This window comes from Drosophila erecta, unplaced genomic scaffold (assembly GCF_003286155.1).
Source record: "Drosophila erecta strain 14021-0224.00,06,07 unplaced genomic scaffold, DereRS2 tig00000393-arrow-arrow-pilon, whole genome shotgun sequence".
In the NCBI taxonomy this organism is placed as follows: Eukaryota; Metazoa; Arthropoda; class Insecta; order Diptera; family Drosophilidae; genus Drosophila; species Drosophila erecta.
The window spans coordinates 152,867-297,045 of record NW_020825238.1 but is presented as its reverse complement, the minus strand read 5'-3'; the positions used below and the strand labels follow the sequence as shown (position 1 = coordinate 297,045).

General features: G+C 40.1%; 3 protein-coding genes across 3 annotated transcripts; 1 reads left to right on the top strand and 2 right to left on the bottom strand.

Annotated features, from left to right (window-relative positions):
* Positions 1-24,682: 24,682 nt before the first annotated feature.
* Positions 24,683-99,274, bottom strand: LOC26526449 (thyrostimulin alpha-2 subunit). The gene is made up of 3 exons (XM_015157318.2): positions 99,167-99,274; positions 24,955-25,290; positions 24,683-24,896 (listed from the first exon to the last, which is right to left on the bottom strand). The coding sequence occupies exons 1-3, from the start codon at positions 99,272-99,274 to the stop codon at positions 24,804-24,806; spliced, it is 537 nt and encodes a 178-aa protein (XP_015012804.1). The 3' UTR covers positions 24,683-24,803.
* A 7,021-nt stretch (positions 99,275-106,295) lies between these two features.
* Positions 106,296-108,322, top strand: LOC26526885 (thyrostimulin beta-5 subunit). The gene is made up of 2 exons (XM_015157388.2): positions 106,296-107,670; positions 107,723-108,322. The coding sequence occupies exons 1-2, from the start codon at positions 107,648-107,650 to the stop codon at positions 108,198-108,200; spliced, it is 501 nt and encodes a 166-aa protein (XP_015012874.1). The 5' UTR covers positions 106,296-107,647; the 3' UTR covers positions 108,201-108,322.
* A 6-nt stretch (positions 108,323-108,328) lies between these two features.
* On the bottom strand, positions 108,329-109,553 carry LOC6548269 (mitochondrial import inner membrane translocase subunit Tim23). Its single transcript, XM_001973827.3, has 4 exons — positions 109,189-109,553; positions 108,807-109,089; positions 108,578-108,747; positions 108,329-108,513 (listed from the first exon to the last, which is right to left on the bottom strand). The coding sequence occupies exons 1-4, from the start codon at positions 109,238-109,240 to the stop codon at positions 108,398-108,400; spliced, it is 621 nt and encodes a 206-aa protein (XP_001973863.1). The 5' UTR covers positions 109,241-109,553; the 3' UTR covers positions 108,329-108,397.
* Between the last annotated feature and the right edge of the window lie 34,626 nt (positions 109,554-144,179).

Below are 144,179 nucleotides of genomic sequence, written 5' to 3'. Positions count from 1 at the left end.
TAGATCGTCTAGTCTAGTCTAGACTAGTCGTCAAGGCCCAATACAAGGGTTTCATTGAGGAGTACTTTCAGATGGGACATATGTCAGAAGTTCCGACAAAAGAATACAATCCCTGTAGGTATTTTTTGCTTCATCATTGTGTCATGAAAGAGGAAAAGCACCACCAACAAGTTTCGCGTCGTTTTTGATAGATCGGCGTCAACTTTCCTGAAAAAAATGATTACTCTTTAAACGATGTTCTGATGGCTGGTCCAGTGATTCAGCGAAAACTATTCCAGATTCTTCTTCGTTTTCGCTCGCATCCAGTAGCAATTACCGGTGACATTACAGGAGGCATTGTGTGGAGAGATTCTCCTCCAGATGATCTGTGCTTGTTTAAGCTGGATACTGTTACGTATTGCACGAAGTCTACTTCTTACCTAGCTGTGAGGTCGGTGCATCAGTTGTCTATGGATGAGGTGGCGACATTACCAGTGGGTGCTGTGATTCTTCGCCGTGACTTTTATGTTGATGATTTGATATCTGACGCCAGCTCCAAAGAATAAGCCATCAGCATAATGCACCAGACGTCCGCGCTTTTGTTCAGAGGCAATTTTAAACTACGGAAGTGGTGTTCAAATGTACCGGCTGTATTGGAAGCAGTTTCGGACCTAGTAGATGTGGTCAAGAGAAAACTGAAGCCCGAGCTAAGACACGAACTCTTGCATGTGCCAATCACAAAACTGCAATCGCCAATATCGAGTCCAAAAAATCGTCGAAATTTTCGTTCGATTTCAGTTGTCGTCGTCTGATCATATCTTTGATGTCCTCATCTGAGCGTTGATGTTGGTATCTTTACACAAAGAAAGTTGGTCGTTTACACAAAGTAATCAAATTTCAAAATCAGTCGAATGTCGATGAGAGCGCCAGTATAATAACAATGCTGGTCCTCAGAACAATAGATATGCTAATGGGTATAAGAGGTCAAAGTCGCCATCTAAACATCGCGAAGTTAAATAGTTCAATCTGTAAATAAAATCTTCAGTCGGTATATCGTGTTGAAGACGCGATATGAGAACTCGGGCGACTCCATCTCTTCCAGGCAGCATCTCAACGACTCTCGCTAAAGTCCACTGGGCGGAAAGTGTTCATCCTTCACGAGGACCATGTCATCCACAAGTAACCCAAGCTTAGGCGTGCGCCACTTCGATCTCTGCTGCAGTAAGGTTAAATACTCTTCCTTCCATCGGCACTAGAAAACCTGCAGGTATGCGATGCGCTGCCAGCTATCCAAACGATTAAAGTTTAGCTTTGTCACATCTAGCTCAATAAATGATTTAGGCGGGGCATCATTCAAAAAATGCGCTGAAGTTAAAACTTCAATATCGGCAGGGATTTCTAAAATTGATACTAAGTGTCGAAAATTAACTACCGCAGATATGTGGCAGAGAAGAATATGTGGTTATCAGCTCATCGAATGTCGAAATGGAAGCTCTTCTATTCCATGTCCCCCCACAGCACGATAAAAGTAATGCTTTCTGATGCACACTGCAGCTTCGTGTAGACCACCAAAAGTGAGGCGATCGAGGTGTGCTTTGGTGTGGTCGTCGCTGAGGAATAAACGCCTCAGTTCAAGCAACTCGTTCCTTGCTCCAACAAAGTTAGTTGCATTGTCGGACCAAATTTGTAGCGTCCTCCTTCTTGTGCATATACACCGTTTTAGGCCGTGCAAGAAAGCAACTGTAGAAATATCCCTAATGATCTCCAAATGTATCGCCTTGGTTGCAAATAAAAACACAAAAAACAAAAAGCATTAAATAGCACCACAGTTGAGTCGCACCAGCAGTAGTATTTCCCTTCGAATACATTCAATTTACATATTTCAGCTATGAACCAAAACTCAAGTTTTGGCACGGTTGGGGTTTTCAATAGGCCACTCGAGACTTTTAGCAAAGTAAGTGGCTGCTGTGAGATTGCCCCTAGGATGGCATCGCAAAAACCATGAATCTCTAATTCAGAGGTTGTAGAAAGGGTCAATCGTAGGAATGAGGCATGCCGAATTTGCGCAAAATTGCAGCATATATCTTACCATTCTGAATCTTGTGCCAAAGGAAAGCTTTCGCGTCAGGACTACTTTTCCTTACACAGCAGCTGAAGAAAAATTTTGGACTTTGTGATTACTGGGCCAACCAAACCAAGAGAATCCTAAAACCGAGAGATTGCGGATAAAACTGAACGTCGGCAAGGCCTTGATGTTGATTGAAGCGTTGAAAATAAAAACAACAGCTGATCAGACACCGGATCCCAGGCGAGGCCTAGCGTTTTTGTAAGATCGCCTCCATCGTCCAACTTCACTGGACCAGCCATCAGAACATCGTTTAAAGAGTAATCATTTTTTTCAGGAAAGTTGACGCCGATCTATCAAAAACGACGCGAAACTTGTTGGTGGTGCTGTCCTCTTTCATGACACAATGATGAAGCAAAAAATACCTACAGGGATTGTATTCTTTTGTCGGAACTTCTGACATATATCCCATCTGAAAGTACTCCTCAATGAAAGCCTTGTATTGGGCCTTGACGACTAGTCTAGACTAGACTAGACGATCTAGTCTTTAAAGAGCTGCTGGTAGGACTCCCCCAACAGATCTGAACTTGGCTGGTAATCGAACAGAATAATCCCCAGCCGGCAAGCGAGCTGTAATAGAAATAGTTTAGCTCAGTGTAATAGATATTGAATAGCTCAGAGCGTCTGCTCCGTTTGAATCGTTTTATTTGAATGAATTCATATTGCTGTTCTTGGGTACAGCTACCCGTACATGGTGTGCTTAAGACTATGTGTTTGTTATATTATATACATATACATGTGTATGCAGAGGGCATGCATATGTTATGTATGGCTTGACCACTTGAGCTGCTAAGTGCATGCTCAGCGTTCTCACGCTCCGCGATCGGCTCATGTATAAGCGTTAGATCGTATTTCACGAGCTGGAGTGTTCATGTAGGTGTTGGTGGTCTTTTGATATTATTTGTGTTTATTATAATTTATGTGACAAAGTGTCACAATGTATATACTTTACTTACATATTAACTCTACTCTACATATTGAGGGTAGATACACTACACCTCCCTTTTTAAAGAAATGACGTAATATATGTAGTCATTTTTAAAAAATTATTATATTTTTTTTTTCATTATTTTATATTTTTGCTATTTTTGTTTTGTGTTGTGTTTTTTTTTTTTTTTTTATTATAATATACATATATTTTTTTTTTTATTTTTGTGTATATAAAATTGTATTTTGATCTGTTATTTATTTATATGTATTGTGTAAATTTAAAAATATTGTGTCTCTTTGTAAATTCGTAAATTCATGAAATTTTTGTATTTTTTAATTTTTGTATATTATTGTCATCATTACCATATTCTGTTGATGTGGTTGATCAGACCAATCGGTTGCATGATGATGATAAGAATAATTTGTGTGTTTTCTTTTGAATAAAATTGAGAGTTTAAATGTTTCGTATTTATTTGTTATTTAATGAAAAATTACGTTATTCGTTAAAAGTTTTTAATCTATCCTTATGAACCTTTTGAGTTTTGTTTTTATCGTCTTCTATTATTATATTGTTCGGTTCTTCTATTCCTACTACTATATATGGTCCTAAATATCTATTGTCTAGTTTATGTCCTGTTTCATTTCTTAAAAGAACTTTATCGTTAATTATTATTTCCTTATCTAGTACTTTCCTATCGTAGTATTCCTTATTTTTACGTTTATGGTTTTCTAACATTATTCTGGCTCTTTTGTATGCCATTTCTAATCTGTATCTAGATTCTATTGCGTAATTATCTATGTTGTATATAGGGTCTATGTTATTTTTAATGCTTAATTCTTTAGGTAAATTAGGTGTTTTACTGTATACTAATTCATATGGACAATAGTTATGTGCCATTGATGGTGTAGTATTGAAACAATATACGAAATAGTTAAGCCATACGTCCCAATCAGTTTTATCGACTGATGTGTATGAACGTAGATATTCATTTAGTGTTCTGTGGCTTCTCTCTACCGTACCAAGTGTTTGATGGTGGTGAGCTGTTGATGTAAGATTGTTTATTTTCAAATACTTACAAAGTTCGTTCATGATTGTGTTTCTATATTCTGTTCCCATATCGGTGATGAACGTCTTCATCGAACCGTTTTTGAGAATGAATGATTCGAATATAGCCTTGGCTACTGTACTAGCACTTTTGTTTGCTATGGGGATAGCAACAAGGTATTTGGTCAGATCACATATTAAAGTAATTATGTATTCATGACCATTGTCTGATTTGGGTAATGGTCCAACTGTGTCAATAATGACTTTGTCAAATGCTTTAATTGGTGTGTCTGTAGTTGTTAAAGGGGTCTTTATGTGCTTTGTTGTTTTTGCTTTCTGACATTCTGGACATTTACGTATGTACTGAGATATGAAATTTATCATCCCTTTCCAATAGTAATGTCTTTTGATTTTTGCTAGCGTTCTTGAAATGCCAGTATGACCTCCTTGAATAGGATCATTGTGAAATGTAGACAGTATTGCTTCTTTTTCAATATCATTAGATATTGTGGTCACCGGCTTGAGTAGCGCTACTCTTATTTGTTTTAAAAATTTATTGCCCATATTTTTGAAAGTTTCAGTTGAAATTAATTCAAAGATCTTTTCGCTCGGTGCCATTTTGAGTTGGCTGATACCAAGTATACCGGCTTCTTTTTCAAGCCTGTGGAAGAACTGACCTAAGTCGAGAGTTCCATTAGTATATAGGTCGCTAATCTCAATTCTTGCTATAATTTTCTTACCATGTTTAAAGAAACATAATGTGTCAGTTATATGCAAGGTCACTATTTTTCGTACATCGTCATTATTGATGACTTCATATACGTTGGGCTTAGAAGCATTTTCAAGTATTTGCCTTGGCAAAATTTCTTGTTCTTTTTCATTTACTGCGCAGTTGTTTTGTCTACTCTGTTGTCTTGTAGTGACTTTCAAGACTTGTTTTTGCATATTTTTTAATTCATCGATGGTTATTCTTGATAACGCATCGGCTACATGATTATCTTTTCCTTTAAGGTATTCTACTGTAAACTCATACTCTTCTAAATCAAGTCTCATTCTAGTGAGTTTGGAAGTAGGATTTCTCATTGAGAAGAGGTATGTTAAAGGCCTATGATCTGTTTTTACAACGAAATGTTTGCCATATATGTATGGTCTGAAGTAGTTAATTGCCCAGTGTATTGCCGCTAATTCTTGCTCTGTAGTGATTTTGTTACTTTCTCCCTTAGTGAAGCTGCGAGAGGCATATGCTACTGGTAGTTGTATCTCATCGTATGTTTGTGTTAATACTGCCCCGCAAGCTTGTTTACTTGCATCTGTTATTATGCAAAATTCTTTGCTGAAATCTGGGTATTGTAATAACGTGGGTTGTATTAATGATTGTTTGAGATATGTGAATGCATTTTGGCATTCTGAAGTCCACTCGAATTTTACATTCTTTTTACATAACCTTGTTATGTGACGAGAGTAGTCAGAAAAATTTTTGATGAAACGTCTATAATAATTGCAAAATGCAATGAATCTTCTTGCGCTGTCAGCGTCCGTAGGGACGGGGTATTTGTCAATGACTTCGTATTTCTTATCATCTGGCAAAATACCACGATCAGTACACTTATGACCTAGAAAAGTCACTTCATGCATGAAGAATGAACATTTGTCTGGGTGTAGTTTTAGGTTATTTTTCCTACATAGGTCAAAGACGTTAGTCAAATTTTTGATCATATGATTTTCGGAACAACCGATGACTATTAAGTCATCCATATACAGGAATGCCTGTGAAGGTTCTAATCCAGAAAATGCCATTGTCATCATTCTTTGGAATGAATTGGGCGCAATTTTTAAACCATAGGGTAATCGTGTGAAGCGATAGGAGCCGTTGCTCGTTGAAAATGACGTTGCGTTTCTTGAGTTTTCATCTAGTTCTATTTGATGGAATCCTGACATTAAGTCTAGGCACGAGAAGTATCTTGCTCGGCCTAATTGATCAAGAATATCGTCTATTCTTGGAAGTGGAAATTTGTCTGATAAGAGCTTTTTATTAATTTGTCTATAATCGATTACCAGTCGCCATCGTTTTGTTGCGGAACCTGGTAATGATTTCTTCGGTACTAGTAGCAATGGGCTGTTGTATTCAGATACGGCTGGTTCTACTATTTTATCATCAATTAATTTGTTAACTTGTCTGTGTATTTCTTCTTTCTGTGATTCTGGTATTCTATAATTTTTGATGTACATCGGTTCATCATCTTTCAATCTTAATTTTTGTTTGTAAAAATTATTTGTACTTATAGATTCGGTTTCAAGTCCGAATATATCTGTGTATTTTGTGCATAATTTATTTAGTTGCTTTTTAAACAATGGTGGGAATTTTTTGTTTAATTTGTGTAAAATATGTTCATTTCTTTCGTTATCTATTGTTTTTACTATTTCATATTTGTTAAGACTTTCAAATTGTATCTTATCAATATTTATTATTTGGTTTCTTTTGGTTGTGTTTATTATACGAATTACTGTGTTTTTACTAGTCGTTATTGTATTTGCAATAAAGATGCCTGTGTCGAAATAGACATTATTGATTAGGGATGAGGATCTGTTCATCGGATGTATCTAATTTAATTTGTCGGACTACTTCGGATCGGGCTGGTAATAACGTTGAGTTATTGCCTATTGTATGTGTTATTGGTACGTTTATTGGACAAGTGATATTGTCTGGTCGCAAAATTAACCAGTCGTCTTCTGTATTAAAATCTAATTTGCAATTGTATTTCTTTATAAAGTCTATTCCGATGATTCCATCGGTGGGTATTGGGAAATTAGAATTAACTATGTGGAAATTATGTGGAATTATGTAATTATTTGTTGCTAGTTCTATGTTTACTAGACCTAGAGAGGTTGTTGAACCTTCTCCAACTCCAAAAATGTTTGTTATTGTATTTTGATCAATGTCTTGGAAATTATCTGAGCTGTTTTTGATAAGTGAAATATCTGCTCCTGTATCTATTTAAAATGTTAATTTTGTATTCGTATTATTATTATGCACATGTATAAAAATGTTGAAATTAAGATTGATTGTGTGAACCGTCTTATTTAGTTTCCCGAAGCTGTAGCATTTTGTGATGTACTAGCAGCTTCGATTGCTCGGACATTGTTATTGTTGTTGTTATTTTGATTTTGTCTATTACCTCGGTTGGAATTATTCCTTCCTCGGTTGTTTCCTCTGTAATTTCCTCTGAAATTACCTCTGTTGTTGTAATTGGTATTGTAACTACCGCGGTTACCTCGGTCTCGGCCTCGGTAGTTGTTATTTCCCCTGTAGTTTTGTTGTCCATTGTAGAAATATAGGACGCTACTGGGACTGCCTGTCATTTCAGTGGTGCATTGTACGTATTTTCCAGCTGCATCACTGAATGTATTGTAATTACCAGCTTCGAGTATTATTCGTAGCTTTTCGTATTCACAATTTTTAGTCATTGCTTGTATTGACTCTTTAGTTGCGAAATTATCCGCAGTTTCGGCTGAAAGGCCTAAGTCAATATATATTGCTTCTAATTGCTTACGCAAATTGTCAATTTCAGTGGTGTATTGGGAAGCTGTCTTCCCTTTCTGTTTAACATTTAGTAACTTTGCTTTTACAACTTCAGCTGATTCACCTTTTACATTACTATTTAGTATGTCAATGATGCCTCTGATGGTTGTTTCATTTGTTACTTTGTATAAAATTGGTCCTATTATTTTTGATTTTATTATCTCTACTGCTAGATCTTCCTGAGTTCCCTTTGTTCTATCTGTTATTCTTAACGCTGTTATAAAGCGTGTCAATGATGACTTTTTGCCATCGAATTCTGGTATTGTTGTCGACAATTGTCGAACATATTCTCTATCTTTCTCAATTTGGTCTGACATTTTGGTTTCGTTGTTTTTCAGAGCGTCTGCTCCGTTTGAATCGTTTTATTTGAATGAATTCATATTGCTGTTCTTGGGTACAGCTACCCGTACATGGTGTGCTTAAGACTATGTGTTTGTTATATTATATACATATACATGTGTATGCAGAGGGCATGCATATGTTATGTATGGCTTGACCACTTGAGCTGCTAAGTGCATGCTCAGCGTTCTCACGCTCCGCGATCGGCTCATGTATAAGCGTTAGATCGTATTTCAAGAGCTGGAGTGTTCATGTAGGTGTTGGTGGTCTTTTGATATTATTTGTGTTTATTATAATTTATGTGACAAAGTGTCACAATGTATATACTTTACTTACATATTAACTCTACTCTACATATTGAGGGTAGATACACTACAGAGCAAAGTGTTTAACGAAATGCGCTTCGCAGTCAAGCTCTTCCCTCGTAGCCCGGACAGTGGGCTCGGCGCAACTCTCCACCTCCCAAGACGATCCCGTTGGGTTTCCTCATTTCTTTCATGTAACGAAAACGAGGCTAAGGTTCCCAAGTCAAGCAGAGTGTGGGGCTTAGATCTGCAGGAGCGGCAATGGCCGGAGTTGCACTGCCTCAATTCATGACCACTCTTAAGGTACGAAGAGTCAGCCTTTTGCTTCTCGAAACCGACTTGCTGGATTTAGGTTCTTAAAGCTCTGGCAATACTGAATTGAGAACCCCGAAGCATTACAAAAAGCACATGTCAGAAGGTTAAGAGTTGTGGCAAGAAAGGCTTACCCACGCATATTAGATGTACGATGTACGATCCCACCTGGCTGCCTGGCGCATAGTTTGCCATGACGAAATCCATAGTCTCCAGAGTCCTGCATCGCTGCTCCAGAAATGATGCAATGGATTTCTACGTTGGAATTAAATTCCGCAGACCGGGGTCCTACAAATGCTTCTCCCATTTGGCCTGACTCCCCGGATCCAGCATTTGGATCTCCATTCTCCACACACTATGTATCGCCTTATGAATCAAGAAAATCACTACGCAATGAAAGAGCACGTGTTCGTCGTGTTCAAGCATTCATCGCCATATGGAGAAGTCTTATGTGCAGAATAAGAAAGTTTATGACTTTCGAAACCGACCACGATCTTTTCAACTAGGACAGCTGGTAATTAAACGGAACTTTCCGATAAGCAAGCTGGCAGACACCCTTTTTTCGGTTCAGTTAAATCTGTTGTTTTGAGGGTTTTAAACCATTTTAAAATATTCCAGATCTAGATCGTTTATACCGATAAATAGTGGAATTCCATTAATTATTAATAGTGGAATTCCGTTAATTAATCTGGCAGTCCTACCATTTTTGTCTAGGATAAATAATTAGAATTTCCTAACGCGAGATCACACGATATGCAATTATATTGCTTTTAGAAGCTTACCGCCTTTATTCACGGCGTCACTTCGTCCTCTTGTTATACTGATCTGAAAGAAGAAACTCGTGAAACATAGTGCTTGTCCGCATTATATTTTATTTTAATCATATTTTATATAATATATTTTATGTTAATCAAAGTCACTTGCAAATCGTGAACCCGGCAATTGCCGAGCTGGAGCACCGATTCAGACTGAATTGGGTATATGGATTCCGTGCAGTTTTGGGCATCCGCCTTCTAATTAAGGTTATATCTGGAAACAGGCTTTAAAATTAAAAACTGGGCACGAGCGAGGTCCTCGATGTTGGAGCGAGGTCCACCCGACCACGATTTCGGCGTGGACTACGCTATATTCAGCCTGGAAAGTTGATGGGAATCCATTGACGGACCGAGAGGACATCATCTGCCTAAGAACAACAGGCGCAACAAGGAACCACCCTGGCCGCATTCCACTTGCTGATCGTTACGTACTCCAAATTCCACGTGCCGATCATTACGGACTCCGCATTACACGTGCGGATCATCGCGTTACGGACGCCGCATTCCACGTGCGAATCGTTACGGACTCCGCATTCCACGTGCGGATCATCGCATTACGGACGCCGCATTCCACGTGCGGATCGTTACGGACACTTGCTGATCGCCTCACCCAAATTTGAATTTTGATGAACAATTAAAAACCGAAAATATTATATGAATATTGCATCCGTATCGTTAAGTTACTAGAATATATTCAATGATTAATAATTATAGGATCAATAAATATAGGATCAATAGAGAAGTCGATCCGGCCATGTCCGTCATCGATGCAGATTCCAGAGTGATAGACGCAGCGCAAGTTTGTTAACCGACAAAAACTGCCAAGACCACAAATTTTTAAAATGTTTTGATTTTTTTTCATTTCTTTATTAGTTTTGTATTTTTTTATCGACTTGCCTACAACATTTTTGGAAATGTTTGAATTTCTTTTTTGGTTTTATTTTTTGTTTTGTCAATTTTTACCCTTTAAGCTATCAAACCCACACTTTTGACACAATTTTTTTTTGTTCATTATCATCTCATTTTTCCCCATTTCTATCATTAACCAGAAAAATGTTGAAATTTCTCGTTCACACTTCTACTGGCTGAGTAACGGGTACTCTTCGAGTAACAGGTATAATAAGTCAAAAAGAGTATCACAGGTATTTCCAAATTGCAAAGTCTCCAGGTCTATCTGAAGCGTTGAAGGTGCGACCATGATGAACTACAGTATTGTTTCGGACGTCCTTTTCTTGGCAAAGCCGACAGATATGACGTATGACTACGACATCCAATTTTAAAGGCGCAAAGTCATCACCAGAAAAAAAACATCTTCATAGATAAATCCGCAATATAGTTCTGGTAAGACCCGCTGTACTAACTCTGTTCTGATCCGCGCAGTAATAGGCCTTAAAATAATACGCAGAGAGCTCAAGTCCCGGCTTATCACAATAGGAGACCTGTTACTTTCGTTTTAACAAATGTCCCAGAGAAATAGTAATGATTCGATAGAGTCGCGCAGAGCGCCAGATAAATAATATGCCAATGAAAAAGTTTTTAGAGAGAAAACCAATCGTCATCATCAGGGTGGACATAAAATTCATCATTAAAACCGGCGCATACAACACTTTAATTCGACCATAGAAAGGGTTAAAGGGCATCGACTTGGGAAATTCAGGGAAAAATTCTTTGCCTTTAGGTTATTGTTCCTTACAATAGATTTTATATCTGGCTATCATCAAATCATTCTTGCAAAGGGCGACTGAGGAAAATTATTGTTCTCAATAAATTGCAAACTTCTGTTTGGCCAAAAGAATACTAGCAACATTTTTCAATTAACTATTAACGATATTCTGCGAGAGGAGTTCAGATCAACTATTATAGATGCTTTATTAACGATTTCGCATCACGAATCTCCTATAAGTCTGGCAATGCCAGGACTAAACATGCAAACAGCATGTGTGGCCATAATCCAAAGCGAACAGTTAAACAGTGTTCGAAAATGAAAAAAACATTCGATTCATTTCAGAAACAAAAAGCCATTGTTGGAAAAGCTGAATATAACAATTATTCGCAAGGGAATAAATACCCGTTCTAGTGACCAGCTTACACAAGCCCTGATACAAGACGAAGTGGTTCGCAATTTACCGGTCACAAAGTTCGGGCACTGTAAAAGAACCAGACCGTTTTTTGCGTTAAAGAACGATCGGCCCAATACATCAAGTACTTTCCGAGTACCAATCCCCTTAAATGGCAAAGGTGGCCCATGTAATCTGATAAAATATGACAGACATAAAAAAACACAGCACACAGATAAAAATGTTGTAAAATTTGCCATTGTTCAATCAGTTCTCTGATGAACTTAAACTTATGAATTTCTTCCCAAAAGCCAGAACAAACATATTTACGATTACCACTATGCTAACCAACTTAAAATAATTCCATCAATAAAAGAAGGATCATTGTGGTTTTAATATATTTATTCCTTTCTTAGCCTTGGTTTTTTTAGTAATCAGAAGATTAGATGAGTAAATTATCCTTGAATGAGTGACAAATTAGAGCTTATGTTGTTGAAGCCTTCAAAATTAGAAATTACCTTAAGAATACTAGCAACACACGTATTGATACACGTAATACTAAGACTATTATTACAGAGAGGTCCAGTATTCGAGTACATATCGGTGCTTTATGTAAACTCTCCACCTCCCAAAACCGCCGAAGAAGCACCTCAAGACGATCCCGTTGTGTTTCCTCATTTCTTTCATGTTACGAAAACGAGGCTAAGGTTCCCAAGTCAAGCTGAGTGTGGTGCTTAGATCTGCAGGAGCGGCAATGGCCGGAGTTGCACTGCCTCAATTCATGGCCACTCTTAAGGTACGAAGAGTCAGCCTTTTGCTTCTCGAAACCGACTTGCTGGATTTAGGTTCTTAAAGCTCTGGCAATACTGAATTGAGAACCCCGAAGCATTACAAAAAGCACATGTCAGAAGGTTAAGAGTTGTGGCAAGAAAGGCTTACCCACGCATATTAGATGTACGATGTACGCTCCCACCTGGCTGCCTGGCGCATAGTTTGCCATGACGAAATCCATAGTCTCCAGAGTCCTGCATCGCTGCTCCAGAAATGATGCCATGGATTTCTACGTTGGAATTAAATTCCGCAGACCGGGGTCCTACAAATGCTTCTCCCATTTGGCCTGACTCGCCGGATCCAGCTTTTGGACCAGTAATTGGACTATAATGCATCCAGAAATTTGTTCCGTTGTACCCAATCCGTTTAGAGCGCGAATATGGGAGTTGAATTTATCCGACAGCTCATGAAGCATTGAAACGGAACCACTCTGCACTGCCCTTAGCCCCAGAATCTCAGTGACACGCGCCTGAAAAACTTTTGTAACCATAGTATATACATATACATAGTAACTTTTGTATAGCATAGTAGCCCTCCGAAATTTCCAGTGAGCAAACGCTTTCCACCACCGTGTCCCTCAAACAGGATCATAAATGCTGCAGCTTTTTTATGTTTGTGAGGTCAGGATGGCTTTCTATTATCGTCGTAAAAATAGAATAAAAATCCAGCCAGTTAGCATAGCCTCCAGCGAATTTTGGTAGCTCAAGAGCGGGCAGCGACGGTGCCCTATTCCGGAATGAACGTTTCTGATGGCCACAATCGCACGGAGAAATGCCGTCAGCAAATGTTGAGTGTGCGTGGATCTGTGATGCGCGCTTTGAAATCTCCCCACGAACTGAGGACTTAAGAGTTATGAGAACATCATCAAATTTCTCACTCAAATCGCTTTTATTTTGATCCAAATCAAGCTCTTCAAGCTCGCACAGAATTTTCCGAAACGTTTGTTGCAGCTCATTGATCAGCTCCAATCTCAAATTGTCAAATTAAGTTAACACAGAACTTGATAACGAATCTGCTAACCGTTCCACTCTCTTATATTTGGCTGTCGCCTTGCGATGATGTTGTCGATTCCGGATACCCTGCGTATCCAATGTCGGATTCCGACCTAGTAGATGTGGTCAAGAGAAATCTGACGCCCGAGCTAAAGACATGAAGTCTTGCATGTGCCAGTCACAAATTTGTCTGCTTTACGTAGCGAATGCACTAAGCACGAAGAATTCTATTGGCACGTTACCAACAAATTATCATGGAGACCCCAGAACCCTAAGCGTGTCGTTCAAGAAGTTATGTATGAAGACGACACTAACGCTGATCAAGAGGATTTCGCTCAACCAAATGCTGGAATTGTGATGGCGCGGGTCATCGTTACCACGATTGTTTAAAACCCCGTCGAGTATTTTGTTATGGATGTGGGAAAGTGGACACGTACAAGCCTAGCTGTCCAGATTGTAAACTGACTTCGGAAAACTTCCACGTGGATGCCATCCGGAGCCGTCCTAGACCGGACGTCAGTCACTAAATCCTACTTCGGATGATGGGAATGATATCTCGGAGCCCAGCCTCGAACAGAATATTCCAACCCCATCAGACACATCCTGGAACAGCCTTACTAGACCTTTTCACGAGCGAATAAAATAATAGAAAAGGCGACGAGCAGAAATGTTAATAGACGAGGTCGACTTGCGTCCGAAACGCCGGTCCACTGAGTGTCTAAGATGTTATTGGTCACAAAAAAACCTGTTCGAACAAGTATTGATTTCATAAGATGACATCCGTTTATCTATATTACTCTAGTGAATGAGCGTTACATGGTCTTGCTAGATAGTGACACGAGCTTTGAAGCAAGGGTTATCCTTTAGCAAGTCGTTTGCGAATGCTAAAACGGTAGAAAGCATGTAATATCAGGCATTATAACTCTACCCATCGCATATAACGCACTTAAAGCCAATTCCCAATTTCTTATTGTGGGAACTATTACTTACAACATTACATTCAAAATATCTTTAAGCTTTAAGCACTTTAAGGTTCTATACAAAACTGATCTCAGGGATGCATTTTGGCAGATTTGCCTCGATGCTACGTCCAAGCCAAAGACAGAATTCGAATACCGAATTCGCCTCTCTATGAATTCACACGCATGCCCCTTGGCCTCAGTAATTCTCCACACACTATGTATCGCCTTATGAATCAAGAAAATCACTACGCAATGAAGGAGCACGTGTTCGTCGTGTTCAAGCATTCATCGCCATATGGAGAAGTCTTATGTGCAGAATAAGAAAGTTTATGACTTTCGAAACCGACCACGATCTTTTCAACTAGGACAGCTGGTAATTAAATTTTTTCGGTTCAGTTAAATCTGTTGTTTTGAGGGTTTTAAACCATTTTAAAATATTCCAGATCTAGAGTGTTTATTTATCATTTATACCGATAAATAGTGGAATTCCAGTTAATTAATCTGGCAGTCCTACCATTTTTGTCTAGGATAAATAATTAGAATTTCCTAACGCGAGATCACACGATATGCAATTATATTGCTTATATTGCCTTAATAACTTATATGCCTTATATTGCTTATATTATATTATATTGCTTACCGCCTTTATTCACGGCGTCACTTCGTCCTCTTGTTATACTGATCTGAAAGAAGAAACTCGTGAAATGTAGTGCTTGTCCGCATTATATTTTATTTTAATCATATTTTATATAATATATTTTATGTTAATCAAAGTCACTTGCAAATCGTGAACCCGGCAATTGCCGAGCTGGAGCACCGATTCAGACTGAATTGGGTATATGGATTCCGTGCAGTTTTGGGCATCCGCCTTCTAATTGAGGTTACATCTGGAAACAGGCTTTAAAATTAAAAACTGGGCACGAGCGAGGTCCTCGATGTTGGAGCGAGGTCCACCCGACCACGATTTCGGCGTGGACTACGCTATATTCAGCCTGGAAAGTTGATGGGAATCCATTGACGGACCGAGAGGACATCATCTGCCTTAGAGCAACAGGCGCAACAAAACCACCCTGGCCGCATTCCACTTGCTGATCGTTACGTACTCCAAATTCCACGTGCCGATCATTACGGACTCCGCATTACACGTGCGGATCATCGCGTTACGGACGCCGCATTCCACGTGCGAATCGTTACGGACTCCGCATTCCACGTGCGGATCATCGCATTACGGACGCCGCATTCCACGTGCGGATCGTTACGGACACTTGCTGATCGCCTCACCCAAATTTGAAATTTGATGAACAATTAATAACCGAAAATATTATATGAATATTGCACCCGTATCGTTAAGTTACTAGAATATATTCAATGATTAATAATTATAGGATCAATAAATATAGGATCAATAGAGAAGTCGATCCGGCCATGTCCGTCATCGATGCAGATTCCAGAGTGATAGACGCAGCGCAAGTTTGTTAACCGACGAAAACTGCCAAGACCACAAATTTTTAAAATGTTTTGACTTTTTTTCATTTCTTTATTAGTTTTGTATTTTTTTTATCGACTTGCCTACAACATTTTTGGAAATGTTTGAATTTCTTTTTTGGCTTTATTTTTTGTTTTATCAATTTTTACCCTTTAAGCTATCAAACCCACACTTTTGACACAATTTTTTTTTGTTCATTATCATCTTATTTTTCCCCATTTCTATCATTAACCAGAAAAATGTTGAAATTTCTCGTTCACACTTCTACTGGCTGAGTAACGGGTACTCTTCGAGTAACAGGTATAATAAGTCAAAAAGAGTATCACAGGTATTTCCAAATTGCAAAGTCTCCAGGTCTATCTGAAGCGTTGAAGGTGCGACCATGATGAACTACAGTATTGTTTCGGACGTCCTTTTCTTGGCAAAGCCGACAGATATGACGTATGACTACGACATCCAATTTTAAAGGCGCAAAGTCATCACCAGAAAAAAAACATCTTCATAGATAAATCCGCAATATAGTTCTGGTAAGACCCGCTGTACTAACTCTGTTCTGATCCGCGCAGTAATAGGCCTTAAAATAATACGCAGAGAGCTCAAGTCCCGGCTTATCAAAATAGGAGACCTGTTACTTTCGTTTTAACAAATGTCCCAGAGAAATAGTAATGATTCGATAGAGTCGCGCAGAGCGCCAGATAAATAATATGCCAATGAAAAAGTTTTTAGAGAGAAAACCAATCGTCATCATCAGGGTGGACATAAAATTCATCATTAAAACCGGCGCATACAACACTTTAATTCGACCATAGAAAGGGTTAAAGGGCATCGACTTGGGAAATTCAGGGAAAAATTCTTTGCCTTTAGGTTATTGTTCCTTACAATAGATTTTATATCTGGCTATCATCAAATCATTCTTGCAAAGGGCGACTGAGGAAAATGATTGTTCTCAATAAATTGCAAACTTCTGTTTGGCCAAAAGAATACTAGCAACATTTTTCAATTAACTATTAACGATATTCTGCGAGAGGAGTTCAGATCAACTATTATAGATGCTTTATTAACGATTTCGCATCACGAATCTCCTATAAGTCTGGCAATGCCAGGACTAGACATGCAAACAGCATGTGTGGCCATAATCCAAAGCGAACAGTTAAACAGTGTTCGAAAATGAAAAAAACATTCGATAAATTTCAGAAACAAAAAGCCATTGTTGGAAAAGCTGAATATAACAATTATTCGCAAGGGAATAAATACCCGTTCTAGTGACCAGCTTACACAAGCCCTGATACAAGACGAAGTGGTTCGCAATTTACCGGTCACAAAGTTCGGGCACTGTAAAAGAACCAGACCGTTTTTTGCGTTAAAGAACGATCGGCCCAATACATCAAGTACTTTCCGAGTACCAATCCCCTTAAATGGCAAAGGTGGCCCATGTAATCTGATAAAATATGACAGACATAAAAAAACACAGCACACAGATAAAAATGTTGTAAAATTTGCCATTGTTCAATCAGTTCTCTGATGAACTTAAGCTTATGAATTTCTTCCCAAAAGCCAGAACAAACATATTTACGATTACCACTATGCTAACCAACTTAAAATAATTCCATCAATAAAAGAAGGATCATTGTGGTTTTAATATATTTATTCCTTTCTTAGCCTTGGTTTTTTAAGTAATCAGAAGATTAGATGAGTAAATTATCCTTGAATGAGTGACAAATTAGAGCTTATGTTGTTGAAGCCTTCAAAATTAGAAATTACCTTAAGAATACTAGCAACACACGTATTGATACACGTAATACTAAGACTATTATTACAGAGAGGTCCAGTATTCGAGTACATATCGGTGCTTTATGTAAACTTAAATTTCAGCGTTAGGTTCAGTGTTTAGTGTGAATTTTCCCATTCCTAACTTGGTTACTTTGCATTTTTATACCCGTCAAATAGAAGAGTATACAAGATAGAAGATAGTCGAGTTCCCCGACTATCAGATACCCGTTACTCAGGTAGTGGAAGTGCTAACGAGAAATTTAAAAGTTTTCTGGAATATCGGTAGAAATTGAAAAAAAATAACGGGCGTAAAAGTTCTGGGCGGTTTGTGGGCGTTAGAGTGGTCGTGGCAAAATTTTTTTTATGAAATCTATAGAAATTAAAAAAGTGAAAAAATTACACTACATTTTTTTCAAATTAGGGCGTAACAGTTTTGGTCGGTTTGTGGGCATGGCATTTTTTTGTCAAATCTATAGAAATTTACAAGATATATTCAAAAATGAGAAAAAATAAAATGTTTTTAAAATTGTGGACGTGACAGTGTTGGGCGGCTTTTAGGTGTGGCAAAAAGTTTTTTGGCAAATCCATAGAAATTTACAAAATATATAAAAAAAATGAAAAAATATCACAACATTTTTCAAATGTGTGGTCGTAACCGTTTTGTGCGGCTTGTGGGCAACATTTTTAAACAAATGGACAACAACAAATCTGGAAGCTGCATGCATTATCTCAATATTCTAGCTTTTGTAGTTCCTGAGATGGAAGAGTTCATACGGACATCAATACGGATCAACTCGGATATTGACCATTTTTATGGTCGGAAACTTTTACTTCTGCCTGTTACATACTTTTCAACGAATCTAGTACACCTTTTACTCCACGAGTAACGGATATAACCATCACGCCGGGTCAAGTACACTCGTCGCTTTATTTCAACAACAGTTCTGGATGGTAAACGCAAGGACATAGCGCGACAAGTCTTTCGCTCATGAATACATTGTCGTCGCTATCGACTAACTCTCAAAAAACAGCTAATGGGACGACTGCCAAGGAGCGTATCACACCTTCTCGGCCGTCCGTCTCGGCGGACCAATCAATGTCTATTTGCGCATCCGAGGTAAGCCTCCGACCAAGGCCTACCTAACCGTCTTCGTTTGCTTTGCCACAAAAGCTTTACAAGTGGAAGTGGTATAAGATCTCACTACTTCATAATATTTCATTTTATCACTGACGTCGAGACCTCAACTCTCGTTCGTTAACGCCGCTTATTACCTCTCTCTGGAAAGTCAATCGCATACTATCATGGACTACAGTATGGACTACCAAGAAGGCACCCGAGCATTAAAAGCATTTTGAAGGAAATCTAGGTGCAGGAGAGCAACACCAATCAACAGCGAAGGAGTCTGAAATGCATTTATGTTTTCAAACATTTAATTTCACAATTTATTCTTTCCCGAATTTTCCCGAATTTTAGGGTTAGTCGGTCTGACCATACTCTAAGGTATGGCTCATCGAGGCTCGCCGAGATTTCATTAAGCATCCGTGTGTTTCATCCGTGTGTTGTTAGCCTTCCAAGCTAATAATAATGGTGATAATTCGCTAACTATCGTATGTGGATTTCGTAGCATTAATAATAATATATACAGTTTTTAATAGTTACTATGGGTGGGAGAAAGCTATGAGGTATTACGGATATGGGTGAACCTTGGAAGATCAACTAAATATGGGAAATGGGTTCGATATATTCGGATCAATGCGGACAAATATTTTCCTGTGAATCATTTTTGTTTTAAGTTTTTTATTTAGTTTATTTAGTTATTTTTGGGCCTGTTTTCCATTCCTGCAGTTGATTATTGAGTGCTCACCTACTCGGCCGAAGGCTCTTAAAAACTCAAGAGTGACGAGGGAGGTGTGCATTTTTGACCTCGTTATGACTTCGTTAGACAGTCCGAAGGCTTGCCTTTTTTAAATCCGAATTGGTTTTCGTTAAGTAGGTTTTTATGTGTCACAAACCACCAGAGTTCTTTAACTATGATTTTATCTAGCGGTTTTGCTATACAACAGTTGAAAGAAATGGGTCGGTAAGATTAAGTTTGAGTTTTGTTGGTGTTAGACGTGAGGATTGGGATGATTAGACTTGTTTTGAATTTGGTTTAATTAAATATTTCGGTAAATAGTTTTGTTATTCTGTTTTTTGTTGTGGAGGATCTATTTTTGATCCTTTGGTATGAGACTTTATTAAGTCCTGGAGCAGATCCTTTAATGTTTGGAGGGCTGAGATTAGTTCGAGGTATGTTATGTTTTCTTCTATGGTTTGGGCAGTTGGAGAGGAGTTTTGAAAGCTGTTCCTGTATTTATTGTTTCCCAACTCCTCTGAAAAGTTCCAGTCGCGGGAGAGGTAATTTTCTATGTTAGTCTATGTCTATGTTAGCAATTTCGTTGCAAGATAATGTTGTTTTATCGTTTACGGGGCTTGAGATGGCATGCATTTGTTTTACTGGCTTTAGTCCGTAGAAGCGTCTTATATTAGTCCATATTTTGTATGAAAGAGTTGGAAGGGTCTTTTTTTTTCTTTTGTGACCTGTCCAAGTTTTTTTTTTATATATTTATTAAGTGAAGAATCCGTACATCATTATATTGTACCTTAACATCACAGGGTGGAGAAATATTCTTAAGAATTACCAAACACTATATGAAAATAAGTGAAGTAGGAAAAAAAGTGAAAAGTTTTTACTGTTGTCCAACTGTTTTGGCAAAGCCTTGCCGTTTGAGTCGTCTCAGAGCGGGGATAAGACGTCTTGGAAGAAGACATTATGACTCAAAAATCTGTCACTGTATCGACTTGTGTGTCTCCCAATTTGTGCCTCAACTGTGTGAAGATTAAGGTCTTTATGGAGTGTGGAGTTACGTACAAACCAGGGACAGTTGGTTCTTTGTCGTAGTGCACGATTTTGCATCACCTGGATACGTTTATAATTAGATTTGGCTGCAATTCCCTAAATCTGGATCCCGTATAACCACATCGGTACGATACAATGCGCACACACAGCTCTTTTGCTATTTCAGCTGTTGTGATCTGTGACCACATTTCTTTACTGTGTATTTGAGATGCGGACCAAAAGTGAGGCGTTTATCCAGGGTGATACTTAGATATTTGGCTTCCAGCGGCTGATTTTGAGTAAGTCTTCTAGCCGGATTGGAGAGGTGTTCGGGATGAGCGTTTTCAATGTGAAGCATGGATTTGTTGTTTTCAGTGGGTTCATTTTGAGGTTGCACCGTTTACACCAGGCTGTCAGAGCATTAATATATTCTTGTAGTCCGTTAGCAGCCTCTCTGCTGTGCCTAGAGCTATACACAACTGCATGTCATCTGCATAGGTTGCCATAAGAGCCTTGTTGGGTGCTTCCATGTGTTCGAAATTCGGGCAAGGGGTATCAGCAGTGTACAAGGAGTTTTGTAGCGGTCCGAGAACACAGCCCTGTGGGACTCCAGCTCTTATTTGATATATAGAAAAGTAGTTATTTCTCACCGTGATTTTAAATTCTCGGCCTTCCAGATATGACTTTAAATTACAGAAATAGGGCGCAGGTAGGAGGGTCTTTAAAATAAGTGCTATATAGATTATCGCTTTTATAGGTAAAACCTTAAGCGTGGTATGTCAAACCCTGTAAATTCCTTGAGCTTCATGTTTCGGCAGTAATTTAATTATTTCAGATATTTCCTCTATGCTTATTGACTTAATAGGCCAAGACATCTGCATCTTGAAGGTTTGTATGCGGGATAAAAGCTATACCCATGTATCTGAACTGTTTTCCCTCTGTTGAGTGTGCGAAGAGCTCAACTTCTCTGGCTTTACCTGAAATACCATTTACATTCCAGATAAGAATCTTCAAAGGGTTCATTGCGATGGTAAAGCGTTGCAATGGAGTTGGAGAGCCGATGTATCCCCAGTCCGATTTCAAAAACCATTTTTTTCAGCCGCTCGAGTCGTTGACTATTCAGCTTGTTTGGTTGTTGTTGCTCCTATTGCAGAATCGCTGCTGTTGTTGCTGTTGAATCTTTTGCTGCCAATTCAAAAATTGTTCCTGCTTCTGTGCCAATATAGACTGAACGTCAAGAGGGTGTTGCTGTTTAATTTTTTTTTCCTGTAATTGGCCTTGTACATTATGTAGACGAGGCTGGGATGTTGTATTGCCATTTCTTGCGATAGCTGCGTAGGGCTTTGGGCCGATGCTATTGAATGCTACTTAGCTGCATGCTGCTGGTTGTGCTGGGGTTGTTTATGGTTTGTTGCACTTTTATCAAACCTGGCTTGCTTAGGTTGTTGCTTCTTTATAGTGCCCATTGATCGTCGAAGATACTCCTGATACTACTGGCAACCTTTGTCACTTGCCGTGTGATTTCCTTCACAGTGTACAGGGTGCGTTATGAAAGTAATGCGCATGGTTTCATTGTTACGTAACTACCTGTCGTAGCACGCTCGGACCTGTCTGAAAATTTGGGGCGGAGTCTCTCCTTTCCAACGCGCTCCGTCTCAGTTCGCTCTGAGCAATAGAAGTGGTAGGATGTGTCGTAGAGCGAAGTCATTTTTTCTGTTGTGTCACGGTGCGATGGAGCGTTCGCTGGAACAGCGGTACGCCATAAAGTTTTGTGTGCGACTTGGCAAAAATGCCACTCGGAGCTCTGTCGTTTGGATTCTGGATCGTACTCGAACATCCAGGATTCATCCCCAGTTACAGTAAAATTTAAAAAACCTGGATCATTTCTAATCGATTCAGTCGCACACAACACTTTATGGCGTACCGCTGTTCCAGCGAACGCTCCATCGCACCGTGACACAACAGAAAAAATTACTTCGCTCTACGACACGTCCTACCACTTCTATTGCTCAGAGCGAACTGAGCGAACTCAGACAGGTCCGAGCGTGCTACGACAGGTAGTTACGTGACAATGAAACCATGCGCATTACTTTCATAACGCACCCTGTATACAGATAGGATGTTAATGATTGGGTTACACGCATAACTTGGTTAAGTGATTTTTACCACAGCGAGCACAATTGGGATGACGAAGACAGTATTTAGCTGTCTGGCCGAATTCCTGACAACGTACGCATTGAGCAATTTCCCATGACATACGCATTCTTTCTATCCGCACATTCTGTCGGCATAGTGTGTTAATATCGTATATGTCATTTATTTTTACATATGGTTTTATATTAATGAAGAATATATTAAGTTTTTCTTCTCTATTACTCCTGGATCCTGTATTTTGTACTTGTAGAACATCAATGCAATTTATTTTAAAGTTGGCGATAATTTGGTTAGGTTAAGTTGGTTAGGTTGGTTGGTATGGTGGAGGCCCTTAACTACTATTCTGTGACGCTTCTCTTCCTTCATTTGGTACGTATGGAATTCAATTCCCGGACTATACAACAAAACGCTCATATATTTATATATTTTGTAAATTTTTATAGATTTGCCAAAAAAACTTTTTGCCATGCCCACAAAACATTGCCATGCACAAATCACGCCCACAATTTTGAAAAATGTATTTTTTTCATTTTTAAATATATCTTGTAAATTGCTATAGATTTTCTAAAATATTTTTGTTCATGCCCATTCCAACGCCAAACCGCAAACCGCACAAAACTGTCACGACCACACTTGAAAAATGTCGTGATATTTTTGTACTTTTTTATATAATATATATATGAAGATACACGTATATGAAGTTGATACGAAGGTCAGACAGAACTAATTCATGCAACTCGTTCGAAGCTCCAACTAGTTAGTTGCATTGTCGGTAAGAAAGTAAAATTATTGATCAGCTCCAAATGTATCGCTTTGGTTGCGAAGAAAATGAAAACATAAGCGTAGCATTTTGCAGTAGCCTTATTGTCACAGACGGAAAATGGTCCCCAAAGTGGTGTCACTGACTTCAAGCTCCTAAGATTAATCGAGACGTTTTTGTTGATCTGCCATAATGCGATCAGCTAAAAGAGGTTGCGTTTCCTGTCAAGCCCATGGCTTACTTTTTGCTTAATAAGTACTGCTTGTATGTCTATGAGATTGCGTATTTTCGGGTATGCAGTGACCTGGCTGATTCACATTCCAAATATTGCATATTTGCTCCATTCCAATCCACTTATGTAGACCACTTTGTACACTCAATTCGGCTTAATTCTTAATTCCGCTGATTCGTTGCTTTGAAGCATAGATCGATTCCTGCAACGTTGGACTGTAGAGAATAGATAAGTTCTTATGTGTCGAAGCCGAACAAATTGTTTGCCAATATCAGAGTGTAGGAATGCTGGTACCCCATACGGATGGCAAATGTTTATTTGAAAAAAAAAAAATGTTTACTTTGAATTCAACTCACTCTTGGAAGTAAAAAACATACTTAAATAATAAGTCTAAGCTAATGGTTGTTTCTGTGAAGATTCTTTAATCGGAGCGGCCAAGCAACAGCGAAGAAGGCTGGAATGTAGAAGGATCCAACGGCATTGTATCTACCTTGGACAGCGGTAGAGCGAAGAAAAATCTGACGTAAATCTGAAAGAATAATGTTACGGTCGCTTACATGCTTGGTAAGAAAGTAGTGTGTCCAACGACGCCAAACACTTCGACTTTGGGACTTGAATGAAATCCATCTCTAACTGGGACATAGTCGTTTTTTGGGGACCAGTATGAACAAAAATATTTTGAGACGCACAATGCTTAAATTATTTGTACGAGTATATTATTTATATTTATAATATTTTGTGTATTAGAAGTGTAATAACTCAGAGCAAAATAATTTGTTATTTAACCTAAACTGTTGTTGGCCGGATATCTCTAAAAATGCTTCGTAGCTTAAAAATATTTAAGAAAAATTTATTTACCTAATCACTGGACCTCTTGCCTTTTTAGAACTTGTCAATAAATCGCGATTTTGTAAAGAAATTGTTTTTTAGGGCTTTTGTGAATGAAGAATGTTTAAAAAGTTGATCGAAAACCAATTAAGGTAAGCAATGTGTCATCGCTTACTCTGGGTTCGAAAATTAGATTACCACTTTCACACGCGCTTGCTGATTTTTAAAGTTAAATGAAATAAAGAACTATTTGTGTGGAGCACCGCTAAAAAGCTATTTAGGTTTTTGAGGCTGAAGCGATTTACAGAGCAGCACTGAACAAGCTATTATCATGTTTATTTATATTTGCTAATATGTTATAATTAGAAATGTCAATAAAAGGGTTATTAAAAAATGGCTCAGCAATATCAATCTGCTCTCGTCTAATCTTTTTTGCAGTGATAACAGCTACACGACAATGCACTTTTAAAAGTCACATTTCGTATTCCTTCAATACATAGCACACGTCGTTGTATCTGAATCGAGTTTAGAAATTCTTTATGAAAGCAATGGGGATCTAAAGGCAGAACTCACCTCCTCCGATTTCATCATGTTGCAGCATTGGCCAACACTCACCACTGGTTTGGGTGGTTTGAATAAAACAGAAGGCGATGCAACCATCAGGGGAATCGAAGGTACCGAGAAGGACTCGCAGAATCCGCGACACGCATTGGTTGTTATGGTGAACTCGACACAATCAGGGATAGACATTTTTCGAGTATTTCCAACTTTGTGGCATCCAGGACGCAGCCATGCGTCCTTCCCCATTGAGTTACTATCGCAGAGCAAAAGCCAGGGAATACAGCAAATAAGCACCACTAGTTGAAAAGACCTCATCTCGGCAACTGCTAAGATTGTCCATGGATTTGGCTTTTAAAGCGACACCGTATCCTGACGCCTGCGTAGGAAAACGAGGGCAAATTAAACATAGGTCTTACTATGGAGGTGAAGGTAGGGAAAAGGAACTTCATGAAATATTCATTAGCGATTAAAAAAGCTCGGTAATATACAAAGTTCGAATACTCTACGCGTATATAATAGTTAAAAATTTAATAGTTCATCGATAACAATTAAAATAACCATTTTAAGTAATACAAAGTAATAAAGATGGAGATGGGCAATGCATTATTGGTTTTTAGATAATTTCTATTTGAAATATTTTTAATTTAAAGAATGATTTTTTATCACTTTTATTTCAAATATTTTTAATATAATGATGTTTTTATACTCAATACATTTTCTATGTTAATTATTTAATTAATGAGTTTGCTCTATTATCATGAAATTTTTATAATATTTTTGCTTAAATGTACTTTACATTTACATTACATACATTTACATAAATGTACTTTAGATTTTAAGCCATCTTTACAACTGAAAAATGTAACTTATATTTAATATTACAATTTATTGATCCAACATTTTAAAGCAAGGAAAAAGTGGTACCAAAAAACCTTTAGCAGATGAACTTAGAACTATATTATAACTAACTTATCAACTAAAGAGCGAAAACTTCAGTAAAACTAACTTGGGCTAGTGATCTGCTCGCACTTGATTGTGTACTTTAATTTGAAATTAAATTTATTTTTGTTTCGTTTGATGATAACATCAATCGGCTTTATATTGCTTTATCGTGCAATTTACAAGTTGAAAAATAAAAGGGAAGATTGAGGATCATTTTTAAAATCTTATTTTGAGTTTTTTGCAATTTTTTAATATGAGTGCACAATTTCCCCAAATCTCAGAACATTAAAGGATAGTGGGTAGGAAAACTTGTTTGTAAATTAGTAATTTATTTTTAAAGGACAGCTTAGAGTTCCGATTAATAAACGGATATAATATGCGAATGGTCTTATTTATTTTGTCAACTGTTTTATTAATATGTTCCTTGAAGATAATCTTTTTATCAAGATGTATACCAAGGTACTTAACAGAGTTTTCCCAAGGAATATTATTATTGTCAATTACAAGATCACAATTTGGTAAGAATTTATTAGCACGCTTTTTTGTAAAAAAAAATTGCTTTTATTTTGTTGGCATTTAATTTAATTTCCATTTAGTTAAAAAGACAAATATTTCATTGAGAGTGTTGTAATATAATTTGAATATCAGAAGAAGATCCAGTACAGAGTATGGCCGCGTCATCTGCAAACATGAAAGTACGACAATTGACGAATGTCGGTATGTCATGCATGTAAACATTAAAAAGAGTGGGCGCGAGCACTGAACCTTGGGGGACTCCAGCTCAAACCAATTTCATTTTGGAGTTTATGCCGTTTAAACATGCATAAAAATTTCTATCTGACAAGAAATTTTGACTAAGTTTTAGAATATACATGGGAGTGTTGCATATTTTTAATTTGTGGATAAGACCGTTGTGCCATATCAGAAGCAGCCTCAACATCCAGTGTTAGCATGCCAACAGATTTTTTTTTTTTTGGCAAAACTTTGTTTAACTCATTTTACCACCTTATTAAGTGGATGAATAAAGCTTAAAGACTCCCTGTAGAATTGTTAGCAAGCTAATGGGACGATAGCTTTCTGGAGAGTTAGGAGGTTTTCCAGGCTTGGATATTGGGATGATTTTTCCAGTTTTCCATACAATAGGAAAATATCTAATCTTAAAACAATTATTAAATATAAGAGTTAAAAAAAATTAAACATTTTATCAGTGCCAGGAGATTTTTTTTTGACTTCGAAAGTTGATATGGCAGGTACATTCGAGGAAACTATCTGACAACTGAGATTATGTAAGGAAGTGTTAAAACTAAACCTAATGTTTCAGCATCTAAGAAATGGGAAGTTAAATTGTGTTTGTTCTCAAAAATATCTGATAGCAAGTTGGATTTCTCCAAACCCGTTGAAAACCGTTCATTGTTGTAATTAAAGCATGGAATGTTTGTTTTTAATTATTTTAGTTAATTTCCATAGTGGCTTGGAATCATTTGACAAGGCAGATAGTTTTTTGCCCTAAGAGTGATTATTAAATACCAAAAATTCTTGACGAGTCTTGGAGTTCAGGAAAGATTTTCTATGTATGTATTGATTAAGATTACAAAAGAAAACTGTTATATCGTATGGTCCAATAATTATACCAGGTTACTCGTAAAGTTTAAATTTCAATGAAAAGAATGCAATAGGTAAAATTAAACGTTTCCGAACATATAAATATAATATATAAATTCTTGATCAGAATTAATAGCGGAGTAGATCTGGGACGTCGAGATCTCAGGAACTATAAAAGCTAAAAGTTTTTGACCCATGTAGCCACGCCACAAAACACGCCACAGTTTTGAAAAATGTGTTGACTTTTTTCATGTTCCTATTTGTCTTTCAGCTTTCTATCGACATGCTAAAAATATTTTCGCCAGGCAAACTCTAACGCCCACAAGACCCCCAAAAATCTACACTTTTCAAAATGTTGTTTTTAATTTTTTATCGTTATGCCAAAAAGATTATTGAACTTTCTCAATCGCACTCCCACTAGCTGAGTAACCGCATTTCACTAGCATTTTACTATTCCGTTGGTAGCTGTTTATGGTCCGATCCGACTGATCTAAATCACACTGCTAAATGGGTTTATATATCCGTGAAAATAAAGTTTTTAAGTTTATATAAGCACCCTGTAAATTTATGCATGTAAAACGGAAGCTAAATATATTATATAAATGTAGATGTTTAATAAAAATCTCTATGTAAATGCAATTTTTGTACCCTTGACTCGTAGAGTAAAAGGGTACACTAGATTCGTTGAAATGTGTGTAGTATTTAGAATGAAGCGTTTCAGGATCTCTAACCGAGTCGATCCAACCATGTCCGTCTGTCCGTTTTTTTTCATTTTATTATTTTTTCCCAAATTTTTACCGATATTCCAGAAAATTGTGAAATTTTTAGTTTGCACTTCCACTAGCTGAGTAACGGGTATCTGATAGTTGGTGAACTCGACTATAGCATTCTATCTTGTTTTAATTAGTCTTGTATGTTTTTTTCGACTTGCTAAAAATCTTTTTGCCACCGCCCAAAACTGCACCACCCAGACTTTGCAAAAATGTTTTCATTTATTTTCGTTATCCTTTCTAACGCCCACAAACCCGCCCAACACTGTCACGCCAACACATTTTAAATTTGTTTAATTTAATTTTTTTCGGACTTTCTACCGACATTCCAGAAAATTTTGAAATGAGAAATTACTGTAACCTGAGTAACAGGTTTTTGATTGTCAGGGAACTCTACTACAGCGTTCCCTCTTGTTTTAATATTGTAATATATTTGTTTGCGAACTGTACGGTACCTTTTTAGATATACATACATACATACGTGTATATACATTTGCGTGTATACTTGACACCAATAATTATTTATTAATTAAATAAAATAATAGTAATGAAAATAATAATAATAAGTAATTTTAATTCTACTTGTTTAATTTCTTGTTAAAATTCTTCCAAAAATGGCTCTAATAGTAATTTTTTGTTTGATATCGTCTCGTAAGCAGTGCAAGTTGTCAAATGAGGATATCATGAGAGGATATTCTTCCAAAACTTCTTCTTTTCATTAACTTATTTAAGAACAATAGTCACTAGGATGTTTGATGTTAAATCAAAACAGCTCTGTAAGGCGAACTTCCGGTTCCTCGCAGTGCGAATGTGATGCAGGATAATGCAGGATGCTGGATTTTTGTCCCATTCGCTCTGATCGGCTGGAAGATAGCATTGAATCGCGGCCAACAAGGAGAGCTTGTTTTCAAAATTCGATAAAAATGCTTTAAACCTATTGTCTCTTACGATACTCTCAGGTACTACAAAGTCATTATTGGCTGCGGTTATAAATTTATTTGACGGACCCAACCAAATATGCAAAAAGCAAACCTATATGTTATTTTTTGCTTTGCGTGTAAGGTCCAAATAAAGATTACCTGTAAAAATTGTAGAGAAACAAATCTACGGAATACTTAAAACAGTTGAATCTAATTACGGTAACATATGGAAATTGGAAAAATAGCTGACGACGATTGAATAAAATGAATAATTCAGAATGATATTTTCTCAACTATAAAAAACCTGTTAGGTTTCAGCTAATGGTACTGTTAGTAAGATATTTCAATTTAGATAGGAATAACCTTAATACAAAATAAGAAAATCTGAAAATTTGAAATATCGCGGTCGTGATGACGAGATGAGTGGGCCACTTTTATAAGGGTCTTTGAGAATACTATAGTACATATGCCACTGCCTTCTCCAACGTAGAAAACATGTTACGATTCCAACGATGCCTGAAGAGAAAAGCATACGACCTAGTAAAACACAAGCTCTTACTTAATGGTTTCCGAGCTCATTACCACACCAAATACATTTTTTGGCCGAATAGATCAAATTCTTTAAACTGGGCAATGCACCCATGGATCCTACGGATGGAACCGTATCAAGCGGAAAGGCGTTAAGCGATTGGATGTATACGATCGCCAAAGCAGCTTCCACCGTAAATTCAACGTTTTATGCAAAGCCAAATAATGTGCACACTCACACTAGCTACAAAAACGGACATCTTCAGCACATCGAATTAAAAGAACTCGAACAGTTTCTAAAATCACATCTTGCTTTGTCCGCTAAAGTATGCAGCATCAAGTCTCACAGTGTGAAAAATTCCGAAATCTTACCTATGATGGAATGCAACTAATTGTTCGCGATTATCGCTTGTGCCTAAAAACACATGGAAGACGATGTCTTTCAACTAAGGTGTCCAGAGTTAGAGGATGTGAACGGAGACATCATCCTTTACTTCAGAAAGGTAGCTAAAAAGCTAAAAAAAGTAAAAGTAAAAGCTAAAAAGTACGAGCTAATCAGCAAGTACTCGCATTTTAATGGAATTCCTTTAAAATCTTGCTGGAATGCTGAACAAATGCTTTTGGCTAGAACGAACAACTGGAGCCTAGCCTCGAAAGAGAGCTTTAACGTCAAAAAAAAAAAACGTTTCGTTCCATCGATGATGAAAAAGTTCTACCATACTGAATGCCACCTGAACAGAAGTCGAAGGTCACTACGAAGTGAGGGTCACTACTTAAAAATTAAAGAAAGGGTATAATTAGAGAAAGGGTATGCAGTCGAGTTGTCCAGTTGCAACATAATTGATCAAAAAGAGCGCATTTGATGCTTACCAATATTTATTACCCACAACCAAAGTAAGCCGGAACAGGTTAAGTTTGTAAGGCATGAAGCAGCTAAATTTCATGAAAAGCCTGTCAACGATTTCATGTTCACTGGCGGTGATCTGCTGTAGCCGCTCATAGACGTTTTAGACTGTTTGTGGAGACATTGCTGAAATGTTCCTTAGAATTAGGATCATAACAGCAGATGCGCACACTCATCGTTTTATTTGGTTCAACAAGGAAACACACACTCCAAGAATATTTGGGATGAAAGCAAAACAACGTCGATGACTACATAGACATCCTAGTGACTGATGTAGAAGCGATCAATGTCACCTTAACAGACCCAGAGATACACTCTGCCGGAGGCTTTTATTTACATTTACAGGATTCTTCGGTGCATTCGCAATCCCCCAAGCCCAAGACGCAGAGGAAGTCCTCGGTATGCTTTGGAAACCGAAAACTGACATGTTTAAATATTTTTTCAGATTTGCGCGAATGAAAAGAAACGTTTTATTCGAAGCACCACAACCAATGAAACGAGATAATATATTTTACAAATCCTAATGTCTATATTTTACCTTTTAGGATTCTCGTCCTGCTTCACCATTGGCCCTAAAACGATCTTCAAGAAATCTGGCGTAGATGATTAGGCTGCGATGACATCCTACCGGCAAGTCAGCTTGTATTCTCAACGAACTGGAAAGTCCTGCTTTCCCAAGCCGCAACAATTCGAGTGCCACGGCACTACCCTACAAAACTTCATATCGCTGACACTATTGAAGTACACACGTTTGTGGGCGCCAGTGAGATCGGGTATGTTACTGATTGCTATTTTTGCATACAAAAGGGTGATGATATTACGGTAAAGGTAAGAAAAAGCAAAGAGCGAAAAAGCAGAAAAATTCAAAGAAAACCAACAATATGAAAATTGATCAACACACATATTAGACTAATTCAAGGACAGTACTTTCCTGGCTGATAATAGACCCGCGCACATTCGACTCCTTTGTAATGCACCGATTTGCAGAAAAACCACGAATGCTAATCAAGGGCACATGGTTCCGACAAAGCCAAACGTAGCAGACTGGGCAACAAAGTTAATCTCGCAGCCCAACGTCGTTGAATGGCTCTGCTGTTCCTTCGCCAACCAAAGGACCGGTCACTCCGGTCAGATTCCATAAACCAAAACATAAATCAAATTTGCCAAAGTTCCATAACAAAAGCCATCTAATAGTAAAGGACTACCATGAAAGAAGTCATCATATGCTTCCCGAAGGAACCATAAATTTAATACAATGGCAGTATTTTATTCCTCCATTGCGTGTCGTATTGATCCGAAAATCTTGTCAGCAATGTCAAAACAATTCTGCCGTCCCGGAACTACCGCAAATGGCACCACTGCCACCTGCCAGAGTCGCCAGGTATGAGAGGCCATTGGGCCAAAGGAAGAATTATAGAAGTCTGTACATCAAAGGATGGTCAGCAGCGATCCGTTACCATAAAAACTCTGTACTGTATAAATTGCTGTACTGGATGTATTGTATAAATCTAAATAAACTGTTGTAGCTGTTTACGTGGGGAAAATGTTACCACCTCAGCTCAGCTATTCTTTTAGTTTTATTGTCACCTTGAGATGTCGAGAACGATAGGACAGTTATAGCGCGATCTCAAAGAGAGAGGAAGACTTCGTAAAACTCCTAAAATATTACGTTTTTGAAATTAAATTTAAAAGGTGCATGTTATTTAATGGTCGGCTGCAACAAGGATAATAAAATGCCACTAAATTGTCGCAAAGCCATCGAATGGTGGCGTTAACCGGTCCCGCATGGCTATAGCGAATAGGATCCTCCTCTGCAACTAATAGATGTTCCGGAGTCAAGCAAACGACCATCAGTTCTCCTCAATATACATACTTGTGATTATGCTCTGACCACCAGCTTATTTCAAATAATGATTAACACGCCTAACGCGCTCTGGCCTCATCTCGAAATACTGCCGGGGATAAGTAAAACTGCATCGTTATTTATTGATCCACTTTCTGTTCGGACAACGAATACGAATATTTTGCAAGCATTGCTTGCGGTTTGCTTTCAAGGACATCCAAACGACTTACTCTGTGGATAGGTATATGAAGCAGCTAATGTTTTAATGAACTGATCTTAACGAGTCCTCTCTCCGATTGGCTACCAACAGTATTAACAGAGAAGCCAATACGGGAACTTTTTTGAAGAGTCTTGCTGCTGAAATTTCCTTATGCTGATATTTGCACGGCAATGTACGTTTGGATGCATCCTGATTCAGCTGGCTCATTTATGGAATGACATTAAATCTTTGCAGACAAAAGGAATTGTTGGACCTTAATAGACGCCACCAATCATCCTACCAAAGGATCATCCTGTTACAATGACTTATAAAAAACGCCCATAAACGCAACATGCATACTGGTCCTCGCGCTCTTCTTGCCATAATCCGATCCCAATATTACCCTATTGGGGGAGAAAAACCGTAAACAAGGCTGAAAAGAGGTGCGTCAGGTGTTTTTAAAAAAAAACCTCGCTTAGTTAAGCACATAATGGCGGATTTAGCGTTTGAAGTCACTGGCACAGACTTCTGTGGACTATTTTTCTACAAGCCTGAGGCGCCTAATAAGGCTCCTGTGAAATGCTACGTGTGTGTTTTCATGTGCTCTACAATTAAGGAGATACATTTGGAGCTCCATTAAAAATCTTTATACACTTGCTTTCCTGCATAGCGGAGGAAATCGAGTGGATAACCTCCTCGATCACCTCACTTTGATGGACTTTGGGAGTATCACTTTTACCGTGCTGTGGGCTCTCCCATCCTTACCTTCGATGAACTGAGAACCATTCTCTGCTACATATTTGCAATCGTTACTTATCGACCATTAGTATAAATTTCAAAGAGCTCTTTCGATCGTTATGTTTAACTCCAGCGCATTTTATGAATTGTGGTCCGCTTTCAAACTTAAACTCCAATCGCTTGGATAGCTGGCAGCGCCGGCATCGCCCACCTGCAGGAGATCTTCTGGTCCCGATGGAAGTAAGAGTATTTAAGCTTACTGCAGCAGCGATCGCAGTGGCACACTCCCAAGCCTGGTTTAGTTGTAGATGAAAACTTGTTACGGATGAAAACTTGCCACCCATGAAGTGGCATTTAGCGAGAGTCGTTGAGCTGCTACCTCCAAGAGATGGAGTCGTCCGAGCTACTGTACTGAGGACAGCAACAGGATTGACGGAGCAAGATTGACCTTAAAGATGCTATTGATAGCCACGATTCCAACGGGGGGATTATGTCGGGTCTCGCAGCCGAGGATTGTTGGCATTGTCACGGAAGCCGTTTAATAATAGCATCAAAAATAGCGTCCAAAAAGTTCCGCTTATTTACTTACTGCAAGCTGTCGTGTTAGTACATCTACTTTGTTGCTTACTGATGATACATGGAGCCATTAAGATCTGCGGCAGGTGTAAATCCGTCTCATTCTGTGTGTTCGGAGCAGATCGCCAGCACCTAGTCATCCGCGCACCTGTACTACTGCACCGGTGTACCAATGCACCTGTAGTGCTCTTCGGGACTCTCTTTTCGCCCTTCATTCTTCTATTGCTAAAGTTTTCGCGTTATCTATTCAGCTAAAGTACTTTTGTACACTTATGCCTGTATAATTATATTTTGAAACCATGCTTTTGCTTAGGCAGTCTGCATCTCCGAATAAACCAGAGCACAAATAAACAGAGCTTATATGAATATTAACATAACCTATTCGTGCGTTCTTATTAATTATCACCCAAAGGGTGACCCATCTGGTGACCCGTTATGATCGCAGTTTTTATCGGAGTTTGCAACTCGGTCTTGTTATTATTTAATAACATTTAAATAACGGCATACAAGCACTCGAACACATGAACAAGAGCACATGAACTTGATTTAAATTTTATTTAAACGCTGATTCTGCTAATCAGTTTTAAGAAGCTGATTTACAGGCGCGAGTGGAATGGATCAATTGCTTAAACTTGGCGTTTGATTTGGCGCAGACATCGTTGGAATAATGGGATTTTACGGAGATCTCGAGTGACAATCGGATTGAATTTTCCGCAGTTTTCTTGGATGTGAAGGGGAAACTAAACGTAAGATTAGTTGCTCATCGATGCGATTGCGATTGCCGGCTAGACCCGCTGCCAATTCAACATCTATTGACATAACTAACAATGCAGATTTTTTTCGATCTGGGAAGCCTCGTTTGCCAAACCTGGAAATCGCTCGTTTTCATGGAAATTATCCTTATTGTCTCGATTTTCCCGCAACTTTCACCACGTAGACTCGGGATCCTCCGAGGGAGGATGACACGAATGACACGAATTCGTGTCAAACTGTACTTTGCTAAAATTCAGGAAATGACGAAAGACATGACTTGGCATCTCGTTCGGACAAACTTATACCCAGCAGACGTCGTGTCGCGAGGATAAACCCCGAGAAAATTGCTGGACCATTTTTTTTTGGGCTAATGAGCATCAATTCCTTCTGCAAAGCTCGTCGCATTGGCCGTCCCTGTTAGATTCAGTAAAGGATCTGCCTCAGCGCCGTTCTGCGACTCTAATTGGAACCGTTTGCATTGACAATTCATCGAACTGCAAATTCCTCAACTCAAGTTGCAGTGCGTATTTGCAGAAATTCATCGATTTATTTCAAATCGCAGAGCCAAATCTATGTCATTAAAAGGCCGACTTTTACGGAGGAGACAACTCGTGAACTGTACTTCTTTTGAGGAGCATCCAGCTGGTTCACTTGGCAAAAGACTATGGATTTCTTAGCCAGGGCAAGCTGATTTCGCTTAGGCCTATACTCGGTTTCGATGGGTTACTTCCAGTCGATGGAAGGCTTCAGAACGCAAACCTGGACTACGATACTAGGCATCTAATACTTCTACCAGTACTTATCCAGTCACCAAGGCACTCATTGTTTATTATCATAAGAAATATTTGCATGCAGGATCAAAGGCGTTGCTTGCCCCATTACGACAAGGGTTCTGGCCGATTGGAGCCAACGAGTTTGTTGCTAACGTCATTAATAAATGCGTCCGATGGATGTTTTACAATGAATTTTCTATTTTGGGGGCAAGTAATGCGAAGCCTGCCAGCAAATCGAGTGCAGCCTAATCCAGCATTTCATACTACAGGAGTGGACTGTGTAGTGTACGTAGTTCGACAGATTTTAACTAGTTGGTCTTTTAATAGCGGGTGGTAATTACTAATAAAGAGGACCTTGTACTTCCTTCGCTAGGGATGCGCACTCTTGCTATGCTCGGGTCTAGCTCGCCGTAGGTCGGGGTTCTTTTAGCTTAGGATGGTACGAAACGATACTACATTTTAATAAGTGCGTCTTACTCAAAAACAATATTCCAAACTAAACTATCGATTAATAAAAGAAATGGCTTTATATTGATACTACGGATACACGCCGACACGTGTGAAGATAAGCTTCGGATTCTGATAAGTATTGGGAATTTGGATGTTAATAATTCCCTAATTCTTTACCCTCCCTACCATGACAATGCTACTTAAAATATTTACATTATCCCTTGGCCAAGTTCAAAATAACTCTACCACATATTTAAGAAAGTGTTCAACATAAGTACTCGACAAACCATTAAATCTATTTATTCACAATTCATTCTTTTTCAATATATCTTCAATTATAATTCCATTTATATAAATTCAGTTTAGTAAGCAGTTCCATTAAATCTCTTTTACAAACTAACAAATTTTCGTTTTCGTTCATTTTCGTTTATATTTAGTAAGTAAAATAAAGTATATAAAAGTAAAGTAATAAGCAAATAGTCATAAGTAATTGAATATAAAATTAGCAAATATAGCCGGGGGGTAGTAGGCTGTAGAGCAACCAAATGCTCTTATATAGGTCTGGCCTTCCTTACGCCTTGGGGTCGAATCTCTTTGCCACTTTCACACAAATCGCACACGGAAATTTATTGAAATATCAAACTCTTCTTTTTATGAGATTGGATATATATAACTAAATTATATTTCCACGTGTATGTGAAGTTTAATTGGGCAGCGTCAAAAATTGTGAGCGTTCGCCACGAGGTTTAATCCGATAATGAATTAAGCTTTGTGAAGCTACATGCCGGTGGTCACTGCTATAGCTTTCCTTTCCCTAACTGTACAATCGTACGATCATATTCTGTCCTGATTGGTCTAAGACAATTCTCTCACTTTTTGTGTTACACAAAAGCTGCTATAATTTAGGGCGAGGGTGTCTTCAAGAGTTATTGCAGTGTAAAGTTAAGTTGGTCACTACAACTGTTGTGGGCCATTCTACACAAACCAGAAACAAGACACCCAATAAGTGCTAATCCGCGGTCTTCGTTTGCTTTTCCATCAAGGTAGCTCATTTGCAAGTTGTCCAAATGTCCAAATATTCATATTACCTTTTATCTTATATTATATTTTATCCATTATGTATATTATCTTTTAATTTAAAAAATTAATTAAGCATTTTTAAGGACAGTTTTTTATCGACACATTTTTAAAGTAGTTTGAAATTTTTAAAATGCCTCGTTTCAGTAGACAAATTGCATCTCAACGTGCTTGAAGGCAAATGTTGAGAAATAGGGTAAATAGGGAAAATTAAGTAATAGTAAAAGGTGGAGAGGTTAACAAATTCAGTTTCTCAGCGTATGCGAAGAGAAGTTATCTAAGCGAGGGACTCAGAGGGCGTTAATACATCGTATCGTAGCTCAAGACGCTTGGCTCCCATATTTCGTGCGGAGGAACCAACCACAGATATACATATATCATTTTATACAGCGACAAAAAAGAGAGGACAGAGCTATGGAGCAGGTCTAAAATACTGTTGAGCATGGGGAAAGTCGTTTGAATCCTCCTCTTCGCGCAGTTGAGCAAGCAGCCGATTCTCGCCGTTTTATAAGACGGCGAGAATCGAGCTGTGGAGCAGGTCCAAAACACTGCCGAGCATAGGGAAATACGCTTGGATCCCGCATTTCGTGCGAGTGAACAAGCAGCTGATACTCGACGTCTATCGGAAAGCGACAAAACAGCGAAAATCTGGCTATGGAGCAGGAACAAAATACTGCAAACCATAGAAGAAGACGCTTGGATCCGGCGTATCGCACGGGTGAGCAAGAAGTAAATAGCCTGCGTCGAGCACAGGCAAGAGATACTTAGAACCGCTTATTAGAAAGGGAGCGTGATTGGGCTAACAGAACTAGAGCTAGGAGCGGGCGAGTAGGCGAGAAAAACACTTGCTCGACGAAGCGCACGATTAGCTGCTCGACAAGCAACGATCGATGCTATTAGAAATATACATCAAAAAGTAAGTCAGTATAGAAGCCTTAGTGGTAATAGGGAAGACGAAAATCTTCGGAATGCACTTCGAAGTCAGGTCTTGATATAACTCAGGAAAATAGGATTATTAGAATCAGACCTATTGAAATAGAAGCTCACATAGCAACATTCAATAGGAATAACTGACACTATTAGGTATTTAGTTAATATAGAGCTTTATAGAAAGCACAATGTGTCCGTTAACAAGCAGTGGATCTCTGACTTCCCATCCGATACTGTTCCATTCGTAGCATCTTAAGCTGATGTAGACTTTGTAGAGGGACAACTAGGCATCCAGCAGGAGGATGAAAATTCGGAGGCGCGTATTTCCGATCAGAATACAGAAGCCCAAGAACTACATCCTGGAGGATTTACAATAGCTCCAGGTGAGGGCCAAAAGCCTCTCGACGTAATTCTCGATGCTAATTCTGAAGAACTGGCATTCCCCAGCATATATGCTGGAAACAAAATACCATCTTCAGAAAGTTATACAACCAGATATACAAATCTGAGCTGATAAGTTATTCTTCATTTATAAGAAGTTGGAATTGATAAAAATTCGAAATAATATTTAAACTTGCTTACGTAAACGGAGCGCCTCCAGTGCTATCACACCTGCTTAACATACTAAATGAAGATTTTATGGGCAACTTAATTTGTCATGATTAGGGATATAGGATCCTTAGGGATATTCACACGTCTCCTGCCCACTAAAAAATGTCATGGCCTTGATTCGCCATGTTGGGCTTCCCACTTTTTTCATAATTCTATCGACGCTGAAGCTAGGTGGCCAGGTACTAAGCTAGGTACTAAGAGCTAGTGCTGCTCTAGCGCAATCTGGATAGGGTTAATATAAAATTCAAATTCACAGCTTAGGAAAAAGGGGCGGCTGATAATAACAAACCCAGTGACAAGCGCTAGATATTTTAATTACTGATATAGAGAAGTCTGTAAACTTATGAAAATACCTGGAGGTGTCTTTGGAAGTAATTTCGTTACTACCTATTATTGGCGAGTCGAGTTTCAACAGAGGGGTCGCCTCATATTCACGTCATGTTTTGGCTGAAAAATGCCCTGAAAGTAGGATCTAAACAAAGGAGTTAAGTAATGAAGAGTCTATGTCTAGTGTAATAGCCTTCATTGATCAGTTTGTAGCTGTGGATGTTACAAACCCAGATTTGGATCCGTAAGACGTTTATAAGACGGCGAGAATCGAGCTGTGGAGCAGGTCCAAAACACTGCCGAGCATAGGGAAATACGCTTGGATCCCGCATTTCGTGCGAGTGAACAAGCAGCTGATACTCGACGTCTATCGGAAAGCGACAAAACAGCGAAAATCTGGCTATGGAGCAGGAACAAAATACTGCAAACCATAGAAGAAGACGCTTGGATCCGGCGTATCGCACGGGTGAGCAAGAAGTAAATAGCCTGCGTCGAGCACAGGCAAGAGATACTTAGAACCGCTTATTAGAAAGGGAGCGTGATTGGGCTAACAGAACTAGAGCTAGGAGCGGGCGAGTAGGCGAGAAAAACACTTGCTCGACGAAGCGCACGATTAGCTGCTCGACAAGCAACGATCGATGCTATTAGAAATATACATCAAAAAGTAAGTCAGTATAGAAGCCTTAGTGGTAATAGGGAAGACGAAAATCTTCGGAATGCACTTCGAAGTCAGGTCTTGATATAACTCAGGAAAATAGGATTATTAGAATCAGACCTATTGAAATAGAAGCTCACATAGCAACATTCAATAGGAATAACTGACACTATTAGGTATTTAGTTAATATAGAGCTTTATAGAAAGCACAATGTGTCCGTTAACAAGCAGTGGATCTCTGACTTCCCATCCGATACTGTTCCATTCGTAGCATCTTAAGCTGATGTAGACTTTGTAGAGGGACAACTAGGCATCCAGCAGGAGGATGAAAATTCGGAGGCGCGTATTTCCGATCAGAATACAGAAGCCCAAGAACTACATCCTGGAGGATTTACAATAGCTCCAGGTGAGGGCCAAAAGCCTCTCGACGTAATTCTCGATGCTAATTCTGAAGAACTGGCATTCCCCAGCATATATGCTGGAAACAAAATACCATCTTCAGAAAGTTATACAACCAGATATACAAATCTGAGCTGATAAGTTATTCTTCATTTATAAGAAGTTGGAATTGATAAAAATTCGAAATAATATTTAAACTTGCTTACGTAAACGGAGCGCCTCCAGTGCTATCACACCTGCTTAACATACTAAATGAAGATTTTATGGGCAACTTAATTTGTCATGATTAGGGATATAGGATCCTTAGGGATATTCACACGTCTCCTGCCCACTAAAAAATGTCATGGCCTTGATTCGCCATGTTGGGCTTCCCACTTTTTTCATAATTCTATCGACGCTGAAGCTAGGTGGCCAGGTACTAAGCTAGGTACTAAGAGCTAGTGCTGCTCTAGCGCAATCTGGATAGGGTTAATATAAAATTCAAATTCACAGCTTAGGAAAAAGGGGCGGCTGATAATAACAAACCCAGTGACAAGCGCTAGATATTTTAATTACTGATATAGAGAAGTCTGTAAACTTATGAAAATACCTGGAGGTGTCTTTGGAAGTAATTTCGTTACTACCTATTATTGGCGAGTCGAGTTTCAACAGAGGGGTCGCCTCATATTCACGTCATGTTTTGGCTGAAAAATGCCCTGAAAGTAGGATCTAAACAAAGGAGTTAAGTAATGAAGAGTCTATGTCTAGTGTAATAGCCTTCATTGATCAGTTTGTAGCTGTGGATGTTACAAACCCAGATTTGGATCCGTATATTGAATACCAAAAGCATAAGTATGGGCAGTCGTGTCTTAATCTTAATCTTCTTCTTCTTCTGAAACTTAAATAGCAATGTGTTAGATGTTGATCCGGATAGCAATATCCGGGGAATAAGCTCCCGCTAATTATATCCCCTTTAAACTTAGCAAATTTATATTATATACTAATAAATACTTATATATTATATATTATATATTATATATTATATATTATATTATATATTATATATTATATATTATATATTATATATTATATATTATATATTATATATTATATATTATATATTATATATTATATATTATATATTATATATTTATATTATCTATTCTCTTATATATCTTATCTATTCTCTCTCTCTCTTCTCTCTTCTCTTATATTCTTCTTATCTTCTTCTCTCTTCTCTCTTCTCTCTTCTCTATTCTCTCTTCTCTCTTCTCTCTTCTCTCTTCTCTCTTCTCTCTTCTCTCTTCTCTCTTCTCTCTTCTCTCTTCTCTCTATCTTCTCTTCTCTCTTCTCTTCTCTCTTCTCTCTATATTATTATCTAGCAGGGCCGAAGATGGCCAGGGCAAAACCCTCATTTCTATAAAAAATAAAAATAAAGGGACCAAACAGAATAATTCAGCCATTAACACAAACAACGCTTCTGATCAGTCATCTGAGCCTATTGAGTTAGGCTCCACGATAACACAGCAACAGGAAGCGGTTAACCTGCAAATGCCAAGAGCGGGAGTATAACATAACACAAATAACGATTATAATCAGTCTTCTGAGCCTATGGAGTTAGGCTCCTATGACACAGCATAGACAATTTACCTCCTTCGGAACCAACCTGCAAATGCCAAGAGCGAGTATTCGAGGACAGAAAAGATCTGGTTCCACACGAATCACAGATCAAAGGCCCAGGGAGTGCAAAATACCATGCAACAGGCTGACGATAAAAATGACAGCGAATATGAATCACACAGCACCCCTCCCCCTAAACCGCCGCTTAGAAGACGTTGAACCGGGAAGCACTACTGTACTGTTGCAACATAAGCATTAGCGGCGAGTCAGCCGACATCCGTCCAAAAAGCTGACATTTCTTGTAGACAGGGCAGCAGTGCATTCTCAAAGACATACTTATAAACACATTTTTGCTATATCAGCAGTTCGTTTCTAAGGACCAAAATTTCGGAACACGAATATACATTCATGTTACCTTATATCAAGGAGAAGAATAAAGACAGAATTCATTCGATTGCCAACTTTGAACCAGCGTCTTAATTTTTGAAGACTCCACACAGAATAACAAACGAAGCCAAGTCAACAAAAGACTCCACACGAAATAACAAACGAAGCCCAGGCCAACCCAAAAGTGCAGAATAACACCTACCGCCGACTCCCCGGAGGTGACTGGCGCAGCCGGAAAACTGGAATGGATAATACAACATTAAACTTATTACTAATTTTATCGTAAGTAGTTGTTGAAGAAAAAAAAGAGTGAGAGTGAGGAAGTATGTTAAAATAGAATAAAAAGTGCAGAAAAATCCCAAATGTGATTCATAAGCCGCCTTAACAAACATACACTTTAAAAAAAAAAAGAAATCGACACCTAACTAAAACATAAATATGCTGTGGTCGTGAAAAGTGACGTGATATGTGCTTGTGTGAAATCAATCGCAGCCAAGTACGACATCACTATTTTCATGTGTACACATATATATGTAAAACAATCAAAACAATATACACACACACAAATATTTCAAATACAATATATAAAAAGTGAAGTGTACCTGATTGGCATCAATCGCTGATAAACCACTGCCGAAATATTAAAGGCCTGGTACTACATCACAAAAATATATAGTAACATATCCATTCTTACACCCACAACTCCCCATAAGATAATTATAAGCAACATAAACTATAATCTCATATACACACATTAATGTATACATTGTATGTAACAATTTCGTGACATATTCTACAACCCAGAAACACCATTAACATTTACCAACAAAATCACACACTCCATACCCACCATAGACAACACCCCTATCCACGCAAAATAGATAACTATAACTTTGGTTATAGACTTTAAGAAACTTAACGAAACAACCATCGCTGACAAGTATCCAATTCCAAAAATTCCCATGATACTGGCAAATTTAGGTAAAGCCAAATATTTAAAATGCTAGATTTAAAGTCCGGCTATCACCAGATATACCTGGTCGAGCATGACCGCGAGAAAACTTCTTTCTTAAATGGCGGAAAGTATGAGTTTTGCCGATTGCCGTTCGGTTTGATAAATGCGGGAAGCATCTTCCAAAGAGCGATCGACGACGTCCTACGAGAACAAATTGGACAATCGTGCTATGTTGACGTAGACGACTTCATTATTTTTTCTGAAAATGAAATCTATGTCAGCACATAGATTGGGTTTTAGGAAGCATATGTGCTGCCAACATGAAGGTGTCCTACGAAAAAACACACTTTTTCAAGCAAAGTGTTGAATAATATTGTAACCAATAGTGATGCAAAAACTGGCCCAGAAAAAGTAAAAGCTATAAAGGAGTACCCAGAACCGAAAAATCTGTATGAGCTTAGGTCATTTTTAGGTCTAGCCAGTTACTATCGATGTTTCGTTAAAGACTTTGCGGCAATCGCGAGGCACAAGCTTGTCGAGAGAAAATGTCTCTATCAGCAAACACATGTCTACGAAAACTCCTATTGACTTCGTTGACTTACAGAGAGATGCATTTGAGAGGCTGAGAAATGTCTTGGCTTGCGAAGATGTAGTTCTTAGGTACCCTAATTTCAGGAAGCCATTCGATGCGTTTCTATCGCAAGAAAAAATACTTATTACAAAGATGGTGGGCTTTAGGCAAGTTACAGCTCTATCTGTACGGCACTCGCGATATCAACATTTATTGAGATCACCAACCTTTAACATTCGCGGTGTCCGATCGGAATCCAAATCCGAAGATAAAAGAAAGAAAGCGTGTATTGACGATCGTAACGCAAAAATCCATTACAAACCGGGTAAAGAAAATCATGTGGCCGACGCTCTCTCCAGACAGAATATTAACGTCTTACAAAATGAGCCTCACTCAGACCAAAGAGACTAGAATAATAAGATGCGTAATGCTATACAATTTTTTGGCACACGATTTTTTCGTGCGGTTTCCAGGCTGTCTCGAATTTTTGTTCAAGAGCAAGAGAGAGAAAGAGAGCGCTCTAGAGCCATCAGCTCTCTTGTACGCATACAGCGACAGCCGATCGCGATAATGTAAATTTGACAAAATATGCCCTTCACATGCCCTAATTAACTAATTAATTTTATAAATTACAATTTCACAATTTTTAAATTTTTAATTTTTAAATAATAATTTATCATTATCATAGATCATATTACAACTAAATTTACCAAAACAATAGTCAAATTTGTTTCACATATCAAAATTGATTTCGAAACGAAAATCGTCTTCTAGCACAACTACGCACACATGCACACTTTTTTGCTTGCTATTTCTATCTATTTTTCTATTCTATTCTTACATTTAATTCTATTTGTACATTTTGATGCTCTCAATTTACGCGAGCGGGAAGAGAACAATTATTGCCGCCACCAAAAAAGTGGCTGTATGGTGCAAAACCAATGTATGGCCGTTACGCATCTTATTATTCTAGTGTCTTTGGTAAGACGCTGCGACTATTCACAGCGAACTTTCACTGACCTACTGACCTACACGGTCGAAACGACAGACCAACCATTAAACTGCTTCAGTATTCAAATCGTCCTAGAAGAAGAACGTTTCCAATTAAAACGAAACTTAGTGTTGTTTCGTAGCACACCTAGCCACTTGATCAATTTCGCCGACATGAGCGGCATTTTAAAAATTCTTAAATAAATTGTGAATCCCGATTCGTAAATGCGATACACTGCGACACTTGCTCATTTCCCGGCTACACAGTTTCGCTATTATAGAAAAGACCAGTTAGGGCACAATCGTGCGCCCAGAGCGGCTCAGGAAACTGTCAAGCAAGTCCTCCGCGACAAGTTTTTCCCCAAAATAAGCAGCTTAGCAAAAGAAGTGGTTGCAAATCGCAGAATATGCACCAAAGCCAAATATCACAGGCACCCAACAAAGCAAGAGCTCGGGGAAACACCCATACCAAGTTACACCGGCGAAATGTTGCGCATTGACATCTTCTCAACAGATAGGAAGCAGTCCCTAGCATGCGTTGGCAAGTTATCGAAGCTTGCAGTGGTACTACCAGTGCAGTACAGATATTATAATATAATGTTCAAGTTGTAGTGTACGTAGTTCGACAGATTTTTAACTAGTTGGTCTTTTAATAGTGGGTGGTAATTACTAATAAAGAGGACCTTGTTTACCTCTCTAGAATCAAGACATAGACGGTTCTTGTCACCTTTCTTCACTAATACGCAATTACTGCTCCAAGCGCTAGTTGACTCTTCGATAACATCTAAGGCTAGCATGTTATCCAATTTAGCGAACATCAGCTTTTCAATGGCAGGTGAAACTGGCCAATGCCGTTGTTTAACAGGACTCGCATTTCCTACATCAATGCTATGTGTGGACAAGGTAGTACGACCTAAACCTTCGGAAGCAAAAGATGGAAATGTTTTTATTACTTTCTCCAGCCGAAGTCTTTCTCCTTCGTTCAGCTCATGATATTTTGGAGAATCTTCATCATCAACCAAAGTACCGATGTCTAACACAGCAATGGTCGGATTGCTCGTAATTTTATTTAGTAATCCAAACTTTTGCCAAAAATCAATGCCTAAATATACATCCTGCTGAAGTTCTGGTATTATAAATAATTCGAGATTGTCTATCGTATCTCCATACTTAATGGAAGTTATAGGTTTTGACACTACTTTGCTTTTTGTTCCGTTCGAAACGTGAATTTCGCCAGAACATTTTTTTAAGTTGTTGTGTTTAAGGAAGTTCTGAGCAGCTAATCCGCCTACACAACTTATTGTTGCTCCAGAATCTAATAAAGCCTTATAAGTTTGACCCTCTATATTGATATCCGTATAGAGTCTTTGGTCAGAGCTAAGTACTATAGCGGAAATAAGTTTCTGTCGGTCACGACGAACCTTCTTCCAAAATTCTCTCAATCGGCTAGTAGATCGTCTGGGTTTTAAATGAGTCCCTATACTATCTACTTTACCAAATATTTCTTTACGCTTATTATTGTAATTTTGAATTCTTATATGTAAGGGTATAAAGGAAAAATGAATATCAGGCTGACCTAAAGGTTTTATCTCCTGAAATTCACGGGCTTCAGTGGTTGATTTTGACTTCTGAATTTACGGATGTATCTTGTTGCTCAGAGAAACATCCTTTTGTTGGTTTCCCGGATTACAGGTTGGACAAGTCGGCTTGTATTTTTCTTTAAGTCCGCAACCGTAACAAAATATAATTCTTTTAGCCATACAATCATCAAATCTGTTGCCTTGTTTGTCACAATTCCAACAAGTTGTGGTATTTCGACTTTGAATTTGGTTTACCTCTTCACCTACTCTTACTAAAGCTGTCTCCTCTTCTTCGGTGGTTAATTCTGCCACGCAGGAGCGATAGGGTTTTGGCTTAAACGTGTGCTCTGTTTGGGATTTTAAGATGCAGCAACTCATGATGTAAGCTAGGCTTCGAATTTCTAACCAATAACTCAACTAATTGTGTTTCGGAAACTCCATTTTGCAGTCTGTCAATCAACCGTTCCATGGTTTCCTGGAAATCTTCAAATGCTTCATTTTCTCCTTGCTTGCGTTTTCGGATTCCCTCCCAAATATCATAATCTGTCTCTATATCTTCGAATCTCTTCCTAAATTCGCCACAAAATGTGTTCCAATCGAAATTTGGATTGTTTCGATGAAACTTCCAATACCAATCGCTTGCTTTTCCTGCAAACAGAAGGTACAAATGGTCACATAGAAGTCCATAATCATTGCCTAGATTTTGTTTGGTAAGTGAGCATATCCTGTAAATGAATTCATCTATCCTGATGCTTGTTTTGCTACCATCGAACTTTAAACCCCATTTTTGAATGATTCCTGATACTTTTCCCGGGCTGACATATGAGCTTGCATTGCTCCTGTTTCCGCCTCTTTCTTCTACATTATTGTCTAAATTCTGAGAATACCGATTTTGATTGAAATCGTTCCTGCTCAAATCTGTATTTGGTTGGATATTGTCAGGTGTGTAATTTGTATGTGTGGGCTGAGATAATTGTAAGTTGTCTAAATGACTTTTAATAGATGTCTCTATAGTCTTCCCTAAATAAGAGGTAAGGTTATCCATAAGTTGATACTGTTGTTGGCTAACAGTAAACTGTATAAAGTTCATCAACTCTGGTTGAGTACTAAGAGCCATACTGGTATTCGTTTTAGGTTCTGTTAAGATCCTATCCAAATTTCCTCTGTAAGTAGTTCTTGTAGACACTCCTCGTCTAGGAGGTGTACCTCAGATCCTGCCTGATCTGGTATTTCTCCTTAATGGGAAAATATCATTATTATCTTGACATTCGCTTACGCCGGATGTGCCAGCTGTTGCAGCATCTAATTCAGCGAACAGAGTGTTGAATGAGTGTTCAACAGAGTGCCTTGTGAAACTTCAACTGCATTACCTGCACTATTCTTGGCTGCCATATTATTGTTGTTAAGATATGTTGTAATTATTTGGTTTGTCTTTCTTTATGTCGATCACTTCTATCAGAATCTTAGTTGTATCTCTATTTGTTAGTGGATTGTAGCTGGTCTATTGCCTCATGCTTTTATTTACTTGAAAATCGGACAATATACGGACTTATTGAAGTGTAAGTATAGTGTATTCCAAAAAAATCAAATTGTAAATAAAGTTGAGTAAAGAAACGTATGGTGATGAGCTTCTGTGGATTCGAAACAGTTCCACCTGGTCGATCAATTCTCTTTCAAATTAAATCGCATGTTCCTAAGTTTTACTATCCCTTCCAAATAGATGCTCTCAATCCAATATGTTAATTTATTGGAATTAGTTATATTGTGTTTTAACTGTGGCTGGATTACTTTAGAGCTTAGTGTGCTATAATAAGTTAAGGACTTGTCGGGCTTCACGTCTGGGCGCCAAATATGTGTAGTGTACGTAGTTCGACAGATTTTTAAGTAGTTGGTCTTTTAATAGCGGGTGGTAATTACTAATAAAGAGGACCTTGTACTTCCTTCGCTAGGGATGCGCACTCTTGCTATGCTCGGGTCTAGCTCGCCGTAGGTCGGGGTTCTTTTAGCTTAGGATGGTACGAAACGATACTACATTTTAATAAGTGCGTCTTACTCAAAAACAATATTCCAAACTAAACTATCGATTAATAAAAGAAATGGCTTTATATTGATACTACGGATACACGCCGACACGTGTGAAGATAAGCTTCGGATTCTGATAAGTATTGGGAATTTGGATGTTAATAATTCCCTAATTCTTTACCCTCCCTACCATGACAATGCTACTTAAAATATTTACATTGTCCCTTGGCCAAGTTCAAAATAACTCTACCACATATTTAAGAAAGTGTTCAACATAAGTACTCGTCAAACCATTAAATCTATTTATTCACAATTCGTTCTTTTTCAATATATCTTCAATTATAATTCCATTTATATAAATTCAGTTTAGTAAGCAGTTCCATTAAATCTCTTTTACAAACTAACAAATTTTAACCTACGCATAATTATCCTAGTCATTCTCTAACTCTTCATTTTCGTTTATATTTAGTAAGTAAAATAAAGTATATAAAAGTAAAGTAATAAGCAAATAGTCATAAGTAATTGAATATAAAATTAGCAAATATAGTTATATAATCTTTAGTCAAATGCAGATCTTATTTTATTTAGACGTTCGAGTGGCATTTGTAGAATTTTAATATAGGTAATTCATAATAAGTTTTTTTATCATTGTTGTTTGGTAGTACTCACGACTCCACTCCATGATGTGCGTAAAGTTGGGCCCAAGTTCACGTTGACATTGTCGAGCTGTAGGTCAAACTTTAAAGGTTCTAATTTAAATTCCTATTCAAATGCCGAAAGTTTCGTCAATCTGCGAGTATTTAATTCATTATTAATTGCAATACAAAAGAAAATCAAGAATCAAAACAAAACACGAAATGTAGTCGGCTGTAGAGCAACCAAATGCTCTGATATAGGCCTGGCCTTTCTTACGCCTTGGGGTCGAATCTCTTTGCCACTTTCACACAAATCGCACACGGAAATTTATTGAAATATCCCACTCTTGTTTTTATGAGATTGGATATATATAACTAAATAATATTTCCACGTGTATGTGAAGTTTAATTGGGCAGCGTCAAAAATTGTGAGCGTTCGCCACGAGGCTTAATCCGATAATGAATTAAGCTCTGGGAAGCTGCATGCCGGTGGTCGCTGCTATAGCTTTTCTTTTCCTAACTGTACAATCGTACGATCATATTCTGTCCTGATTGGTCTAAGACAATTCTCTCACTTTTTGGGTTACACAAAAGCTGCTATAATTTAGGGCGAGGGTGTCTTGAAGAGTTATTGCAGTGTAAAGTTAAGTTGGTCACTACAAAGTAAGTCACATTTTGAATAATAAGCCAGCTTTAAGTTAAAACACCGTGGTCTCACTCTACGTTTGGATTGCAGGTTCGCCCTCATAACTCTCATCACCCTAGCAAATGCGTGGCAAACGCACGACTTACCGACTTTTCTCACGCCAACTACATTGCAGCCGTAGACGGGGATGTGCTTGTGTTTGAACAACGTGACTGTTTGAGGCACTCCAGCCTTTCATTAATTCACTAGTATGGTAGATGAGTAAAAAAAATGGTCCGAGGCTTCTCCCCAATCGCATATGCGCAAATTACTAGTTGATACAGATCATCTGAGAACCTTGTTGTCCGTCCTTAAATTACACCACAGAATTGCGAGAAGCTTAGACTTCTTGGGGACAGCCCTTAAAGTGGTTGCGGAACCTCCTGATGCCTCGGATTTTTTGAAGATCAGTATGACAGAAGCTCATTTAGTGGACTGACTCCAGACAGATTACTAAAAACTCAGAAACTCAAAAACAGATAAACAAGCTTAACGAAAATTATTAAAGCACCATTAGTAAAATTATTAAAGCCCGAAAAAGCGAAGACACGTTTGCGGTCACCGAGTACACGAAAGCCACACACAACACCTTCTGGGAGCGGTCTCGTCGCGAAACCTGTGCTCGCTCGCTCCATGCGGGAGGCACGGCCCAATGTCATACTCAACCCAGCCTCCTCAGGGCAGTAATGCTTGCAGATGACGGCATCGTTATCATCAACGAGGCAACAGCCCGCATCATCACGGACGGCGGCAGGGAGGTGCTCGATGTATTCGATTCAGCAACTAAGTAAATTTATATAAACAGTACCCTAGCAACTAAGTAGTTTCATACAAGCAATGCTGACCCCCAAATGAGTTCAGCGCTCCGCGATAAGAACGTCCAGCATCGGGAATCGGACAGTGCCTATTTGGAGTGCCGCTGACCGCTGTTAAAAACTTATTTCATTAATACTATCGGAGTCCCCTGGCCAGAAGTAAAAGTAGGACAGTCATCCTCCCTACATAATCTCCACAAATCATAAATCACAGAGATAATAAAACTTGTTTAATCAATCTATAAAATTGTACGACTGTTTAATTTATATCAGAATTACATAACCATCACAGGAAGAAATCTTCAAGAACACATATGCAATTTAAAGGCAGTATTGAATAAGCTAAAATCAGCTGGATTAAAAGTCAATACGAATAAATTTGCATTTGTTTCCAAATCAAGAATTTGTTACTTAGGATCACTATAGATAAACATGGATTGAGCAAAAATAATGATAGAATATCAAGTGTGTTATCAGAACCAAGTCCAAATAATGTTTCAGAGTTAAGAGCGTTTATCACGTTATTCCGTTATATGTTACTCCAAATTCATACATAACTTTGCGCAAATAATGAATCCGTTATATGAATTATTACGGAAGGACATTTGTGTGGAATTCATATTGTTACAAATCTTATGTGCGTATTAAAAGAGAAATCACATCAGATCAGTTGTTAGGTCTTTATAACCCAAAGTTACTAATAGTATTAACAACAGATGCTAGCAGCTGTGCGGGTTCAGGCATATTATCATAAAGGATCGAGAATAGCAGATGTTTCAAGATCATTATCGAAAAGCGAAAATAATTATAGTACGTTAGAGAAGGAAATGTTAGCTATAATATTTTGTGTTACAAAGCTAAGACTGTATTTACTGAGGAATGAATTAATTTTACGCAGATTATAAACCTTTGCTAGGTATATTCGGAGAAACAAAAGTTTTACCTTTTATGGCTTCAGCACGTATTCAGAGATGGGCAGTAATATTGTCTGGTTTTGAAAATACAGTATAACATGTTAAAGGAACATTAAATATTATTGACGGACTTTCAAGAATGCCACAATGTAATCATTCCAAAGAAGTTGAGGAATTTAATTATGTTAATTTCATACAATCAAAAATTATGTTAAAAATAAGTTTTAGAGACATAGTCCGCCTGTCTGTCCGTCCGTCCGTCTGTCTGCCTGTATGAACGCCTCGATCCCAGGAACTATTAAAGCTAGAATATTGAGATTAAGCTGCAAGCTTCCAGAGACATAGACGCAGCGCATTTTTTTTTCCAAATGTCGCCACGCCCACTCTAACACTCACAAACTGCACAAAACATCGAAGCCCAAAATTTGAAAAATGTTTCGATATTATATTATTATTTATTAGTCTCGTAAATTTTTTGCCAAACCCCTTTTAACTACGCGTAAACCCGTGCAATACTGCCACGCCCACACTTTTGGAAAATGTTTCATTTTTTTATTAGTCTTGTACAGTTTTATTGATACGCCAAAAAATCTTTTAGCTACGCCCACCCTAGGATTTTTTCCTGTAGTTGTTGAAATGTTATACTAAGTTCCTTCTCCAATTCTGAAGGTCTGGAGTTTATTACCTCTATAGGCGTTTTATTTGTTAATGAGTAAATTGTTGTATTGTATCTAGTTGTGTCTAGTATGACGGTTCCGAAGTCTCGTTAATCTGTTTGCAAATTTTTCGGTAGCGTGCTATGTCAGCTGTGAAATATGTGTGCTGTGAAATCTTTCGGCCTGACCGTTCGAAGTGCTATGGAAGAGGAGTGCATTAGCAATGTAAATGTATATATTATACAATATAATTGATTTGATAGACTCGGAGCTTAGTGACCTTCCAGTGTCCCAGTAGGACAAAAGCTTATAATACTTAAGATTGGGGATTTTACATTGATTGGCTGTACCAAAGTCACTAGAATAATAAGATGCGTAACGGCCATCATTGGTTTTGCACTATGGAGCCACTGTTTTGGTGGCGGCAATAATTGCTCTCTCCCCGCTCCCGTAAAATTGAGAGCATCAAAATCTAAAAATAGAATTCACTTGCTTGTGTGAATGAAAACAGTAAGCAAAAAAGTGTGCATGTGTGTTTAGTTCTGCTAGGAGACTAGGACATCAATTTTGATCTAAGAAACGAATTTGACTATTGTTTTGGTAAATTTCGTTGTAATATAATCTAATAAAATATTATTTAAAAATTGATGCCGTGACTATTATTTTTTTCAAGAAGTTATTTTTATATTCATTAGCTAAAATCGACGCTCGAATTAGCTACCGTTTACAACTGAACTTTACATACAATCTTTTATTGAATATAAATACGGATATATTATTAAAATTTGGAAAAATAGTAGCAAACGATGAGCTCTATGTATTTGTCAGCTTTAAGCCTGTTCAATGCAAAATTGAATTCTTGAGGCAGGACCAGCGCGCCTAAGAATCAACTTCAAACTATTTCCACGTCGCGAGCTGAATACTCTAACAACATATTTTCTAGTATAAAGTAATTTATGAATTTAATTAGGTATTATTATGTACTTTTATTCACCATTTATATGGCTTATTTAAATAATTATCATGTTAAGGCAATGCAAAATTAGAGTTTTTACTTGGTCGCAATCGAGTACAAATAATATATATTGAAAGTCCATAAACTTCTGAAGTGAAGGGCATATTTTGTCAAATTTTCAATATATGAGCATACGTGTGCACACATACAGTGATCGGCTGTCGCTGTCTGTGTACAAGAGAGCTGCTGGCTCCAGAGTGCTCTTTCTCTGGTTCTTGAACAAAAGAGCCTGGAGCCAGCACGAAAAAATCGTGTGCAAAAAAATCGTATGGCGTTACGCATCTTATTATTCTAGTGTCTTTGGCTGTACTATAGGATATTTGGAAAATTTATCGAAGAAGAGTTTTCCATCTTTTGAAAATATGGAGGATTTATTCTGAACGATAGGGGATTAGTGTTTGGCTGAGCGCTTGCTTTAACCGAAGTATTTTTGGGAAAAAGTAGTCTCGTAAGATCTATTTCACATTTTCTTGAGCAGTTCGATGTTATGTTAGCAAAGTAACTTTTTACCTTTGTTCTATTTAATCAGGATTACCTGTTATAAGATATTTGCAGTGCTTGAATGTCGTCGAGGTGAACACATCGACTTTTTTATGCTGAATAAAAGCAAGAATTGACATTATTGACATCATTGGCATTAACTGTCGTTGATTTGCTTCGACTACATCTGGAATTGCTAAAGATTTTCCCGGTCATACACTCGTCTGATGCTGATATGCGTCCTTTTTTTCATTAAAAAGGATAAAGGTTTTCATAGATGAATTCGAATTCCCCGCCCCTTTTGATGATCATTAAATAAATTTATTTCTTACCGTGATTACCGTGATGTTGGGTCTCGTGGTGCTTTCATGTTTTATAGTATTCTTTACGAAATTAATTTTTGCATTTAGGAAGTACAGTCCCACTATTGTAGTTTTAGGAAGCGCCGGTATCCATTAAGAGCCTTATATTATGTCCTGCTATTGTACGGGTTATGTGAGGTAGAAGTGACCTCCCCTAAAAAATTACAGTACTCGAGATTTGAAGCTTCTATAGCTTTTTCTATTGGCTTCGACTTTCGCATAATTCTCGTATTCATTTTTTCCTTTGCTTTGTTTGGAAAAATTACATTTTAGAGTTGGATCTACGTCCATTTGTTCCGACAAATACTGTTGATTTCTTTGGAAAAAAAGGCATTGCTTGGAACTACGAAAGTCCGTAAATGTATAAGCGTGGTCGTGCTCAGACCTAACGTTGTGCTAACTATTTGCCTTGTACGAAAAGTCTGGCTGGACTGACAGCCGGACTTTTAATGCCTTTCTCGTTCGATTCTAAACTTAGCCAGCCTTACGGCGTAAGCGAAGCTGCCATAAGGCGCTTCTGCGTCCTGCGTGGGCGTCACTGCAGCGTGCACAACTTTTGGTTGGGCGGGGAATATCGCAAGTCTCAAGAGATAAAAATGCGAAGCGCTTTGCTTCCAAACTTGTCATTTAACACAGCAGCAGCAGCCGGCTCGTGTGTCATTAGCGTTTTTATTAGTCTCCTTTCTAATTTTTGTATTTTATTTTTATTTTACGACGACACTTCCCGCCAATCGGCTGCTCGCGAGAGACGTTAAAGAAAACAGCAAAGAAACGAAGAAGATCTCGTTTCAGAATTAGTGATAGTAGAAAAGGGTCTATAAAAGTTATAATCTGTACACTATTCACCTCTTAGTAAGGTCTACAATGATTGAAAGTTATGTGTTCGTAATTTCTGGTGAATTTGCTTGGTACAGAGGAGCTTAGCCTAAGTCGGACTATCAACTTCACTACGATTAAGGCTGCTCCAAACATCGTTATTCGGTTAGCTAGGAAATTTGAATTAATTAGCTTTAGTCTATGGGAATAAGAAGGTAAATTTAAGGTTTTTATCTCAATTTAGGAGCCGTAAGGCAAATAGTAAGAAGTTTTTTTATCCGGTCCGGGTGAACTCCGTATTGTACCGAGAATCGGACAGACTAGCGAATGAATAAGGTTTTGGTTATCTAAGGAGCATTAAATTCCTTTGAACACCTTTTTATAAAACCAAGCACACCTATGACTTTATTGACAATAGACGAAAAATTGAGGGTCTAGAAGAACACCAAGATCATCATCCCGTGTTATTCTGTCCAAAGAGCACCCACATAGCGTGACTTAGGTCCTCCAATAAGTACAATGAATTCCCTATCCGTTGTTTAACTCTTGCCTTATCACCTAAGGGTGTTAATTTGACGTTGAAATGATCTGCCAGTTTGCTTATCGAAAAGTTGCGTTTACTTACCAGCTGTCCTAGTTGAAAAGATCGTGGTCGGCTGCAAAGGTCATAAACTTTCTTATTATGCAAATAAGCCTTTTCCATATGGCGACGAATGTTTGAACGAATTTTGTCGAACTCATCGGGACACCTTACCTGTGCCGTATTATCTTCCAGTAAGAAAATGTTTCTAAGAACGGTATAATCCTTTTCATTAGGGACCATGTGTTGCCCATACACTACCATATAGGGTGACTGGCGATCGATTGGTGTATGCTATTACGCAGGGAACAGTTTATGATGCTTATATATTGGTCACGATCCCGTTGTTCCGATCCGATGTACGTACGCAAGGCCGCGTTAATAAATTGATTGACTCGCTCGGCGAAATTGCTTTGTGGCGAATAGACTCCAGTAAACACTTGGGTGATCCCATAAGAGGTCAGAAATGAAACGAACTCATGGTTTTTAAATTGAGTGCCATTGTCGCTTGCTAATGTTTCCGGCAATCCTATGCAAGAGAAAAATATATATATATACTAGTTTCCACAATAAGAAATTGGAAATTGGCTTTAAGTGCGTTATATATTTGAGGCGTAGAGTTATAATGCCCGATATTGCCTGCTTTCTTCTTCATTGCTTTGTTCCATTTGCCTTTTTAACATTCGCCTATGACTTTTTGAAGGTTAACCCTTGCTTCGAAATTCGCTGGTCTAGCTTACCGCCGATGACACTTTTATTCGCGTCACCATCGAGTAAGGCCAAGTAACACTCATTCAACAGAGTAATATAGGTAAACGGTCGGATGTCATCTCCTTTGTGAACTAGAGAGGAAATTTATACTTGCTTGAACAGTTGTTTTTGTGCCCGTCTTGTGATAACGTCTTAGACGATCAGTGGACCGGCGTTTCGGACGCAAGTCGACCTCGTCTATAAAGATTTCTGCTCGTCGCCTTTTGTATTATCCCAACCGCTCGTGAAAGGGTCTCGTGAGTCTGTTCCAAGACGTGTCTGATGGGGTTGGAATATTCTGTCCGAGGCTGGGCTCCGAGCTAACATTCCAATCATCCGAATTAGGAATTTGTGACGAACATCCGGTCTCGGACGGCTCCGGACATCCACGTTGCAGTTTTCCGACGTCGGTTTACAATCTGGACAGCTAGGCTTGTACGTGTCCAGTTTTCCACATCCATAACAAAATACTCTACGGGGTCTTAAACAATCGTGGTAACGATGACCCGCGCCATCACAATTCTATTATTTGGTTGAGCTAAGGCATTTACTTCAACTTCATGATCATTCTCTTAGTCAGCGGTAGCGTCATCTTCATACATTAGTTCTGTAACCACACGCTTAGGGTTCTGGGGTCTGCATGATGACTTGTTGGTAACGTGACAATAGAATTCCTCGTGCTTATGGCTTTCGCTACGTAAAGCAGACAAATTTGCGATTGGCACGTGTAAGGTTTCGTGTCTTAGCTCGGGCTTCAGACTAGGGCATCTACTAGGTCGGCATCCGACAATCGGGTACGCAATGTATCTGCAATCGCCAACATCGAGTCCAAAAAATCGTCGAAATATTCATTCGGTTTCTGCTTTCGTCGTCTGATCATTTCTTTGATGTATTCATCTGAGCGTTGATGTGGGTATCTTTCTCTGAGTAGGCTACACAGAGTAATCCAATTTCTATCGGCCGAATGTCGATGAGAGCGCCAGTAGAATAACGTTTGCTGGTCCTGAGAACAATAGGTAGGCGAATTGGTAGAAGAGGTCAAAGTCGCCATTTAAACATCGAGAAGTTAAACAGTCCACTCTATAAATCAAATCTTCAATCGGCATATCGCCTTGTGTACAGCTAAATTTATGATGCCAATTAACAATGAGACTCGAGATTTTATCGGGACGGCTGCCTCTATTATTAGAAATCTCCGGGAAGTTTGATCTAAATGACATCTGTGGATATGGAATGCCGTTATCCCACTCAAGTGGAACCCCTTCCACTCTAGCAAATGGACCTTGCGCTGGGAAGCTAAGGTTTCTTTGGGCAACCGCAATTTGTTCGGTAATCGATTCTGAGATTGTCTTTTGGAAATGAGATAGAGATTACTCGTTGTTCAGATAAATTTGCGGTTTTGTTCGATACACTTCTTGTGGACGGACGTGGCAAACGATAGACTGCAGCGGCCTAGGTGCGCTGGGTTTCGTTTTACGGATTTCTCCTTAAACTTCGTGCTGGGGGTCCTGATCTTACATTGGAGGAACCCGAATTATCGCGGATGCCACTTCGGGTGTTGGGTCTAGCGCGAGCAATCGTGTCCGCGGCGCTGTTAGCGCCTGTTAACTAAGTTTACAAAAGTTAACTATGTTGACCGGGCGACGGGAGAGCCCGATCGTCCGATGACCAGATCCGGCCAAATTGTTGACACAGGGTCTGGCCGGAAGCTTGAGTGCAGCTTTCTGCATGTTGACAGAGGCTGCTGCGAAGCTCATTTTTTGTTAGCCTTTAAGTTCAGTTCATTTCGGATATTCACAGAATAAATAACACAAGTTCTCAATATAACAACTCCGGCCATCCGCCATTATATCTTTTATTATTGCCGCTATTTGAGTCCCTAGGCCAGAAGCCATCATAAGACTGTTAAGGTTACTGAAAATATTGTCTGGTTAAAAGGAGTTATCTGAAATAATCCAATATCAAACAGTCTCGACTTCCACCATCCAAATATACGTCGTCGATCTGAAGTTCTTGTCTGCATAGAGTTGTAATAATACAATACTATCATTCCATACTAGAAGCTAGTATCTTATTGACTTATTGCTTCGGGTCAACCCAATTTGGTTTGACTCAAATCTGCCAATTCCAGCATATCCTTGACATAAAAAAAATAAACTACTTACACTAATAACAAGGTATTGGGTGGGCATCTAATACTGGGAAGTGGAGATATTCGTAGGGTTATTTAGAAAATTGACTATTCGATTGTTTAATCAAGTTTTATCCACCAAATTAAGATTCCTTCGAGGATTTAATTCGTTCGTGGCCCCACGTTCGGCGCCAATTGGTATGTAACGAGCACGACGGCTTATCTACGCCCTAGAGTCTTCTTTGTCTAAGATCGGGTCGTTTTGTCTCTCGAATCGCAGTCGTCACATTACCAATATGTAGACAGAGGCAATATGAAAAGCGGATGGGAAGTTATAGATGCAGATGGAAGGAAAGGTAGCTCAGATAGCAGTGGAAGTCTCAATCTTGGTTTCTTCCGGTCTATACCCGTCCTCCTGGAAAAATTTTTAAATCAGTCATAGTTCCCCTTTTGTTGCAAACAGTTCCTCTCTCAGGCGCCCTTCTGTAGATTTACTCAATCATATTACTCTTCATCGTGATAATCTTCATTTAACTACTAATCATTGAATATATTCTAGTAACTTAGCAATACGTAGGGGTGTTTTTTTTTTTATTTAATAACATTGTTTTATCATTGAAAATCAAATTTTAATCGTCGTTTCAAACTATAGAAAAATTCGGCGTCCGATATGATGATCCGCACGTGGAATGCGGAGCCCGTAAGGCGATCGGCACGTGGAATGCGCCGTTCGATATAATGATCGACACGTGGAATGCGGAGTCCGTAAGGCGATCCGCACGTGCTCAGTTTTGAATTTTAATTCCTGTGTCCATAGGTAACCTAAATAAGAAGGCTGATGCCCAAAACTGCATACATCTGCATACAACTGCAATCTACATACCCAACTCAGATCAATTGAAGTATCACCAGATTCTGTCTGAATCGGTGCTCCAGCTACGGCGATTGTGTTCAAGATTTGCAGGGGTCTTGGATTAACACTCGGGTTTATTTAATTTCGCAAGCACTTCGTTTTACGTCTTTCTTTATTCAGATCAGTATAACAAAAGATCGAATCGACGCCGACAATAAAGGCGGTAAGCTTCTAACAGCAGCAGAGTTGCATTTCGGGTGATCTCGCGTTAGGAAATGTTAATTAGTTATCCTAGACAAAAGTGGTAGGGCTGCCAGATTAATTAACTGGAACTCCACTCTTTATCGATGTAAATGATAAATAAACGCTCTAGATCTTAACAATTTGAAAATGTTTTAAAACCGCCCTCACAATATATACAATTGCTAATATTCGCTTCCATGGGGTACCCGAATTTATTTTAACTTTAACCTTACCCAAAGGGCGTATCTGACTTTGTCAGATGACAGAGGGCATCATCAAAAAATCACGATCAGCGTATAGTAACCCCGTGTTTGTTGTCGATAACAAAGGACATGATGAAGATGGCTCCAAAAAGAAAAGTCTTGTTATCTATTTTAGGAAACTAAATCAAAAAACCTTAAATACTAGATATCTACAATACTTGCAACTATGGGAAAAGCCCGGTATTTTACCGGACCTTAAAACGGATTTCCATTAATCGAATCGGCAATAGCAAAGGCGAAAATGGAAAAGCAAAAAAAAATAAAACTATTAAACCTATCGGAGTCATTTGAAAACTTAAATACAATTCTAGCATCAGAGGACGTAGTTATAGCATACCCCGATTTTAAGAAACGATTTGATCTAACAAGGGACTCTACCGCGCATGGCATAGAAAATCGCAGGAAAATCGCCCAATAACTTGAGGGGAAAGGCCTAGGCACTTGTATAGGCACTTAACAACCCGAGGAATTATTTGTATGTGGTAAAAAAACTTTTAAAAAAGCACCTATAATAGCTGCATATACCCAGAAATTATCTAAGGTTGTAAATCGATGTAGGTGGTTGGGATAGCCTTCACCTTATCTGTGGACGTTGTTAGTCCCTTGACAGGTATTTCACGATTTTTGTTAAAAAAAAAACTTGGTTTTGTATAAAACACAGTTCATATCTTTTACATTATCTTCTTTATCTTAACGTCATCGACGTACAGGAGCATGTTTTTGATTTCTGTTCCCACAGAACATTATCGATTGCCATTTGGAAAATACTTGTTGAAGAACTCATATTTTCCGTTGTTTCCGTGCTTTTTTTGATAACTCGATTTAATGGAAGCCCGATTTAAGGTCCTATGCTGCAAAATACTGGGCTTTTCCCATATTTGCAGATATTGTAGAGATCTGGGAATAGGGTATTTATTTATTTATTTTCGCAATTCCATAGATTGATCCTTATCTGAAAACTTATATCCTACATAAAAGAATAACTAACAAGTTCTTTTTTAAACTTTAGACTATTAATTCCCCAACTTAAGCAAATGCACGGCTCTCAAGACAGATTTATTTCGGGCATAAATTGTGCTTACAGTGACATCATTAAACGGGACCAGGGTGCGAAGATTTCGTACTGAATATAAATATTAATTAAACCCAATAGATAAAAACTAACAGTGTTTCCCTTCAAAACATCATGAAAACTTCTAATGTCGTTTCAGACCGTCTTTACCTGCATAAATATCCGTGATACGTCCAAGGATCCATTTAGATGGGGGTAAACTAGGCTCTTTAAGTACTACCAGTGTGCTGACCTGTAAGTTGTCAGTTTCTAGATTCAAATTGGTACGCTCGTGCAGGGAAGTCAAGTACTCCATATGCCAGCGTTTCCAAAAATTTAAAACCATGGAATGCAGCGGATTCCACCTATCCATTCGGTTTCTGGGTGTTTCCAGGCGGCATGGTTCAGGTAGCGCAGTACTAGGAGCTCTAGTCAAGAAATGGACAGGTGTAAGCGCTTCCAAAGTACTATCTTCAGCCCGGCAAAGCGGACGGCTGTTTCGGATGGCTCCAATTTGTGTCAAAACAGTAGAAAGTTTCTCAAATGTTTATGCTTTTGATCCAATTATACGTGGCATGTGTAATTTTATTGAACGTACTCTGAGTTCCCACAGACCCCCAAAATGTGGGATAGACACTTTTATTGGCGAAGCAATTAGATGTTTCCTCATTTCTTGACTAGTCTTCTCATGTCGTCCAAAATCCGTTTACTGCCTTGAAATGTTGCCCCGTTGTCTAAGGACGAGCGTAGTCCAAACCGGTATGTTGAAAATAACGGCTGGCTTGAATCCGGGCGAACCATTTGGAATCAAAATGGGCTGTTTGGCAATGGAGTTAATTATAGACTACTTGAATCGTCCCCCGATTCGAATAATTCAGTATTCATCCATAGAGGAGAAAACCGAGATTTTGCATTCAGCTGGCGTCAGTTTAGAATCTGCGATACTCCCAGGTGAAGACCTTTTTTTGTACATGACGAAATATTCGACGTCGTGCTGCTAGCAACGCTTCCGATGTAAGGAATATGTAGTATGCACATATAGCGATGTGCCACTGTAATAACAACAAACACATTGTACCACTCTGTTGCAAAGTGTATAAGTTAACACTCGTGGGGTCGCACGAGCGTCCGGTTGCGGAACATACGTCGCACCTGCACAACATAAATGTGCAGACGTAGCGTCTGCCCAATTTCCGTGAGCAGAGCAGCACCGACGTCAGCAGCATAGGAGGGCTGGCGAAGTAAGGTAGGGAAAAATTTGTGAAAATAAAATTAGTTCTGTTTTTGCAATCAATGAATAAAGACCTTATGGTCACAACACCAAATAAAGAAATATATTTTTTTATTAATTGGAACTCTATATGAGTTAACTGGCGCCCAACGGTAAAAAGGGCTTGTGCGCGGTACTAAAGTCAAGTTAAACAACGCGAAATACGCGCAACCTGTAAGTGCACCCGATTGGCTGCCCTGGTTATTGTGATCACGTTCGAAACAAGTTTTTCATCATATCCGTAGTGAACTGAAAAACCGAAAAAAAATCCCATAAGTGCACCCATTTGGCTGCCAAGGATTAAAACGAACTCCAAGAAGCTAGTGAACTCACTTACATCGGTCTGCAGACGTTGGTCGGAGACAACTGGTTCGGTGGTGCTGTAAGAGGTAGATCAGCGAAAAGGAAGACTACCTACCAGCCAGTCCAGGATGTATTTTATAATGTAAGTTGTATTAAGTGAAAGTAAATGAAATCGAAAGAAATAAATAATCAAATTAAACAATTGAAATCCTAAAACAAAAGGAATAAACTTTAAAATAAAAATAAGAAAAAAGATCAATTCTAAATAATTAAAATCAAGCATTTTTAGAAATTCTGAAATTTAAGTAAAATAAATTCAAGTAAAGTAAATAAATTCAAATATCGTTCTTTAATATTAAATAAAGATATAATAAGTTGGCAAATATCTCCCTTCCGCTTTTTTTGCTCTTTATTCAATGCTTTATAAAAAGTGTTACAGTGATCGGATTTAGTTCAAATATGCGCCGTTTTGTTCGATAATCTGTTTCCATCTAGACGGCAACTTCATAATACCTCCCTCGTAGAAGCCCCCCTCCTTATTTGCGAAGAACTCGGACAGCCACTTTTCACAAGCCTCTTTTGAGTTCAACTTTACACCACCAAGGGCATTCGCCATGGACAGGAACAGGTGGTAATCGCTTGGCGCTATGTCCGGGCTATATGGTGGATGCGATAAAACCTCCCATCCGAGCTCCCTTAGCTTCTGACGAGTCATCAACGAAGTGTGTGGTCTGGCGTTGTCCTGGTGGAACACTACACCCTTCCTGTTGGCCAATTCTGGACGCTTCTGGTCGATCGCCTGCTTCAAGCGGTCCAGTTGTTCGCAGTAGATGGTAGAATTAAGCGTCTGGCCATATGGGAGCAGCTCATAGTGGATGATTCCCTTCCAATCCCACCAAACACACAGCAAAACCTTCCTGGCCGTCAATCCCGGCTTGGCCACTGTTTGGGACGATTCACCGGCCTTCGACCACGACCGTTTTCGCTTGATATTGTCGTATGTGATCCATTTTTCGTTGCCAGTCACCATCCGCTTCAAGAATGGGTCGAGTTCGTTCCGTTTCAGCAGCATATCGCAGGCGTTGATTCGGTCCAGAAGTTTTTTTTGCGTCAAATCATGCGGCACCCAAACATCAAGCTTTTTTTTGTATCCAGCCTTCTGCAAAGCTTTAAAATGGTTTGGTGACTAACTCCCATCTCCTGGGCGATGTCACGAGATGCCACATGCCGGTCTAACTCGATGTATTCCATGATTTGATCGCTATTTGTCGTCACAGGTCTTCCGCCGGCTGGCTTATCCATGGTGTCGTTTTCACCTGCTCTGAATCGTCGAAACCATTCCTCCGCGGTTCGAAGTGATAGAGTACCATCCCCCAAAACACCATTAATCTCACGGAACGTTTCTCTAGCGGATTTGCCTTTAACGAAGGAAAACTTTAAAAGACATGTTTACACGTCTTTAACTGTTGAACGCAATATCCAAAATAATCATGCATAGCGTCGTTTGTAGGTTGTAGGTTATGTCAAGACCTTTCAAATTATGTATAGTATTGCCAGATACGAGCTCTGTAGCGCTTTGTACATAGCCGCGAAATTCAAAAGACAAAAAGGCGGAAGGGAGATATTTGCCAAATTAATATAAGAAAACTAAAATAAAAATAAAAATTAAAATAAATATTAGACAAAAATCAATTTAAAAAGAAATAATAATTGTTAAAATCAAGCATTTTTAGGAAAAAAAACTTCTTTAACTTAACAATTAACAGAAATTACAAATATTACATTTTTTTAAAGATCTTATATAAATCATTATCATACTGCAAAGCAATTGAAACCCACAATATCATTATTTTTTCATTTTTGCCAATTCATCTCACTTATTTTTGCTACTGCCGAACTAAAATTTAAAAAGAAATAATGGCTAATCCAAATAACCTTGTAAGACCCCCCATTTTAAACGCATCTGCAAACCAGCAGCAGAATCAAGTCCTTCCCATCAATATGGCTGGTCCGCAGGATGAAATACGGGTATTGGTACAGAGAATGATAGAGGATAGGTTAAACATAGGGGTCCCTCAATTAGTGGACCAACCAGAAAACATCGAGGTGAATAACATAAACGAGCTGGACAGAATTCCAGATGTAGTAAAGTGCCTTGGGAATTTTCAGGACAAGCAGTAGAATTGAGTTCTTGGTAAAAAAGTGTAGAAAGAATCTTACAAATTTATTCAACAACAGCCGGCTCACCTAGGTACTATGGGATTCTTAACGTCATCAGGAACAAGATCGTGGGAAATCCCGACTCGATTTTAGAATCATATCAAACCCCCTTAAACTGGACGGCTATCTCGAAATGCTTGACGTCTCATTACGCTGACAAACAAGATGTCACTACACTCGAGTACAGGGCAACCAGACGGTATCAGAATTTTATCAACGCGTCTATACTCACTTGTCGCTAATTTTGAATAAAATTGCCTGTATGGAAAAGAGCGGAGATTCAATCTTTTTGCTAAGTCTTATCGAGACAAGGCCTTGGACACCTTTGTTAGAGAACTCAACGGCGACTTACCAAGATTATTGGGATCCAGAGAACCAGATGACTTACCATCGGCTCTCCAGTTATGTGAGAAGTTAGAAAATCAAAAGTTCAGAATCAATTACGCAAATAATAATCAGGCCAATTCGAGAAAATTCAACGGTCCTCCTGGACCAGCACCACCCTTGCCAAGAAGAAACATACAACCAAACTCTCAAACATCTAGGCAACAGTTCTTTCCCCAATTGGCCTATATGCCACAAACTCCTCGATGGGCTTATAACCCACCACAGCAACAACAGCAATATTACAGAAGTTATAACCAACCACAGGGAAACTACTTTTCGGCACCCCATCGGCTCCAAAGCCCCAAGCGCGGCCGGAACCAATGGATATAGATCAAAGTATGCAGACAAGACGCATAAACTACATGAACAAACCTTTTAATGACACCGTAATTAAAAGACCATTGGCACCGCAGACATTTGGACAGACTGACAAAAGACAAAGAAACTTCCATGTGACAACTGAAGACGAACAGCAATACCTGGAAGACGCAGAACAATACGTATCGGAAGTTGAGGGAGCATCAGCTTCCGAATATAGTGAGGCACAAGAATATGATCAAGAGCAAGAGCTAGACAACAACGAACTATTGAAATCCGACATCGTTTTTTAGAGTAACGTCCTCCTCCTTACCGTACATAAACTGTAGAATCGGTGGGCGAGGAATGATCAAAATGCTGATAGACACAGGCTCCAATAAAAATGACATACACCCAAAATATGCAAAAAATCCAAAAAGAAATGAAAAACCTTTCCATGTAAGATCTGTTGGTGGCACCGTTTTAGTGACTCACCACGTAATAGCCAACCCGTTCGGATTCCAAAAAGTAACCTCAATTTTTTTCTCTTGCCAGCACTCGAGTCCTTTGAGGCGCTGATACGAAATTACACAATAAGAGAAATAGGAATAGACATATTTTCAAGACAAGGATTCATAATGATAGCAAACAAATTAAAAATTAAATTAAGTCAACAACCCTCACGAGAAGTAAACAATCTCCGACTAGAAACGCCAATAACACTCAAAAACAAATGATGAAAAAGATCTGCTCAAAATTCCCAAAACTATTCAGTGACCCAAACGAAAAATTAACGTTTACAACAAAAGGGGTACCACCAAATATGAAGGTTCAGTTGCGAATTCAAGGGCGAATTTTTCAAAAAAGAGGTAGAATTCCTGGGATTTTTGATAGCAGACGGTGGAATATAAAACAAATCCAGAAAAAGTAAGAGATAGCGCAGAATTCCCTATTCCCAAGACACTTAAAGACCTTCGATCCTTTTTGGGACTTTCAGGGTTTTATCGGCGTTTCATAAAAGACTACGCAAAACTGGCTAAACCCCTTTCATTCCTTTTAAGAGGGGAGGAGGGCCGAGGCCGAATCTCCAAGACTACCTCAAGCAAAACTGTAATAAGTCTCGATGAGAATGCAATGGACGCTTTTATGAAGCTAAAGAAAACTCTTGCATCTGAGGAAGTTATGTTAATTCACCCTGACTTTAAAAAGGAACTGACAACGGACGCCTCGGACCATGCAAGAAGATAGACCTATAATGTTTATTTCAAGAACTCTGAGTAAAGCCGAGGAGCACTACGCTCCAAACAAAAAGAAGATTTTCACAGACCACGAATCACTCATGTAATCCACAAGTCCCAAAAGTAGGAATGACCAAATGAAGCGCTGGAAAGCAATCCTTGAAGAATATAATCATGCACTTTTACACAAGCCAGGAAAATCAAACGTAGTAGCAGACGCATTAAGTAGACCAACAAACGATGAAATAAACACCGTCACCGCAACAGTCCGCAGTAGTAACAGCTCGCCAGAAAGACTAATTTCAATGGCTACGGAGCCACTTCAAGAATCAAATAATACTGAAAATAGGAAACCAGTCCTCTTATAAATTTGAAATAATTTTTTCAAGCTATCATACCATAGAGGAACCCTCATTCGATGTGGAAAAACTTGTTGAAATCTTAAAAAAACGATTAAACCCTTTTGTTATAAATGGACTTCACTCGAACGAACGCACTTTAGGCCTCCTACAGGAAATATACCGGCAGCATAACTGACCTGACGGACGAAACGGATCAGGAAAATAGAATGATTAACGAACACAAAAGAGCTCTTCGTAGCGCAAAAGAAAATAAACAGCACTTATTAGAAAACTTTTATTTCCCGCAAATGAGAGCTAAAATGGAGAAAATCGTAAAGGAATGCAGCATCTGTAAAGAACACAAATACGAGAGACATCCGAATAAACCCAAAATACAGGGAACACCTATACCCCAATATCCGGGTCATATTGTCCACATCGACCTGTACTTGACCTGTAAACAAGTTGAGAAAAAGGCAGAATAACTCCATAGCTCCATAAGAGATCTTATAGGCAGATCTATAATTAAATGCAACTACTTTATTCACTCTACTACTAAAAGAAAACCAGTCTATCTATTTTTTGGTAGGAAGATAGCAAACGATCCTAGCCTGCAACAAGCAGAAAGGCAAGAAACCATTGAAAAAATAATAAATAAACAGGAGAAAGATTTAGAATTCCACAAAGAAACAAAACACTTTGTAAAAACCTATAAGGCCGAACAAAGGAAACCTATAAGGGAACAAAGCTGTCATCTAGATACAAAAAGGAAATAGTAAAGAGGACAGGAATACAACTGTTTTGACAGAAACAGGAGGAGTTATTTACAAAGGACTAATACAAAACTGAAAACTTAATTTATAGGTTCTTACTGGCTGCATGCACACCTGAAGTACAAATAATTGACTACACCAATTCCGAAATAGTAACTCTGACGACTGAACTAGCAAAAGTACAGACAGGAACTTTTCGATTAATTCATGTGATTGATCTCAAACAATACCAGAACACTCTTGAAAAAATCAACGCCACAGCAAAAATCAAACTAAAATTATATGACCCAATACTACCGTTTATCATGGAGGAAGTTAAGAAATCCCAAACATTAATCGACAATCTAAGAGTTAAGAATAAGAAGAAAAGGCCCATCGAAATTTTAGGTTGCGCATGGAAATGGATCTCCAAATAGCAGGGATTTCGATATAATACAGGAGAAGATTAACGTAGTATTGACAAACAATAATAACCAAGTCATTTTAAACAGAGCCATAATAGAAAAGATAAATAACATTACTCAGGTTACCAATAGCATTACTAACAGTCTAAAATATGAGGGAAATGCACAAAGAGACATGAGCACCACCATTATGTTCCAGACCCAAATGCTAAAGGAAGAAATGCTGAATCTCAACCATGCAGTACAATGGGCCAAAGCCGAAATAACCAGTCCTCTGATATTAGGCGATGAGGAAACTAGACAGATAAAGAAGGTACTAGAAACATATCAAATGCCATATGTCAATTTCGAAGAAGCACTGCATATAGCGGAGATAAGTATAGTGAGCAATGGTCCAATGTTAATATTAGTTTGGCAAATATCTCCCTTCCGCCTTTTTGTCTTTTGAATTTCGCAGCTATGTACAAAGCGCTACAGAGCTCGTATCTGGCAATACTATACATAATTTATATATATAAAGGTCTTGACATAACCTACAAAACGACGCTATGCATGATTAGTTTGGATATTGCGTTCAACAGTTATAGACGTGTAAACATGGAGTTCACTAACGCCGAAATTCGCGATATTTTAAAGTTTTCCTTCGTTAAAGGCAAATCTGCTAGAGAAACGTTCCGTGAGATTAATGGTGTTTTGGGGGATGGTACTCTATCACTTCGAACCGCGGAGGAATGGTTTCGACGATTCAGAGCCGGTGAAAACGACACCATGGATAAGCCAGCCGGCGGAAGACCTGTGACGACAAATACCGATCAAATCATGGAATACATCGAGTTAGACCGGCATGTGGCATCTCGTGACATCGCCCAGGAGATGGGAGTTAGTCACCAAACCATTTTAAACCATCTGCAGAAGGCTGGGTACAAAAAAAAGCTTGATGTTTGGGTGCCGCATGATTTGACGCAAAAAAAACCTTCTGGACCGAATCAACGCCTGCGATATGCTGCTGAAACGGAACGAACTCGACCCATTCTTGAAGCGGATGGTGACTGGCGACGAAAAATGGATCACATACGACAATATCAAGCGAAAACGGTCGTGGTCGAAGGCCGGTGAATCGTCCCAAACAGTGGCCAAGCCGGGATTGACGGCCAGGAAGGTTTTGCTGTGTGTTTGGTGGGATTGGAAGGGAATCATCCACTATGAGCTGCTCCCATATGGCCAGACGCTTAATTCTACCATCTACTGCGAACAACTGGACCGCTTGAAGCAGGCGATCGACCAGAAGCGTCCAGAATTGGCCAACAGGAAGGGTGTAGTGTTCCACCAGGACAACGCCAGACCACACACTTCGTTGATGACTCGTCAGAAGCTACGGGAGCTCGGATGGGAGGTTTTATCGCATCCACCATATAGCCCGGACATAGCGCCAAGTGATTACCACCTGTTCATGGCGAATGCCCTTGGTGGTGTAAAGTTGAACTCAAAAGAGGCTTGTGAAAAGTGGCTGTCCGAGTTCTTCGCAAATAAGGAGGGGGGCTTCTACGAGGGAGGTATTATGAAGTTGCCGTCTAGATGGAAACAGATTATCGAACAAAACGGCGCATATTTGAACTAAATCCGATCACTGTAACACTTTTTATAAATCATTGAATAAAGTGCAAAAAGGCGGAAGGGAGATTTTTGCCAAACTATTATACGTCAATGTTAATTCCTATAACAAATTCCGAACTTTGCAGCAAGATATTGATTAAGCCAGTTAGAATCGAACAATATGTCAATAAAATAGAAAACGAAAATATAATTAAATGTAAGGAAAAACTTTTCTCAAAAATTGTAAGCTGTAATAAATACAATGAAATAACCATCTGTAAGCATAGAAGTATAAGAGAACTAAGCAATTCGCCCTGCCTACCAAACTTACTAAAAGGGAAACCTGCCAACTGCACCAGGACAAATAAGCAATACGTCACACAGATGGAAGAGTTACTACTAGGGACCATCCTGCTGAACAGCTTCACGGGCACAATAAATATTGACGGGACGTCCACCAACCTCAAAGGTACGTTCCTCGTAACCTACAACAATTCCACCATAGAAGCAAAGGGTCAAAAATTCGAAGCAAAAGATGCCGTCTACGCCAAGGCAATGCCAGCAATCTTGCAAACTGAAGTGGCCATCACACAAGTCGAAGAGAAATTATCATTGGAGCTGATGAATGAATTAAATGCCAAAAACATTAAGACGATAAGTTTATTGAAGAAGACATCACACCTGGTCGACATATCTTTTGGAGGCGTAATTACCATCATTATCGTCTTGGCCCTAATCGGAATCACCAACAACATTGCCGAAACTTTTGTCATAATCAACGTACCCGACCAGAACGAACAGGGACGTTCGTTTTTGAAGGTGGAAGAGTTAACACCACAAATGTTTGGATAAGAACATTTGGAGCTGCACGCGTATCCGCTTACGCAACACTCGTGGGGTCGAACGAGCGTCCGGTTGCGGAACATTCGTTGCACCTGCACAACATAAATGTGCAGACGTAGCGTCTGCCCAATTTCCGTGAGCAGAGCACCACTGACGTCAGCAGCATTGGTGGGCAGGCGAAGTTAGGTAGGGACAAATTTGTGAAACTAAAATCAGTTCTGTTTTTGCAATGAATGAATAAAAACCTTATGGTCACAAAACCAAATAAAGATATATATTTTTTTATTAATTGGAACAATCCAGCCCAAGTGCACGCGTAACACGAGCGTCCACTTGAAGGCCAAAATGCATAATTGCTTAGTCAGCATTCCCACGCTGATCGCCGCATATGTGTGCCTACAGCACTCCCCCTCCTCAAGCGCCGGCGTTCGGCGACAATTCATATATATGCATATAAGCGTCGCTTATATTCATTCATTCATATATATGCATATAAGCGTCGCTTATACGCCGGCAGCGCTGCTCCTCGAATTATGCTAAGAAACCTTTGTATGGAGAACTCGAAGAACATTGACAAATTTACTTTGAACGGAGCGGGACCTTCCCTGCTCCATAAATAATGAAACTAAACAGACTAAATGCTGCCTTTTCATCAAATATAATACAACGTATAATACATGGCGATCCTGCGATATATGGCGATATAATACATGGCGACCGTCACAGGACAGCCGACGTTGGAAATAAAAAAAAAAAAAAAAGGAAAATAAATCTGAGTGAGTAGAGCAAAAGTAGAAAGCGCTGTGGTGTACTACAAAAATTAAAAAAAGAATAGCACACCTCAAGTGGCTATTGTACACACAAAATCCATCACCAGCGTGGTCAACAGCTCTAAAATTGCAGGCTGAGCTAGACCATTTGCTGTATTTAAAAAAAAAATTTCCCAAAAATCCAAACGCTCACTCAGATATAAAAATTTTAAAACAAATTAATGAGAAATAAACACCACCCAAAGCCAAGAAGCTGCCCGAACTGAGGAAGAGATGCCCACCAGACTGCGAGGGACCACTTTGGAACATAAATTGTAACTATACCTGTGCGGAGACCGGCACCGGTACCGCCTGAGCCCATAGGCCCAGGACAACTGCAGCCGAAAACAAGTGCGGGAGGCACCCCGCCACCTGAACCTTCGAAGGAGAGTCGGCGTGCCAGGCCTGCGACGTCCAGCTGGCGCAAGGAGGAGCTGCAGCCTGAAATATTTTTTTTGTTGCCCTGCGTGGCACACCACCCTGATGCACTGCGCTGCATATTAGTATTACACGAAATATTGTAACATTGAGCGGAACTTTTTCTACCCGATGAGAAGAATGGCCCCCCAATTAGGCAGGAAAATGTAACTATAAAAAAAAATTTTAAAACAAATTAAATAGAATGCAAAAAAAAATAAAAAATAATAAAATAAATAAATAAGGCAATTGTTTGCCTAAAAAATTTTTAAAAATAGAATTCATAAAATACATGTGAATTGCTAAAGAGAAGCAATCAAATTGAAAATAAAAAAAAAAATTTTTAGAATTCATTAAAAAAATGTTAAACTATTATAAAATGTAAATTTATAACAAAATTAGTAAATAAAGAGAGAGCATAATGATAGTAAACCAGTCAAATATTAAACGAATGTACGAATCTTAATATTATATAAATATTAGCAACGCGATACCAAAGTTAGATCCACCGATTTTCGAACATCCAGATATTCCCATAATGTTGGATGATTATTTTAAAATTGCGGACTCCACCGCTAATGTAATAAATACAGTCGAGGTATCACAGCCCGAATTGAAAACTATTACAATTCTCCTCATAATAATAGTAGTATTATTATGTGCAGGACTTTTAACAAAACTTTATAAGTTGCACAATAGGTGCCTCAAGAAAAAATACTCGAGTAGGGCAAATGATTTAGAGAAGACCTAAATTTATAAAGCTAAAGCAATAAATATTAAAAAAATAATAATAATATAATGTCCGCGATACTACTTGAAAAACAAATAAAATGAATAAGAATGGAAAAAATTCCGTACCATCTTTTAGATATTAAAAACATGTTCGATAAATCTTTTAAGTCATTAGCGCAACGACTGTTAATAAACACGCTAGAGTATTAGCAGAATGCTTTAATGAAGCATGAAAATAAGAGAAACTTAAAAAGTAAGGACTGGTCAGTGGTATCAAAAGTATTAATCAGATTTCTATTAAACTTAATTTCAATAAAAGGAAAATACAATTTGAAAATTGATATCCCAACAATATTAAACACCTCTTTAAAAATCGAGACAGTTGAAAAACCTGAATCGATAGACCAGCAAGAGACCTACTCGGAAGACAATTCAGATACCGAAATCGAGGAGAAGGATCTAAACGATCTAACCATTCCAGCGGTCCTAACAATACCACCAACAAAGGAAGAGTCAGACGAATCTTTTTCATAAATAGGTTTACTAGACAGAATAGAAACCATCATAATAGAGAAAAAAGCAAGCAACAATACCACAATGGCACAAACAAATATTGACCTTATTAATACCGCATCTAAGCTTATACCAGTTTTTGATGGTAAAGCCGAAAATTTAAGAAGTTTCATAGATGCATTGGAAATAATTCAGTCAATAAAAGGCGAACACGAACAATTAGCTAATTCAATAATAATAACAAATCTAAAGGGAGTAGCCAGAAATTTGATCGGAAATGAAACTTCTATTACTGAAGTTATTTATCGATTAAAGAACAATGTCAAGAGCTAACTGTTAAAGTATTGTCAGCCAAACTGATGAACTTACAGCAACGTAGTAAAGCTGCCAACCAATACACAACAGAGGTTGAGCAGCTGACAAAAGCTTTGGAGGGTGCATATAATTATAACAGATGGTTTACCCATGGAGTTAGCCAGAAGTTATTCAACTCAGCACACAGTTAAAGCAATCACTAAAAACTGCGCAATAGATAAGGTTAAACTTATCATGCAACCTGGTACCTTCCATACAAAGAATGATGCCATATCAAAATTTGTAAATAGTTGCACAGAAGCAACTGCACAGTCAAATTCTGTTCTTTATTATAACAATTACTCACAGCGTGGTAGAGGCCGTGGTCGTGGAAACTTCAGAGGTAACTCTCGTAACAATTACCATTATCACAACAACCACAATAAATAAGAGGTCAATATAGAGGCCGTGGCAAAATAACAACTATCAAGGAAATGTAAGAGTAGCCCAAAATAATTCGGGAAAGTATGAACAACCTTTAGCTACTCAACAATAAATAATTACTAGGTTCACACAATTAATCTTAGCCAAAACATATTTGTTAATTTTGTCAATGTAGAAACAAATAAAAAACTTATCTTTCTAATAGACACAGGTGCAGATATTTCCCTTCTAAAAGAAAATTCTGATATCTTCAGTGATATACAAGAAAACAATAAAATTAATATCCAAGGAATAGGACAAGAATTAATTCAATCCAAAGGATTAATTTCAATTGAGTTACAGACAGATGATTACATAATTCCACACGATTTTCATATAGTAGATCCACATTTCTTAATCCCATGTGATGGAATATTTCATAAAAAAAAATATTTCAGGCATTGATTTCATAAAAAAATTCAATTGCCAATTAGATTTTATTTAAACAGAAGATTGGCTCAAGATGAGACCAAATAATTTGAATTTCCCAATTTATGTTCCAATAACATACAGTTCTGGTAATAACTCAATAATGCTACCAGAAAGATCTCAGGTTGTCCGAAAAATACAAATATGTCCTCATATGAAGATAGTATTTTAATACCAAACCAGGAAATCCAAAATCGCATTTATGTTGCAAACACAGTTGCAACAACCAAAAATGCATTTGTCCGATTACTAAATACAACTAGTAAAGATCAGATAGTAAATATAAAAGATTTAAAATATGAATCACTTTCGAACCAACTATGAAGCAAGAGAAAAAACTGTCATATCTAAATTATCAAAAAATTTTCCACTCCTATTCAAATCCACACTAATAGATTTATGCACAAAATATAGTGATGTATTCGGACTTGAAACCGAATCGTTTACAACAAATAATTTCTACAAACAAAAGCTAAGATTAACAGATGATGAAACAGTATATATTAAAAATTATATAAATCCACAGTCAGATTGACGAAATTCAAGCACAGGTAGAAAAATTAATTGATAACAAAAGAGTCGAACTGTCTGTATCACCATATTACAGCCCACTTTTGCTAGTTCCGAAGAAATCTCTTCCCGGTTCTGACAAGAAAAAATGGCGATTAGTAATTGACTATCGTCAGATTAATAAAAAACTGTTGTCCGATAAATTCCCACTGCCTAGATCAACTAGGTAGAGAAAAATTGTTTTCATGCCTAGACTTAATGTCAGGTTTTCATCCAATTGAACTCAAAGAAAGTTTAATAGATATATAACGTCTTTTTCAATGGCTCATATCGCTTCACGCGATTACCGCGATGGCTCATATCGCTTCACGCGATTACCATTCGGTCTAAAAATAACACCAAATTCATTCCAGAGTATTATGACTATAGCTTTCTCCGGACTTGAACCTTCGAAAGCATTCCTGTATATGGATGATTTAATAGTTATTGGTTGTTCCGAAAAACGTATGCTTAAAAACTTAACTGATGTTTTTGAGAAATGTAGGAAATATAACCTAAAGCTACATCCAGAAAAATGTTCATTTTTCGGGCATGAAGTCACATTTTTGGGACACAAATGCACAGATCAAAGAATCTTGCTAGATGACAAAAAATATGACGTCATCAGAAATTATCCAGTCCCACATGATGCGGACATTGCTAGACGATTTGTGACATTTTGCAATTACACGTTTTATACAGAATTTTGGCGAATATTCTCGTCACATAACAAGATTATGTAAAAAAGGTGTGCAATTCGAATATACAGCTAAATGCCAACATGCCTTCAAACATCTCAAATCGGCACTAGTTAATCCAAATTTATTAGAATACCCAAATTTCAGCAAAGAATCAAGAGCGTTTACCAAGGGTGAAAGTAACAAAAGCACAAAAGAACAAGAATTGGCAGCAATTCATTGGGCAATAACTCATTTCAGACCATATATTTATGGTAGACATTTCACTGTCAAACCAGACCACAGACCACTTACCTACCTGTTCTCTATGATAAATCCGAGCTCTAGACTAACTTGTATTAGACTTGAATTAGAGGAGTATAATTTTACAGTTGAGTATCTAAAGGGGAAATATAAATATGTAGCTGATGCGTTATCGAGAATAACCATCAAATAACTACAAGAAATCACAAGAAATATAAAGAAAGTCACTACAAGATATCAAAGTAGACAAAAATCCTGCGCAGGACGAAATAGAATTGCCTAAGCAATCTATAGAAAAAGCTTCAAATCCCAACGTATATGAAGTCATCAAAAATGACGAAGTACGTAAAGTAATGACCTTGCACATAAAAAATATGCTATGTTTCTTTAAACATGGTAAGAATATTATTACAAGATATGATGTTACCGATTTTTATACTAATGGAATCCTCTACTTAAATTTTTAAATTTTTCCAAAGGCTTGAAATGCAAGCCGGTATAAATGAAATCAGCCAACTCAAAGTGGCACCGTGGGAAAATATCTTTGAACATGTTTCAATTGATAATTTTAAAATAATGGCAATAAAACACTAAATTCATTTAGAGTAGTTTCCATACCAGTCGCAAACAAAAGCGCAAATACTTTCGCTAAAGCTATTTATGAATCTTTTATTCTAAAGTACGGTCCAATGAAGACGTTCATTACGGACATGGGAACAGAATATAAGAATTTAGTTATAAATTATTTGTCCAAATATCTTAAAATAAGAAATATAACATCAACTGCACACCATCACCAGAGTGTTGGAACAGTCGAAAGAAGTCACCGAACTTTCAATGTATTAGTTTGGCAAATATCTCCCTTCCGCCTTTTTGTCTTTTGAATTTCGCGACTATGTACAAAGCGCTCGTATCTGGCAATACTATACATAATTTATATATATAAAGGTCTTGACATAACCTACAAAACGACGCTATGCATGATTAGTTTGGATATTGCGTTCAACAGTTATAGACGTGTAAACATGGAGTTCACTAACGCCGAAATTCGCGCTATTTTAAAGTTTTCCTTCGTTAAAGGCAAATCCGCTAGAGAAACGTTCCGTGAGATTGTTGGTGTTTTGGGGGATGGTACTCTATCACTTCGAACCGCGGAGGAATGGTTTCGACGATTCAGAGCCGGTGAAAACGACACCATAGATAAGCCAGCCGGCGGAAGACCTGTGACGACAAATACCGATCAAATCATGGAATACATCGAGTTAGACCGGCATGTGGCATCTCGTGACATCGCCCAGGATATGGGAGTTAGTCACCAAACTATTTTAAACCATCTGCAGAAGGCTGGATACAAAAAAAAGCTTGATGTTTGGGTGCCGCATGATTTGTCGCAAAATGCCTTCTGGACCGAATCAACGCCTGCGATACGCTGCTGAAACGGAACGAACTCGACCCATTCTTGAAGCGGATGGTGACTGGCGACGAAAAATGGATCACATACGACAATATCAAGCGAAAACGGTCGTGGTCGAAGGCCTGTGAATCGTCCCAAACAGTGGCCAAGCCGGGATTGACGGCCAGGAAGGTTTTGCTGTGTGTTTGGTGGGATTGGAAGGGAATCATCCACTATGAGCTGCTCCCATATGGCCAGACGCTTAATTCTACCATCTGCGAACAACTGGACCGCTTGAAGAAGGCGATCGACCAGAAGCGTCCAGAATTGGCCAACAGGAAGGGTGTAGTGTTCCACCAGGACAACGCCACCACACACTTCGTGATGACTTCATAAAGACAGATTAAAAATTTTTGTTTCATAAATATTTATATTAGTATGATTATACATAGACATAAAAATATTACAACAAAAAAAAAATTTACATATAAAAATATACAAATTAAACCAAATACGTTTGTATTATTAAATGGTTCTTTTATTAGAGCCAACTGCTCTGAGTTCTGGTCTGTTACGAACTAAATACAAATCAAATTTATTATGGCCGCCAAGGACTCAGCAGAGTCCTTACAGAGGGTCCTTACAGAGAGTAATTTTTTCGGTATATGATACCAGGTAAGTTCTGATATTATCCGGCTTATTCCCTTTTCGTCGGTGATATTTATCGTTACAAGTGTCCAGGCTGGGTGTTGCAATGGGCGACCATGCCAGAGATGAGTTGTTGTGCGCAGGTTGGCGCTTTCGATCTCCTGCAGAAGGTGGTTCCCGCTGATACATTGCAGTCCTTGACGGCGAAGGTTTCCGTCCCGCAATCCGCGACCGTGCTACAGTCCTCGAAATCTAAGATTCTATTTTCATGCTGCACCGGGAATATTCTTATTTTTCTACAAGTTAACAAAGGCTTCGGAAATTTTATTAATAAGTACAATAGGTCTCGATTTTGAAAAGTTTTTTAGCTACCTCTAAAATATCTGGCACGCTAACGTTTGTGGGATGTTCACTTTCAATCTCCTTTACGTCAACGTCATTCAAGATTATTGGACTTATTGCGTTTAATTTGGAAAGGGTGATTGCAAGTATTAAATTTTCAAGTTCTTGAATTACAACACGGTTTTTTGCCAAAATCGTCTCGTACAAATGTTCTGTGTCTAAGTTGTCCGATTTTAAAATAGAATTCATGGATGAGGTCAGTGTGGTTAATTGCAATTGTATTTTGTCGTTTATTTCTATCTGTCCGTTTACCGAGTCCGTTAGCTGTCCCTGTCTAAGCGTCACCTGGTCCCAGTCGTCAGAGTCAGGTGTCCCCGCTATTGCTTTCAAAGCAGTCCCTATGAAATTAAGACTACGGGCATGTCGGTGACGCACCTTTAGTATGTCCAGAAGAGTCTCTATTCGTTCCAAGTCCGTTTCAAGTACCCGCCTCATGTTCTCCTTTACGAAGAAGTCCATCGCGTGTTTCGTCTCGTCCGCGTAAGTCTCGTACGATGTAACGTTCGTTGTATGTCCCATGTAACTGTACTCGTCCCATAAAGTAACGTCTCCGTCCATTATTGGTATGTGGTTAGCGTGTGAGTATTCGTTTAGTTTTATGGTCCAGGAGGGAGTTGTCAGTAGGACTAACGGGAGTAGCAAGTTTCCTAACCTAAGTGCGAAAAATATAAAATATAGAGAGTAACAAACGTCACTAAAGTATAAAAAGGTGATAATATAAAAAAATGTATAAAAAATATAAAATTAAATTGGGCAGCCTCTTACCGAAGGTTGTCCTTATGGACCACCATCCCTTTAATAAGCACTGTCGTGCCCAGATCAGCCTCAATGACCTCTTCTGAGCAGAGTGGCGTTAATTTGGTACCCAGGCGTCTGTTGGTTTTTAACCAGACTTTTTCGCCTACTTGGTACTGCTTATTGCCTTTGTGTGCATTTGAGTACCTAAGTGTTTTCTCTTGAGCCTCTTTGATTTTGTCTCTTATTGTGCCCGCAAGATCCGATGGAATAGCGTGAACTATTTCATGAGGCTTTTTATTTGTAACCGAGTGGACAGTTCTGTTATATTCTATTGTTGCGAATAGAATAAGGTCGGTCGCCTCGGTTATGTTTTGATCTATCTTGATGCACCGTGCGATTTCCGCTAGGGTGTTATGAAATCTCTCAACTTGGCCATTAGATGTGCTGTGCAACGGGGGCGCATTTGAGACCTGTATACCATACCTATTTTCTAGGATGTGTAGTGTAACGTAGTTCGATAGATTTTTAACTAGATGGTCTTTTATTAGTGGGTGGTAATTACTAATAAAGAGGACCTTGTACTTCCTTCGCTAGGGATGCGCACTCTTGCTATGCTCGGGTCTAGCTCGCCGTAGGTCGGGGTTCTTTTAGCTTAGGATAGTACGAAACGCTACTACATTTTAATAAGTGCGTCTTACTCATAAACAATATTCAAAACTGGATTATCGATTAGAAAAAAGAAATGCCTTTATATTGATACTAATGATACACGCCGACACGTGTGAAGATAAGCTACAGATTCTGATAAGTATTGGGAATTTTGGATGTTAATGATTCCCTAAGTCTTTACCCTCCCTACCATGACAACGCTACTTAAAATATTTACATTGTCCCTTGGCCAAGTTCAAAATAACTCTACCACATATTTAAGAAAGTGTTCAACATAAGTACTCGACAAACCATTAAATCTATTTATTCACAATTCATCATTTTTCAATATATCTTCAATCACATTTCCATTTATATAAATTCAGTTTAGTAAACGTTTCCATTAAGTCTCTTTTACAAACTAACAATATTTTTATCTACGCATAATTATCCTAGTCATTCTCTAACTCTTCATTTTTGTTTATATTCAATGGGTAAAATAAAGTATATAAAAGTAAAGTACAATGCAAATATATATAAGTAATTGAATATAAAATTAGCAAATATAGTTACATAATCTTTAATCAAATGCAGATCTTATTTTAATTAGACGTTCGAGTGGCATTTTGTTAGAATTTTAGTATAGGTAATGCAAAATAAGATTTATATCATTGTTGTTTGTAGTACTCACGACCTTAAATATCCACTCCATGATGTGCGTAAAGTTGGGCCCAAGTTCACGTTGACATTGTCGAGCTGTAGGTCAAACTTTAAAGGTTCTAAGTTAAATTCCTATTCAAATGCCAAAAGTTCCGTCAATCTGCGAGTATTTAATTCATTATAAATCGCAATACAAAAGAAAATCGAGAATCAAAACAAAACACGAAATATAACTGCAGTGATGCAGCGATAAGACCTTAGGAAACCGCTGGCTGCTACGCTGCGCTGCGATAAGACGAAATCACAAAGTTGGACCTCCGTTGGTCATAGAAGATGATCTTCACTGCGTGACGATGATGATGTTCAAATGTAATTAAATCTGCTCCGGTCGTCTAAACTTCTGCATAGCTGAATAATCTGCACGAGCTCTAGCCTTCCAATATATTTGGCCAGTTATCATTCGGCAGGTGGCCGGTTGCGTAACTTGTTGGCTGAAGGTTATGTCGCCTCGTGGCTTCTTCTTGGAGCGACGGGATTTAAACCATGAGCTGATGCGGGGGTCGACGAGACGGGGGGGGGGGGGGGGGGGGGGGGGGTAGTCGGCTGTAGAGCAATCAAATGCTCTTATATAGACCGGGCCTTCCTTACGCCTTGGGGTCGAATCTCGTTGCCACTTTCACACGAATCGAACACGGAAATTTATTGAAATATCCCAACTCTTGTTCTTATGAGATTGCATATATATATAACTAAATTATATTTCCACGTGTATGCGAAGTTTAAATGGGCAGCGTCAAAAATTGTGAGCGTTCGCCACGAAGTTTTATCCGATAATCATCTAAGCTCTGGGGAAGCTGCATGCTGGTGGTCGCTGTTACAGCTTTTCTTTCCCTAACTGTATAATCGTACGATCATATTCTGTCCTGATTGGTCTAAGACAATTCTCTCGCTTTTTGTTTTACACAAAAGCTGCTATAATTTAGGGCGAGGGTGTCTTGAAGAGTTTTTGCAGTGTAAAGTTAAGTTGGTCACTACAGATGGTTCGTATGGTTTGTGAGTTGATAGACCTTTCATTGTCGCAGTAAACTGTTTTTATTTTGGGGAACAGATTTATTAGTTGTAGTATCGGAGTTTTGATATCTACGATTGCTCTTAAATCGATTTGTTGAACTATAGCGAATTTTGAAAACTTGTCTATACAAGTTAGAAAATTCTTTTGATCAGTTGAAAATATATCTATGTGGATAATTTCCCCAGTATAACCGGTAGTTGGTGTTTCCGCTATGGTTTGTTGCACTGGGTGACGATTGTATAAGGTTGTGAAATATCCCCTTCCGCCCTTTTTGTCTTTTGAATTTCGCGGCTATGTACAAAGCGCTACAGCTCATATCTGGCAATACTATACATAATTTGAAAGGTCTTGACATAACCTACAAAACGACACTATGCATGATTTGGATATTGCGTTCAACAGTTATAGACGTGTAAACATGGAGTTCACTGACGCCGAAATTCGCGCTATTTTAAAGTTTTCCTTCGTTAAAGGCAAATCCGCTAGAGAAACGTTCCGTGAGATTAATGGTGTTTTTTTTCTGGGATGGTACTCTATCACTTCGAACCGCGGAGGAATGGTTTCGACGATTCAGAGCCGGTGAAAACGACACCATGGATAAGCCAGCCGGCGGAAGACCTGTGACGACAAATACCGATCAAATCATGGAGTACATCGAAACCATTTTAAACCATCTGCAGAAGGCTCGATACAAAAAAAAGCTTGATGTTTGGGTGCCGCAAGATTTGACGCAAAAAAACCTTCTGGACCGAATCAACGCCTGCGATATGCTGCTGAAACGGAACGAACTCGACCCATTCTTAAAGCGGATGGTGACTGGCGACGAAAAATGGATCACATACGACAATATCAAGCGAAAACGGTCGTGGTCGAAGGCCGGTGAATCGTCCCAAACAGTGGCCAAGCCGGGATTGACGGCCAGGAAGGTTTTGCTGTGTGTTTGGTGGGATTGGAAGGGAATCATCCACTATGAGCTGCTCCCATATGGCCAGACGCTTAATTCTACCATCTACTGCGAACAACTGGACCGCTTGAAGCAGGCGATCGACCAGAAGCGTCCAGAATTGGCCAACAGGAAGGGTGTAGTGTTCCACCAGGACAACGCTACCACACACTTCGTTGATGACTCGTCAGAAGCTACGGGAGCTCGGATGGGAGTTTTTATCGCATCCACCATATAGCCCGGACATAGCGCCAAGTGATTACCATCTGTTCCTGTTCATGGCGAATGCCCTTGGTGGTGTAAAGTTGAACTCAAAAGAGGCTTGTGAAAAGTGGCTGTCCGAGTTCTTCGCAAATAAGGAGGGGGGCTTCTACGAGGGAGATATTATGAAGTTGCCGTCTAGATGGAAACAGATTATCGAACAAAACGGCGCATATTTGAACTAAATCCGATCACTGTAACACTTTTTATAAAGCATTGAATAAAGATCAAAAAAGCGAAAGGGAGATATTTGACAACCTATTATTTTGCTTTGGAACACGTTCTGCAATTTGCGGTGATTTCTGCCGCTAGCTGGACCTTTTTGGGGAAAAAGTAGTCACGAAGGACCTGTTTTACGTTTTCCTGTCCTGCTCTATGGCCTCTATTGTGTTCCGTGGTCATAATTTCCCTTTGTTCGGTACTGTTTGTTATATCAATGAACAAGCTTTTACAATGTCTAAATGTCTTTGAGGGAAAAGCGACGTTTAAATCGTGCTGAATGAAGGCGAGTATAGGTAGCTCGCAGTGGATTGCATTGACGACATCAATTTTTACTAAATCTTTTAGTGAGCGAAGCAATGTTGTGCGGTCTGTAAATCGCACAATGTGACGCGTTTTGATTTAAAAAGGATGATTGACTTTATAGACGGGAAATCCGCCTGTTCGATCACTATTTGGTTCCTGAAACAGCTTACAGGTTTTTCTGTTGACTGTACAGTGTAGGTCAACGACTCCTCGCTGTGGATAGTAGCGATGTCGGAGTGTGCATCATTATCTAAAGCATTTACGTTTGCCGCGACAAGGCGTCGGCTACGTGGTTTTCTTTTCCCGGCTTGTAGAACACTTGTGCAAAATGTTCATCAACAAACGCTTTCCACCTTTTGAGCCTGGGATTCCGATTTTTATCCGACATTGAACCGGTCAGTGGTTGATGGTTGGTGAAGATGTTTAACTTCTTTACGCCATATAAATAGTTTCTGAGATTTTGAAGTGCCCATACTATTGCTAGTAGTTCTCGTTCATTTGCCATTGAAATCTCGGTTCCGCGTAACGTGCGAGAAATCATGGTGATCGGAGGACCTTTCTGTGAAAGAACACCCCCTAGGCCGACTCCAGAGGCGTCAATGATGAAGTCAAATGGCTGAGTGAAATCTGGGTATGCCAACATGACATTTGCCAACATGACATTTGCCAACATTTCGAATGAATTTCGCTGCTCATTGGTCAGTTCCAGTTTGACTTTCTTTGAGTGGTTTGCACCAATTTTTCCGTTGTCACCTTTTAGAATATTCGTCAGAGGCCTTGCGATGCTAGCAAATCCCTTTCTGAAACATCTATAATAACCTGAGTCTGAACAATGTGGATGGGGGTTGAAATTCTTTTATAGCCTTAACCTTTTCAGGTGAAGTTTTAATTCCCCCTCGGGACACTTTGAATACCATGCCTGCATCGCACAAAGTTTTTAGAACCGTGTTTATATCGTTGACATGACTCTCCATTGTTTGGGAGAAAATGATTACGTCATCGACGTAGACATAGCAAGTTTTACCGATGTGTTCTCTCAGAACATCATCTATGGCCCGTTGGAAATACTAGAGGCATTTTTTAAACCAAAGGGAAGTCTGCAGAATTCATACTTCCCGTTGTTGACCGAAAAAGCTGTCTTTTCTCGATCGCGTTCCGCGAGCTCAATTTGATGGAAGCCCGACTTCAGATCAAGAGTCGTGAAGTACTGAGCTTTTCCAATGTTCGACACTATGGTCGATATGGATGGTATAGGATACTTGTCATCAATTGTTTTCTGATTCAGGTTCCTGAAGTCAATAACGAGACGTTTCCTCCTATGACCTTCTTCGTCAAAACCCTTCTTATCAACAACCCAAATTGGGTTATTGTAAGGCGACCGGGATGGCCTTATTATTCCGTCTGCTAGAAGTTGTTTAACCTTCGTATTGACGAAATCGGCTACACCCATCGCTACTTTAAAGGTTCTAAGTTAAATTCCTATTCAAATGCCAAAAGTTCCGTCAATCTGCGAGTATTTAATTCATTATAAATCGCAATACAAAAGAAAATCGAGAATCAAAACAAAACACGAAATATAACTGCAGTGATGCAGCGATAAGACCTTAGGAAACCGCTGGCTGCTACGCTGCGCTGCGATAAGACGAAATCACAAAGTTGGACCTCCGTTGGTCATAGAAGATGATCTTCACTGCGTGACGATGATGATGTTCAAATGTAATTAAATCTGCTCCGGTCGTCTAAACTTCTGCATAGCTGAATAATCTGCACGAGCTCTAGCCTTCCAATATATTTGGCCAGTTATCATTCGGCAGGTGGCCGGTTGCGTAACTTGTTGGCTGAAGGTTATGTCGCCTCGTGGCTTCTTCTTGGAGCGACGGGATTTAAACCATGAGCTGATGCGGGGGTCGACGAGACGGGGGGGGGGGGGGTAGTCGGCTGTAGAGCAATCAAATGCTCTTATATAGACCGGGCCTTCCTTACGCCTTGGGGTCGAATCTCGTTGCCACTTTCACACGAATCGAACACGGAAATTTATTGAAATATCCCAACTCTTGTTCTTATGAGATTGCATATATATATAACTAAATTATATTTCCACGTGTATGCGAAGTTTAAATGGGCAGCGTCAAAAATTGTGAGCGTTCGCCACGAAGTTTTATCCGATAATCATCTAAGCTCTGGGGAAGCTGCATGCTGGTGGTCGCTGTTACAGCTTTTCTTTCCCTAACTGTATAATCGTACGATCATATTCTGTCCTGATTGGTCTAAGACAATTCTCTCGCTTTTTGTTTTACACAAAAGCTGCTATAATTTAGGGCGAGGGTGTCTTGAAGAGTTTTTGCAGTGTAAAGTTAAGTTGGTCACTACAGATGGTTCGTATGGTTTGTGAGTTGATAGACCTTTCATTGTCGCAGTAAACTGTTTTTATTTTGGGGAACAGATTTATTAGTTGTAGTATCGGAGTTTTGATATCTACGATTGCTCTTAAATCGATTTGTTGAACTATAGCGAATTTTGAAAACTTGTCTATACAAGTTAGAAAATTCTTTTGATCAGTTGAAAATATATCTATGTGGATAATTTCCCCAGTATAACCGGTAGTTGGTGTTTCCGCTATGGTTTGTTGCACTGGGTGACGATTGTATAAGGTTGTGAAATATCCCCTTCCGCCCTTTTTGTCTTTTGAATTTCGCGGCTATGTACAAAGCGCTACAGCTCATATCTGGCAATACTATACATAATTTGAAAGGTCTTGACATAACCTACAAAACGACACTATGCATGATTTGGATATTGCGTTCAACAGTTATAGACGTGTAAACATGGAGTTCACTGACGCCGAAATTCGCGCTATTTTAAAGTTTTCCTTCGTTAAAGGCAAATCCGCTAGAGAAACGTTCCGTGAGATTAATGGTGTTTTTTTTCTGGGATGGTACTCTATCACTTCGAACCGCGGAGGAATGGTTTCGACGATTCAGAGCCGGTGAAAACGACACCATGGATAAGCCAGCCGGCGGAAGACCTGTGACGACAAATACCGATCAAATCATGGAATACATCGAAACCATTTTAAACCATCTGCAGAAGGCTCGATACAAAAAAAAGCTTGATGTTTGGGTGCCGCAAGATTTGACGCAAAAAAACCTTCTGGACCGAATCAACGCCTGCGATATGCTGCTGAAACGGAACGAAACGAACGACCCATTCTTAAAGCGGATGGTGACTGGCGACGAAAAATGGATCACATACGACAATATCAAGCGAAAACGGTCGTGGTCGAAGGCCGGTGAATCGTCCCAAACAGTGGCCAAGCCGGGATTGACGGCCAGGAAGGTTTTGCTGTGTGTTTGGTGGGATTGGAAGGGAATCATCCACTATGAGCTGCTCCCATATGGCCAGACGCTTAATTCTACCATCTACTGCGAACAACTGGACCGCTTGAAGCAGGCGATCGACCAGAAGCGTCCAGAATTGGCCAACAGGAAGGGTGTAGTGTTCCACCAGGACAACGCTACCACACACTTCGTTGATGACTCGTCAGAAGCTACGGGAGCTCGGATGGGAGTTTTTATCGCATCCACCATATAGCCCGGACATAGCGCCAAGTGATTACCATCTGTTCCTGTTCATGGCGAATGCCCTTGGTGGTGTAAAGTTGAACTCAAAAGAGGCTTGTGAAAAGTGGCTGTCCGAGTTCTTCGCAAATAAGGAGGGGGGCTTCTACGAGGGAGATATTATGAAGTTGCCGTCTAGATGGAAACAGATTATCGAACAAAACGGCGCATATTTGAACTAAATCCGATCACTGTAACACTTTTTATAAAGCATTGAATAAAGATCAAAAAAGCGAAAGGGAGATATTTGACAACCTATTATTTTGCTTTGGAACACGTTCTGCAATTTGCGGTGATTTCTGCCGCTAGCTGGACCTTTTTGGGGAAAAAGTAGTCACGAAGGACCTGTTTTACGTTTTCCTGTCCTGCTCTATGGCCTCTATTGTGTTCCGTGGTCATAATTTCCCTTTGTTCGGTACTGTTTGTTATATCAATGAACAAGCTTTTACAATGTCTAAATGTCTTTGAGGGAAAAGCGACGTTTAAATCGTGCTGAATGAAGGCGAGTATAGGTAGCTCGCAGTGGATTGCATTGACGACATCAATTTTTACTAAATCTTTTAGTGAGCGAAGCAATGTTGTGCGGTCTGTAAATCGCACAATGTGACGCGTTTTGATTTAAAAAGGATGATTGACTTTATAGACGGGAAATCCGCCTGTTCGATCACTATTTGGTTCCTGAAACAGCTTACAGGTTTTTCTGTTGACTGTACAGTGTAGGTCAACGACTCCTCGCTGTGGATAGTAGCGATGTCGGAGTGTGCATCATTATCTAAAGCATTTACGTTTGCCGCGACAAGGCGTCGGCTACGTGGTTTTCTTTTCCCGGCTTGTAGAACACTTGTGCAAAATGTTCATCAACAAACGCTTTCCACCTTTTGAGCCTGGGATTCCGATTTTTATCCGACATTGAACCGGTCAGTGGTTGATGGTTGGTGAAGATGTTTAACTTCTTTACGCCATATAAATAGTTTCTGAGATTTTGAAGTGCCCATACTATTGCTAGTAGTTCTCGTTCATTTGCCATTGAAATCTCGGTTCCGCGTAACGTGCGAGAAATCATGGTGATCGGAGGACCTTTCTGTGAAAGAACACCCCCTAGGCCGACTCCAGAGGCGTCAATGATGAAGTCAAATGGCTGAGTGAAATCTGGGTATGCCAACATGACATTTGCCAACATGACATTTGCCAACATTTCGAATGAATTTCGCTGCTCATTGGTCAGTTCCAGTTTGACTTTCTTTGAGTGGTTTGCACCAATTTTTCCGTTGTCACCTTTTAGAATATTCGTCAGAGGCCTTGCGATGCTAGCAAATCCCTTTCTGAAACATCTATAATAACCTGAGACTGAACAATGTGGATGGGGGTTGAAATTCTTTTATAGCCTTAACCTTTTCAGGTGAAGTTTTAATTCCCCCTCGGGACACTTTGAATACCATGCCTGCATCGCACAAAGTTTTTAGAACCGTGTTTATATCGTTGACATGACTCTCCATTGTTTGGGAGAAAATGATTACGTCATCGACGTAGACATAGCAAGTTTTACCGATGTGTTCTCTCAGAACATCATCTATGGCCCGTTGGAAATACTAGAGGCATTTTTTAAACCAAAGGGAAGTCTGCAGAATTCATACTTCCCGTTGTTGACCGAAAAAGCTGTCTTTTCTCGATCGCGTTCCGCGAGCTCAATTTGATGGAAGCCCGACTTCAGATCAAGAGTCGTGAAGTACTGAGCTTTTCCAATGTTCGACACTATGGTCGATATGGATGGTATAGGATACTTGTCATCAATTGTTTTCTGATTCAGGTTCCTGAAGTCAATAACGAGACGTTTCCTCCTATGACCTTCTTCGTCAAAACCCTTCTTATCAACAACCCAAATTGGGTTATTGTAAGGCGACCGGGATGGCCTTATTATTCCGTCTGCTAGAAGTTGTTTAACCTTCGTATTGACGAAATCGGCTACACCCATCGGATATGGGTAAAGTTTTGAATATACGGGTTCCCCGTCAGTGCGGATCGTGGCGACCGTATTTATATTAAATTTGAGGGACTCGTTTGGGTCCACAAAGGCTTTTGATCTGTTTTTGATCATCTTTTTGAAATCTGGAAATTTGAAATTTGGATCAGACACTTTTGTTCAATTTTTGTATGACCATGGATTGACGTGACTTCGAATGGTGTTTCCACCGGTTTGAAGTGTTTTAATTCTGTTAGAGGTTTTATGTAATTTTTGGAGGCTCCTGTATCCAACAGTAACATAATTTCCCGTCCCGCTATCGTACGAATGATGTACGGGAGCAGGGATTACCTAAAAAATTACATGATTCGGAATCGGACTTGTTATCTGACTCGATTCGTAGAAGTACCCTATACTCCTGGTCATTTGACTGCTCTTGAGTCGTATGGTTCAACCGTTGACAACTGCGGGCTGTCTGCTCGCCCCTGCATGTGGGATCGACGTCTTTCAGGACTTAAGTTTTGCGTATAGCCTTTTCCAGGATTATTTGATTCATTGTTCTGTTGCGTTTGGCCTTTATGTCCTTGGTTTTTAGAAAATTGAGAGCCTTTAGCTTGATTACTAGTGCCTGGTGCATTATTGTCTTGGTTTTTCTGGAAAGCACCCTGGGAGTTGTTGTGGTTATTACCTTGTGGGGGTGTTATGAAAACTTTACCATGGCGACGGTTTCCCGAATTGTAAGATTTTTCTTCTAAATTTTTATTAAAGCTTGCAACGAACCAGGTTCGTTTATTGCAAGACTCTGCCCGTTGAGCCACGGCCAATGCTGATTGCAAATCTTTGAGCTGATTGGGCGGACTGATTTTTTTAGCCCGGTCACAAAAGCGTTCATCTATTGATCTATATGATCTATTATTTAAGATAACGACAGTAATTATGTCATAAGACAACAAAGTCTTACTAATAATAAGAGTTAGCTTTTTCTTCTCTCATTATAAAAAGTCATTAGGGGAAGTTCTCCCTGACGCATAGTAACCATTTGCTGCTGCGATACTTCGATTGGAGTTTGTTCTGCATATGCGCAGTCCATTCTAGCTATTATAGCATCGAAATTTAGTACGGTATTATGTGACGTAAGCATTACTCCCGCGGGGCCTATTACCTTGTAACGTATAAATCCTACGGGATGGTAGGTTCTAGAGCTACCCAAATATTTCGTAGGCGTTAACTGCTGCGGTTCGCCATGCCACATACTCATCTTGTTTTCCGTCAAAACTTGGTATGGACTTTACCAAGTCTAGAGGTTCATTACAAGGGATAGCTGCGTTATGTGGTATTTGCTCGTATACCACTAAGGGTCCACCCTCATTTATTCTCTGCCTATTCTCAACCTCTTTAAGCTTGTCTGAGAATATTTGTTGTTGATGCTCTAGTGCGCCATTTACGGCCGCTTCCATGAGTCTAATCTTTAATACTAATGGTACCTGAGGTTTCCTGTGTTGGTATTGCCTCTTGTTGAAGGTCCTGATGTTGATTTTGAAATTCTTGATCGTTAACCATTTTTACTTTGTCTGTAAAGCCGTCTACTACGTTTTTTAATTCTATATCTTCGCCGGTCTCAGTACCGTCAATGTAACCCCCTTGTTGGCTATTATTTCTTATGTATTTATAGCGCTGTATTAAGTCCTCGTCACTGTCGTTGTTTTCGTTACTGTTTCTATACATCGGACAATGATACGTTTGTGATTTTTTATTTTATAATTTGTATGAGAAAGAATTACTTCTTAGGAAAGACTTTAATTTTCCTTCTTCATTTTTTTAAACAATTTCTAAATGAAAATCACTATACTTGAACTTTTAATTGCAATCAATCTTTTTTATTTAATTATTTATTATGTTGGTTGACGTCAAAAGAGGTAAATTGAAAATAAAGATCTATAAAAATAAAGATCTACAAAAGATATATTATAATATGTAAGTGTTATATTAGTATATTGGTATTGGTATGCAGCGAAGACGGTAGCTGGTTGATCCGTTTATCCTCTGGCTACTCCTGGTTGATTGAGCTGTTTAATGTTGATATGCAGCGGTTTTCACTGTTGCTTGTGCAGCGTTGTTTTATTTTTGTATTAGATATTTTTGTTTGTTTGTTCACTGTTGTTGTGCAGCGCGCGAGTCCGAATTATTTTCAAAGAAACCCGATTACGAGACCTTGATTTCTAGATATTTTTATTACGGATTTTACGTTACTACGACACTTAAGCGCGTTAGGCGTCAATAAAACCAAATACGTTTGTATTATTAAATGGTTCTTTTATTAGAGCCAACTACTCTGAATTCTGGTCTGTTACGAACTAAATACAAATCAAATTTATTAAGGCCGCCAAGACAGCGGACTCAGCAGAGCGCTTAGTCAGCGCCTCGTGCCGTCTGGAGTTTCATGCCTTCAACGATCACCCAGTGCGCACATGCCCGCCTCGCATTAGGCTGACGCTAAAGCGAAATGCGTTACTGGGCTGGCTTAGCGTCGTCGATGTTATTGTTGGCACATCCGGTCTTGGATGGCATTTCGGCGGATCGTTGCACCCCATTGAATTGCTCGTGTTAACTTACACATTCGTATCATTTATGAGCTCTTACCTAAAAATGTTTATTTCATAATTGTACTTAGTATAGCCATGCTAAGACAAAAATACTTTACATCTGAACACTAGATGTAATTTAAAAAAAAAAAAAAAAATTAAAAAAAATTTTTTTAAATTTTTTATTAAAATCTTATAAAATAACTTCATAAAATTACGTTATTTTTCAAAAGAAGGGAAAAGAAGGAATGTGCATATGTAGTCTGCAGTTATAGCGATCTACCACTGTATGCACATATAGCGATGTACCACTGTAATAACAACAAGCACATTGTAGCACTCTGTTGCAAAGTGTATATAAACAATCCAGCCCAAGTGCAAGCGTAACACGAGCGTCCACTTGAAGGCCAACATGCATAATTGCATAGTCAGCATTCCCATGCTGGCCAAACGCTGATCGCCTCATATGTGTGTCTACAGCACTCAAGCGCCGTCGCTCGGCGACAATTCATATATATGCATATAAGCGTCGCATTAGGCTGCTCCTCGAATTAGGCTAAGAAACCTTTGTATGGAGAACTCCAAGAACATTGACAAATTTGCTTTGAATGGAGCGGGTTCTTCCCTGCTCCATAAATAGAGAAACTAAACAGACTAAAAGCTGAATTTTCATTAAATATAATACAACGTATAATACATGGCGATCCTGCGATATATAACGATATAATACAAATAATTAACTTTTCCGAGACGGAAAACTTTAACGAGAAAGAATAGTCTAAACAAACCGATAATAGTAGCTAAATACCCTTGTGATATGCGTCCATGCGTCCATCTTGTTGATAAGTAACTCTATACTTTCGTCGGAAAAATTATGCAGAGTTTTTGGCTGTGTTTTAGGTGTTTACGATGAGATTAGAACTTGCTTGTGGACGGTGGCTAATCGTATACTGGTTTGGCCAGCCATGACGGACCGTTCCACCAGAGTTGATGCTCCAATAGCTTTGATGGATGGAAGTCCTCGAGAGGCGCAATCTGCAGGATTGTCTTTCGTGCAAACATGGTTTCAGCAACTACGAGGAAAGTCAATTAATATTTCAGCTGTTCGGCTGCAGTCGTAGGTGGGATAGTTCCGCGGTTGAGCTGAAAGCCAGTGCAGAACAATCGCGGAATCTGTCCAACAGATGGTGCTGAAAATAGGAATAGGTAATGAATTGGTTACCATCTTAAGCAATCGGGTCAGCAGCAGCGCAGCATTCAACTCCCAGTGCGGAATTGATACTGGTTTATTTGGGCCTGCACGAGTTTTTTCAAGAACGAGAGTATCGGGGTATCGGGGAACTTGAAAGTGTGTATGGGGTACTGTTTTTCAACTTTCTTGAAATATGAGCTTGAGTAAGACTATTCTCGGTGCTGCTAGCCCAAGCAAGTCGTATATTTGGGAAAGGTTTGATAAAAATGTCCTCTTCCTAGGAGCGCGGTTCGCATCAAAATCCTTTATGTCCAGAAACATAACATATGTTCCTGGGTTTCACTGAGTTCCAGTCGGGATATCGTTGACATAGGCATTGTGCCTCTTGGATGTGGTCATTGCGCCAAACACTGCGTTGAAAGTTGGTATGGCGTTGAGTTCCGGAGATCGACGAAATTTCCGTTCTAATGAGACCAGACGGGTCTAAGTAGGATGGCCTACGTTAAAGTGGAAACCATATTTCCCTCAGCATAGCGGACGCCTGCAGGGTTGGTTTGCAAAAGTGCTTGCGAACCTGCCATCACAAGAGTTTTCAGGGTGTAAGGAGTATAAGTATTTTTAGTCGCCGAAACGCGCCTCATATGGGGAGTTTGTTGTTGTACAGACGGGCTATTTGTATTCCAATGTATTTATATTACCAATGTAAAAATTAACCAGTGTTCTCGTTCTTCACAGTCTTGTGCCCATAACTATATCAGCGTAGAAAAAAAGGAAGCTTCATAAAACTGTTTAAAAACGATCGGAAATTTAGTGAGTGTTTATCATATCGCTGCTGTAGCCGCTAACAAGCTTCACTATAGTTCTCATTGGTGACACCAATATGTTTGACTAATGTGAACGCTTCGCCGGACAAATATGATATTAGGTAATGAAATCGTTGGCAGTCAGTAAGGTTGCAATCAATGCCGTAAATATGTCGGAGAAATTTTACCAATCCTCATAATTTCCGGAAAAGGTAAGAAGTTTAATTCACTCAAACTGAAAGTCCACCTTGCCTTTCTGAGTGGCATTTGGTGTTTAAACAACGGTCGCGGTCGTACCTTCAGCCCGAAATTCTTTAAGGGCATTGCTAAAAATTACGTAAGTAATTTCCTAAGTCGTCTTTAGGGTTTATCTAATCTTGTTCCTCCTGGAAGGCATTCAGCTCTTCCGAGAGCCGCACAAACCGCATGTAGTTGTCATTTAGATGTGCCAAACGAACTTCTAATGCTTGAACAGATTAAATGTCATCCACAACCTTGATGGCATTATGCATGCGAGTATTTTGGCTTTTGCAGTATCCGCGCTGTTGAATCACATTCCGCTTAGCGAGCGAGGTAAGGGAACGATTCCATACAATATAGGAATCTATAAATCACCGTTCACCGCAAAAAAGTCCAACTGTCGAAAATCAAAAGGAATGATGCGATCCGGTTCAAAGGATCGAACTTCGAAATTCGTACAGTTGGACTTCGTGACGGCGATGCGTGGTTGCATTGAGAGCTAAAATGTGACTACTTGAAGCGGTGAATGGATCATACGATGCTTCTGCTAAAGATGTAAGCAAGTCACGGAAAAGTGCTAGGAAAGTTTTGAGTCTGCATACAAAACGATACATGTGACAATAAGCGGATATATTGCGATAAGAAACGCATAGAAATTAACACACACGCATAGAAATTAACAATCTACACACGAAAAAAAAGCTCAGACTCTTTGATTTTAATGTGACTTATTTCTGCAGCGATAGCGAGCGCCTAAAATGCAAAAGCGTTTCGAAACGAAAAGAACGGTGAGCGTTACAGCACATACAGACATACTATGTAAATAATTTTAAAAATCTGAATTTTCCCTAACGATTAGATCAGTACCGCCTTAAATTTCCCCAACTGTAAGTGAACCTTTTTGCTGTGCATTTGAAAGAACCAATATATCATTATATGCTCCTAACGCACCATAGAATTCATTAAAGCAACTGGTGAAGTACGTAATTCGAAAAATACGTTATGGATTTGTCTTTGTACAATGCAACTTGTGCAAATTGCTTAAAGAAAAAACTTCAAGGTTCAGATCGATGTGAGGGATTATCGTTGATCGACTGTGATCGTTCTGACCTGTGCGCCAATATAAACCGATTTATCCAAGGCCAGCGGCGATTCACCGGTACTTGTAATAGAATGGATGATGGATGCTTCTGTTTAGCGCTGAGTGGGTGTCAATCCTTCCTGTTTACTAAGTGTCTGGTTTACTTAGTATATTCCAAATTATTCATTATGCGGATTTTAAGGACCAATGTGAAATTATGATTTTTTTTTTTTGATTTGAAATGGTCCTGATCCCATTAAGGATAAACGTTGAATTTAAACGTTGCTGGCCGGTGATGCCAACAGCGGAGCAGCGCTCTTATATTTTTTATCCTTTTTATTTTATTTGAATTTCATGTTTGTTTTCAAAAGATTTCAAAAGAAAGGTTTGGCAGTTTTGTGCGGTTTGTGGGCGTCAGAGTTGCCGTGGCAACATTAACAAACATTAACAAACTTGCTTAATCTCTATAGTTCCTGAGATCGATGCGTTCATACTGACAGTCAGACGGACATGGCCAGATCAAACCGGCTATTGATCCTGATCAAGAATATACATATATACTTAATATGGTCGGAAACGCTTCCTTCTGCTTGTTACTTACTTTTCAACGAATGTAGTGGATCCTTTTACTCTACGAATAATGGGTGTAATAATAATAAAACTTTTTTATTTTCTTGTGTGATTGTCTTCTGAAGGATCGTCATGAAATTTGGACAGTATTGCATTAATTTGAACCTTATTATTTTTAACTTTGTCACATTGTTTAATAACGCAATATCCACGGTTTTGATTATATATTTTATATAATAGGTTGGAAAATATCTCCCTTCCGCTTTTTTGCTCTTTATTCAATGCCTTATAAAAAGTGTTACAGTGATCGGATTTAGTTCAAATATGCGCCGTTTTGTTCGATAATCTGTTTCCATCTAGATGGCAACTTCATAATTCCTCCCTCGTAGAAGCCCCCCTCCTTATTTGCGAAGAACTCGGACAGCCACTTTTCACAAGCCTCTTTTGAGTTCAACTTTACACCACCAAGGGCATTCGCCATGGACAGGAACAGGTGGTAATCACTTGGCGCTATGTCCGGGCTATATGGTGGATGCGATAAAAACTCCCATCCGAGCTCCCTTAGCTTCTGACGAGTCATCAACGAAGTGTGTGGTCTGGCGTTGTCCTGGTGGAACACTACACCCTTCCTGTTGGCCAATTCTGGACGCTTCTGGTCGATCGCCTGCTTCAAGCGGTCCAGTTGTTCGCAGTAGTTGGTAGAATTAAGCGTCTGGCCATATGGGAGCAGCTCATAGTGGATGATTCCCTTCCAATCCCACCAAACACACAGCAAAACCTTCCTGGCCGTCAATCCCGGCGTGGCCACTGTTTGGGACGATTCACAGGCCTTCGACCACGACCGTTTTCGCTTGATATTGTCGTATGTGATCCATTTTTCGTCGCCAGTCACCATCCGCTTCAAGAATGGGTCGAGTTCGTTCCGTTTCAGCAGCATATCGCAGGCGTTGATTCGGTACAGAAGGCTTTTTTGCGTCAAATCATGCGGCACCCAAACATCAAGCTTTTTTTTGTACCCAGCCTTCTGTAGATGGTTTAAAATGGTTTGGTGACTAACTCCTATCTCCTGGGCGATGTCACGAGATGCCACATGCCGGTCTAACTCGATGTATTCCATGATTTGATCGGTATTTGTCGTCACAGGTCTTCCGCCGGCTGGCTTATCCATGGTGTCGTTTTCACCGGCTCTGAATCGTCGAAACCATTCCTCCGCGGTTCGAAGTGATAGAGTACCATCCCCCAAAACACCATTAATCTCACGGAACGTTTCTCTAGCGGATTTGCCTTTAACGAAGGAAAACTTTAAAATAGCGCGAATTTCGGCGTTAGTGAACTCCATGTTTACACGTCTATAACTGTTGAACGCAATATCCAAACAAATCATAGCGTCGTTTTGTAGGTTATGTCAAGAACTTTCAAATTATGTATAGTATTGCCAGATACGAGCTCTGTAGCGCTTTGTACATAGCCGCGAAATTCAAAAGACAAAAAAGCGGAAGGGAGATATTTGCCAAACTAATACTATATTATTATTGCTGTTTTCTTCGAAATGATTTAGAGCGAATTCGAAGATTTGTTCACTTGGTCAGAATCGTGTTAGAATGTTCTTATTTATTCTTATATGCTGATTAAGCCTTTGGAAAATGTGATCCTAATAGATTTTTTCATTAGAATAAGAAGTAGTCATATCATACCTTGTTATGATTTGTTTTCCTCTTTTTAAAAAAGACTTATGATAGTCTATTTTGAGAATTACATAATTTTCATCGTTCTGGCTCTTGTAATTGGTACATGTTGTTAGTTGAGACTTTCATTATTTACCTGTTTATTGTTTTAAGTTCGTTAATGGTAATTCTAGACAATGCATCTGCAATGTGATTGTCCTTCCCTTAAGGTATTCAGCAGTAAAATCAAATTGGATTTATTATATAGAGGAGATTTTTTATATAGCCTTGCCAGCATTTAATAGATGTAGGCTCGTCCTAATTGATCGGGAATATCTTTTATTTGTGGATCTGGGAATTTGACTGCTCGCTTCGATCATCATATTTATGATATGCGTGTTCATCCGGTTGCCAGTAACATCACTTTGCAGTTCTCATTTCATTGTTCTTTTTTCATCCCTTGTTATTTTTTGAGCGTGACACGTTGTCCATTGCGGGATTCTCCTCTGCTTGAGTGATGATTGCTTCCTTAGGTTCTACCGCTTCCACGCGTGTTTGGTGGCGAGGAGATGGGCTGTAAGGTGTTCCCAGATAAGCGTGAACAGGCTCTCAAGGAAACCGCCATGCTAGGCGCAACCTAGGACGCCTTCCAGGCAACCTTCTGCTCTGACCGGTTGCGCCGGCAAACGCCCGACTTACGTTACGTAATCTCCGAAACAGTCGCCCGGGTCTTCACCACTATTTCGCCACCCACACGTATCCTTGCTAGGACTGGTCCCGCCTGTTCAAACAATATCGGACTCTACGAACCAACGCCAGGGTCTGGTCTTGTTTAACCGTTCCTTGTCTTAATGGACCACATCAACTTTTGTCTCAGTAGCTTTGAGCTTTCTCTTTAGCTTTTCACTTTTAAAGAGAATATTTTTAAAAAAATATTGACAACAAACTAATGGAACGGTACGATGTCACTTCATATTCTGCCTTGTTTGGCTTAAGGATCATTATAATTTCTGCACATTTTCATTGGCTTGGGAAGTGGTCAACTCTTAAGATCGCATTGAATATAAGCGTAAGAAATCGTATACACATTGGTGGAAGATTTTTCAAGGTGATGCCATCTATTTTGTCCGAACCTGGAGTCTTTTTACTATTCCGCCATTTAATTTCTTATGAAACTTCATTAATACTGATTTTACGAATGGGTAAGCTCATTTGGCAGGGTGAATCGAGAAATTTATCTACTGCCCATTCTGTTTGCGGGTTATCAATATCATTTGGCTTAAACACAGAGTGCAGGTGTTGAGCACATGCTTTGGCTTGTTTATCATCAGATCTACACCATTTGCCATTACAGTTTCGGACTACTATGTTTCTTTCTACAGGTCGCTTAAGATATTTTGTTGCTCTCCATAAATTATGTTCGTGGTTACAAGAATGTGGATCTAGATTTCTAAGATATTCAGCGATAGATTAATTTCTTAAAGTTGACAGTAGTGTTTTGAGATCAGATGCAGCCTTGTTATACGATCTTTTGTCGGCAGGGTAGAGAGTTTCTTGCCATCTTTTACGCAAATTTCTCTTGTGTTGTATTTGTTGTCGGATTTCAGCTGAGAGATAGAGCTGATTTGCTTGTGAGTTTCTGGCTGGAAGCTTCGTACATATATAGCTTGCTTTATGGATCTTGTTTGTGAGAAGCTCCACAGCATGGCCTATCTCCTCTCCTGATTTTAGCGAGATATCCAGGCTGATAGCTGTTTCCAGATAGCTTTTAAACGCATTGATAACAGTATTTGCAGAAATTACTTTGTATGGTTTTGTCAATATATTATTGGAGAATAGTCTGATCTTAGATCAAAACTTTCCATTATTCGCATGTGTGATTGTGGGATTCCAAAGTATGCTACGAAGTCTATTAAGTCTGGTATCTTTCTACTGTCAGTAGGCCAGTATGTAGGCTTTGTACAGCTCACTTCCCTTTGAATTTGTCAATCTGTAGCCCCACCAGCGGTGCTTAGCATTGAAGTCGCCTCCTACTATAAACTGTGGTCCAAGTTTTAAAAAAAAGTTCTTAAAATCTGCTTCTTTGAGAGCAAATCTTGGGGGAAGATAAATTGCTGTCCGCATGCATACATTTGATCTTGACCGTGGCAACCTGCATTTTCTCTAATGCTGTCCATAATTTGAAATTTTAGGCCTTGTTTAATTAAAATAGCTGCGCCACCATGAGCTCTGCCCGAGGGGTGGTCAGCTCTAATTATATCATATCCAACAACCTTGATATATGATTTGCTGGTGAAGTGTGTCTCGGAAATTAACATAATGTAAATTTCATTCGTTTTTATAAAGATGGATATTGCATTTACATGGTTGGAAAATTTACATGGTAACCATTTATATGGTTACATTGGCATTCCATATTCCTATGTTAACATTACAAGTAACATTATCATGTTAAGTAAATTATTAGTAAGTTCAGACTGTTTTTCTAATAGTTTCTCTATTCTCTCCAGTGATGTGTTTGTTTTGCTATTTCCTGCAGCAATTTTGGCATAAGATTGATAATCGTTACTTTGTTGGGTATATGTTGGTTTGTTAGGCGGAGCAAACTATTGCGGGATTCCTAAATCATTTTTACTCTGGTCTCTATTGCTGTTCAGAGATTTTCGATTGGTTGCTGATTTTTTGACAAGAGTTCCTAATAAATTCTACACCCTTTGTAGCTGGCGGCGTGTTCTTCGTAGCAGTTGGTACATTTTGCTGATTTTTCTGTATTTTTCGGGCAGAGTATTTTGGGTATCGAGAAGATACACAGCGGTACGTTTTGGCACAATATGGTTTTGTATGTCCGAATTCCTGGCAGCGATAGCATTGAACGAATTCATTGGTTGTGCGAGTTGGCTCTATATTAACAATAGCGTTTTTTTTTTCTAATTTTAAATTATGTTATTATTGTTAATGGGCCCCTTCCTTCTGGGAAAACAGGCTGAGCCCTGCCGCGAACCCGCACCGGCGCCCTCCCTGCGCCTGGCGTCACTCACCAACTGCTGTTCCAGGATTTGTGGGAGACGTCCGTTTTGGGAATCGGGGCTCATCGCTGGACCTCCGACGTTGAAGCAATCCGGATCCATGAAGGACAAGCCGTCCATACAGCCTTCGTCGGATTGGACACCTGCCTCTGGAGTCCGTCCACTGGTTGCCCAGGGGTGGCTCCCTGTGTCGGCACAGATCCGTCTGTCCCCTCCTCACAGACGGGCCACGTCCAGGTAACCAGCTGTGGGCGCGTGAGGTTCTTGTGGTATGGTACCATGCCGAGGGGTACCATCTCCTCCATCGATAACTGTTCTTGAGCCCGCCACGCCAAATCCCTCAATACCGCGCGGACCTCCTTTCTGCCTTGGTTCCCGGTAGGATCCGGTCCAGTCTCCGGGTCCTCCTTTCTTCGAACGGGTCATCGTCCCATTCCATATAATTTTCGTCGGACGTGTCCACCGGCTGTGGGTTTCCGCCCTGATCGTCCTCGCCGCCACGCCGCGAAACCGCCTATCCTCCGAAGGCTTTTGCTCCACGGCAGGCCGTTCTAGACTCAGAGCGGCCAGCTTCCTCGCCTATGTCTTCTGTGACCCTACCGGTCCTTTAGCAATCTTTTTTACGACACCTCTGTTATTTGCCTCGGCTGGACGAAGAAACAGGTGTCTTACTTCCTTCTCTTTCCTATATCTTGCTTGGTTTGTATGCGGAAATATTCTGGTTCGCTTGCAACATGTCTCCCGTTGATTTCGGCTTTGGCCTGACGCTAAAACAGGTGACGTGTTGCGTCCGTTCTCAGGTACAGTCGATTTCTCCCCTCCCGAGAAGATATCTTGTTACCTATCCTAGGTGTTAATGACTGTTGACTCTGGCGGTGTTTCTCTCCGACGACTCTGGCTGCCTTTCTATACCTAGCATTTCTTGGTCGTATAGCGCGTTCGGTAGCCTAGGCTCGCAGCCTTGTGCAAAAGTGCCAGTGAGTCCTTGGATTCCGATATTCTGGAAATTATATCCCATTTCCTCAGGTTTTGTCCAACGAACTGTGCTGTCATAGTTCTTACCATGCAGTTCAGGTAAGCTGCTGCTCTATTTACATTGCGCCAAGAAACTTCTTGAACTTCTTGAGCTTTCTGTAACGCTTCCGCCGTGGCTGTTCGCAAGGTCACCAGTTCCGTTTACTTAGAAAATCGTTCGATCCACCAACAACACATTGTTTTCATGCTTCGACCTCGGCAAAGGTCCAACGTAATCGGCACACACTGGTGCCCAGGGCTCTTCCGGAATTTGTGTCGGCTTAAACCTTTCGCAATCTTCGCATTTCCGCACGTACATATGTCCTTCCGCCCGGGGACACACATTCTCCATTTGCCCATTTTGTTCTTCACCATGGGTGTATGGGCTTCTCAATTGCTCTATGAGTCCCATTTCCAGAAGTTTGTTTACCTATTCATTAATGTCCCCTTCAATTTTAGGATTCTTGGGGTAATATCTCTGCTTAATCGGTTTATCTTTCTTCGTGGTTATCGTGTGCTCGGCTATATTTGATGTTCCAGCCAAAGAGCGGACTTCTGCGAGCTCTGTTTCCAGGAATTTTTGAACGTCGGCTTTTTGGACCATTGCGACCGACAACTTCTTCTCGAGCCATTTGATTGCGGCCCCGACTTGCGTAAGGAAATTACACCCCAACACCAACACATCCACTACTCCTGGTAATAACAGGCGGCTTGTGTAGAGTCGTCTGTTGCCGAATTCGACTTATACTTCGAGCTGTTCACTGATCTCGCTGCACCTTCCATCTGTCATCCCAACTTGTCGTCTTTTCCTTAGAATCGTTCCTCAGGATGCAAGCTTGTTCTTCGATAACGAATCTTGCTGTAGCCCCGGTGTCGATCGTGGCCTTGTATGTGTCCCCAACAATAGTTACTGCTGGGTACAACTGCTGCTCCTCTTCGATTAATTTCCCAGTTGTTTGAAGAGGCGGCCCCTTGCGGTGCGGTTGAGCGTTTCTCGCTCTCTGACAGCATTCCATGCTTGTGATCCCTACTCTTCCGCACATCCAGCAGAACAGCAACTGCAGGTTCCGGCAGCCTGTTGCCTAATGGCCGTGTCCACCGCACCAGTGACAGGCTTCTGGAGGATTCGCAACCTCGGTTTGGGTTTGGGTCGAGCTGACCCCGGATGCTATTTTCTTTGCTGTCTCTGGGTAATAAATGGTGGGCTCTACAGGGTTGTGGGGATAAAATGGTGCCCACTGGTCCTGTGGTGTGTCCTTTGCTCATCCGCTTCTGCGGGGGCTTTGTTTCGGCTAAAATTGTGCTCTTCCGCTAAACGGCTGGTACAGCTTCTCGTAGTCGTCTTCCAGGGTCTTCCTTCCTCACACCTGCACTTGACCTGTGCTGCGGCTGGCTTCCTGTTGCTTGTGCAGATTTACGTAGTCGTCTGCCAGGATCATGATTGCCTCCAGTTTGGTAGGATCTAAAAGATCCTACCGTTACCTTCCTTACGGTAGAGGCCTTATTAGAGTCTGTATCTTGACCATGTAGTTCTTCAATAGTTCTCTAAACCCTTGCTTCCTTTGCCTCACCTTGTCTGCAAGTCTCGCAAAGTATCTTCTGGGAAGCAGTTTTGTCTGGAAACTATATATTAACTCGGCCCAAGAGTCCCAGTGTCGGCCCAGTGTCTGTTGTTAGAAATGAACTATTTCAGAGCCTTCCCCGGGATCAATTCAAGCATTGCTCGAGGAATCATATCGTTTAGGTCCAAACCGTACGTGTTTTGGTCCCCCTATACCTGCTCCAGGAATTCGAAGAGATTTTTTCCTCCGTCAAAGCCGGGCCTGAGTCTTCCAGGAAACCGCTGGGCGAAACAACAATACGTTAGCCCCACGTCTGTACTGACCGGTACCACACCGTTCACGTCATGCAAAACAGTCGACTGGATCTTCACCACAATCCAGCCGCGCACAATGGTCCTTGCAGGGGAAGAGCCCGCCTAATCAATCACTGTCGGACTCGCCAACGCCAGGGTCTAGTCTCGATTAGTGGTGTAGCAAGGCATCTCAATCTAGCCGTGCATTGTGTTAATGGAACTCAGCTACCTGTGTCTTTGACTTTCACGGCTGTAGCTCCCGTGCTACTTACGTGCTTAACTGTTATCCTTTAACTGTTATTCCTAGATATCTCCAGGTTGGAAATCCACGGCTTACAGTTAGCTTTGTCCAAAGTCTAGCTTGGTACCGTTGCTTTCTTGAAATAGGCACGCAGCTTTTGTTTGTAAAAATTATAAGCTCATATGGATTCTCTTTCGAGAGCATATCTCTGAATTCGGTGAATAATTTCGTCAAATCGTTTTCAAATAACAATGGGAATTTAAGAATTTGAATATACAAAATTTAATAATTTTATTAATCATTGATTAATATTTTATGAAATGAACAATGATTAAAAAATTAAACAAAAACATTTGGTTTTGTGTTTGTCCCACCATAGTTATGTTTAACGTGATATACAATTTTACAATTTTGTATCCTAATTGATATATAATTGACTTATATTTTGTATGTTTAAACTGTAATTTTTATTTTTGTCTCCTTGATCCTGCATCAACTATGCGTCGCCGATTCTTGGCACGCTTATGCTCCCTCGGTGACGCAAGGAGCGGTGTGCCCCTTGTGCTTTTAGCTTCTGCTGCTGATGTCCTGGTCCTATGGGCTTAGGTGGTAGCAGTGCCGGTCATCGCACTGGTTATCGGGATGATACAGGTTGACTAGCACCCCGTGCCGTAAGGCCGTCTTGGGCAGTCTTGCGGACAGGCGTCTGGTCTTCTTGGAAGGTCACACATTATTTTCCGTGATAGTATTTTTTCTGTTTAAGCTGCATCAGTTCTTACAGGTAGGGAATTCTTTTTCTTGTTGTTCCTGTTGTTTCTTCTTCTTGTTCCTGTTGTTTTTCTTTTGGTGTTAATCAGCTTGGTCAAAAACTTGCGGGTATGGCTCAAGGTATCGATGCCGCGGTCGCCATGTGGAATTAAAACTCTTCTGTATGTATTTTAATAATTTCGCTCAATTTATTACTTACGATCATAAATGCTTCCTGCTCCATTAATGATAAACGTTGAATGTAAAATCCGTTCTTACAAAAAGTTCTTTAGCCTATGGCGCCAAGCTGCGCTGCCGGTGACGCCAGCAGCACACCAAAAAATATTAACATTTTTTCCCTTTTTTGAAGCGAATTTGCGGGGTGGCCCGGTGTTTTTTTTTTTTTACACCTCTCTTGGGTCTGATGCTCAAGCTTTGAAGCGATGAGATGGATTGAAATTGTGGTTCTGAATCTTATGGGTATGTGCCCAAGTAGTCTAGGGACAAAAATAAATAAAAACTTTTTTGCAACTTCTGGGCGTTAGACATATGGCCGTATTGGACATTTCCAAAATTTGGTTTAGGCAAGTTGTGTATAATAAACGTGTATAATAAGAACTGAAATAAATTGAACTATGTGACTGCTCCCAACATTGGAAGTATGCTCACTCGGCTCAACAATAATTGCGTTGATAAAAAATAAGAACAAACTCCTTTCATTACTAATGAAACTCTAATTATTCACTTACTAATAAAACATTAATTACGTTCGCATAGGTCCGCAGGTTGTTAGTTTTGTTGGTGCCTAAAAAATAGTCATTTTTTTACTGTTTGTAAGTAATCATTACTAATAATCATTAGCACAAGCTTCGATGTTGCTTGATCGCAAGACCAACTCCACTTTTCGCTTCAGCAACCCATGTTGCTCTTGTGGTTTGTTTGTACAAAAAAAGTTTAAGACTCGCCCCTAAAAAGTTAAATTTATTAATTTAAAATATTAAATGTTAACTACAAAAATACAAAACAACATCGAAAACTGTAGAGTTTGAAGCATTTCCACAAAGCATTTCGATATTAACTAAATGGTTACCGGATAAACTCAGCCAAGTATTTTATTTGCGATTGCCTGACTTTAATATTATAAAATTCAAGGGTTTTAGTGCTATTCATTCTTTAAATATTTTTATTAAACTTAGTTTGTTAATAAATTTTGATTTTGAGACTTCTATGACTGAAGAATGTTAAACATTTTGCCGCGAAAATAAATAAAAGTAAACATTGTGGAATGGCTCACTCTGGGTACGAAAATTATATTCAAACAATGACACCTTCAAAAGTTTGCTGTTTCTTAAAGCAGTTTCTCTAAAACCTCATGAAACCTGTGTGGAGCACTGCTAAATGATTTTGCCTGGGTTTTGAGGCTGAAGCGATTTACGGAGCCCCTCGAAGATTTTTACTTTTCTAGAAAATAATTTCCAATTCCTCTATCTTCAAAACTCTGTACTTTAACGCGATGACTAAGTCGTTTAAAGCATTAAAGCTTTGTCGTTTTGTTTCGATTTGCTAAACATTTTTTCGAATCAAACTTTAAACCAGTTAGATTTTATAAATTTTTTATTTTATTAATGTAACAAAGCACATCTTAATGATAATTAGCATCTTTAGAATAAAAATGTTCTTGTGTCAACTTAAGTAAATTTGTTCTACATTCGACTAAATAAATACATTAAATTAACTTAAGTTATCTCTCTTCAAGTACGGATGCTTGTGCCTATCCATTTGTCAGTGCTTTGTTTATCGCGAAATTCCGTCGCTTCGCTTACCACTTATACATACATAGTTCTTTGCGTCGTGCCCGTGCGAAAAGTAAAGCCCTTTACCCATGTCGCCAGGGCCACCCCATTTAGGGTATAACCGCTTTCCCAGCCTTAGCGTTAGCACCAAGGGCATGAATAAAGACCGTATCAGTAACTACCTCGACCCCCCAGAAATGCAGCCCAAAAGACCGAGATTTTTAGTGGACTCATCGAAAAGCTCCACCAAAACTGTATCAAAGTTTTCGTGTTCAAAAACCACAGCGCTCTTAACAACATCAGCAAAGACATCACATCGATCTGAACTCTCCGCGGGAGTAATCTGCTCATGTTGCTCACTTCAAAAGAAGTTGGTGGCAGACTCACTTTTTAACTCACCGAGTAGAAACTCCACAACACCCTTAACTTTGTGAAAGGCGCAACTTACGTTCCGAACTTAATAAACATCACGGAAAACGAAATTGTTAAAGAATTATTATATAAAAACGAACAAAAATTCATCTTTCACGAAGCTCAAATACTTTTCAACTCCACGCCGACCTACTAAGCTCTTGCAAGCCTAAATATAACAGTTGGACTACGAATGACAACTTACCTACTTGCTCGACAAGAGCTCCTACATCTGTCTCGCCATCACACCGTTCTTTCCTTTCCATCTCTTTGAATCCAAAGGAAAACACTCCAACACCAAATACCACTTCGAACACTGTATCCTCTTTCTTATACTTTGGAAATACGCTCACCAAAAAATGTGAAGAATCTCGCGCCCTCAGACCTGAACAAAAAAAATGTATGACGACACACCAACGACCTTAAAATCAAATTTAAACTACCCACCCTAACATAGCACAACCCAACAGACACATCAGGCACATTAATGGAAGATTCTAACTCTTAATCGCAATCCTCTCTATATTTCCTCTTTTACATTTCCATTAATTCATGCACATTACAAATATATAAGAATAAAACCTTTTAAGACCTTCCCATGACAATAACGAGTACAATGGAATATTCATGGATATTTATACCCGTTACTCGTAGAGTAGAAGGGTATACTAGATACGTTGAAAAGTATGTAACAAGCACTAGGAAATGTTTCGGACCATATAAAGTATATATATTCTTCATCCGGAGTCGATCTGGCCATGTCCGTTTGTCTGTCCGTATGAACGCCTCGATCTCAGGAACTACAAAAGTTAGATTGTTGAGATTAAGCATGCAGCTTCTAGAGACATAGACGCAGCTCAAGGTTGTTTCCAAATGTTGTGACGTCCACTCTAACGCCCACAAACCTCCCAAAACTGTCACCTGCCCACACTTTTGGAAAATGTGATATTTTTATTTTATAAATTTGTACAGATTTGTCAAAAAACTTTTTGGTACGCCCACTATTTGAGTAACGGGTATCTGATAGTCGGGGAACTCGACTTTAGCATACTATCTTGTTAACAATTACAACGAACTAACTCTTATTCTAAAATACCATGTACCAGATATTGTTTTTTTGTACCAAGATTATACCAGTTATTTCCACAATCTCCCATAAAACACCGTAGCCATGCAAGGTATCGGTGTGCTTATTAAGAAAAACCTTCCACACACCAAAACCTCATCCAGCATTGGCGGCCAATCCATCAACTTTATCAATGCTTACATCCCACTTAACCAAAGCTTTACGTCCGCAGATATATTTAATTTCCTAAAAAAACCTTATTGAATCTTCAATATTTTTTGGTGGACTTAACCCGTGGAATCCTCTAAGGCGCTTCCCTCGCCCAAACAAAAGTGGCAAATTGGCTCGGCGCCAGTCACTTCCGGAAGAAATCTCTTCCATAATTTCGAAAACTAGCTTTTAAAACTTTGACACGATATTCTGAGGCAATATAGCAATCGATTAAAGCAATAAAAAATATACATGCATTTTTAAAGTGTCTAAAGGTAGTTTATCTCTTAACACGGATAATATGATTTCAGAACTTTGAAACCTTTTTGTGAATACCTTTGATAAAAATTGTGTATTACTAATGCGTACTTTTGACAGAATTTTTAAATATTTGTTGTACTTGCTATTAACCTAATCCAGCCACATTACCTCGATTTTTTAGCTTTTATAATTTTACGTTAATTCTTTAGTTTTTGTGCTACCTTTCGATGCGTGATTGGTGACAACACCCAATTTTTTATTTTTTCATTGCACTCTCCTAGTGTGCTGCGTCAGTACTTGAACAGTAACCGCCCGCCCGTGGTGAGAAATCCACACAGTTTTGACGGGAGTTGTTATGAGACGCAAATAAATACCCTCGGTTATTCTATATAACTTTGAATTGTGCGGTTTCTAAAAATTTTAAATCCTATTTGTTATTTAATGTAAAAATCGTACGTGAAGGGACTGTATTTATCGATAAAAACGGGAAACACAGCTGAAATATATACGTTTTTTATTCCTCACAGCCCAACACGTGGTTTCAATTTTTATAATATACTTTAAGACCATAATTAATTCACAAGATTAGTGAAAGCATAGTTTTTGCTGAATGTGAACTCATGGCAGATGGAGCAAGATGAAAATATATGTTAAATTATTTTCGAATTAATTTATGCAAGTACATCAAATTAAAATTCAAAACGCAAATATAATCTGAAATGCAAAGTTGAACCTTTTATCATCAATGTACTTAATTTTTTTACGCAATATGTGAAGAAGTGTTTGCAGTCCTTGCTGGGCAGCGCAGGCTCAGTTTAGACGTTCGCCGCGTTAATAAGAAGGCGATTCTTTTCACTTGTAACTCAGTTGATAAGCAGAAGCTGCAGCGAAAACTATGTTGGTGGATAGTGCATGCTTGTAAGGCAGTCAAACATAGATAGCTCTATGCTCACAATTAATTTTTTTTTAGCACTTTAGCTATCTTTGTGGGAGCGTCTGTTGTGCTTGTTTCGTCAAGTTTGTCGGAAGTTAAGCCGATGAACAGCGGAACTATCGTGACACCTTTAGGATGCCACCGTCGTGTATATACGTATAAAGTCACACAATCCGATCTTCAAGGACACGAGTGCTGGGACTATTTAAGCGTTTGGTCATGTTGGGGACGATGTGACTCAAGCGAAATTTCCGATTGGAAGTTTCCTTACAAGCGCTCATTCCATCCTGTCTGTGTCCACGCCGAGCGGCAGCCAGTAGTAGCTATCCTGAAAAATTGTCACCCTAAAGCAAAGGACAGCGTAAGCAAGTACCAGTACATGGAGGCAGTGAACTGCCACTGCCAGACGTGCTCCACACAGGATACCAGCTGCGAAGCACCAGCCAATAATGAAATGGCTGGGGGTAGCAAAGCAATCATGGTAGGTGCCGATACCAAAAACTTGGACTATTAAGGCGAGTTTGGTAAACGGTTCCTTAATAAATTGTGTAGGGGGATGTGATGGCTTTATCTACAACAAAATCAAGTCAATGCAAAAATGGTTAATATAAAACGACTTTATAAATCAAAATAAAATTAAAATTTTGTATTTATAATTTTAATCGGCTAGAAGGGATTTATTAATGCCTGCGTACAACATATTTTAGGCATCTAAAGGTATTTGGGGCTTGAGTTCGAACTGTTTTCTTGTGCTAATAGGTATAAGCAATAGAGCGACGAGATGCCCAACCCAATAGCTCCTCCAAAAGCACACGTCCTAAGGCCAGCTATAAAATACAAGACAACTAGTTCATATATATTGATTTTCGATATAAGACAAATTCATGTAACCTGTTGACTTGTATAGCAGTCCTGTGGCTGAGCCCGCAATTACTGTGTTTATATGGTCATCTTCTCCACGGAAGAACTGCAGCAAAACTCCACAAGCCGAATAAAGCACTGTCAATGTACCCAATGTGTTCGCAGTCCCCGAACCTTGTTTCATAATGTGATTAATTAACCTATACGTAAAGTAAATGTTGTGAGGTTGCGACCTATTTAAATTCCGCCAATTACTTACTGTGTTCGACGCACTTTTCCCTTCTGCTCGAGTGCCTTTGTGACCTTAAAACCATTATAAATACCTGCTAGTCCGCCAATTCCACCGCCAATCATTACCGAAGAGCCTATCTGTGAAAAGGCCAACTCGAAGCGTCCACGCTGCTTGTTAGCCCCCTCGGGAAAAATGAACTCTGGTTGTGCTTGTTGCAGATATCGCGAATCATAATTGAGATAAGGCGAGACCGGAGTTCTACTAAAAGAACTATTAGCGGAAGTGTAGTTGGGTTTGGCTGCTTCTTCAACTGCATATCATCGTATTGCATTTCAGTTAAAAAAAATAGATACCAGACAGCTTTTTAATAATTAAATAAAATTATGTAACCAAATTCTTGGTTGCTTACGGGTCGGAGACTGCCCTTCAGTAAATTGTCTTCTTGGAAAGTCGTCACTCATTTTCGAATTTGTTTTGCAGTCCCAAGAATGGTGCTATACTTTTTTCACTATTATGCACCGAATTCAGGTGCTCTATTTGGAAAAGGAAACGATGTTTTCTGTGATTTACTTGTTTTTTAACTTTGTTCCCCTATTCAAGTGACATATGTATTCAAGCATTCCTGTTTCTTCACATTGGGACCAGGAAATTAAACAAGACGCAGCATGACCGCACGCACAGATTACAAAAAAAATACTACCATTCCACAAAATTGATAACATTTAGACGAAACATAAATTAAAATGTGCGTCAAGCTAGCGTCAATGGCTTAGTTGTAATTGAGAAACGGTGGATAAGGGAATTCGGTATATTTGTATATGGGAATGGAAAAGTTTTAATGTGCGTCAAAGTGGCGTCGATGAGTTAGCGGCTATAGGGTACGGTGGAATATGGAACATAAAAATGTTTTTAATTTATTTATTTTTTCTTTATTTGGGGGTGAATTCCAAAAAATAAAAATGCAAAACTGTTAGTAAAGGAAATTCTTAACTATCTATGTGCGACTTATAGTTTATAGGACTCAAGAAAGTATATAAAATATAAAATTGAAAAATCGGCTCCCAACTCTTTAAGGAATATCTCCAGTCGCAGACCACCTTAAGGGACATTTTAGGATAATTTCATACAAAAAATATCCACAGTTTTGGAGATAACGGCATAACAGTGGGTACAGCTATGAACCAACCCATAGATACATAAATGAGCCCTTGAATGTCATTTTATATTGAGGCTGTTCACAAAGTGTGTTGTCGTGCTTATAGGCTTATGTAGTGTAATTAATGATCCTGGAAAAAAAATCATCAAAAAATTATCCACAGTTTTAGAGAAAATCGAGTAGCAGTGGGAGGAGTTTGAAGGCATGCCGCCTTCTCTAGTACAAGTACCACAGCCAATCCATGTCATGAACAATAAGAGTTTTGCGCTAATTTGAAATATTTTTAACTCCGCTCACAGAGCGTGTTCCACTTTGCACGGTATCTTAAAAGTTTTGCAATTTTATTAATTATTTATGCAAAAAGTTTAAATACAATTTAATCCACAGTTTTCAAGGAGATTGCATATTACTGTTTCTACACGTAGCGCAGATATTTTCCATTTTTAAAATGCCATTATATAGATATTTCGATAAGAGTGTGACCTGCAAAATTTTTTGTTATTTATTTATTGGGACTAATTATCAATAAAATAAAGTAATAATGGGCAACGTTGGCAACAACGAGTCTGAAAAAGGCAAAATAAAGGCTTACAGGGAGTGCGGGCACTCTATTCTTGAAATATCAAAAAATATAAAGCGCAGCCGTAAAGTTATTTAAGCAATGTGGATACATATGGGAAAACCATGAAATATCGGCCATCATCAGTAATAACACCAGCTGACAGGCGAAACACGCATCTAATTCCCACGACTCATCCGCCAAAATAAAGGAAAAACTGTTGTTAAAGCGTGCGTTCGGATTGTGGCAAGAAATATTTTTTTATTTAAAAAAAAAACCAACTTAGAAAGAAGCAACTTCTCAATTTCTGTCGATCAAATATGACCTGGACTAAGGAGTGGGAGTGTGTAGTCTTTTCAGATGAAAAAAAGTTTGTCATGGTGAGGGGAAAATACTTTGGCACTATAGAAATGCAGTTTCTTACCAGCCGTATGAATGCCATTGCGTACAAAGGTGTACTGAATACGGGTTTCCCTGCAATCAAAAATATTTTTGTACCCTTGAAATGGAAGTTCCAGTAGGAAAACGCAAAGTAAAGTCCTGGATTGATGGTCAAAACGTGGAATTACTGACTTGGCCGCCATACTCTCCCGACCTAAACATTATAGAAAATGTTTGGCACGAAAGGTGTACGAGTCCGGCAGGCAGTATTCAACTGAGGCAGAACTCATTGAAGGAATAAAAAGGTCCTGAGAGGCTGTTTCACTCAATTATATAAAAAAAATTATATGACTCCTTACCTCAACGGATGTACAAGTCATACTTAACCGTGGAGGCTCAATACATTATTAATTTATTTTTAAAATAGGTTAAAAATATTAATTTAAAGAAAATTCTTCTAAAATATTTTTGTTTTGTTATACTAATATTTTTAACCTTAAAGTTAATTGGGCATGTATTCCATGTCAACTAAAAATAAGCTGTACTTAACTCCGTAGGATAAGACGACTGAGTCTTCTAAATTGTATATTTGTATACTTGAATTTAAATATTGATTTTTCACTGAATTGGTGCTGTTTTGGTGATGGTTTGTCTAAGCGATTAATCCCAAGGACATGTACCTGTATCATTAGTTTTCATACAAATTGAGCGGTGATTAAGCGGTAGAAATTTATAGTAATTGGTGATATACTGTTGAAACATTGGTAAATTGAACTGCAGAGTGATTTTCGAGACAACATTTTGATCTAAGAAACGATTTCAATTTGAGTTTTGAGCAATTTCTATGTAATATGATCTTACAAAATATTCTTTATAAATTGTTGCCCACCTCTCAAGCTGGCTGACGTTTACATATGTATGTATGCAAATTATTAAGATCCTGGTGGCCGCCGGAGGATCCCTCGCTGCGGTCTCCAATGATTTGCCTGTTGGCTGATAGTGTCCCTCGTGCAGGGAAGGGGGTGATAAATCCACTTGGAGATTTACGACGATTACGTTGGGAAGGTGACTGCCTTCCGTAATGCAACTGGCCTAGGGACTCAGATTGCTATGATCAAATATAAAATTAACGACAGAATGCCGCAGTTGTTGATTCTTGAGCGATGGCTCTTTATTTTAAGAGTGTCCAAAACAAACTGCTTAAAGCTAACAAAGGAAAAAGCTTCATAGCGGCCTCTGCCAAAGTGCAGAGCTTTGCCGGCTATGCTCGAGCTTCCGGCCAAATGCTTGGTCAGCAATTTGACCGGTGCTGGTCAGCGGACGATCAGTCCGGTTAACTTAGTTAACTACTCTCCCCTCAAGATTGAGGCCGTCCTCGGCCGACCCTATTTTGGCGAGTACTTCCTTAAGTTGGGCTGTGGATTTCTTGACCCTATTGGCTCGTTGGCAGGTTAGGCCGATGCAGATGAGAGCGCAGAAAATTGCTCCTGCAATTAGCGCTATCTGACTTAGTCGGTATCCGTCGACGTCTTGTTCGAATTTCCTGATTTGCTCCAAATTCTTTTCACTCAAGCGGTGAAGGTATGGGAGGCTCAGGATCTCGTGTTTCATCGAGATATTAAGGACAGGAGAGTTAGTTACTCCCGGTGCCCTCTTCTGGACCATGTCGTGGTTTGTGAAGACGGTCTCATTGACCATGGCACTCACAATGAATGTTATTAGGTGCGTACCTTTAATGTAGGTCGCTCTGCTGCGTGTCGCAATGTGCCATGCCTCCAGCGTGGAGTTCTTGGGCACACGAGCTCACCGAAGATAACTGGCAAAACGTCGCTTCGGGTGATCTGGAGCAGTTCTTCACGGTACGGATTTCTCCATTGCATTCTGCCACCATATTGTTATCTAACCTCAACATTGTATCATGGTGGGCCACTGGGAAGACGGTGATCTTGTTACAGGCCATGACAATCTTGGGGAATTTTATAATGAAATGCAAAACGTTAAGGGATTGTAAAACTTTTACGGACGCAACGGACAGAATTTCCCTTATGGGGGTGTTGGTGGGCTCCTCGCCCCAAACATTCTCCAAATCTGCATGGTCCAGGAAGACTGGACTAACTACGTTTATTTTTGCGAGTGTGATTGTAAGCAAAAGGTTCTGAAGTTCCATGACAATGATTCTATTGCGTGTTAATAGCATTTCGTAAAAATGGCCTGTATCAATTTGCTTATTTTTGGAAATCTTTAAGAGTTTATTGACAGTGTCGGTAAGTTCGTTAATTCGAACTTGTGTTTTAGTATTAATCTCAATTTGGCTATTGTGTGCATCAATTAGTCTTGCTTCGGTGAACTTTATATTCTCAAAGTCTTCGGCGTCAGGTGTCCCTGCGACAACCTTCAACGCAGTTCCCAAGAAGTCTAGGCTCCTGGCCACTCTGTGATGGACGCTCAACGAGTCGAGCATGTCACGAAGGTGAGCGATGTCAATGCTCAGGAGCTTCTTCATATGGGATTCGGGGAACATATCAACCATACCATTGGTTTCGTCAATCACTCGCCTATACTCGGAGAGGTTAGCAGAGAGTCTAACATAGGCATATTCCTCCCATACTAAACCTTGGCCGTCGATGACGGGAATATAATTTGCGTGGGTGTAATCTTTGACGTGGGCCGATGCCACCGCCAAGAGACAAGGTAGAAGCGTTGGAAACGACCTGTAATATGTGTGGTTGATTAATAAATATTCGGAATGGAGTTGCCCACCACCAATAGACGAATAAGCGGAAGTAAAGTAAACGTTAAAAAATTAGGCCGAGTGGCTATGGGAAGCGAAAAATAATGAAAACCTATGCCAAGTGGCTATGAATGAAAAATAAAAAACTTATGCCAAGTGGCTATAGATAAAAAACAAAAGAAATAAAAAACCTATGTCAAGTGGCTATAAATGAAAAGAATGGAAATAAAAAAAACTTCGGGGGAACCGCAACTGGGCTCTGTTCGGGTTACTTGAGGTTGTCTTTGTGGACCACCCTCCCTTTAATTAGGACTGTGGTCCCCAAGTCTGCCTCGATAGTTCTCTCCTCGCATAAGGGAGTGAGTTTGTTGCCTAGTCGTCTGTTTGACTTTACTAGGACTTTATCGCCGATCTGGAAGACTCTGTTCCGCCGAGAGGCGTTTTCTCGGTTTCTAGTCAAATTTTGGGCGTTTTTGATTTTTTCCTGGACATCACTTTGTGGATCGTCCGGATCTGCCCGCATGACCTCGGCCGGTTTCTTGTTAATGACAGAGTGGATGGACTTGTTATATCTGGCTGTGGCTAGCAAGATCAACTCCACCGTGTCATTTATGCCTTTATCGATTTTTAGGTATCTAGCGAGCTCGACCAAGGTGCTGTGGAAGCGTTCCACCTGTCCGTTGGAGACGCTATGGAGGGGCGGTGCATTCGAGATGCTGACGCCGAAATGGTTTTCCAGCATGGCCACTATTGTGTGCGATTTCAATGATGGTTCATTGTCGCAGTATATGGCTTTGGCTTTGGGGAAAACATTCATAAGTTGTAGCAGGGGTGGTTTTAGATCCTCTATGGTTCTAGACTGGATCGGCTGCAGCATGGCGAATTTCGAAAACTTGTCTACACAGGTGAGGAAGTATTTCCTATCCGTTGAGAAAATATCGATGTGCAATATTTCTCCTACGTGGCCCGGGATTGGTGTTTCACCGAGCTCCTGTTTCTTTGGATGCCTATCATATTTCGCCTTGGCGCAGGTTTTGCAATTGGCAGCTATCTCGCTCGCCAATTTAGTCATCTTGGGGAAGTAGTACTCGGAGAGTACCTGCTTCACATTCTCTTGGGCCGACCTGTGAGCTCTGTTGTGCTCTGCGGTGAGGATTTCTTTCCTCTCTTCAACCGCGAAAATGTCGGTGACCCTTTTTTTGCAATACCAGAATTTTGTGGCCGGAAATTGTCGGACCACCTCATCCTGGATTTGTGCCAACGTGTGAAGATCACAGTGGTAGGCATTCACACCATTAGGGATAATGGTGTTGGCAAGTTCCTCTAGCAAAGTCTGTTTGATTGAGTGACGCCTCTTATTTCCAAATAGTATAAAAGTGCGTTTCCAAGGGGAGCGCGCCTCTTCTAAAATTATTTGGTTCTGGAAGCAATTTACGGGTTTGTCCGTAGACTCAATCGTGTATGTGAGCGAGAGCTCACTGTGCACTGTGGCCACGCACGACTCAGGTTCCTGGTTTTCAACAACGTTGAGTTGTTGCCTCGAGAGGGCATCTGCAACGAGATTATTTTTTCCGGGCTTGTAAAACATTCTTGCGCCGGACTCATCGATGCGTGCTTTCCACCTCTTGATCTTAGCGTTCGGATTGGATTCCGATACCGCAAACGTCAAAGGTTGGTGGTCGGTAAAGATGTTTATTTCTTTGACCGCATACAGGTAGTGTCGCAATTTGGCTAGCGCCCAGACTATGGCTAATAGCTCCCTTTCATTGGTAGCGTAGTTAACCTCTCTGTCACACAATGTCCTAGAGATCATTGTAATGGGGCGTCCCTCTTGGGACAGCACTGCGCCAATGCCGTAGGCCGAAGCGTCTGTCGTTAGATCAAACGCTTTTTTGTAATCAGGGTATCTAAGGATGACGTCCTCAGACACCAGAATGTTGCGAAGTTTCTCGAAGGCACGTTGCTGCGCTTCGGAAAATTCTACTTTGATACCCCTGGACCTGTGTCGGCTAACACTCCCGTTCTCGCCCTTCAGTATGTCTGAAATGGGCCTTGCTATTGATGCGAAATCTTTGATGAAGCATCGATAATAGCTGGCTAAGCCCAAGAATGACCTCACCTCAAATACATTTTTGGGTTCTGGAAATTCCTTTATGGCCTTAACCTTTTCTGTATCAGTCGCCGCGCCATTGTTGGTGACGATGAACCCTAGGAAACTCACGCTTTTCTTAAGGAAGCGTGACTTTTCCGCAGATACTCTCATGTTAGCATCGTACAGGCTCTTCAGAACCCAATCTATGTGCTTGACATGGGCATTTTCATCTTCTGAGAAGATGATGACATCATCAACGTAAACGTAGCAGAACTTGCCAATCTGCTCTTGCAGAATATCGTCAATTGTCCTCTGGAAGATGCTTGCAGTATTTCTGAGTCCGAATGGTAATCTTCGGAACACATACTTCCCTCCGTTTACTGAGAATGATGTTTTCTCATGGTCGCGTTCGGCGAGCGTGATTTGGTGATAGCCAGACTTCAGATCGAGTGTCGTGAAGTACTTGGCCTTGCCGAGATTCCCCAATATCATTGAGATATTTGGCATGGGGTATCTGTCTGGTACAGTCCTCTCGTTCAGTTTGCGGAAGTCCAGTACCAAACGCATTTTTTTGTTGCCAGCTTCGTCGGTGCCCTTTTTGTCTGCGACCCATATTGGGTTATTGTAGGGGGACTTCGACTTTTGGATTATGCCGTTTTTCAGCAGCTCTTGAATCTCGCCGTTGACGAAGTCAGCTGCTCCCATGGGATATGGGTATAATTTGGCATAAATGGGCTCCTCGTCAACCGTCCGGATGGTTGCTACCACCGACGTATTGTAAGGAAGAGCCTCATTAGGATAAGCAAAAGCTTTTTTCCTATTCCCGAGCATTTTCAAAAATGCATCCTTAATTAAGGGCGGTGCGTCCGAGCAATCTACGTTGGTAAAATTGACATCGGGGCAAGTGTGAAAGTCAATCTGCTCTGTTTCGGAGCCCCATTTGAGGTGGCCGGAAGCTAGGCAAAGCGACGCGCCGGCCTGTTTTAATAGGTCTAGGCCAATGATCGCGTCGAAGGAGGTCAAATCTGGTAGTAAGAAAAAGGTAGCTTTTATGTTAAAAATAGACACAAAACATTTTTTTGTGATTGTAGTCACACCATGAATCGAATGGATTGCAAATGGGGACTCTACCGGGCGGACGCCTTTCAACCCCTTAAATGGTCGGATGAAATTTTTTGACGCACCCGTGTCAACTAGCAGTTTCATGTCAATCCCCGCTACTCTTCGTCTGATGTTTCCCCTAAAAAATTGATGACATCTGAGTCATACTCTAAGATGGCATCATCGTCGACTTTAACCGCTGCACCGGAGGCTGCGGTGGCATAAGCCTTGTCGGGATCATTCGAGGCCTGGGCCACATGGTTGATCCTTTGCCTTTTAGGTGGGACCGAGCGGCCAGATGTGGCCGGCTTCGATTTTGGGAAAGCCGGTGCGTGGGATAGCTGCATCCTGGACAATGACGGGTCAATGTCCATGGGTTCCGGCGTGTTCCCTCGAGCCATTCGGTCGCTACGTGGAGCGGAGTGCACCTGTGCTCTATGTTGTTTAGTAAAGTGCGGGTTCCTCCCGGCACTTCCCTGCGGCCCGGTTTGTGTGGGGGCCTGCTGGCGCTCCTGCACTTTGGAATACTGCCTGCAATCCCTATTTTCTTGGCTCTGTGCAAACGAAGTTGCGAAGGTATACCGCTCGTGGTTGGATTCCACTTCTTGCGCCAAGGCGAGGGCTGACGGCATGTCTTTTGGCTTTGCCGCGAACAGCACATCCGTGAGGTTGCGCCTGAGTCCCGAGACGAAAACTCTCAAAGCATCATCCCGGAACTTCTCACATAGAATCGCCGCTGCCGACGCTTAATAGGACATGGTTACCTTGTTGGTCAGCAAGGTGAGTTTTTTCTCAACCTCGTCGTAATACTGAAGGAGTGTTAAGCTTCCCTGTCTGAGGGTGCCTAGTTCCTGTTCGATCACATGTATTGGGCGTTTGTCGCTGTATGTGAAATCGAGACGACTTATGATCGCATCGAAATTCAGTACGGTCCCAAAGGACGAAAGAACTGCATCAGCAGGGCCTTTAATTTTGCTCCTGATGATGACCACAGCCTGATAGTGCCGCGAACTATCCTCATATGGTCTAAACATGTGGTAAGCGGCATTTGCCGCTTGCCGCCAGGAGACGTATGTCTCCTGTGTCCCCATAAAGTCTGGAAGACATTTAACGGCATCCAATGTTTCGCTAGAATTGACCTGTCCAGTGATAACTACTGGTTTGTAAACTTTAATCTTGGGAGTTTCAGTCTGCACCGGGACAGTCCGACAACAAACAAACAGACAAACAAATCGTAATAGCAAAGACAAAGAGATATATAAAAGGCAAAAAATTGCCACAGCAATGCATGCGCTGCTGTATAGGGTGTCGGGGCAACGATAGGAGGGCCCGAGACGGCTGTGGGGAGGGAACTCAAGTTCAAGTGGAACGACAGTGTCCAGACATATGCGGAAGTGGAACGAAATAATGCACACAATGTAAATTGTAAGTCAAGTAATATCTGCGACAGTGTCAAAGAATAATTTAATCCGCACAGTCAATCAAAATTTAAAATTCCGTGTTTAAATTTCGTTATATTAATATAATTTAAATTCACAACACATCCAAAGGTTAGGATTGTCATGGAAATACAGATTATTGTTTAGTGTAATCCGCACAAATATTTTTTTAAAACTTTATTTAAATGCAGCTGGGGTTTGGAGATAGGCGCTCACTTACATAATCTGTGTTTTGTGTGTGTTTAGTGGGTTTCCGTGGTTGGGCGCCAATTATTAAGATCCTGGTGGCCGCCGGAGGATCCCTCCCTGCGGTCTCCAATGATTTGCCTGTTGGCTGATGGTGTCCCTCGTGCAGGGAAGGGGGTGATAAATCCACTTGGAGATTTACGACGATTACGTTGGGAAGGTGACTGCCTTCCGTAATGCAACTGGCCTAGGGACTCAGATTGCTATGATCAAATATAAAATTAACGACAGAATGCCGGAGTTGTTGATTCTTGAGCGATGGCTCTTTATTTTAAGAGTGTCCAAAAAGAACTGCTTAAAGCTAACAAAGGAAAAAGCTTCATAGCGGCCTCTGCCAAAGTGCAGAGCTTTGCCGGCTATGCTCGAGCTTCCGGCCAAATGCTTGGTCAGCAATTTGACCGGTGCTGGTCAGCGGACGATCACTCCGGTTAACTTAGTTAACTTGCACATTAATAGGTTTACCCAGTCTGAAGTTCGGAAACGTGTCAAGGGAAATAAATAAACAATCTCCTTTTTCCACAATAAAGAATCTTGCTAAAAGCATTGAATATACATATGTAAGCCTTCGTATAGGACTCCGCTATAATACATTTAGATATTTTATTTTGGATATTTTAAGAAAAAGAAAAAACCCGAATCTGGCCGATTGCTCATATATTTACACAGTTTTGCCAAAGACACTAGAATAATAAGATGCATAACGGCCATACATTGGTTTTGCACTATGCAGCCACTTTTTTAGTGGCGGCAATAATTGCTCTCTCCCAGCTTACATAAAAATGAGAGCATATTAATCTAAAAATAGAATTCTCTTGTTTGTGAAAACAGTAAGAAAAAAAGTGTGTATGTGTGCGTAGTTGTGCTAGAAGACGATTTTCTGTACAAAATCAATTTTGATCTAAGAAACGAATTTGATTATTGTTTTAGTCAATTTCGTTGTAATATGATCTAATAAAATATTATTTAAAAATTGAAGCGGTGATTATTATTTTTTTAAGAAGTTATTTTAATATTCGTTATTTAAAATCGTCACTCTAATTAGTTACCGTTTACAACTGAACTTTACATATACAGGGTGCGTTATGAAAGTAATGCGCATGGTTTCATTGTCACGTAACTACCTGTCGTAGCACGCTCGGACCTGTCTGAAAATTTGGGGCGGAGTCTCTCCTTTCCAACGCGCTCGGTCTCAGTTCGCTCGTAGAGCGAAGTCATTTTTTCTGTTGTGTCACGGTGCGATGGAGCGTTCGCTGGAACAGCGGTACGCCATAAAGTTTTGTGTGCGACTTGGCAAAAATGCATCGGAAACTTATCAAATGCTTCGAGAGGCCTTTAAGGAGGAGTGCATTTCGAGATCTCAGTGTGGAAGGTGGCACAAGGCCTTCAAGGAGGGTCGAGAGGAGGTCACCGACGATCCACGTTCCGGACGTCCAACAACAGCACGAATTGATGAAAACGTTCGCCGTGTGCGAGAAACTTTGAGTTCAGACCGTCGGTTAAGCATCCGGGCAATCGCTGACATCCTAAACTTGTCAACAACGGAGGATTTGCAAATGCGAAAGGTCTGTGCGAAGCTTGTGCCGAAGGTGTTGACGGACTGACTTCGCTCTATGACACGTCCTACCACTTCTATTGCTCAGATTAAGTAATCTTTGAAATCAACTAGGTATTATTATGTACATTTATTCACCTATTATATTATGATAATTATATATAAATAATTATTATGTTAAGGCAATGCAAAATTAATGTTTTTACTTGGTGGCAATCGAGTACAAATAATATAGATTGGAAGTCCATAAACTTCTGATGTGAAGGGCATATTTTGTCAAATTTACAATATTGCGATCGGCTGTCGCTGTATGCGTACAGGAGAGCTGCTGGCTCTAGAGTGCTCTCTCTCTGGCTCTTGAACAAAAATTCGAGAGAGCCTGCAGCCAGCACGAAAAAATCTGAAAAAAAATGAACCTTGCCGTCCATCAGTATCTTCGCCAACTCCAGTATCTCCTCGCTGCTGACCGTGGCGTCTGCCCCGTCGTATCCATCTGCGGCTGTGTCGGCGGGGCGTAACCTGTCCATTCTTGGAAGCAGATGCTCCTTTACATGCTCGGACGCTTCCCTGGGTCCAGGGCCGTGGAATTCCTCTTGTATGTATTCTTGACCACCACCTTGTAGCACTGTCGGCTACATTGCATACGTCGAGGAAGCATTTCCTATTCATCTATTCCGTATCTATTCCTCCTGTTTGGGACCTGGTTGGGCGTCCCAAGTCACATATTATGGCCAAGTGATCATTGCCAGTGTTTTCATCTCTGAGTCTCCACCTCGTGTGCCTATTCAACGAGCTGCTGGTGAAAGTGAGGTCCACCACAGAGCCCATTCCAGCCCGCCTGAATGTGTGCTGGTTCCCTTGGTTTAGTAGAGCCAGGTCCAGCGTCGCGAATGCCTCTAGCACGGTCCAACCCCTCGAGTTGGTGCGCGAACTGCCGCAGCTGTCTGACCATGCGTTGAAATCGCCAGCAATAAGGACCGGTGTGCGGCCGGCTGAATTCGCTTATGGTCAGGCTGGGAGCTAGGTATACGCTGTAGACCCAGACCACCTTTGCTCTAACAAACCCGTTGCCCGCTAGCACACGGGTTACACGTTGAGCTACGCTGCTGCGCCTACAGATCGCAGCTTTCCTGGTGGGCTAGCCTCTGTCCAGTAGGGCTCATTAAATAATGCAAGATCTGCACTGCACCGTCTGCACTAGCAGGTCTTGGGCTGCCGTGCACTGATTCAGATTTAACTGAATCATGCGCATCATAGTGATGCCTTTGGTGCTCCTTTGCCTGCCAATGGGCACTTCCGGGTGCCCGATTGGTGGTTGATCGGTCGGCTTCCTCTGTTTGCGCACTGGAAGCACTTAGCCTCGTTAGAGCACTCTGCGGCCTTGTGTCCGGCAGTCCCTCATTTGAAGCAGCATCTGAATTTACTTTATTTGATTTTGAGATCGATTTTTTTCTTTGGGAGTAAGTATATCTTACTCGTGATTAGAATAAAGCGCTCATCGTTGTACATAAGTATTCTTTAATTATTTATTTTGCTAATATTTCTGTCACTTCTTTATATGTCGGCTCCTTGAAACCTATGGTCAAGCATGTCGGGGATCGCGTCATGCTCGGGCCTGTACCATGCTTGGACCCTCTGATGAGGGCAACCTCGTTTTTTTGGCCGGAATAGTGGATGCCGAAATTTTCCTCCATATTTTAACTTAAAACCTGATGCAAATTGTAGAAGAACTGGGCATACGCGCTTGTTTTCGGTAATACCAGGATAGCCAGCCCAAATACTCAGCAGCAATTGTGAAGAATCGGGTCGTCTGGAACTGCCCTTACGTAGTCACTACGATAGCAAAGTCCTCAAACTTCAATGTAATGAAAAATTTTTGCGAAAAATTGGACACAGCATAGACATAAGGAAAGAAAGATTTCCAAAAAAAAACGACTTAAAGAGAGTGATGAATGGTAAAAAATTTCAGTGAAAAGAAGTAGAAAAGAAGATAGAATATTATAGTCGAGTTCCCCGACTATCAGATACCCGTTACTCAGCTCTGGAATATCGATAGAAAAAGCCAAAAATTATTTTAAAATATTTTAAAAGTGTGGGCGTGACAGTTTTGGGCGGTTTGTGAGCGTTAGAGTGGGCGTGGAAACATCATTCAACAAACTTACGCTACGGCAATGTCTATGGAATTTGCATGCCTAATCTCAACTCTATAGATTATATACTTTCTGAGATCTTGACGTTCATACGGACGGACAGACAGATATGGCCAGATCGAATCCGCATTTGATCCTGATCAAGAATATAATTACTTTATATGGTCGAAACGCATCCACCAAATTTATCTCGCGGAGCGTGATCGGGATGAGATAGACGGTCAACAATGGGAAGTATGAATTTTTCAGGCTTCCCTTTGGTTTCCAAAAACGGTAGGTTTCCAGCGAGCCATAAATTATGTTCTAAGAGAACACATCGTTAAACTTTCTATGTCTACTTTGACGACGTAATCATTTTCTCTCTCAAAATAAAATGGTAAAAATGTTATGCGATGCAGGCATGAGATTGTGTCGATAAATCTGAGTTTTTTGAAGAACTTGCACTTTTAGTGTCCCGAAGGGGAATTAAAAATTCACCTAAAAAGGTCAAGGCTATAAAAGAATTTCAATCGTTTACGTATACATCGCTACGCAATCACTGCTGATGTGGTTAAGATGTTCCGTCAAGGTAGCGTGTCAGCCGGAGGTCGCAGATTCCAATACATCCTTTGGAGAGCTTCGCCAAAGCAACCATTGAGAACTTTCGAATTGAATACCGTCGCTTACGGTACAGCGGCTTCACCGTATTTAGCCATACACAGCTTGTTATATCTAGCCGACAAATTTATGGACAAATTGTGAATTGGGGCTAAAGCCATCAAATCGTCATTTTATGTGGATGACTTCCCGGGTGGAGCGGCTACGGTCGAGGTAATTAAAAGTAGAGGTAGAGGTAAAATCAAATTAAAAGCTATTCTACATTTTGTCCGAAGCATCGCCACTTTTTAGTTACTCCCATCGTGGCATAAATCATTTTGCATAAATCATTTTTTGTTGCTACTAAAACTACACTGGGACGAATCAGTTCCCCAAGACATTCATCAGCTTGGATGTCCCTGCTTGCGTCGTTGAACCAAAGGAAAGCCTTATTGCGCCCCTGCTCTTGTCCTTCAGTCCAAAACTGGCAATACGCTGATACGATCGATCCTTGGCACTCATCTCGGACCTTCCCGCCACGACGCTCCCGATCATCTACTGCTGAGGTGGAACGTTGTCCTCGATGACGGCGACGTTTGTGCAACTTGCTTAAACTATGCACTAGCAGATTGCCCGGACTGCTGACCACTGACCAATGAAGTTCCGAGCTCATCCGCGGTCAAGAAGTCTTGGCCGTCCAAAAAAAACAGGTGCTGTGCTGACTTTACATCTGACTTTACAAAAGCCGAAGTTGGTGGTGTTGTCGCAGTACAGCTTCGCAGGAATCCCAGGACGGCCATTTAAAGAGTATCAGTGGTTAGTTTAGTGAGCTTGATTTAGAATCTATTATGTATAAATATCAAATATCTTTACAAATATATAACTCAACCCTAAAAGAATATTTGGATTTTGATTATGTTTTCTGAACCGTTCTCCACTTATTAGGCCGAGCTTGGATTTATCCGATATTCAGATTAAGTTTTTCGTAATACTTTCCACTAAGTAAACCCAGCTCTGAATTATCAGTTATCTCTTATTTTCAATAGCCTTTTTAAAAGATCACGGCCTTTCAAAAGTTCTCGAGCGATTAGGAATTTTTCTGTGTCCCTGCTAGATCGTAAAGACATAAAGTTTTTTTTTTTTTTTCTTAAGGCTTTATTGAGGCGTACGGGGAAATCTGAAAACCCCTTTGTGTCCTTTTTCTCTATTGATTCAGCCCATTTGGGCGTGCCGACTAACTATAGTCTAGTTAGCTTTATCAATTAAACAAAATTTTCACAATAACAAAACAATCACAGATAACAAATAAGCTTCTGCTGGCCCTAGTCAAATGAGATCCCTCGGTTGCCTTCTGTTGAGCCTCCTTGGTGGGCGAGATCTGTTTAGAGCGCTGGCAAGTCGATTTCTGTGGCGCTCCAGCCTGTCATGGTGTCGACTCGAGTGCTGGATTATCTCGTCAAATACCGTCGCGAGTTTGAGGTCTCCGGTGATAGGTCTTGCGACCTTATTTTGGATAGCCTGGATCCTTTTGATTTGGCTGTCACATGCCAAGCCCCAGATTTGGCACCCGTACGTCCAGTTTGGTGCTATGATTTGTTTGTAAATTGTCAGCTTGTTGGAGAGTGACAGTTTACTGCGCGAGCAGAGTAGCCATTAGTGCTTCGCCACCTAAGCACGTAAGCGTGTTCTGATGGCAGTCACATGCTTGGCAAATGTGAGTCTGCGGTCCAGCAGCACTCCAAGGTACTTTGCTGCGTTTGGCTGTGGTAAGGGGGCTCCCTCAATATGGACGGTCGGTGGCGTTCTCCGCTTTAGAGTAAAGCAGACGTTGGTGGATTTACTGCTATTGATGCCGATGTTCCAACGCTTTACCCATACCGAAAACCGATCTGCAAAGTCTTGGATACCATCGGCTGCGTCGTGCTCGCATCGGGACCTGTAGGTAACGCACACGTCATCGACAAATGTGGCCAACATAGATTTCCTGTATAGGTTTACATCTGGCTGCGGCATATCGTGGCTATACAGGCAGTAAAAAAGGGGCCGAGGACACTACCTTGTGGAACTCCAGCTGCCACATTATGTTCGGTGGAAAGTGCTGAATGGAAACGCACAGCAAATCGCCTTCCTTCCAGGTACGATCGAATGTCCAAGAAGAGGCTGTTGCAATATTCCTTAATGCCGTAGGCAGTCAGAATTTGCTCGACGACCCGATGGAGCTGCTCGACAGTACAGTGGCCAGCACGAAAATCGAGCTGGTGCTCAGGGGTAATTCCCTGGGCTTCCATGATCGTTACAATCCGGGCAGCAATCAGTCTCTCAAACACCTTCGAGATTGAAAGGAGAAGACTGATCGGCCGGTAGGAGGCGGGCATAGAGTCTTTCCGGCTTGCCAGGTTTGTGGATCATGGAGATTATCCCGAGCTTCCACTGATGAGGGAAGTATTGCAACCTCACGATAGCATTAAAAACCAACGCTATGTAGAGGATCGCATGACTGGGCAATGCCTTCAATGTGGCGTTGCAGATAACGTCCTGTCCTGTTACTCTGGTTCGCAATGACATCGGCTATCTCGCAAGGTTCAAACGTCGTGATTGGTGGATCCATTTGAAGCGCTTGGCTCAACTGCTCCTGAGTTTCTTCAACCTGTTGCAGGCTGGCAAGATTGTATGGTTGAAATCGCTCGGCGAGGTGCGCAGCGAATACCTCCGCTTGCTCCAAGTCGGTCCGACACCATGTCCCGTTACTGTAGGCTAATGGCGCCTTCCTCGTACAACGCCTTTTGATAGCACGCGTGGCCTTCCAGAGTGAATGCGTCGCTTAACTTTCGACTCCAGTGTTGGAAAGCCTTTCGTCGAAGCATTCGGATTCCAACCTACTCAGCGCTCGATGTGGCGAGACCTCATCCACCTATTGCGTAAGCGCCTCTTCTCAGCTATGAGTAGCAGGATCTCCCTGATTATTGGGATTCGATCTGCCGCGGGCTGCCGAGATATGCTGCGAGTTGCCAGTCTAGCTGCTGTTTTTATGTTGTTGGTGAACAGATCAATTGCATCATCAACGTCCTGTTCGGAGCTTAAGGCAGTGTTGAGGGGTAGAGTGGACTGCAGCTGCGAATCTAATACCTCCAGGTTAGTGCGTCTAGTGATTATCCGCTCCATTTTAGGGTAGCATATTGCCCCCGCATCCTACGTAATTACCAGAGGCAGGTAGTCGGAGCTTAGCTCAACAACCGCACTTATGCTGGCGTGGATGCCCAGCACACCCCTTGTCAGCGCAAAATCAATGTAACCTGGAGAGCCTCTACTGCCTTATGGGTATCTTGTTGGTCCTCCTGTTGCTAGCGAGTTCACCTCCGAGTTTAGGACGAGATTCACTAGTGCAAGGCCTCTTTGGTTGCTCCTCCCCGCACCCCAGAGCCAGTGGGACGCATTCCAAGCGCCCGCAATGATGAATCTAGTCCGAAACTGTTCCAGAATGTCCTTGGACTCGTCCGTAGTCCATGCAAATCTCGGGGGACAGTAAACCGCTCCAAAGCTTATAATGATGCGCAGCGGCATCATTATGGGGCTTGCTGCACATGGACGGCAGTGAGCAGATTTGGAATCTGCCCCTGCTGCTGCTTTAGCAACATCCATCCATGATCTCCATCTGCTTTTCTTGGGACGCTCGAAGGCAGTTACTCGAGCGTTGTAGATACTCCTGGTACTTGGTGCACCAATAGTTGGCTGGGTGCTGTTTACCACAGTTGTAGCAGGTGCATTCCTCACTACGTGGTCGAGTGCAATCAGACAGGATGCTCTCCACCGCACTTCACACAGATGCTGGCATCGATGGCATTGCACGATAGCAGTGCGCTTGCGAAGTGGTTCTATTACCACTCTCATATGGCATAGAGTCTTCACTGCTAGGATCGCCTTGTTATTGGCCGCAGCGGCAATATTGATGAAGAATATATTGACTGGCTTATTTGTAGGAGTGCCAGGCTCGCTGCGCTTTAGGGAGCGTATGTACATCAAGCACCTTGTGACCAACTTTTTCAAACTTTTCTTTGATCTGGCTGGACAGACCTTTTATGCAGACTCTGTACGGTCTGTCCTCCTTAAGCTGATAGCAGTGGAACTCGTATTGCTCGTCCTCAAGACAGCTGACGATACTTCGATACGTGCTTGCATCCGCAGCGTAAAGTCGCATGACGCCACCCAGAGATGCTCTAGCTTCGACCTTGCTAATATCTACCACTCTTTTAATGCCGAACATCAGCAAATTGACGTCGTTGACGCCTTCAAGCACAATTGGTGGTGGTTTTGGTTGCCCTTTGCTAATAGCAGCCGTCTGCTGCGCAGCAATAGCAGCTTGGCGGCTTGTGCTGGGCTGCTCGTCACTTACAAGGTCAGCTTCTAAATTAGCTGGCGTGTCCGCGAGGAGTCCGAAACGATTTGATCGGCCATTATATCTAGTTTCGGAGATGTCATCCTTCTTGCCAGGGTTAGGTTTTTCCTCCCTGGATTTGGAGAAGCGCCTGGTGTTAGCTTGCGCTTAATGGTATGGAAGCGGGTGTGCATCCCAGCTGGTGATCCATTGGCGCTTGAGAGAGAACCAATAGTCGAGGTCAGAGTCGTGACAGCCTCGGCTGTTCCGTTCATCGTCTCGGGTAGATTGACGGCTTTTCTAAGCGCCTCGCCAAGAATCTCTTTGTTCTTTATTGTATTCATTCGGGCGACCGCGTGGCCGCTGGGCGGCGGAGCCCCACTTTGTATAAGTAATTTCACACTCTTTAAATGAAAGCGGTTGAGTTCCACAATGAGTTCCACTATAATATCACTGATAGCGACTTGGGGGGGTCACTATTCGCAATTTGTGCCACTATTTTGGACTTTTCACTACGAAAAGTAATTATTTACTTTTTCGCATTGATTTGTTGCGTGCTGACACACAGTGTGCCCAGTGTATTTGTGTTGTGCCAACTAACAACCAATGAGTTGGGTACAAGCCTACAGAAGTGTTAAGGTCGAATACGAAAGCGAAGATAGCTGGGAGGAGGAACAAGTAGGCCATATAGTAGGTCAGCCGATAGATAGTGACCCGGTAGATAATACCATGGACCCCAATCAAATTCAAGCTATTGTCGACAATGCTGTCAGACAGGCATTGTTGCAACAGCAAACTCAGTTTCAGACCCAATTAAATTCCCTAGCTGCTCGGGTACAGAGTTTGCAGGTGGAAGCACCGCAAATCATAACGTATGAAAAGGTGTCTGTTAATCCCGATGTTAGGTGCGACATACTTCTAGACATAATAAAGTCTGTGCCAAAGATCTCAGGCACTCAAGACGAGTATGTGGCCTGGAGACAATCGGCCATATACGCCTACGAGCTTTTCAAGCCCTACAACGGCAGCAGTGTTCATTACCAAGCTGTGGCCATATTAAGGAACAAAATCCGTGGCGAAGCTGGAGCCTTACTCGTATCCCACAATACGGTACTGAATTTCGATGCCATTTTTCCAGATTTTAGACTGCACGTACTCGGACAAGACGTCATTACGCCTCTTGAGGCAAGGATTGGAAATGGTTAGACAGGGTGACCTACCACCATACCATACTACGACGAAGTTGAGAAAAAGCTAACTCTTGTCACCAACAAGATTGTAATGACGCATGAACAAGAAGGTGCTCACCTGATTAACGCGGTAGTCAGAGCCGACGCCCTACATGCTTTTATTTCGGGGCTCAAAAAGTCCCTTAGAGCTGCGGTCTTCCCGCCCCAACCAAAAGACTTGCCATCTGCACTGGCTTTGGCTAGAGAAGCAGAAGCAAGCATAGAGAAAAGCATGTTCGCAAACTCCTACGCCAAGGCCGTAGAGGAGCGAGCACATACAGCGGCAAGAGCCGCATCCAGGGGGAACCCAATAAAGATAACAGGGAAAAGCAGGGACAGGACAGGAACACGCATTTCTTCAAACGTCAAAAAAATAATGTTAACGGACAAACAAATAGTGACAATCAGGCGCGAGCTCCTCAGCCAATGTAGGTCGACTCGTCCTCCAGATTCAGGCAGCGCACTGAGCATAACAAGAACAACCCCAATGAATCGAATGCTTCTAAGAGAAGAAATTCCTCAGAACGCTTGACAGGACGGAGACGTCAACGTCTTAATAACATTGTTCAAGAGGCTCCTAAACCAAAAGACCCCAAAGAGAAGTATGAAAAGGCAGCAAAGGCTGCAGCTGAGGAGATCGACAGTAAGAATGAGTACGCTCCCAGTGACGACTCATTGAATTTTTTAGGGGACGCTCACGGTTGCTGTTCATTGAACGACGGTAGGCTGGGAGAACCTTAAAGATGTTAATCGATACCGGCGCGGCAAAAAATTACATTGGGCCCGTAAAGGAACTCAAAGATGTAATGCCGGTCGCCAGCCCTTTCTCGGTGAGCTCAATACAGGGCTCCACTGAAATTAAACACAAGTGCTTAATGAAAGTTTTCAAGCACACCTCCCCATTTTTTCTTCTGGATTCTCTCAACGCGTTCGACGTTATTATAGGCTTGGACCTGTTAACACAGGCCGGGGTAAAGTTGAACGTAGCAGAGGGCATCTCTGAAAAGCTTTACTATTTCAGCTGCCCCAATGTAAACTTCACTGATGTGAACGATATTGTTGTACCTGCCTCCGTTAAAAAGGAGTTAAAGGACACAATAATAAGGAGGAAGAAAGCTTTCTCTACGTCAAATGAAGCTCTTCCATTTAACACCGCTGTCACTGCCACAATTCGGACAGTAGACAATGAACCGGTGTACTCAAGAGCTTACCCAAATCTTATGGGTGTTTCTGACTTCGTAAACAACGAGGTTTAATGAAACTCAACGCAGCGCATTTCAAAGACCATTCTGGCATCAGAGGATGTCATATTTAAGTATCCCGACTTCCAAAAGCATTTTGACCTCACCACAGATGCGTCAGCCTACAAGAGGGTAGGCCGATCACCATGATTTCCGTACCCTGAAACAGGCTGAGCAAAACTATGCCACAAACGAAAGGGAATTGCTAGCCATTATATGTTCTCTAGGGAAACTACAGAACTTTCTGTACGGCTCCAGGGAAATCAATATATTCACCGACCACCAGCCTCTCACGTTCGCTGTTGCCGACAGGAACACGAACGCTAAGATTAAGAGGTGGAAATCCTATATAGACCAACACAACGTCAAGGTTTTCTACAAGACTGGCAAGGATGCCCTCTCCAGGCAAAATCTTAATGCCTTACAAAATTAACCCCAGTCAGACGCTGCGACTATGCACAGCGAGCTCTCCCTGACCTACACGGTCGAAGCCATGGACAAACCTTTAAATTGCTTTAGAAACCAGATCATTCTGGAGGCAGCAAGTTTCCCGCTCAAGCGAAACCTAGTGCTGTTCCGAAGCAAATCTCGCCAGTTGATCAGTTTCACTGACAAGAGTTGCCTGTTAAAAACCCTCAAAGAAGTTGTCAATCCTGACGTAGTGAACGCTATTCATTGCGTCTTGCCTACACTAGCAAGCTTCCAGTACGACCTCATTACGCTCTTCCCACTCAATTCCGTCACTGTAAGAATGTCTTTTTAGATATAACCGACAAAAACGAACAGATTGAAATCGTCACTGCTGAGCACAACCGTACGCACAGAGCCGCGAAGGAAAATATTAAACAAGTCCTTCGAGACTACTATTTTCCAAAAATGGGCAGCCTGACGAAGGAATTTGTAGCCAATTGCAGGGTATGCACCCAAACAAAATACGACAGACACCCGAAGTAACAAGAGCTCGGGGAAACGCCCATACCCAGTTATACGGGCGAAATGGTGCACATAGACATATTTTCAACCGACAGGAAGCTGTTCCTGACGTGCGTTGACAAATTCTCTAAGTTTGCAATAGTGCAACCTGTTACATCCAGAACAATAGTGGACATCACAGGCCCCCTATTGCAGATTATTAACCTTTTCCCTAACATCAAAACGATCTATTGCGATAATCAACCCGCATTTAGCTCAGAGACAATCACATCAATGCTCAAGAACAACTACGGCAACGACGTCGTGAATGCGCCTCCGCTTCACAACTTGTCCAATGGCCCAGTTGAACGGTTCCACAGCACCTTGGCAGAAATAGCCAGATGCATGAAGTTGGACAAAAACACGAACGACACAGTAGAGCTAATTTTGAGGGCCACGGTGGAATATAACAAAACCGTGCACTCAGTTACTCGTGAGAGACCAATTGAGGTTGTCCACTCAGGGGCCCACGAGCGCTGCCTAGAAATCAAGGCAAGATTAGTAAAGGCACCCCCGTCTCACCAACACATCATCTTACGTCTCGACGAGGACACGCTGGCCGAATGCGAGCATGACACCTTTGCGGTCACCGGATGCACAGAGACCACACATTATACGTTCTGCGAGCGGTCTCGGCGCGAAACCTGTTCGCGCTCGCTCCACGCAGGAAGCACTGCTCAATGCCACATTCAACCCAGCCACTTGCAAGAAGTAACTCCCGTAGATGACGGCGTTGTGATTATCAACGAAGCATCAGCTCGCGTCAGCACCGATGGCAGCACAGAAATACAGATAGAGGGAACCCACCTGGTGACCTTCGAGCGAACGGCAGCCATCAACGGCTCCGAGTTCGTAAACCTACGGAGAACATTAGGCAAGCAGCCAGGCATTGTACGTTCACCATTACTTAACATCGTCGGCCACGACCCTGTGCTACACCGGATGAATAACGACAACCTACACTCCATCCAAAGCTTTAAGGATGACATGGAATCTGAAGGTTCGGCTAGACTCTGGTTCGTAGCTGGTGTGGTCCTAAACGTTGGTTTGATTGGCTCTTTCGCCCTTTATCTGGTATTAAGGAGAAGACGAGCCTCCAGGGAGATACAGCGAACCATCGACACATTCAACATGACCGAGGACGGTCATAATCTGGAGGGGGATTAGTTGACGTAGTTAATGTATTTCTTCATAGCAACTAAGTAGCTTTGTATAAACAATGCTGACGCGCCAGAACTGGGTTCAGCGCTCCGCGCAAAGAACGTCTGGCAGCGGAAAGCCGCCACTTATTATTCGGAGTGTTGCTTCACGCTGCAAGGAATGCTGAGTCGGCTTGCCGACTTGTGGTGGCGCGATGCATTGCCGCGCTTTCGATAATTGTCAACTCCTCAGTCTTAGTTTTGAGTTATAATAAACCACTGCTTGCTCCGTCGTACAGCCGCAAAACCCAACTGACATTATTATCAATTACACGCCACAAGGCTAATCAATCTCACCAAGGGGGCGAAGTAAAACCCTCCATCATAATCTTCTTAAGAAGACCCAAACAGACGTCATCGTCTCACCGCCGCCGACTGAGGAGAGAAGACTCTCGATCGCCGCGGGACTACATCATTTCATAATATATTTTCAAGGGGATCATGATTAACTCTTCTTGTTTAAAAGAAAAAGTGGTCCGTGTGGTCCTTAAATATATCTTTGACGAGTCCAAATATATTTTCAGTAGTTTGCATTAGGCCATCAAGACAAAATATACTATTCCTGTTTCCTATTCCGTTTCTTAGGTATTCCTGCTTACTTGTACTAGTAAGTTGTATACTTCTAATTTGTACTAATAAATATACTAAATTAAAAAGCTGCATAGGCAAAAACAAATTTTTATGGTCATTTTACATACATTTAAAAAATATATATATATATTTTATAAAAATAATTCATATTTAAAAATTAATATTTATAAAATAAATACAAAGATATATGTCGTCCAGGTACACAAGACAGTGCTTATATAAGAGTGGTCGTAAAATGTCATTCATGCACCGTTGAAAGGTGGCTGGAGCGTTTTTTAATCCAAATGGCGTGCGCAAATATTCATAATGATCGAGCTTGGTGGAAAAGGATATCTTTGAAACTGATTCTGGGTCCATATCGATCTGGTGAAAACCTTTTGCCAGGTCTATAGTTGTGAAATAATTACATCTTCTTAGCTTTCCTAAAAGTTCGTACATGTTTGGGATTGGGTGTCTGCCTCCTACTGATATTTCGTTTAATTTTCGGTAGTCTATTACAATTCTAAATTTCTGTTTGCCTGATGCATCTTGTTTTTTTGGAACCACCCAGATGTAAGGTAAGTTACTGGTACGTATAATACGCTGATTTAGCATATTTTGTATTTGGCTTTCGACCTCTTGTTCATAAGCCTGTGGGTAACTGTATAATTTAGAATAAATGGGCAGATTATGCTTTGTATTGATGGTATGTTTGATTTGATTAGTAAATGTCAACTTGTCACTGTATGTCATGGTAATGCTGCAGGAGTGCACACAATCTTTGTCTTTCTTCGTTATTTAAATTTTCCAATCTGTAGGTCTGATTCTAATATGGATGAAATTTTGTCTGAGCATGGTGTCAGGTATCATATTTACATTTTGAAAATGACTCTGTTCTTGTGCTGCTATTCCTTCTACTAATTTGTATTTGTTGTTGTAAAGAGTTTCCTCTTGATCGCGGTATCTTATTGTTGCCTTTGCTTCTGCTAAAAGTTTTCTTCCTAATAAGAGATCGTAATTCTCGGAAAAAGGGTGCAGTAAAAATTCGTTTGCTGTTGGGAACAAAATCTTTGAAGGCACAGTTATACTTTTGCTGATAATGAGCGGTCCATTGCTGGTATAAATAAGAATATTAGTATTCTGGATTGGTAAGTCAAATATGTTTTTGGATTTCATGTTATCTGTTGATCTGATATTTATTATTTATTTTTTATTAATTATTTTCTTTGTATTTAATTGTTATATATTGAGGTTTTCCAAAGCATGTGGCTGAAAATTTTTCGGTCTCTTCAACATTGGGTTCTTGGTTGTCATTGCTCGTCTCGTATTAATCTGCTGTGGCTGTTGTGTTGTTTCGGAATTTTGGTTGTTTTCAGTTTGATGCTGATTTTCTGAAAGGTGGTGTAAAGGTGTAAAGTTTAAACGTTGGTTTGGTTGAATACCCTTGTTTGCATGTTGGCTTGGTTGAAATACATTGTTTGGATTAGGTTTATAGGGTATCGGATGACGATACGGTGGATAATGAGTTGGTGGTGTTTGATAACTTTGTGGAGCTTGGTGAATTATAATGTAGGAAAGGTGTTGGAAATCTTCTGGTATTATTGTTAGTGTAATATTGTGATTATAGGATTTTTGTGGCTTATCAGAAGAATTTTGTTTTTGAATTGAAGAACTCGCTTGTTCGTATATTCCTTTTTCTTGTAAAATTTTTATAACTGATCGCAAATCTGGTATATTGTGACTATTTATTCTTAAATAAATGTGTGTAGGTAATTTTTAAATGAGGGATTCAATACTGCATGTTATTAATCTTAAATATAAAGTTTTTTCTTCAGCATTTTGTTATAATTCAAGCTTACTGGTAAGTGTTTGTCTGCGGTTTTCTGCTTCCTCCAGGAATACTCGTATACTGCCTCTGAATGGGGTCCTCCGAAACTCCTCCAAAGGAATGTGGTTAGGGGTCTGGGGTTTATAGTTGAGTACCAGTTGTCGTCTTAGCTGCGGCCAGATGTTGATGTCTTTGGCTCCAATGCTGCGCATGACGTCTCCGCTGGTGCTGCGCTCGACATGCCCAAATAGGATCTGCTGTTGGCGTTCGTCTCCGGTAACATAAACGACCAGTATGTGTCAATTCGGCTTACAAAGGTGTATAGGGTGCCCGGATCACCGTTGAACTTCTCCACATGTTGCTGTCTGATAAGGGTGGTTGGGTTCTGTTATTTTGTTGTGGTTCTCAAGTTAATTTAGTATTGTTATTTTTTGTTTTATTTTATTTTTTTAATTTATTTTTATTTTTTTTTGTTGTGTAGTGTACGTAGTTCGATAGATTTTTAACTAGTGGGTCTTTTAATAGTGGGTGATAATTACTAATAAAGAGGACCTTGTACTTCCTTCGCTAGGGATGCGCACTCTTGCTATGCTCGGGTCTAGCTCGCCGTAGGTCGGGGTTCTTTTAGCTTAGGATAGTACGAAACGCTACTACATTTTAATAAGTGCGTCTTACTCATAAACAATATTCAAAACTGGATTATCGATTAACAAAAGAAATGGCTTTATATTGATACTAATGATGCACGCCGACACGTGTGAAGATAAGCTACAGATTCTGATAAGTATTGGGAATTTTGGATGTTAATGATTCCCTAAGTCTTTACCCTCCCTACCATGACAATGCTACTTAAAATATTTACATTGTCCCTTGGCCAAGTTCAAAATAACTCTACCACATATTCAAGAAAGTGTTCAACATAAGTACTCGACAAACCATTAAATCTATTTATTCACAATTCATTATTTTTCAATATATCTTCAATCATAATTCCATTTATATAAATTCAGTTTAATAAGCGGTTTCATTAAATCTCTTTTACAAACTAACAATTTTTAATCTACGCATGATTATCCTAGTCGTTCTCTAACTCTTCATTTTTGTTTATATTCCGTAAGTAAAATAAAGTATATAAAAGTAAAGCATAAAGCAAATATATATAAGTAATTGAATATAAAATTAGCAAATATAGTTACATAATCTTTAATCAAATGCAGATCTTATTTTAATTAGACGTTCGAGTGGCATTTTGTTAGAATTTTAATATAGGTAATTCATAATAAGGTATTTATCATTGTTGTTGTAGTACTCACGACCTTAAATATCCACTCCATGATGTGCGTAAAGTTGGGCCCAAGTTCACGTTGACATTGTCGAGCTGTAGGTCAAACTTTAAAGGTTCTAATTTAAATTCCTATTCAAATGCCAAAAGTTCCGTCAATCTGCGAGTATTTAATTCATTATAAATCGCAATACAAAAGAAAATCAAGAATCAAAACAAAACACGAAATATAACTGCAGCACTGCAGCGATAAGACCTTAGGAAACCGCTGGCTGCTACGCTGCGTTGCGATAAGACGAAATCACAAAGTTGGACCTCCGTTGGTCATAGGAGATGATCTTCACTGCGTGACGATGATGATGTTCAAATGTAATTAAATCTGCTCCGGTCGTCTAAACTTCTGCATAGCTGAATAATCTGGATGAGCTCTAGCCTACCAATACATTTGGTTATCATTCGGCAGGTGGCCGGTTGCGTAATTTGTTGCTGAAGGTTATGTCGCCTCGTGGCCTCTTCTTGGAGCGACGGGGTTTTGAACCATGAGCTGATGCGGGGGTCGACGAGACGGGGGGGTAGTCGGCTGTAGAGCAATCAAATGCTCTTATATATTGGCCTGGTCTTCCTTACGCCTTGTGGTCGAATCTCGTTGCCACTTTCACACGAATCGAACACGGAAATTTATTGAAATATACCAACTCTTGTTTTATGAGATTGGATATATATAACTAAATTATATTTCCACGTGTATGTGAAGTTAAATGGGCAGCGTCAAAAGGTATGAGCGTTCGCCACGAAGATTTATCCGATAATGATCTAAGCTCTGGGAAGCTGCATGCTGGTGGTCGCTGTTATAGCTTTTGTTTCCCTAACTGTATAATCGTATGATCACATTCTGTTCTGATTGGCCTTAGACAATTCTCTCGCTTTTTGTTTTACACAAAAGCTGCTATAATTTAGGGCGAGGGTGTCTTGAAGAGTTTTTGCAGTGCAAAGTTAAGTTGGTCACTACACCACAGATAAGGGTAACGAGACTATTTCAAGGAAGCCTTATCTGAAGAAACTCCTTGTTTTCTAGCTTGTATATCCTTGTATATACTCCTAATTTCTTTCCTCTCTCATCCTCTAATTCATAGTAGTACGAGCTACGTTTCTTATAAACTTTCGCTGGTATAAATACGGGTGCCAATTTACTACTGAATTTCTTTACTGCATTACTTTGTGTACTTTTTAAGTGGTTTATAATGCACTTTTTATGAAATGTGTGCCTGCACGATGTTGTTGCTGACAAAACGGTTGGTGCTAAGATTTCTTTACATATAACACAGCTATTTTCAACGCCTTGTGAAACTTCAACTGCATTACCTGCACTATTCTTGGCTGCCATAATATTGTTGTTAAGATATGTTGTAATTATTTGGTTTGTCTTTCTTTATGTCGATCACTTCTATCAGAATCTTAGTTGTATCTCTATTTGTTAGTGGATTGTAGCTGGTCTATTGCCTCATGCTTTTATTTACTTGAAAATCGGACAATATACAGACTTATTGAAGTGTAAGTATAATGTATTCCAGAAAAATCAAATTGTAAATAAAGTTGAGTAAAGAAACGTATGGTGATGAGCTCCTGTGGATTCGAAACAGTTCCACTTGGTCGATCAATTCTCTTTCAAATTGAATCGCATGTTCCTAAGTTTTACTATCCCTTCCAAATAGATACTCTCAATCCAATATGTTAATTTATTGGAATTAGTTATATTGTGTTTTAACTGTGGATGGATTACTTTAGAGCTTAGTGTGCTATAACAAGTTAAGTACTTTTCGAGCTTCACATCTGAGCCGAAAATGTATAGTACTTGTCGAGCTCCACTCGTTGGGCTTCAAAAATGTGTAGTGTATTTTCTCGAGCCCCACACGTTCGGCGCAAAAAATGTGTTGTGTACGTAGTTCGATAGATTTTTAACTAGTGGGTCTTTTAATAGTGGGTGATAATTACTAATAAAGAGGACCTTGTACTTCCTTCGCTAGGGATGCGCACTCTTGCTATGCTCGGGTCTAGCTCGCCGTAGGTCGGGGTTCTTTTAGCTTAGGATAGTACGAAACGCTACTACATTTTAATAAGTGCGTCTTACTCATAAACAATATTCAAAACTGGATTATCGATTAACAAAAGAAATGGCTTTATATTGATACTAATGATGCACGCCGACACGTGTGAAGATAAGCTACAGATTCTGATAAGTATTGGGAATTTTGGATGTTAATGATTCCCTAAGTCTTTACCCTCCCTACCATGACAATGCTACTTAAAATATTTACATTGTCCCTTGGCCAAGTTCAAAATAACTCTACCACATATTCAAGAAAGTGTTCAACATAAGTACTCGACAAACCATTAAATCTATTTATTCACAATTCATTATTTTTCAATATATCTTCAATCATAATTCCATTTATATAAATTCAGTTTAATAAGCGGTTTCATTAAATCTCTTTTACAAACTAACAATTTTTAATCTACGCATGATTATCCTAGTCGTTCTCTAACTCTTCATTTTTGTTTATATTCCGTAAGTAAAATAAAGTATATAAAAGTAAAGCATAAAGCAAATATATATAAGTAATTGAATATAAAATTAACAAATATAATTATATAATCTTTAGTCAAATGCAGATATTATTTTAATTAGACGTTCGAGTGGCATTTTGTTAGAATTTTAATATAGGTAATTCATAATAAGGTATTTATCATTGTTGTTGTAGTACTCACGACCTTAAATATCCACTCCATGATGTGCGTAAAGTTGGGCCCAAGTTCACGTTGACATTGTCGAGCTGTAGGTCAAACTTTAAAGGTTCTAATTTAAATTCCTATTCAAATGCCAAAAGTTCCGTCAATCTGCGAGTATTTAATTCATTATAAATCGCAATACAAAAGAAAATCAAGAATCAAAACAAAACACGAAATATAACTGCAGCACTGCAGCGATAAGACCTTAGGAAACCGCTGGCTGCTACGCTGGGTTGCGATAAGACGAAATCACAAAGTTGGACCTCCGTTGGTCATAGGAGATGATCTTCACTGCGTGACGATGATGATGTTCAAATGTAATTAAATCTGCTCCGGTCGTCTAAACTTCTGCATAGCTGAATAATCTGGATGAGCTCTAGCCTTCCAATACATTTGGTTATCATTCGGCAGGTGGCCGGTTGCGTAATTTGTTGCTGAAGGTTATGTCGCCTCGTGGCCTCTTCTTGGAGCGACGGGGTTTTGAACCATGAGCTGATGCGGGGGTCGACGAGACGGGGGGGTAGTCGGCTGTAGAGCAATCAAATGCTCTTATATATTGGCCTGGTCTTCCTTACGCCTTGTGGTCGAATCTCGTTGCCACTTTCACACGAATCGAACACGGAAATTTATTGAAATATACCAACTCTTGTTTTATGAGATTGGATATATATAACTAAATTATATTTCCACGTGTATGTGAAGTTAAATGGGCAGCGTCAAAAGGTATGAGCGTTCGCCACGAAGATTTATCCGATAATGATCTAAACTCTGGGAAGCTGCATGCTGGTGGTCGCTGTTATAGCTTTTGTTTCCCTAACTGTATAATCGTATGATCATATTCTGTTCTGATTGGCCTTAGACAATTCTCTCGCTTTTTGTTTTACACAAAAACTGCTATAATTTAGGGCGAGGGTGTCTTGAAGAGTTTTTGCAGTGTAAAGTTAAGTTGGTCACTACAGTTGTTTTATGGATTGCTTTTTGGGGTTCTGAGGTAACCAATTGGATTTACAGCCTCTCACAAATTCAATAGCGTCTTCCTGATATTAAATTCAGGTTTGTTGTTGGCACTGCGTTACACGGTTTCGCGCTATTGTCGAGGTTCCAATCAAAACTTAACACGATATTGACCGTTACACGGTTTCGCGTTATAGTCGAGGTTTTAAAAGCGTGGTGTTTTAAGATAGCGATTAAATAGACTTTAACACTATCACGACCGACTGCGCCAGTTACATTATTATTTACTTTTGAGTCTATTGAATGGACCGTTGTAGTAACTAAGACCAACGCTGTAACAGAAGTGTTACGAGGACTGACTGGTTTGACAGCCCTTTTTAATAATTAATATCAAATTAGTACAAACGATATTGTATAATTCTTATTTAATTTATTAACGATTTTGTTTATTATACATACAGCATTAGTTAAGTGCGCTTAGAATGTAAGTGTCGCGAGAGACAGATTAGAACAAACGAAGAACGACTTACGACTGACTTGAAGAGTCCAAAGCAAAAGCGTAAGAAGCTGAGCATGCGCAAAAGCTCGTTAAAGAAGAAAGCGATAATAAAATAGTGAGATAATTGAAAGCTAATATGTGCAAGAAGTGACCGATTACAGTGGGCAAGAAAGATTATTTAAAAATGTGATTTACGTTAAAGTTTAAATTGGCAAAAGTATAAATGTTTTAGAGAAATTAAATAGATCGCTAGTTCTGCTCCCGACATGCTCACCCCGTTGGAAGAGGCATCCTTTCAACCGAAGTGGTATCGACGGACAGAACAGCAATCTTGTTGACGGCTCTCTTGATTAGTCCAGTAGAAGTGCGTATTATGGCAACACGCACGCTTCCATCTTCGCCAGGAATGGTTTCTTCAATTCTTCCCAATCGCCATTGAAGTGGAGGAAGGTTGTCTTCTTTGATGACGACAATGTTGTTTGGCTCCAGATTTCGAACGGCCTTGCACCACTTGCCACGCTCTTGAAGAAGAGAGAGGTAATTGGAGCTCCACTTTCGCCAAAAGTTTTGCTGAATTTGGCAGACGCGTTGCCATCGACCAAGACGATTAAGGTCCAAATGCGTGACGTCAGGCTCATCGAAGGTAGCAAAGGTTGACCCAATCAAAAAGTGACCAGGAGTCAAAACATCTAAGTCGCTAGGATTTTCTGTAATTGGACAGAGAGGTCGTGAGTTAAGCATAGCAGAGATTTCACAAACAAGAGTGCGCAGTTCATGAAAGGTCAGGATCGTTTTTCCAACAACTCGATAAAAATGAAATTTGGCCGATTTTACAGCCGCCTCCCATAATCCACCAAAGAGAGGAGAGCGAGGTGGGATAAAATGCCATTTTACACCGATTGAGGAAAGGGCGTTGTTGAAATCCTTGGTTTGCGGATCACTGAGGAAGAGTTGACGAAGTTCCTTGAGCTCATTCTTTGCACCAACAAAGTTTGTTGCGTTGTCTGACCAAATTGTATTTGGTTTTCCTCTGATACTAACGAATCGTTTAAGAGCAGCGATGAATGATGACGTAGAGAGGTCTTCAACCACTTCCAAATGTGTTGCCTTAGTGGTGAAGCAAACAAAAATTGAGATGTAGCATTTGGATGCAGGCCTGTTTCTCACTTCAGATTTGCAATAAAATGGGCCACAAAAATCGACTCCTGTGATGAGAAATGGGCGATTTGGCTGCACACGATCGGCTGGCAATGGAGCCATGATATGCTCGCACAACTTTGGCTTCAGGCGAAAACATTTGGCTTGCTGACAATGGCTGCAACTGTTTTTCGTCCACCGATTGGCCAAAATCTTTGCCGAATCGCAGCAAGAAGACTTTGTGATCCAGCGTGTAGGAACCTGTGATGGTAGAACAAAATCATTGATGAAGTCACGGCATGTCGTTTTGGAAGCAGTATGGGATGTCGCGCGTTGAAGTCCAAAAGTGAATTTTGCAGTCGACCGCCAACTCGTATTAATCCAGTCTCGTCGATAAATGGATGCAAGGAAAGTAGATCGCTTTTGGATGAGAGTTCCTTTTTCGAGTGCAAAGCCTTAAACTCGTCAGCAAAATGAATCAATTGTATGCCTTTGATGAGTAAATAAGTGCCACTTCGAATGTCTTGAACCGTAAGTTCACCCTTTGAGCGAGGGCGATCTTTGAATCGAAGTTTCAAAAAGCGATGAATGTAAGCGAAGACTCGCTGCAGTTTGCCAAATGAGTTTTGATATTTGCAGCTAAACGATATATCAAGTTGATGAGCTGCAACTAAAACTTGACGACGACGTTCGGGAAGCTCTGCTATAGGTGGCACGATTGCAGGCCAATTGTTTGACTCTGAGCGTAGAAAGGCAGGCCCTTCACACCATTGGCTCGATGTGACTAGCTCAAGAGGCGAACATCCACGAGATAATATGTCGGCTGGGTTCATCTGCGTTGGCACATGTCTCCATGTCATGTTTTTGGTATTATCTTGTATTTGAGCCACCCTGTTAGAAACAAATATGTTGAACTTGGATGGGGCTTCACGAATCCAGGAGAGCGCTATAGTTGAATCCGACCAACAATAAAAGCTGCAAGAAAATGGAACGATTTTAGAGATGTTGTATATGAGGTCAGAAAGTAGGTGTGCTGCAGCCAATTCCAATTTGGGGATTGTGAGTGTTTTTAAAGGAGCAACTCTTGATTTAGCACAAAGTAAATGCGAAGTAATAGATCCTTGACTTTCTGAGCGAACATATATACAGGTACCATAAGCGGATATGCTGGCATCGCAGAATCCATGAATTTCCAAAGACGCAGAAGGAAGCAAGACGAAACGAGGAAATTTGAGATATCTGGCAGTTGAGAATTGCGATTTATGCTCCAACCATGATGTATGAAGATTTAAAGGCAAGCTTTCATCCCAATCGAGCTTGTCTTTATGCAACAACTGCATGAATATTTTGAGTTTTGTAACTTTGGGAGATATTAATCCTAGAGGATCATAAAATTTAGCGATGGTTGACAGGATGGATCTTTTTGTTGCTTTTTCGACAGCGAGATCTGTTGAGAAATTAAAGATCAAATGATCGCGACTTGGGTCCCAAACAAGACCAAGAGTTTTTGTAATGTCAGTTCCGTCGTGAAACTGAAGCAGCTTTTCTAAATCCTCTTCAGATTCGCCTTCGAGAGCGGCAGCTTCATTGGAATACCATTTTCTTATTGGGAAGTGACCACGTCGTAACAGCTCTTTGACCTGCATCCGAATTTGCGTTACTTCTTCAACAGAATCGCCTCCCGAAATTAAGTCATCTACATAAAAGTCTCGGCGAATGATATTTGCTGCAAGTGGTAGATCAGCCTCCTCGTCCTGAGCTAATTGCTGCATAGCTCGTATTGCTAAGAAAGAAGCCGGCTTAGTTCCGTAGGTCACCGTATCCAAAGTGTATACCTTGACCTCGTCATCAGGATTGTCGCGCCACAAAATGCACTGCAGATATTGATCAGGATGTGTCATGCGGACACAACGGTACATCTTGCAAATATCGCCACACAAGGCAATTCTGAAAAATCGGAATCGAAGTAACGTGGTGAATAGCTTGGGTTGAATTGATGGTCCAGCCAAAAGAAGATCATTCAATGATTGGTTTGTGGTTGATTTTGCTGACCCATCAAATACAACACGCAATTTTGTTGTTGTACTATCCGTTTTGCGAACGCAGTGATGTGGCAAATAGAATTGAGGCAAAGTAGACTGCTTGTTAGAAAGCGACATGTGTTTCAAATTGAGGTATTCCTTAAGAAAGGCTGAGTATTGCAACTTTAAATCCAAGTCTTTAGCAAATTTGTTTTCGAGAGACTTAAGACGGCGTAATGCACGCTCATAAGAGCCTCCAAGAGAGTTCAAAGGAAATTTAGCTGGCAAACGAACTGAATATTGTCCAGAGCTGAGTCGAGAATATCCCTTTTGAAATAGCTGCTCACACAGCAAATCATCGTCCGATATGGAAGATGCAGATCCAACGCAATGATCTATCTCCCAAAATCTTTTCAAAATGTTAGGTAAATCTTCAACTTCTGGAGAATGGGATGCTTCTAAGTTTGATACAGCCAATGCTGAAAGGCTTCTTGATGAGGGAGCAACAATTCCACCTACGATCCAACCGAGTCGTGTCTTTTGAAGATAGGGCAAATTTTCTGCAATTTTAATTTGGCCCGCGCAAAGTAATCCATAATATAGACCACCTCCAATTAAAAGGTCTATTCGTTGGCTTTTATTAAAAAGTGGATCTGCAAGATGAATGTTCAGAGGAATATTCCAATCAGAAGATTTAATGTCAAAATGCGGATGATAGCCGGTGATTGTGTTTTGTACGGCAGCAGTAAGCGATGTGTGATACGATGAATCACGAGATTTAAGCTCAACGTCGATTGAACTATTTGATGAGAGAGAAGTTTCTCCAACTCCCGAAATCCGTATGCCAGTTCGATGGGATTTCAGCCGAGGTTGGTTGGCGAGGCGAGTGGTGATTAAATTTAGTTGAGCTGCATTATCTAATAGAGCTCGACAAGGAACAAAAACTCCAGAGCGATTTTTGAGATAAACTACAGCTGTGGCTAGCATCACGTATTCGGCCTGATTTTCATTTTTGGGCTTAGGTGATGCAATCGATGTAGATTTAGATACAAGAATAGAAGATGAATTGGGCTGAGAATCAAGAGGAGATTGCCTAACGACAGTGCTGGTGCTCAAATCCATGTGAAGCAATGAGTGGTGTTTGGATTGGCAATGCTTGCAATGCCCAGACTTGCACTGTTGTAAGCTGTGCCCTTTATGAAGGCAGTTTAGGCAAAGATGAAGACGCTTTGCCTCCTTGTAACGCATCGTTGGAATCAAATTCAAGAATTTAGGGCACTTAAACAAATTATGGTCTTTGGCGTTGCACAATGGGCAAGAGGGGCC

Excerpts from the sequence above, each read along its gene's own strand:
- LOC26526449 (XM_015157318.2), bottom strand. The coding sequence starts at position 99,274 with ATGGACGGCTTGTCCTTCATGGATCCGGATTGCTTCAACGTCGGAGGT. Across the intron at positions 25,291-99,166 it reads AAATCCTGGAACAGCAGTTG|CCAAATCCATGGACAATCTT; the intron begins GTGAGTGACGCC and ends TCGCTTTAAAAG. Across the intron at positions 24,897-24,954 it reads ACATGATGAAATCGGAGGAG|ATACAACGACGTGTGCTATG; the intron begins GTGAGTTCTGCC and ends AACTCGATTCAG.
- LOC26526885 (XM_015157388.2), top strand. The coding sequence starts at position 107,648 with ATGTTGGTGGATAGTGCATGCTT. Across the intron at positions 107,671-107,722 it reads TTGGTGGATAGTGCATGCTT|CACTTTAGCTATCTTTGTGG; the intron begins GTAAGGCAGTCA and ends ATTTTTTTTTAG.
- LOC6548269 (XM_001973827.3), bottom strand. The coding sequence starts at position 109,240 with ATGAGTGACGACTTTCCAAGAAGACAATTTACTGAAGGGCAGTCTCCG. Across the intron at positions 108,748-108,806 it reads GGAAAAGTGCGTCGAACACA|GTTAATTAATCACATTATGA; the intron begins GTAAGTAATTGG and ends CTTTACGTATAG. Across the intron at positions 108,514-108,577 it reads ACTGCTATACAAGTCAACAG|CTGGCCTTAGGACGTGTGCT; the intron begins GTTACATGAATT and ends TGTATTTTATAG.